Genomic DNA, 144179 nt, shown 5'->3' with positions numbered 1-144179 from the left:
ATTACAGGCATGAGCTACCAGCATTGGCTATTCTCAATATTCTTTTTTTCATATATTTTTATTGTAATTAATAAAAGGGTTACATGATATTTGACAGATAGGTGGTGCATTAATTCCCATACATTGATACCCTTTCACATGTCTTGGTCTCCATTTCCCTCTCTCCACACCCAACCCTATCCAATTTCAAATAACCAAATACAAATATATCCGATATATCAGGTAACAAAGTGAGATACTGTAACAATATGAGATAACCAAGGGACAGCAAGAGAGATGAGAGATAACATAGTACTTTAAGAACAACAATCATTCATTATATGGCTTATGTTTCTATATCCTAGAGATCCTTTCATTTAGCGTCCTAGTATATGGCCTTCTGTATCAAGGATTTGCTCTAGCAAATCTCTGCTAGGAGAGCCCAAGGTTTCTACTGGTTATGACAAATGAGGGAAACCATTGAGCTTAAGTTCCTTTGAGTCTGGCTTACTTCACTTAATATGATTTTTTCTAAGTCTTTCCATTTCCTAACAAATGGGGCAATGTCATTGCAGCACTATTTACCATAGCAAAGATATGGAACCAACCTAGATGTCCCTCAGTTGATGAGTGGATCAACAAGATGTGGTATTTGTACACAATGGAATTCTATGCTGCTGTCAGAAAGAATGACATATTCTCAATATTATTAAGGAGAATATGAGTTTCTGACCAAGGAGAAGAATATTGAAAAAAATCCATACTGAATTTTATAAGAACATAAAGAAAGATATACTTGATCTGTAAATTCTAAGCTCCTTAGGTTAAATTCCAAGATCCTGGTAACAATCTCACAAGACTTTCTTGTAGTTCTAGTCAGAATACTTTGCCTAGGTTTGGCCCCATAGATACTTCAGTAATAAAGTTGATTTTTTTCCCATTCTCTAATTAAGTACAGGGCAAAACTCCAATTTTCTTCTACAGTGAAACTTTAAATGAGGTCGACATTTTGTGGTAAAAATTGGGAGTCACTAAAGTGCTCTTTTTTTTTAATCAGAGTTAACTCTTTAGTCTTCCATATTGCATATACTGTCAATTGTGATGAATGCTTTAGGTTCCTGATATGTTCTTTGTCCTCAGGATGGCCTTGATTGTCAAGTTAAGATGAATAGATTTAAGCTGAGATGAAGCTGCTAAGTACTCTGATGAGAAAAGGGAACTTTCAAGGCCCGGGGTTTGGCCCAATGGTTACATTGCTTGCCTAGCATGCACAAAGACCCAGGTTCAATTCCTCGGTATCACATACATAGAAAAAAAAAGCCAGAAGTGGTTTTGTGACTCAAGTAGCAGAGCTCAGGCCCAGAGTTCAAGCCCCAGGACTGGCAAAATAAATAAATGAAAAGATAAAAGGGAATTTTCAAACAGTTATATTAAGATACATTGTGTGGTTTCTATTTCCTCACTCTCATGTAGCTCATCTAGAGATTAAGACATTGATCCAATTTAAAATATTCTATGATGCAAATATATATATATTGTTTCTTTTCTGTCAACAAAATCAACATGTCAAACAATTTCCATATGCCAAAATACAATTCTGATATTATCCTGTTATGTACTGAAGACATCCTGGAGGAGTATGCAGATTGAGCCAGACTGTGCTGTTAAGATAGTTGGGCAATGTGACTCCTGTGTATGAAAAATTTTCTTCTACTTTCAATCTCTTAATGTATTTTCTATCACCCTTATATATATATATATATATGTATATGTGTATGTATCTGTTATATCCATCCAGGCAGATGCTTTCATTCAGTTCATTTATTCACATTATGAGTGTCAAGGAAACAGAAAATCATTTCATACTCCTTTTGAAATCTTTTCCAATCTCTATCCTTTATGTAAGTACTTAGAAAAAATGTTGCTAATAATTAACTCAAACTTTGAACACAAACACAAGTCATTATATAAAGAGAGGTCACTACACCAACATTTTACAATTTTTGTAGCATAATGAGTGTTGAAAGTGGGATGCAGGCAAACTGGGCTATGCATAAAAATCTGAAAATGATTAGAAAAATGAAAAAAATTTTAGAAACTTAATTTATAGTCAGTACTAGTTCATTTAGTTCATTTTAGTTCATTATGAGGTCATCAGAAGTACTTCAGTTCTTCAAACATGGACTTGCTCAGCTTTACTAATTTAAAGCACTTAACCTATAAGAGACACAGAGGAAAATTATATTTACAAAAATTCAGCAGGTTTCATGGGAAACTACATATTTGTATACTTCCAAATTAGTTCTACTGCAAATATTAATATTTTAAAATTTTTGTCTCCCTTTGCTGGTGGGATTGAGTATTAAATTATGATTCAAGCATACCTTCTGAATGGATAAAAGAGAGCCTGAAATGCATTCATTTACCAAGGGAACAAGAAAGTTCATTGGGACAAAGCTCTGTAGCATAGGTAACTAAGACTTCAAAAGCACAGGCAACCCCCCCAAAAAAAAAGAAAGAAAGAAAAAGAAAAGAAAAGGGAAGGGAGGAAAACAAGATGATTGGGAGGGGGTTGGGGGAGAGAAATGGGGACAAAAACATGAGAAGGGGAGTCAATGTATGAGAAGTAATGTACCTATTACCTGATGAATATAACTGTAACCCCTCTATACATTACAATAAAAAATAAAATATAAAAAAGCAAAAAAGACATTTCTTTAAATTTAAAAAACACATACTTAAGAGCAATCCAAATATTCAAGAGTGAAGAGAAAACCTATAGATGAGAAAATACTTACAAACTATACATCTGATAAAATGCAAACATCTAAAATGCATATGGAGCTCAAATAAAGTTGATATTGAAGAAACAAATCACTGATTGAGAAAATGGGCAAGGAAAATAGGGGGAACAGGCATATCTCAAAAGAGAGTAGATAGCTAGGCACTAGAGGCTCATGCCTATAATCCTGGCTACTTAAGAGGCTGAGATCTGAAGACTGTGGTTCAAAGCCAGCACAAGAAGAAAAGTCTGTGAGATACTTTATCTCCAATTAACCACCAGAACACCAATGTGGCACTGTGGCTCAAAGTGATAGAGTGGTAGCCTTGAGCAAAAGAAGCTCAGGGACATTACCCAGGGCCTAAGTTCAAGCCCTACAACTGAACAGCCAGGTGGCCAATACATAGATGAAAAATGTGTATCATCAGTAATTATGAAGGAAATGCAAAATGAGATGCCAGCTCATGCCTGTTAGAAAGACTTCATCACAAAGATGAAGCAAGTACAACGATGTAGACAAAGGACACCCTTGTACACGGTGGCTGGGATGTAAATTAATGCATCCATATGGAACACAGTATGGAGTAGTTCAAGTAACAGAAAACAGCATTGCCATGTGACCCAGGAGATCTTTAGGGAGGGATTCCTGAGCTGAAACCAAGAGGTGGAAGGGACATCTTCTCTCACACCATTATTGCAGCATTGCTTACAATACCCAAAATATGAAAGCAACCTAGGTGGATGTCATTAGATGAGTAGATTGAATACATGATTTGGAATGCCATTTAGACCTTAAAATTATTTTTTTACCCTCTCTTCTTATTATTAGTGTTTAGGACAACTATTAAACTTTCAGGAAGATTTTGTATGCTGCTACTTTATAGAAAATATGTGTCACAGGTTAGCATGTTTTATATCATATTATGTACAAATAGGGATAAGTTGAATTTTCGATTCCACTTCTTATTATATCTTTCCCTTCCTTTATTGCTCTGGTTTAGAACTTAGGTTCAGTATTACCTAAGAGTGGGTTTGGGGCGGTGACACCTTGCTACATTTCTGCCTGTACAGGAAATAATTACATTTCATTTGATTTTTGACTCACTGGTGAGATTTATTCTATTTCATGATTTCATGGTTGCATTTATTTTCCTCATTTGTGTGCAAGAGATCAAGTCTCTTCTTGATCTCAAGTGCTAATTTGCCAGTTTTTCATTTTTCAGGTACTGCTTATGGAAATGTCTTTTATGGGTGTTAGTTTAGCTAGATAATGTGTTGGCAGTTATTTTCTTTCAGGGCTATGAATAATTAACTCATTCCATTTCCTCTGTGGTTTCAGAGTTTCTATTGCAAAATATATATTGTCAGTCTGTTGGGGTTTCCTTTCTAGTTTTCTTATAGCTTTTCATGTTTTCCCATTATTCAACACACTTAATGTTTAAACTTAATGATGTGGAGAGCTTTTTTTTTTATCACCTTGTTTGTTAGAATTCTGAATTTTTTTCTGTACCTGAATCACCACTTCTTTCTCAAGATTTGGAAACTTCTTTATTATGCTTTAAAAAAATTCTCTCCACCTCTTATCCTTCTTCTATGCTTAGCATTTGTAAGTTTGTTCTTTTGATCCCTGTTGGAGGTGGTGGGAGGGAAGTGCTGGGGCTTAAACTCAGGGCTTACTTGGCTTTTTTTACTCTGGGCTGGCACTCTTGTGCTTATTTCTAGCTCTGTTTCTGACTTTTTGCTCGTTCATTAGAGATACAGGTCTACTGAGTCACAGCACCACTTTCTACTTTTTTCTATGTACATGGTAGGGAGGAATCGAACCCAGGTCTTTGTGCCTGCTAAACAAGCACCCTACCACTAGGCCAAACTCCCAGCCTCATGACTGGTTTTGAACTGAAATCCTCAGAACTTAGATTTCCTGAGCAATTAGGTTTAAAGACACGAGATGCCAACATTCATTTTGGTCCTATATATTTCTGTGGTTATGAGATTTGAATTCAGGGACTCAAGCTTGCTAAACAAAGAGTCTACTCTGTGAACCATCTCCCTGGTTCATTTCCTTACTCCCTCTCTCCCTCCTCCCTCCTTCCCTTCTTTCTTTTTTTCCCTATATAGTTTTTAAAAAACAAAACAACTAAGTTCAGCCTTGGACCACAATGTTCCTAATATGATGCCCATATATTTGGGATTACAGACATTTACCACCACTTCAAGTTTGTTTTGAAGGCTTGCCAATTTCTCTTGTTCTTTACTCAAACTGCAACCCTCCCGACTTTTGCCTCCTGAGTAGCTGGGATTACAGGCAAGTTCCACCATGCCCTGCCTGTTTAATTTCCTTTTTTATTTCTTTCCTTTTAAAAAGTAGTATCCCAGTGATCTTGTATGTTTCATACTTTAAAATTTTTTCCCTTATCTTTATCCAGATGTTTTAGCTTATCTGCCTTTTTTATTGTAATGTATAAAGCGGTTACAGCTGTATTCACCAGATAGTAGGTGTATTACTTCTCACACACTGATATCCCTTCTCATGTTTTTGTCCCCATTTCCCTCCCTTTACCCCTCCCAATCATCTGGTTTTCCCCCTTTCCCTTTCCTACTTCTAATAAACAAATAAACGTATATACAATATGCCAAGTAACAAAGTCAGATACTGTAAGAATATGAGATTAACCAAAAGGCAACAAAGGAGAAGAGAAATAACATAGAACATTAAGAACAATCACATAAGATAAAGTTCTTATTTCCATATCCTAAACATCCTTTCTTTTAGTCTCACCCTATATGATCTTATGTATCTAGGCTTTGGGCTATTGTATTCCTCTGCTACGAGAGTCCTAAGTGGGTACTAATTATTAAAAATGAGGGAAAACATTGAGCCTATGTTCCTCTGGGTCTGGCATACTTCACTTAACATGATTTTTTCTAAGTCTTTAATCTGCCTTTTTTTATAACCATGATATTGTATCTTCAACTTGATCCAGTCAATTGTAAAGACTCTCAACTGATGTCTGTATTTGAATTAATAAGCTTTTCATTTTCAGGATTTTATTTGATTTTATCAGGTTTTCATTTTCAGGATTTCAACTTGAGGCTTTGGGCTTCACATCAACGAACATTTTAAAATCTGTTCAATAAGAATTTTTAGCCATAAAATGTTTACCCTAGTAAACTGTATGTAAAATAAATGTGCAGCAATTAGGACAATGTTTAATTAAAATATGGCGGTCATAACTTCTGAACTAAGAAAAATTTGTGTGATACATCACTAAGTGAACGAGTGTTACAGAATCATCATATGTGTAAAAGTAACAGAGACGACATTCACAGGGCAAATGTTAATACTTAAGTCTGAAAAATAAATATATCATAATGTTAAATATGTCTGCCATCGCATATTGGAATGACAAGGATTTGGTTTTCCTTCATTACATTTAACTGTTTTTGAACTCATCATAGGGATGAAGTTCAATCATTAATAGATGGCAAAAAGTCAACAACATGAAACCTACAAACTTCCACTGATAGAGTATTTCAGTGTCAACTGATTAACTTTATGTGACTATTTATCCTTTGAAGTTGAAAAATCCAAAAGGTCATGTTCTCAGGGGCGATGAAAGCCACACTCTCTTTGTGTAAGGAAAGTGTCCTCCATTTACATGATTAGATTTTCCAGAGAAGCCAGAAATTGTCCTTTCCCTTTCATCTTCTTACACATCTGTCATGAATTCGTTCCATCTATTTGCAATCCTTTCTCAAATCCTGAGTAAAAAGATAAAGACTAATATATTAATTCACAATATGATTGAAAATTATTATTAATATTTCTCTAATTTCATGGAAAGACAATAAGAAGCTAAAGAGATTTACCGTTAAAAAGAGTAAAAATTATTAGCATTTTCAGATCAAATGATTGGTAATTATAAGAGAAATATTAATAAACAAATGTGTGCAATGAAAGGATTCATACATATTAATACAATGTAAGCATGCAATCATGTGCTATCATTAGTGTTGAGTCATATATTGCTTTCTCAACATTATTCTAGTTGCCTTTCTGATTTCCATTTATTAAACTTTTACAGCTATTCTGTGAAGCACATATAACATTTAAATTTCCAGTTTTACATTTTTATCCTTATGATAAAGATAAAATACATTAGTGTTTCATGATGAGTGACAGGAAATATTTAAGTAAAATATTTAATGTAATGACTTGATTAACAGTGAAACATTTTATAAAGGATCTATTGATTTATTTATAGATACCTGTTTGTAGATCTATGTATAATGTTTGTATATAATATATATTTCTCTATAATCAGTACATGATAGTGAATTAGTAACAAACCTATATTGCTTAAAATAATATTCATCATGTTTAAAACTCATTTTTTTCTGAAAATCAAAAGTAATACATAAATTTAAACATCATATTTGGAATTAAAAAATAGAAAAGTAATATTAGCCTTTTGATATTTGTTTAATCCACATTATGGAATACTATTTTATGCTAGAGAAATAGGATTCTTCATTATTCTTTCTCAATTTTAGCATGTATAAAGTTAACCTCTTAATTTCTCTCAAGAATTGTTTCTGTTGGAGATTCTATTTCATTTTCCCAATGTTACAACCATGTTAGAATGATTGTTCAAAGTCTGGTGAGACCCTCCACTGAGTATCCACATAAACACTGGAAATGAACTGAATGGATATGTTGTAGGAACTCAAAAGCTCCCTGGAGGGAAGATTCGATGACCCAATACAGCTTGTTCATCCGCGGTTTCTAGGATTCCTAAACAAAACCAAACATTGCCTCAATGGAAATGGAAGGGCTCTTTTCTGAGAAATGTTCTCATGGATTTCTGCCTTGTGTGGTGGCTCTTTGCTGACCCTGCCCACAATTTCAGCATCATGGGTGTCAGTCTTCCCCTTCTGATTGCCAGAATATGTAGGTATAGTAGAGATGGAGACTGAGCAAGAATAAGGGAGTTTATTAGTTTGTCTTCTCCAGTGGGAATATACCTTCATTCATGTTCTCTTCCTTGCAATATGTCAGAACCCTGGACCTCTTTTGTCTGCTACACTAGGTCTAAGCATGCCTGTTGGGAAGAAAAGCTTTGGAGTAATGGGGTGACACATCTGAGATTAAGAAATGCCAGTGGGTGGGAGGACATGAGCTTATGAGATCACAGAGCATTTGAACTCCGTGAAATGATGAAATAAAATGACTGGGAAGAACCTCTGATCACTTTTAACCCTGAACTTAACAACAGAAGAAACTGAAGTTCCAGGGAGACTTCCTGAGCCCTGAGATTATTCTGTAGGATTCAGCCCCAACGTCTTCGACTTGAGGAAGGTGCCACTTCTCTCCTAGCTGAGTTTGCCAAGCCTTCCTGTGGTTTATGCCAGGGACTCCCGCATACTTCCAATATTACGAATGTTTTTGTATGCTCTCATTGCTCTCATTATGTGATTTCCCGAAGGGAGGTTTGGAGTTCTATCCAGAGTCTATGGACACCTTTCATTTCAGGAAAGAGGTTGAAACCTATAAAGCTTCCAACACAGAATCAAACACAAAATTCTACCGTCATCTTGCTGCATATTTGTATCTATAAGTTATTTATCATTGTACATGCATGCCTATGATTTTTCCTAGAATCCCAATTTGAGTGTGCAAAAACAGCTAAAGCATACTTGATAAACAACAATTAACCCCATGGAAGTAACTAAATCCACATTACATACATCTTCTCATTTTCCTGTCCTATCTCAGCATTATTTATAAAAGTTCAAGTGGTGGTTTAGTGAATGAATTAAAATGAGACAATTAGAAAACTTTAGAGATTTACATATTAAGTGAAGTAAGCCAGACTCAAAGGAACTTAGGCTCAATGGTTTCCCTCATTCGTCATAATCAGTAGAAACCTTGGGCTCTCCTAGCAGAGATCTGCAATAGAGCAAAACCTTGATACATAAGGCCATATAGTATGAAGCTAATTGAAAGGACCACCAGGATATTGAAACAAAAGCCATATAACGAATGATTGTTGTCCTTAATATACTATGTTATCTCTCATCTCCTTTGCTGTCCCTTGGGTATCTCATATTGTTACAGTATCTCACTTTGTTATCTGATATATTGAATTTATTTGTATTTGGTTATTTGAAATTTTTAGGGAAGGGGGGAAAGGCAACATGTGGGTGGTGGGTTGAGGGGAGGGTAATGGGTACCAAGACATGTGAAAGGGTATCAATGTATGTGAATTATTGCACCTTCTATCTGGCAAATATCATGTAACCCTTTTATTAATTACAATAAAAAAAGAAAAGAAAACTTTAGATATTTAGTCTTATTTGGATTATAAATTACAGAAGATTATTTCTCATCTATTTCCAAAGAGTTTTCTAGCACATTGCAGTATTCAAAGGAAACATAACTAAAACAGAAAAATCAACATTTTCTTACTGTTTTGACAATCAACACTCTTTGAAAGTTTCTGACTGGAATCAGGTAAGCACAAGGTTGGTATGACCTAAAATGGATTTTTAAAATATGACTAGATCTGATAATTAGAATATCTTTAAATGAATTATGTTGAGGTGAAAGCTGTCACTCCTTAATTAAATTCACTTGAAACAATCTCTCCTTGCTTGTATGAAGTTCTTTCTCTCATCTTTGATATTCATCTTGATCATTAAAAGTGTACCTTAGTAAGAATTCACAGTTCATAACCCTTCCCAAGATGGATTGTGCCTAAAACTCAAAAGTCTGTATTTTAAATTTTATATATCTGTTATGGAGTGTGAACTAATCATTAAAAGTGGCTTAAGTATAAATCAAATTCTTGGATTTTAAGTGTTTAGGGTTTTTAACCTTAAATACCTAAAACATAAAAAGGACTATCTACTTTGAAACACATTAGAGCCCATAATGTATAAATTCTCTTCAAATAGTCTTTGAGAAGGAGTTGAATATTAGAATATTGGATTCAATCATGGCTCATAATCTGCGAATATGTTTTTTGAGACCAACCCTTCCACCAAGGAAAATTATACAAATCTAAGTAAACTACACAGAAGAAGCTTTAATATACCTATCAAGACATCAGAAAAAAAGTAGCCTGAAGTATATTTTATCTCTGTGTGCATATATGAAATTAGAGTAATGAAATCTACTACAATCTGTGGAAAGAGAAGATGGCCGGAAGGACGGTGGCTAAGAATGAGTAATATAGCTGGAGGAAATTTGATAAAAATACATTTTATGCCCATTATAAATATCACTAAGAAATCTCCTGTAAAGTTATGTCAATAAAAGTTTCAAAAAGAAATACTCTATCAGTCAAAAGGAATAGTATCCTTAGACTACTGTGAGAAAGTCATGGCCTAATGTTGTCAATGGAAGGTGATGGGTTAAATTAAGTACTCTGAATTGTTGTATTTCTGTATTTATTTATTTTTACAAATGCTGAGAATCTAAAATCTGCTTACATAGTATTTTCATTAGAAACAATAAATAACAAATTGATAAATTCTTGACCTATATGAAGAGATAAGGTCAGAAAACATCAGAATCAACAATGAAAATAAAAACATCAATATAAATCTTATAGATTAGAAAATATGAGAGAAGGAATCAGTGTACTTTATTTGACAGTATGGGTTTAAGCCTAATTACTTAAAGCTAATATATAAATAATAGCACAGATGAATACAATAGCTCAATTCTTAATTTAAAACATTCTGCAGTGACATCTACAGAATCAGCTGCCTTTATGGGTGAATTCCACCATTCAAGGAAAACTCCAATCTTTTGTTTTCCAGAGAATAGAAAAATAAGAAACATTTGTTAACTTTTTCATAGTCTTAATATAAAACCTGACAAAAGTCATATAGGAAAGAAAAAATAAATTTTAGGTCAACATCTCATGGACTTGCATGGGAAAAAAAAAACCTAAACAATATGTTAGAAAATCAAATCCAGAAATATCGAAAAATATTACAACTTATAGTCACATGGAGCTGATTTGAAGAATTGAGGGTTGTTTAATATTTGGAAATAGATCACAAGTTAACAAGAAAAGACAAAAATCAATAGATGTAAAGAGCATTTAATAAACCTTATCACAAATGGCAAAACTCAAGTAAAGTAGGAAAGAAATTAAAAACTGAAACATTCTTTCATATTTCATATGACATAGGTTTTAAACACCTGTTGTTAATGGTAAAATATTTCTCCCAGAATGTGATATGAGAAGTTGATATCTGGTAAATATTACCTATGATTGCATATAAAATAATGGGGATAAATGAAGAGTATATATATTTAAATAAGCTCATGCTATACTTGAAACACTCAAAAGAATACTATTCATCAAAATAGTATTCATAACTATTCAAATATAATAGATTAATGAATAATACATAGGATCCATTTATATTTCTGTTTGCCAGAAACAAATGATAGATACTGGATATTTAAGATATTTTATTCACAAAAGCATCATGAAGATCAAATTCTTCAGAGTAAATTTAACAAAAGTTATTGCCTACTGCACAATATTATGAAGAAGAAAGCTTTCAAACAGTCTAAATCAACAGAACTATATGGGAAGTCCAAATATTAGATGATTTAATATTTTTAAACATAATTGCTTGTCAAGTGGATTTATAGAAGCAATTCTAATTATCAATCCCATATGGCTCTAAAAGCAAAAGACTAATAACAACATTACTAACTTTAAAATCATGATGTTAGCACATGGACAAATATTGGTAGATGAAATATATAATAAAATACCTAAAGTGGACTCTAGATTGCTTTTGATTTATAGCAAAGTACCTTGGCAATGCAGTGGGAAAGATAGCATTTTCAATGGGAAGGAAGATGGCGCCGAGGCAATAGGGACGCTGCCTAGCTTTCTCTGACAAAAAGAGAGAACCAGGGAGTCCCACGAGCCAACTACCTAAAGAAATCCACAACAACAAACTCAAAAAGCAACGGAGAAGGACTCAAACCGGAAAAGAAATCCAGATAAAGCTCACATCCAACTTTCTCAAAGAATTCCGAACGCGAGGACCCCTCCCCCACCTCTCCCCCAAAGCCGCGGAAAGCCGCGGTAAGTAGCAGCTGGCACCGGACCAAGCCGCGAAAAGTGGCTTGAGCGGGCGCCGGCTCCACGCGGGGAAAGCGGCGGCGGGCGCCCGATCTAATCCACGAAAAGCGGCGGCAGTGGAGGGCGCCAGGCTGGGAGCCCAACGGCTGCAAAAACCAGCACAGAACCGCGCCAGCGAACGGCGGAAGCAGCGGAACCCAGACGCGGAACCAGAACAGCAAGCGGCGGAACCCAGACGCAGAACACAGGCGGCGGCAGAGACCCGAGGGGAGTGAAAGACTCCCCACCACCCTGGAGCACCCGCAGACGGACACAGAGGCGTGAGTAATACAGCGTGTCCCCAAACACATCGGGAAAGCGGAGCGGGTGCCAAGCAATAGAACTTAACTCAGACCCCAACACCCCACCCGAGAAAGACTGGGGGGAGCAGGGGGGCAAGGAATTTAGAATCCTGTCCCTCCCCTCAACAGCACCTCCCTCAGGCCATTGACTGGAGATTGACAGGCGGGCTACCCATAAGACCCAGCACCCCACCAAGGGAGGCGGGGCTGTCCCAACTCCCACCCACCCAACCCCCAGCCCTCTGACTGGAGACTGACAAGCGGGCGGACCCTAAGACTCAGCACCCCACCAGGGGAGGCGGAGCTGTCCCAGCTCCCACCCGCCCACCAGACTCCTCTCCCAGGCCACTGGATCTGGAGAGTGGAGGGCATTAGGACCCTGCCTTACAACAGTGGGGAGGGGGGTGCGGGAAAATAGGAGCCAGCATCTGCCCCCCCTCAATTCCTGAGCGGGGCATCCTCCAGCTGGGAATCCTGATCAAGACACCACCGAGGGGCCCCCCACAGTCACAGACTCTGACAAAGCAGTGGAAACACAGCAGGGATCTGAAGGGCCTACCAGCAGCCAAGTTTCCCTTCTGAGAACCAAAAAGACGCGGCTGCGCCCTTGGAGCCCACGTCCCCAGCTGGGCCCTGCCCCTGGGAACAGAGGGGCCTCCTGCTGGTCCTGCTGAGAGCCCCTGAAACTCTCAATCCCCAGACCCTTGGCTTGGGGCGGCCCCTGGAAGCACCACAGGAAAACGTCCGCCAACCGCGCTCAGATAGAAGCTCGCAGAGCCATCCCATGGTCCACAGTGAGGCCACTGGTTGGGCTAAGAGCTAGTCGTGCAGCAACACATAAGTTTTATTCTAATACTTTCCAAACTTTGTACTCAAATACTCTACCTACTTACCCCCTGACCTCTCTCATTCTATTTTTCTATCTCTGGACCTCTGCTCGTCTTTCAACCCTTATACTGCATGGATCTACACTTGATGGCTGTTGAGCAACATTGTATATCTAGGTGTTTAATTATTCTCTAGGCTCAGAGGGACTTAAAGACAATAGAGATTGGATTGAGAGGCTTACTGTTTTGGATATAAATCGCTTATCAGTGGATTATTAGACTGGTCAGTAACTGCACAAAAAGAAAGAGTGATAACATCAATCAAAACTTGTGAACATCTAGAGTCTGCCAGCTACAGAGGTCTAGATTGGTTATATCTGAAAAACTATAATCGTGTTTAGTATTAATCTTGCTCGCATTTTCAAATGGGCAGAACAAGAAACTCAAGAAAAATGTCAAATCAAGAAACATCCCCCATCCCCCTCACCCAATGTAAACAACCAATGGAACAGTCACTGGCAAACCTAGAGGAGAGTCTTCCAAGTGCTATACAAATGCAATTGATAAACATCATTAATGAAAAATGTGAAAATATAAAGAAAGAGATAAGGGAGGAAGCCATAGCTGAACAAGAGGAAACCATAAACAAGGTGATAAGTGAAAAAGAAGAAGCCATAAAGGAGGCCATAATAAAGGTTTTTCAAAGAAAGATGGATGAATTCATAGAATCCACAAATAAAAAGGTGACCGAACTCCAGCAAATGTTCAAAGAAAATAAAGCTACTGAGCTAACCACTCAAATGGAAATCAGGAGCTAAAGAAATCCATACATGATTTAAAAGAAGAGATGCAAGGCATCAAAAATGAGCAATTAGAAGCAAGGGAGATGAAAAATAAAGTAGATAGCTTTGATAGCAGGTTAGACAATGCAGAGGAGAGAATTTCCGGGGCTGAAGATAATTTAGTTCTTATAGAGAAAGAACAGAAAATGAGTCAATCCAAATCTAGGAAAAATGAGAGAGCGCTTCAGGAGGTCCAAGATACAATTAGGAAGCCTAATTTTAGGCTAATTGGTATTGAGGAGGGCGTGGAGAAAGAGGTCAATGGTATTGGAAATATACTTCAGGGAATCATCTCAGAGAATTTCCCAAACATCCAGAAGGGCAGGCCAATCCAGATACAAGAAGCTTTTAGAACCCCAAACAGACCTGACCTGAAAAGAACATCCCACCGCCACATCGTAATCCGAACTGGATCAATAGAAACCAAAAAAAGGATCCTAAAGGCAGCCAGGGAAAAGGGTTCAGTAACCTATAAAGGAAAACCAATCAGAATAACCCCAGATTTCTCAGCAGAGACCATGCAAGCAAGAAGTGACTGGAAGCATATATGTCATGCCCTTAAGTCAAATAACTACAAACCAAGAATCCTGTACCCAGCTAAGCTCTCATTCATAACTGAGGGAACAATAAAAACATTCCATTCCAGAGAAAAGCTGCAACAATATGTCACAACAAAACCAACACTACAGAGAATTCTCAAAGATGTTCTATACCTAGAAAACCAAAATAAATGCAATATAGGGAAAGAAATGGCATCTAAATAGCATACCATCTAAGTACCACAAGAACTGTCAAGACACAGGCCCAAATAAAAGCTTTTAAAAATGGTAGGACCTAATAAATATCTCTCAATCCTAACTCTCAATATCAATGGACTTAACTCTCCAATTAAACGGCATAGGCTGTCTAGTTGGATCAAAAAGCAAGAGCCATCGTTCTGTTGTCTTCAAGAGACACATCTTACCCAAAAAAACAATCATCTTTTGAAAGTGAGAGGTTGGAATAAACTCTATCAAGCTAACAGCCCCCATAAACAGGCTGGAGTTGCCATCCTCATATTAGATAAAATAGACTTCAAACTAAAATTAGTAAAAAAAGACAAAGAAGGTTACTACATACTACTAAAGGGATCTTTCCTCCAGGAAGACATAACGATCCTAAATATTTACACACCCAATCCCAGAGCTCCAAACTTCATCAAGCAAACTTTACTTACACTGAAACCATACATAGATCGAAATACAGTGATTGTCGGTGACTTTAACACACCACTCTCACCTATGGACAGATCAACAAGGCAAAAACTCAACAGAGAAACCTTAGAACTGAACAACTATATAGACCAACTACATCTAACAGACATCTGCAGAATATTCCACCCAGCAACAACACAATATACGTTTTTCTCAGCAGCACATGGAACATTTTCCAAAATAGATCACATCTTAGGCCATAAAACAAACCTGGACAGATTCAGAAACACTGAAATTAATCCATGCACACTCTCAGACCACAAAGGCATCAAACTGGAACTGAACACACATCTCCACCAACGAAAACCCTGTAACTCATGGAGACTGAACAACACATTGTTGAATCACCAATGGGTCATCGAAGAGATCAGAACAGAAATCCAACAGTTTATGAAATTTAACAGTAAGGAGCACACAAAATACCAACTCCTTTGGGACACAGCAAAGGCAGTACTCAGAGGAAAATTTATAGCGCTGAGTGCCTACAACAACAAGTTGGAAAAATTGCAAACCAACAAGTTAATGTCTCACCTTAAGCTCCTGGAAAAAGAGCAACAAACCAACCCTAATCCCAGTAGAAGAAAGCAAATAATTAAAATCAAAGCAGAATTAAATGATTTGGAATCCAAAAAAACTAGAAAGAATCAACAAAACAAGGAGTTGGTTCTTTGAAAGAATTAACAAAATTGACAAGCCCTTAGCAAATCTTACCAAAAAAAGAAGAGAGCATATCGAAATAAACAAAATCACAGATGAAAATGGTAATATCACGACAGAAATTACCAAGATCCAGAATATCATGAGGGAATACTTCTCAAACCTTTATGCCAACAAATTTGAGAATCTAGATGAAATGGATGAATTCCTAGCCAATATTAACATACCCACACTGAACCAAGAAGAACTAAGCCAACTCAACAGGCCTATTTCAAGCTCTGAAATAGAAATAGCAATTAGAGAACTTCCACCTAAGAAAAGCCCAGAGCCAGATGGATTCACAGCTGAATTCTATAAGGTCTTCAAAGCAGAGCTCACACCAATACTCCTCAAGCTCTTCAACGAAATTGAAAATGAAAGTTCCTTACCAAACTCATTCTATGAAGCCAGTATATCCCTCATCCCCAAACCAGACAGAGAAAGAGAACTATAGACCTATATCTTTGATGAACATCGATGCAAAACTTCTCAACAAAATACTGGCCAACCGTCTACAACAACTCATCAAAAAAATTATACAGTATGATCAAACTGGATTCATCACGGGGAGGCAAAGCTGGTTCAACATACGCAAATCAATTAATATAATTCAACACATCAACAAGAGCAAGGACAAAAATCACATGATTGTCTCAATAGACGCGGAAAAGGCATTTGACAAGATCCAACACCCCTTTATGTTAAAAGCTCTGGAGAAACTAGGAATCCATAGAACATTCCTCAATGTAATAAAGGCTGTGTATGAGAAACCTACTGCTAGTATTACACTTAATGGTGAAAATCTAAAGCCATTCCCTCTAAAATCAGGAACGAGACAAGGATGCCCACTCTCTCCACTCCTCTTTAACATAGTACTAGAATTCCTAGCCAGTGCAATAAGGCAAGAAGCAAGCATAAAGGGGATCCAAGTAGGGAAAGAGAAAATAAAACTATCCCTCTTTGCAGATGACATGATTGTGTATTTAAAGAATCCTATAGACTCTACTCCCAAGCTCCTTTAGCTGACTCAAAGCTTTGGAAGAGTAGCAGGCTATAAAATCAACCCTCAAAAATCAACTGCCTTCCTTTACGCCAACAGTGAGAGGAACAAGGCAATAATCAGGAAAGAAATTCCTTTCACAATAGCCTCAAAGAAAATAAAGTACCTAGGAATTAGCTTAACTAAGAATGTAAAGGACCTTTTTGACGAAAACTTCAAAACCCTAAAAAAGGAAATTAAAGCAGAACTAAGGAAAGGGAAAAACCTCCCATGCTCCTGGATTGGAAGAATCAACATTGTGAAAATGACAATCTTGCCAAGAGCTATCTACAAATTCAATGCAATACCCATCAATATCCCAATGTCATTCTTTAAAGAAATAGAAGAGGCAATCCAAAATTTCATATGGAATAATAAAAGACCCCGTATAGCAAAAACACTTCTTAGCAGAAAGAACAGCGCTGGAGGAATTTCAATTCCAAACTTTAGACTCTATTACAGAGCTATAATTCTCAAAACAGCTTGGTACTGGCACAGGAACAGGCCTGAAGACCAATGGAATAGAACTGAGGACCCAGATATTAAACCACAGACCTATGGCCACCTAATCTTTGACAAGGGAGCCAAAAAAATAGAATGGAAGAAAGACAGCCTCTTCAACAAGTGGTGCTGGCAGAACTGGTTAAGCACCTGCAGAAAACTAAAGTTGGATCCTTCTTTGTCACCCTGCACTAGAATTAACTCCAAATGGATCAAAGACCTGGAGGTAAAAGCTGACACACTGAAAACTTTATAGGAAGGAATAGGAGATAGACTAGGCCTCCTTGGCACAGGTAGAAACTTTCTTAATAAGGACTAAGAATCACAACAAATCAGAGAAAGACTGGATAAGTGGGACTGCATTAAACTGCAGAGCTTTTGTAAGGCAAAGGACATGGCTAGTAAACTAATCAGGAAGCCTACAGAGTGGGAGAAGATCTTCACCAACCAAACAACAGACAAAGGCCTCATATCTAAAATATATCAACAACTCAGAAAATTGAATCACTCCAAAACTAACCTCCAAAGTAACAACCATCCCATTAAAAAATGGGCCAAAGACTTAAAGAGAGTCTTCTCTGAAGAAGAAACAAAAATGGCCTATAGACACATGAAGAAATGCTCAACATCTCTGGTCATAAAAGAAATGCAAATCAAAACAACTCTAAGATTCCACCTCACTCCAGCTAGAATGGCCAGGATCAGGAAAACAAATGACAACAGATGCTGGAGGGGATGTGGCCAGGAGGGATCTCTACTACACTGTTGGTGGGAGTGCAAACTCGTTCAACCACTATGGAAAGCAGTGTGGCAGTGCCTCAAAAGGCTAAACATAGAACTCCCCTATGACCCAGCAATTCCAGTACTTGGCATTTACCCAACCACCCAGAAACAAGGACATACTAAACCCACTAGCACAACAATGTTCATTGCAGCACTATTCACCATAGCAAAGATATGGAACCAACCTAGATGTCCCTCAGTTGATGAGTGGATCAACAAGTTGTGGTATTTGTACACAATGGAATTCTATGCTGCTGTCAGAAAGAATGACATCGTCCCATTTGTTAGGAAATGGAAAGACTTAGAAAAAATCATATTAAGTGAAGTAAGCCAGACTCAAAGGAACTTAGGCTCAATGGTTTCCCTCATTCGTCATAATCAGTAGAAACCTTGGGCTCTACTAGCAGAGATTTGCAATAGAGCAAAATCTTGATACATAAGGCCATATAATGTGAAGCTAATTGAAAGGACCTCCAGGATAGTGAAACAAAAGCCATATAACGAATGATTGTTGTCCTTAATGTACTATGTTGTCTCTCATCTCCTTTGCTGTCCCTTGGTTATCTCATATTGGCATAGTATCTCACTTTGTTATCTGATATATTGAATTTATTTGTATTTGGATATTTGAAATTTGATAGGGAAGGGGGGAAAACCAAGACGGGTGGGAGGTGTGGGGGGGGGAGGGAAACGGGTACCAAGACATGTGAAAGGGTATCAATGTATGTGAATTAATGCACCTTGTATCTGGCAAATATCATGTAACCCTTTTACTAATTACAATAAAAAAAATGAGTCCAAAAAAAAAGAAAAAATCATATTAAGTGATGTAAGCCAGACTCAAAGGAACTTAGGCTCAATGGTTTCCCTCATTCGTCATAATCAGTAGAAACCTTGGGCTCTACTAGCAGAGACCTGCAATAGAGCAAAATCTTGATACATAAAGCCATATAATGTGAAGCTAATTGAAAGGACCTCCAGGATATTGAAACAAAAGCCATATAATGAATGATTGTTGTCCTTAATGTACTATGTTGTCTCTCATCTCCTTTGCTGTCCCTTGGTTATCTCATATTGGCATAGTATCTCACTTTGTTATCTGATATATTGAATTTATTTGTATTTGAATATTTGAAATTTGATAGGAAAGGGGGAAAACCAAGACGGGTGGGGGGTGGGGGGGAGGGAAATGGGTACCAAGACATGTGAAAGGGTATCAATGTGTGTGAATTAATGCACCTTCTATCTGGCAAATATCATGTAACCCTTTTACTAATTACAATAAAAAATATGGAGAAAAAAAAGATAGCATTTTCATAAGTGGCTTGAGAGCAATTGGACATTCTTATGAAAAATCAACACTTTTCTCACCCAATGCATGAAAACTAATTTAAGATATCCCTAATACTTGATTTATAAATTCTGTGAAAGAATGGGTAAAACCAACATTTTCAAAATGTATATATACAAAAAAATATTTCTTACAATATAGCAAGTAATTGATGCACTAACTTACTTCAAATAATTTATTGGTTATTAAAAGGTACCATTAAGAGTTACATGACAAGGTGATTATGATCAAGGAGCATTCTATCCAGAAATAGAGGTGTTATAATGAAATACCCTTGTACAATTAATCAATGTCAATCTAGAAAACTGTAATGAAAACTACAGTGTGTGTCAGGAGGGAAAGAGGGAGAGAAAGAGGGAGAGAGAGAGAGAGAGAAAAAAAGAAAGACAGATACATATATACAATGGTAAAAATAGTTTATGGATATCAAAATTTAAATATAATTTACTTTTAGGAATTAACTATGGAAGAAGGCAAAAGTTATTTTGGGAATGGAAATAATGTTCCTTATGCTTAATTTAAAAAATGAAAACATGCCCAGGTTCACAATTTAAAAATAAATTTCCATCCTAAGTAGTTAGTAACATTTTATACATGTCTAAACTAATAATAAACCAAAATAAATTTGTTTTATCATGTAACAATAGTGAAGTCTTTTTTCCCCCTAGATCTTTGAACATTGATTCTCTCTGGCCTACAACAGAATGAAACATCAAGAGCTAGAAGTACAAGCTTGTGCCTGTGGCTCAGGCCTATAATCCTAGTTGATCTGGAAGCTGAGACCCGGAAAGTCATGTTTCAAGGATAGCCGAAGCAGAAAGCTTCATTAGGCGCCATCTCTAAACTAACCAACAAAATGAAGGGCTGGCAGTATGACTCATAGTAGAGTACTAGCACTGCAATCATGAACCCTGAATTCAAATCCCACTAATCCCATCCCTGCTACACACACACACACACACACACACACACACACACACACACACACACGCACGCATGCACGCACGCACGCAACAAAACCAAAAAGATAGTAATACATTTAGGACAGTTTCTATTGGTAGGATGTCAAGGTTTTGAGACTCATAAACTTTATGTCCAGAACGTTTTCAAAGGAGTAGTCCTGATAAATGGGAAAACTTGGTAAATATGTACTTGTAATTCAAGAATTTAGAAAAGAAATTTTGCTTACACGTATGTTTGGTGCCAAAAGCGGTAGACAATGGAACTTGAAAAACAACTTGAAATTAGTTTGTTGGGGATCATGACTTCTTAGGCCAATGATCTGATATTATTTTGATTGTTCAAAGCCACAGATGACTTTTGACTAAACTCTTACTCTACCTTGATATTCTAAGGTCTCTAGTTTGGGCACAGCAGGGGAAGTCCAGCTGGTATAATATATGGATCTCTGGTCATCTTCCTCAGAGTGGTTGTTTTTTAAAGAATTCTTGGAAGGTTTCTTCTTTTCTTTTACTTCTTTTCTTTTTTTTCAAAGCCCAGTAGGAGCCCAGGGCCATGGGCCAACGTTGTTTTAAATCTAAGTTTAGTGCTCTAGTTTCTTCTCTGAGCATTTGCCAGAAGGAAGTCTAACAACTTAGCAAGTGGAAGCATCTCCGGAAGACCACAAATAAGGTCTTTTGAGAGCAAGGCGATTAACCCTTGACTTCACTGGAGCCCTTTTACTGCTACTTGTTGTAGTTAGTTAACTGGATTGTATTTCAAATACAACTAGGTTTATTCATTGGGTTAAAAATGTCACTGACCAAATGTAACGTTAAAAAAATACATCACATGTCATTAACGCCTTTAAAGGGAAAGATTTGTTAAAAAAAAAAGAACTGTGAAATAAATATATCATAGTAAATAATTTATTGAGCACTTTTCATCTACTGTATTAATAGCTATAAGCAACTCAATACATATTTAGGAAAGAATGTCTGTTTTCTAGGACTTAAAATCATGACCTACAAAGCATGGCTAGGCTGACGTCCATGTAACTTCATCAAGAGTAGTACATTGTGCTGTTTTGTTGCCTTAGTCCCTCTAATCCTCACCTTTTTTTTCAGGATAAAAACACCAATACCCCCAGATATAAGCAGGGTTGATAGCTGGCAGTTCTCAGGAGAATGCTTCCTCTCTATCTTCCTCCAAAAGCAGTCATCTCACTCATGGTCCTCGCGTCCAGTGACTGAGGAAACAAGGCCATGTGTTATTGAGGACATAATCCATTGAGGACAATGGAAAAGCCATCACAGCGCGCAGACCCCTGGCTGCTTGTAGCCTACCTGGAGGCAACATTGCATCCCTCTGCTGGGTTCTGCTTCCTTCATCTTCCCAGGCTTTTTAATCCCTAGATACCTGTCCAATAATTTCTTTCTATGCAAATCATCCCCGACTCTGCTTCCCACAGACACCGACCCCTGGTAATGAAACAGTTTAAGAAAAGAGTGTGCTGTGAAATTTTCAGAGATGGAAGATGGCAAATCTTGGTTTGAGGATCTAAGACAGGGAACACTATGTAAAGTATGGGGTTAGTGATGTGGTTTGATGAATATATGACATTTGTACTGGGAAAAATGGTAGGAAAAAAGCAGAGAAATAAAGTTTATTACTGTATCAGGAAAAGTGAAGTTCAGGGAACTTGGGCTTGATACATTCATTCAAAAGGCACAAATATTTTCAGGATAAGGATTGAGATGAATGAATAATTGAAAGTACAAAAATTAGGCTTCAAGGTATCCACTAAGTTTGAGGAGAAGGGAAAATTAAAAAGGGCTAATTTATGGGAGGAGTTACAAAGTCCAGATTATGCTTCCGAAGAAAGATTCAGGAACCAAAATAATGATGACTTCTGAAACTTAGAATATGTTTATGATCTCAGATAATAAATGAAATTAGAATAATTTTAAATTTGTCTTAAAAAAACAGGCTGAATATAATGAATGATTGTTGTCCTTAAAGTACTATGTTATCTCTCATCTCTTTTGCTGTCCCTTGGTTATCTCATACAGTTACAGTATTTTACCCTGTTATTCAATATATTCTATATATATTTATTTGGTTATTTGAAATAGGATAGAGAAGGGGGGAAAACAAGATGAGAGGCAGGGGTGGGGGGAGGGAAATGGAGACCAAGACACAAGAAAGGGTATCCATGTTTGTGAAGTGATGCACCTTCTGGCTGGTAAATAAAATGTAACCTTTCTATTAATTACAATAAAATATGAAAAAAGCAGGCTGATAAATATAATTCCAAAACCTTGAGTACGACTATGCAGATCTTGCTTCCTTGCTTTTTAAATTAATACTTATCGGTGGCTTGATGATTCCGGGCAGAGGAAAGACAACTAACAAAGAACAAAGAGGGGGGTTGGAGGACAAGGTGGGCAGGGAAAGAAGGAGAGAGGGGAAAGGGGAAAGGAGAGGAATTAGGGTGACAGACACAAAGAGAACAGAGAGACACAGAGAGAAACAGAAGAGACAGGCAGGGAGAGAGAATGAAGCGGGAAGTGAGAGATCATATTTTACCTAGGGAACTAGTTAAGCAGTCAGGTAGTTGGCAAATTTTGTGTGATCCTCTGGAATTCCAACCTAGATTATAAACTCACAATCAATTATATCTGGTTCATTTAGGATAATTTCTACTGTCATTTTGGTAAATCTCTTGATGTTTTCAAATTCTCGTGTTCTTAATTTATAGAAGGTGGACTGTAACAAAACTCATTACTGTGTGTGAAATACTCTGTAAATACAGTTCTAGGTGTTGTTAGGAACGCTTTTCATATCTGTGACTTTCAAATTTTTATCTAAAAATTAAGAACTAACTTTTGTTGGCTTTTCTTTTATATTTAATTTTTAACACTAAATTAAAGTAGAAACACAAATTAGTTAATGTAAATTCAGTAAGATAGAAATACTCAATGATTTCACTTTCTACACAGAAAGAGGGATTGGATTGGAGAAAGGCAGATGTCGTTGAATTTAGTCCAGGTCACAGCTAGGGGCTATTTCAGAAGTATCTGACATTGTTTTCTGAGGTCCTTGGAGACTGGATCTACCAAATGGCTTCTTCCCTTTTTTCCTACAAGCTAGCTAACATTTGTTTGCTTCTCTTGTTGCTTAGTTTTGAGTTGAAGCCAAGAACATATAAAGTTTCTTTTGCACAACTTGTAGCTCTTTTTTTGGCGAAACATCACCATGGTCAGGCACTTTCTCAAATGTAATCCACAAGCAGATTTCTCTTCTGTACTTCCAATATTCTCACTTGGGTGCCAGGAATGACCACTGGGAATCCAATACGTCAGCAGATCTGCTTGGGTTTGGTTTTATTGCAGACCAGAGACTGCAACTCGTATCAACAAACCTTGCTGCTGCCAGGCAAAGATTCATTCTTCTCAGCTCCCATCCTACTGTCATCCAGTTCAGAAGTATGCAGGGTTTGTTCAGGATTGCAAAGGGACTTGGAAGACAATCTGTTCTCCAAGTTCTTTATTGTTATATTTCAGAGATGTACACGGAATACACAGAGCAGTTTACCCTTCAATTTTCTTAACTTCTCTCCTCTACACCTTTTCCAAGCAGCATTTGATGGGATTTATTATGATAACTTTATATATATACATAATATTATATGTAATATATAGCATATTATATGTGATCTAATATCTGTATTGTTATGATACATACACATATAATATATTGTGTTATTTATTAATATATTTTATGTATATAATAATAAGCATTTTCCTGTAATAAGAACTCTGACTTTGGCCACTTACTTATTCATTCTGAGTCTTGGTTCCTTTTTCTGAAAATGAGACTAATGGCAGGCTAAGGTGATCTTTGAATGAAATTTAAAAAGTGTTCTGTGGCTTAAAAAAAATAATAACCACGCAATTGTAGATTGTCAAATTCCACAATTTGAAAACATACTGCTCTGAGTAGACCTTCCAACCTTTGGACCCCCATCAATAGGTACCTTTCCAAACCTCCTCTACATAGATTAAAGACTAGTCCTTTATTTTTCATTGACTACTGTCTTTTATTGGCTTCCTGGCACATATGCAGTGATTTATCTGGGGAAACTGTTACACATTTAATCAATGGCTAGAGCCCCAAACAAATACCTTTACTGACTTTTTTGAGTTGAATTCTTGTAAAAGACTAATGTAATTGTCACTGGGGTTATTTTTCTATTCAGAAAGGGAAAAGAAAAAAAATTCTTTCTAGTGGGCTCCTGAATCTCATAATGAGGGTTACTTCTATTTTTAGTAAAATAATTTTCACCTAGATTTAGGAGATAAACCCATCTTTTGTTCAGGGATTCAGAGAATTAAACTTTCTAAGAATTTTTAGAGCAATTTTTGTAAATGGACTTTATTTTTCTTGGGACATTATTAAAGAAGAAAGTCAATATACAAAGGAGAAGCAACACTGTATTTGTTGTATAATATATCTTATTCTTTTTATTGTAAAGCTAATATAATGTGTGTTTCAGTTTCATAAATCAGGTAATGAGTTCATTTCTTTGTGAACAATGTCATTCCCTCCCTCATTTTCTCCAATTTTTTCCCCTACCAGTCTTCCTCTATCCCAAAGTTGTATCTTATTCTTCTTGACACTGTCCAAAGAAAAGTTAATGAGAATTCTATGGCCAAAAAATGCCTTAAGCTGGTACATTATTTAGACAATACTACCCTAATTGAAAGACATGTACCTTTCATATGGTTTAAAGTTTTTAGGGGTACATTATTCAGGGGCATGTCAGCAATCCTCTATAAAGAATAAATTACTATATAATGGACTTCTTATTGTCACTGCTGTGAATTTTCGATTTTAAAAGCAAAAGAAGAAGGACCATTTTACTTTACTGGGTAATACACAAAGCTAATATTTTGAAGACTGCTCTAATATGAAGGTAGAAGGATGCTATATAAATTCCCAAAGTTGTCTGGCATGGAAGTGTATGATTATGATCTCAGTAACTTGTGAGGTATAGGTTCACCTAAGGCCAGCCCAGGTAAAAATGGTGGACTCTATCTGAGGAATGAAGTAAAAGAAAAAGGATTAAGGTGTTCCTTAAATGATAGAATGCTTGCCTACCAATATTGAAGCCAGTTTTATTAAAAACAAACAAACAAAAAACCAAAGAATCATTTAGCAGTGAGAAAGTCACTCACTTGAGTAGTTCAGAGCAAAGCCGCATCCTCATTAGTTGCAAAAAAGTCTCTGAAATAAGGTCCTGATGTGGTTTTAGATTGAACATCTTACTCTGGAACATCAAATGACTATCTGACCTTAATTTCCCATCATGTCCTTGATGCTATTGGCTCTAAAGGGTCCTTACACTGAACATATTATCTCCCAGGATCTCTCACTACTCTATTTGACCTAACAGTTCAGGAGGTCTAAAAGGCCTTCATCCATGTCAAAGCATATTTTCCAGACTTCTATCACACCTTCATCAGATTCAGCACTACAATAGCTACACAATGAGTAACCAGGAAGTGGCAGAGACAACATTCCTTCGAGGGAACTGCCAGCAGTGTGTGGCTTTACAGAGGGCAAGCATTTATCATTAGAGAATGAAAGTCATACTTCATATTGCAAAATCCTATTCATCAGCATGTTCTTCCATATAAAGTCCCCTCAGGCCAAGGTCCCTGCTAATTAACAAGGAGTTTCCATGATGGGCCATGGAAATACAGAAGCCAGATGGGAGAATAGAACAGTCCTTGATGGTTCAGGGAAGACAGCTGGAGGACAAATAACTGGCTTAGATCACTTTCCTTCAGATTGCTTTAAATCCTGAGAATGAGGAGCATCTAGAGAGTGGAGGATGATGAACAAGTAGTTACAATAAATGCCAGTACAGATACTGTAGCCGGTGTGTGTGTGTGTGTGTGTGTGTGTGTGTGTGTGTGTGTACATACAAGATGATACAGTAGATACAAATGATAGCACTGTATGAATCTGAAGGTGGCTCTGTATCTGACTGGTAAATATTCCTTTGGGAAAGAAAAATAAAGTTATTTTTATTCCCTTAGGAAAAAAAATACATTAGAAAAGAGCCATCTCATCTAACATAGAACCAGTTATTTTTCAGAGTTTACACTGTGGTTCTCAAAGGGGTCTACAAAATACAATATAAACCTGTAGCTCTAGTCTCAGTATTCTGGATTGCCTTATCTTGCAAGACGCCACCTGCCAACCCCCTCACAGTGCATCTGGCAACGGCTGCTACTCATTCCAGCACCTAGTCTTTTAGTCTCAGATTGAGCTCTGTTCAGGACATGGATCCTGTCTTGGATTTTGGTGAAATGTCCAATAAAGGAAGATGGGATCTGCCTCAGTGCTGGCATGCCTTAGAGGTTGACAGAATCAGACCACATTGAGCAAACTTTGACTGATGTGAAATAGGATATGGAAGGGGGCAGGCATACAAATCCTTCTTCTTCCTTCTGAGGATGATTCTGAAGCATAGTTGTCTGTTTTGCTTCCCCAGACAACATGTTGTGAGTCATACAATGTTTTACTAGACCCAGTGGTTCTCCTAATGCTTATTTTAAAGAACTGGCCATAGAGTAGCTTAGTGAATTTCTTATCTTTTCTTGTGTCTGTTCTTTTTTAAATGTAGGTCATTTGAATTTGTATCCTGCTCTCAAATGCAATTTTTAATCTTTCCTCTGAATGTTTCTTTCAGGGAACCTAAACTAAGGGCATAACGTTGTTACATCTGTTCTGTGACACCTAGTACTACTGATGCATATGTTATTCCTCAATGGACTGGAACTTATAAAGCTAAATTGAACCTCTGAAGTAAAAGGAAGTCACTATTAACTCATGTGTTGGCATTTGCAATTTGTTTCTGAATGTGAGACAAACAGTTAAAATTAGCAATAGGAGGGGATGTATATGGAAACCAATTCTCTTTCCTGCACTTTGAAGTATTAGTCGTAAAACCAGATTTCTTCAAGTAGAGAACCTGCATATAGACTTTAAAAGCTAGTTCTATGTTCAATATTCTCAATCTAATGACTGATTCTCCTATAAAATTCCCTCCAAGTTTTCTTTCTCTTTGCCGAGATGATAGGTCAGTTCAGACAGCAAAGGTCTCAGTGCTTGCCCCAGCCATCACTCAAGTATGTTGAGATTCCATTGGCCACCTGTGTATGGTCAGGTCCAACCACATGGCTGGTGGCCTATAAAAGTAGCCTGTAAGATTAGGCGGGGTTGCTCTCTCACTCACATCTCAGAGATGGCCCTGACCATTCAGTATAATTCTAGATGCTAGGCACGGAATAAAACTCTGTTTAGGTTCAAAAAATAAAATAAATAAGTAAATAAATAAAATTCCCTCCAAGTTTTCTTTCTCTTAACCCAGTCCTAAATGCCCTAGTTGCTTTTCCTCTTGATTATGATTAATTATACTCTTCCTATTTTTTCAGTGTGAAACAGGGTGACTTTAATATCTTTAAAAATGTATCATCTTCAAGTAGTTATACAAAGGAATTGCCTTTATGAACATAACACATCTTGATCAGTCTCACCACTTTTATAATTCTCTTCTCCTATTCATGTCCACTCCTCCCTCATTTTCTTCATATATATATATATATATATATATATATATATATATAATACTTGGCAGACAAACTAACACACACACACTCAAACACATCTCTTAGTGTTAGATCTCATTGTCTCTTCCTGCAAGATGGTTTTTTTTTTTTTTGTGTGTGTGTGTGTGTGTAATTAAGGAGAAGAGTAATCGCTAGCTTAAGGCTATGTTGCACTGAGCCTATTACTAATGATGTGATGAGGGAGAATCTGACAGGCAGGCTTGGTGATGGGGAGGCTTGTTAGCTCAGGCTCAATTTGCTTCTCTAGCCGAGAGCAATATGGAGGACTTGCCAGAACAAGACAGTGCATAGGTGATATCTCTTTTCTAAAGTGAGATCTTTATCATAAAAAGGACACCAATAAGCTCTTTATAATTAGGGTGAAATATGTCAGAATGGTCTACATGTCACTGTAATGACTATACGGTTTGTGACTAAATGCATACTTAGCTCCATGGAAATCTTACACTAATCATCTTGGCTTCTTTCCTATCTCATAACTTGATAATTACTTCTCGTGGCATTTAGCCATCAGTGATCATGCCTAGGAAAAATCAATTATGGCACATCTCTGGCTTGATACTCATTAGCTGGGTCATTTTTCTGTTTTAATGAATCTGTAGAACCTTTAGCTTTTCTGTATAATTTATTCAATTTCCATAATGAGAAATGTCTTAGCTTGCAACACATGTGTTTTTATTTTTGCTAATCACGCTGCTACAGCAATCAAGTAGGTCTCCCTGATCTCCCCAGTCACCCAGTCTCGAATCTGATGTTTTATACACTCACCTTTGTGCTCTGTTTTCTTCCTTCTTTTAGTTCATCACATTTTTCACTTTTGTATTTTCAAAGCGTTTTCACACATAATGTTCACTTAGTTGAGGCTTTCCTTTAACCTGTCATTCAGCTACTTTTCCTTTATTCTTCACAGTCCACTTATATATAAGTATCTCATGGACTTTATTGTTCTCTCCCAAGGTCAAGTATCTCTTAAAGCTTATCAGGTAAGAAAGCTATACTAATTAGCATTTATTAAATATTTTTAACTCAACGACTAGAGCTGTTATTAACGTTCTTACCTATTATGGAGAACTTGTATATTGATCTACAGCATAGTTCACACTTAGAAAATAGATCCGAAGGGGCCCGGAGCATGGCCTAGTGATAGAGTGCTTACCTAGCATGCACACAGCTTTGGGTTCTATTCCTCAGTACCACATACACAGAAAAAGCCAGAAGTGGTGCTGTAGCTCAAGTGGTAGAGGGCTAGACTTGAGAAAGCTGAAGGACAGTGCTCAAACCCTGAGTTCAAGCCCCACAACTGGCAAAAAAAATAGCACCTAAGACATATTTTTCTCTCTTCTACTTAAATGTTTGTTTTGGGCACCATGTGTGGGTATGGGGAAATAGAGTGTTTGTATAATACACAATTAATAAAGCTCTCCTATGCAAAATATATGAAGACTTTCTACTTATTAAAAGGACAGAGATGAAATAGAGTAAAGAAGAAAGCAGGTATTTCCCAAATATAGAAACATATTCACCAAAAACACAAGAAGGAACAATTATGATCACTGACAAAATATTCCACATAGACTGAATTGTTAAAAATCAAGCAGCCTAAAACATGTTGGTGAGGGTCTAGGGTCTAGTATTATTATGTACCACAATACAAGTGTAAATTGGTATAAACACCTTGGAGAAAGGAAAATAATTTCCAGTAACCTTGATCATGCTAATGCCATAACATAAGCAACTGCTTTTTTGGGTGTGTATCTGAGGTAAGCTTGAAACCTCTGCTCTGGGCCAGGAGACTGGCAGCCTGACCTTCTCACACACAGTGCCAATATACCCTTAAATTCTTAGTTCAGCCAAATGGGTAAAATAAACTGTGAAGTGTTCATGACCTGGAACAGTAATTGCAGGAAATAATTTTTCCTATCCACAAGGATATATCTCAAACATAGTCTTGAGTAAAAGAAGCATATATGATTGTTCCCAAATTTCTTTATTAAACAGAAATAGGTAAGTAGCTGGCAAATTGAGCAAGACAAATTTAGGATTTCTGTTACTTCTTGCAGGGACATAACGAGGTGGACAAGGTGGGCGCAGTGGCTCACGCCTGTAATCCTAGCTACTCAAGAGGCTGAGATCTGAGGATCCCGGTTCAAAGCCAGCCCGGGTACTAAAGAACATGAGACTCTTATCTCTAATTAGTCACTAGAAAATGGGAAATGGATCTGTGGCTCAAGGGTAGGGTGGTAGCCTTGAGTTGAAGAGCTCAGGGACAATGCTCAGGCTGAGTTCAAGACCCATGACCCACAAAAAAAAAGAAAGAAAAAGAAAAAGAAAAAGGAAGTTGACAAGGATAGGTGGATGGATTCAGAGTTATTGGTGGGGTATTGCTTATTTTATTATTGGAACCTTTCCTATGTGTTGGTCTTTGATCTATCCCTATTTCCAAATAACACGTCAGCAAAATGGAGGAGATAAAGGATTGGAGAGACAAGATCAACGAACCAACCAGTCAGCACACATTAAAAACTCCTATCAGCTGCTGGATGATCTAGACACGACTCTGCTCATTCCTTTGTAGTTGGTGTTTCTCCTGAGAATCCTTTCTCGGTGTAGTCATCCTAGTGAGATAAGTGAGTTGCACTCCATGCATGTAAGGTTAAAGTCCATGCTTCAAGAGTAGCTTAGGTAGTGATTCAGGCTCTCGACTGTTTCCATCTAGCCGAATGTTACTACTTTCAGTGGTTAAAGTACATGTAAAGCATACTATTCAGGAACAATTCTGGCTACCATTTCACCCCACAGGACATGAAGTGATCAAAATTAATTTTGCCTTCTATGATGATCAAAATCTTGGTGATACCTGTTGGGAAGATATGCTCTGAATCCAGTACTAATAAGCTACATGTTAGTGGAGAGTTTAGTTAATATTATGCGAGCTACATGCCTAATCTATAAACATAAATAATGACTGGAAACTCACAGTACTATCATGAGAGAGCATAAAATTCGTGCAGCATGTTCATTATCTGCCACACTTAAATTATGGCTTAGAAAAGTATCACAGTAGAGCAAGTGACCTTTGTATATATACCCATACACACATAACATTTTAATAATGATTTTTTATTTTTAAAGTGATTCAGCTTCCTATTATGGATTGAGAACTTTACCAGTGAAATATGATTTATGTGTGTGTGCATTCACATGTGTGACCACTGCATTAACTCACAAAATAAAAAAATATATAGTAGAAACAACTTGACATTTCTCAACAAAAAGAATCAAACTCTGTGTCTTGTATATATATTTATCTGGTTTGGGGATGGGAAGGAGAACAAGAAAATGGTGAGAGAAAGCACAAAGGGTGAACTAATGCAATAGCGATATTCACAAGACACTGTGTTGGAAATGAACTTTACAGCTTGGTGGGGTGGAAGGGAGCTGGGGGGATGGAAAATGCAACTTTACAAAAAAGAAAATAATAATTTTAAAAATAAATAATTTTTTTGTATTTTGCCAGTCCTGGACTTGAGCTCAGGGCCTGAGCACTGGCCTTGGTTTTTCTCAAGGCTAGAGCTCTACCACTTGAGCCTCAGCACCACCTCCAGCTTTTTTCTATGTATGTGGTACCGAGGAATCGAACCCAGGTCTTTGTGCATGCTAGGCAAGTACTCTACCACTAGGCCAAACTCCCAGCCTCTATAAAAATAAATAATTTTTCATAAAACCAATCAAACTCCACAAATTTCTTCTACTTTATAACATTTTCTATGTCTTTCCATCTCAATTGCTCCCTATCCCCTCCTTGGCATGGTTATTTTCAGGTATAAGATCCAAAGATTGTCGATTTGTCAGTCCTTAGTTGAGTCTTCATGCTCTATTTTAAATGTGTTCAACATTCACTGAATTTAAGATAGTTCTGTTTGTCTTCCACATACTCAACAATAGAGGCTGCCAGTTACCTAGCACCAGTGAGCTGCAGACCCCCCATCCTGCCGCAGGGCTTTGCTTCCATTCCTCCTGCATTATGCTCTCCTTTCTTCATGATGAATTTGGTGGTTGGCTTCTGAGAAAAAGTGACAGGTTGGGGTGAGTTATGGATTTCTTTTAGAAAGAAGAAAATCTAAGAGATTTACCTGTGGTAGGGATAATTACATTCAATCTCTATGCAAAATCTAAATGAGGTTCTTAATTGTAAACATTTTAATAATAATTCTAGGGAAATGAATAAGCAAGTACAATTCAGAAGGGCCCAGAGATGTAATAAAAAGAAAAGATAAAATGTGATTGAAGTCTATAAACTCTTCTTTTAATGTGTGTCCTATATGCACAGACAAGAGTCTAGTCATGTAGCATCTTATAGGACAACTTTCCACTGATATTTTTGAATGAATTAATATATTAATGAATGCATAAAATGAGAATATATAATGACAAATGAAACATTTTCAGTCATGACATGACATCAAAATCCTTGAGATACACACACACACCACATATACATATATATATACATATATATATGTATATAAATATACACATATATATATATGTGTGTGTGTATATAAGAGTCTCATGGTCTTTACTTCCCAGGCTAGCTTTGAATGATGACCCTCAAATTTCAATCTCCTGAGTAGCTAGGATTATAGGCATGAGCCACTGGTGTTTGGCTCATGTTACAAACAATACAAACTCAGCATTTTTTCAGAGTATCTTTAAAATTTCTTTTAAAGTTATCTTTAAGTAGTTGTAAAGATGAGTTGTCATTCAATAAATCATTTTATGAATTTAGTACATCATGGCCAATCTCACCCCTTTCAACATTCTTTTTTTATATATTTTTATTGTAATTAATAGAAGGGTTACATTATATTCGCCAGATAGAAGGTGCATTACTTCACAAACATTGATACCCTTTCTCATGTCTTAGTCTCCATTTCCCTCTCCCCCACCCTCACCCCTCATCTTGTTTTCCCCCCTTCCCTATCCAATTTCAAATAACCAAATACACATATATCCAATATATCAGATAACAAAGTGAAATACTGTAACAATATGAGATAACCAAGGGACAGCAAAAGAGATGAGAAATAACATAGTACATTAAGGACAACAATCACTCATTATATGGCTTTTGTTACTATATCCTAGAGGTTTTTTCAATTAGCTTCATACTGTATGGCCTTATGTATCTAGTTTTTGCTGTATTGCAAATCTCTGCTAGAAGAACCCAGAGTTTCTACTGATTGAGACTAATGAGGGAAACAATTGAGCCTATGTTCCTTTGAGTCTGGCTTACTTCACTTAATATTACTTTTATCAAAGAAAGAGAACTATAAACCCATTTCTTTGATGAATATTGATGCAAAACTTCTCAACAAAATACTGGCCAACCGTCTACAACAACTCATCAAAAAATTTATACACTATGATCAAACAGGATTCATCATAGGGAGGCAAAGCTGGTTCAACATACGTAAATCAATTAATATAATTTAACAAATCAACAGGAGTAAGGACAAAAATCACATGATTGTCTCAATAGATGCAGAAAAGGCATTTGACAAGATCCAACACCCCTTTATGCTAAAAGCTCTGGTGAAACTAGGAATCCATGGAACATTCCTCAATATAATAAAGGTTGTGTATGACAAACCCACAGCTAGTATTATACATAATGGCAAAAGCTAAAGCCATTCCCTCTAAAATCAGGAATGAGACAAGGATGCCCACTCTCTCCACTCCTCTTTAACATAGTATTAGAATTCCTAGCCAGTGCAATAAGGCAAAAAGCAAGCATAAAGGGGAGTTCAAGTCATATATATAAATATATATATATATATCTCCAAAATTTAAGCAGATGCTTTATCTTTGAAGCTCACACTTATTCTCAAATTTTTATCAAATTTCATCTTAATGTCAGAAGTGAAAACAGTGGGAGCTTTAGAAATAGAGGAATTTAGGTTAATAATATAGCTTTTCTAGCATTTCATAGCTAGAAAATTACCAACCCAATTTCCATAGCAATCCTCTGATTTAAAACATATATTTTGGGGAAGCTGGCAAATCACAACATCTATCTTTGTTACTGTTATTTTTTGTTTACATTGATAGAGGAAATCTAAGGCTTGCTAATGTCAGTCAGGTTAAAGAGCCAGGGTATAAAAGTTTTGAGGATGCATAGGCTACATGTATGGGTTAAAACTGCTCAATATTGCCCTGGTAGACCTCAAACAGACATACAGGGAGCATAAATGATTGAGAGGCTATGTTCCAAGGAAATGTGATTGATTAAAGCAGGGTTATGCTGCAGTTGGAGCACAGATCATAGTTTCCCAACTTCAGCTCTGAACGACTTTGTAGTATACTTATTCAGATATATCAATGGTATATCCAATTCAAAATTCATGAATTAGCTTTACCCATTATGCCTTGAAACTCTTCTTCCTCATTTTCTTTTCCTTTATTTTTTTGTGATCCTGGGTTTTTGACTTAGGGTTCTGCACTTGCACTTATGCCATACCTCCAACCCTTGTTTGTTTTAGGTTCGTTTTTAGGCAAGGGTATACTACTTTTGTCCAAGACTGGCTTGGAGTATGATTCCTGTACTTATAGCCACACTACTTGGCTTAGACCAAAGGCATGACTCCATCACCACTAAGATTTTTTCTTTTTTGAGATGAGATTTGGCTAATTTTTCCAGGGTTGGATTTGATCTCCAGTGTTTCTGATCTCTGCCATCTGTGTAGCTAGGATTATAGATGTGAGCCACTGGAACTTTTTCAAAAATGTTTAATCCTTATGATTTCATCATAAAATGATTTTTAAGCTAATCTCCTATTAACATTTGTTGTCTCATTATAGCTTATTATTTTCCTCTAGTCTACCAAAATTTCTCAGTAATTATTAAGAGGGGAAATATCTATCAGTCATAACATTTCCTGGACACAGGAAGTTGAGCTAAAACAGATATGGAGCCAGTGAGCTGTGAGTCACAGTCGATTAAAACTGTGAAGGATTACCAAGGCACATACTGGAAAGAAAATGGTTGTGTGGGTGGACATTAGCTGTAGATGTAGCCAAAGGAAGAGAACTTATCTGGCATGTTTGATGACTGCCAAGAAGAGCTTTAAACTTCCTTCCGGTCTTCCCACACACATAGACGGAAGTATTTTCTCCCAGAAAATGGCTCCTTATGCTTCTGCAAGTCTATCCTGTACTAAAAAAAGTAAGTTTTCATCTTTTTATGTAGATTTCATGTTCTAGAAGTATTTAGACAGAAATCCTGTATGATCACTTATACACACCACATCAGCAAAGGAAGGGAAAAGCCAGAAGAATGTATTCTGAGGAAATTTGGAATGACTTTGAGAACTATATTTTGTAGAAACGTCTCTCCTACAATCATAACAAAGGAGTTGGACTGAAATCTTACATATTGTTTAGTATGGAAACACAGGTATACTAACAGTTTGTGAAGAACTCCATGATTACATGTAAAACTATACAAGTTTATCTATTTTATGTGTCTCTGACTACAGATACGTTCATACCAAAAGAGTGTAAATGGAAACAAAATTAATGGGGTGTAAGAGATGAGGTTTATAAGTATTCTCTCACATGTGTGGGAGCAATCCTGATGAACAACAACAACAAAAATAACCTTCCATAATAATTACAGTGTAGGTCAAGGCTTAGAGTTTCTCTGGATCTCTTACAGCTGTATTTAAGCTTCTCTAAATCTCCTGAAACTTGTGAAATAATCACATGAAACCTCTTCGGGATTCTGTCTGAAATCCGGGCCTAAGAATTCAGAGTAAAATTAGCATCAAGTTCTCTTCAGCATTTTCCAACTGAAAGTCTGTTTCCCTAGTTCTTGCCTTACTGTTGTACTGCATTGAGCCATGAAAAAGCCTTAAGTACTATCAAGTTATGTATTGTACTTTGTGAGTAGTAGTGAACATTTAATCCACATCCTGGAAGCATAAACCACATACTTTATACAAGTAAATTATATAGGTAAGAGAAATCACCATTTTTTTACTGACATAAAAAAACACATTTTATTGCACTTAAGTTATAAGAAAATAAAATTTCTAAATGAGTCAAACCACAGACACAATCCCTTTAAAGGTTGTTTTCCTTAATCATGTCAGGTTGGTACATAACTAAAATTAACCAACTTGAATCTGACTGTTTTAAATCAGACTATAAAACAAACAAAAAAAATAAACAGGAGGAGGAAAAAAGACTGCCTAGGATACAGGAAATCACCATTTTTATAAGCACACAATTAGTTGATGTACTCCAGTTCAGATTTTCAAATTGTTAGAGTATGAAATATGTGACCTATTTCCTAGAAAATATGTAAAATTTGTTGTGGATTAGCTTATTATGTATTTGGGAGAACTTCTTCAAAAAATGTAAAATTACGGACAAAAATTCCATCCTGAAAGTGATTAGATATCTAGAATTAGAAAAAAAAAAGAAAACTAGGAATTGGTATTGGAAATTCAGGGCCTTCTTTTAAAGGCCTATTTTGGGAAACTTACCAGAAATAACTACAACAAAATATTTCCTGATTGCGTTCTGGCTTTCTCTTGCCCTCCCTCCAATGCTCTTCAAGTCCCAGAAGTTTACAAGAAGTGAAGGGCCTTGAAGATTCAGTTTCATTGCTTTAAGGGAAAATTTTTTTCTAAGGTATATCACTTAAACTACTTGTTGATTCAGTTAGTAATCAATGAATATTTATTGAACCTTAATTAGGTACCAAGGATGATGTTATGTGTTCCAGATAGAGTGGAAAATCAATAGTATTTCTGAGAATGATTGTGAAGGATTTGGATAGGACGTGCCCATTGAAGATGCAGTACTTGGATCATCAAGGTGTTAGCCTCGCTGATGGAATGTTATCAGTAGGTCAGGCCATTGATGAGTTCCTAGCTGAATGGATGGTTGGAAGGTAGGTCTTATTTTGCAGAAGGTCACTGGGGTTGGAAGCATGAGGCTTGCCATGGTCCTTACTCTCTCATTGTCTCTTTCTGTCTGCATTAAAGTGAGAGGGTTTCCCCCTAACATTGTCTGATGCTATGCTGATTCTACCCTGCCACAGGCATGAAAGCTGTGGAGCCAGACAACCGTGATCCAAAAGCATAAACCAAAAAAACCGTTCCTTCTTGAAATTTTTTTTCAAGTAAAAGCAAAACAAAACAAAACAAAGTGGTGCTACTTCTATTGTACTGAAGAAATGTAATATTTTTCCCCTAAAGTATGTCCCATGCCCATCAGCAATGTGTGGAACTCACATCCATAAACACTCCTAATAGTCATATGCACACACTTGGCCTTCCCAAGTATTTATTCATGGACTCTAAGAATTTCTGAAGACGTCACCATATTCAGTAGTAGAGGAAAGTGACAGAAACCTTTCAGATGATATTAAACTTGTAGTTTCTGAATTCGAGACCTGTGAATGGATGTGATTGTCTTTTTCAATTTTCATAGGCTTGTAGGTTTCGATGCTTCAAAGAAAGAAAATAATACTCAGGGTTGCCAAACTTATTACATGGCCTGTTTGTGAGGCACTGTATTTTATATCTTTATTTCAACTGCATTTGATGTGGTTATTCTAATTATGCTATCTATGTTACAAAGAATGAATTTTCTCATTCCATTTTGTCACATGAGCAATTTAATTGTCAATGTTAACCCAAGAAGACAACTACAGAATCCTTTCAGAACAATAAGTACCTTCATGAAAAGTTGGTTTAAAAATGTTTAATTGCCAAACACATACCATAACAAAATTAAAAGACAAATCTATTACATGGGAGCAACTTTAATGTATATATTATAACTATAATATTATTGAAATTTAATATTTTCTACAATAGCAGGTGGACTTCAAACATTCAATCAAATAGAAAATCACTGTGACTAGTTGTTATATTAAGTACAATAAATTCATGTTCCAAATAGCATTTGTATGTAAAAAGTATGTCAAATGAAGTAGGTCAGGCCCAAAGAAACAAATGATACATGGTTTTTTAATAGGTAGAAGCTAGAATTAGTTTATCTACATACAAATAAATATATTGGGTGGTATGCAAGAGTGGACACAAATGTACTAACTGAAGGAAGTCAAATAGAGTAATTTCTTAGACATGCAAAGGCAAAATTCAACAAAATAAACACCGGGGAAACAGAAACTTGAAAGGAGTGGTGTGAAGTCCAGGAGAAAGGGATAGATGAATGAAAGGAGAAGAGACAGAGAGTGCAGTGAAGAAGAGCGAAGGAAGGGGTGAGTAGAGGAGGGATAGATGAGATTGTTGAGTTGGGTGACATTAAGGTGCATTGTATTTACAAACTACTTTGTTAAAGAGCAATAACTTTAAAATACTAAAACAAGAAGTGATATTACATACTTAGTGACATAGAGTGCATTTGGAAGGTCATATTCAATCTTCTCTTTTTGAGGATGGGCAAGAGCTGTGATTTGCTTATAATTAATACAATACAGCAAAGGGGATGAACTATCACTTTTTTTTTGCCAGGCCTGGGCTTGGGCTCAGGGACTGAGCTCTGTTCTTAGGATTTCTCAAAGCTAGAGCTCTACTACTTGAGGCTCAGCACCACTTCCGGGTTTTTTCTATGTATGTGGTACCAAGGAATCAAACCTGGGTCTTCGTGCATGCTAGGCAAGCACTCTACCACTAGGCCAAACTCCCAGCCCATGAACTGTCACTTCTATAGTTATGATACATTGTATGAGACTCACCTCCTTACTAGTCTATGGACTCCAGAAAATCTCCTTGTTAGCTTGGCAAATTAAAAGTCAATACAGGAAACATATATGTCAGGAAACACTGAACAAGCTCCTTGGATTGAGGACAGCCTTTAGCTGAGAATCAGTGAGAAACTAGTGTCATCATCAGCTATAAAACAAGGAAACCAATGTAGCCAATAGCTCGGATATGAGACCTTCCCCAGTTGGTTCTCTAGATGAGAGCACAACTCTGCTGTGAAATCTATGGAGCAGTAAATGTGTATTCTTTTAATCCTTGATGTGTCTGGTAGTTTGTTGGGTAGCAAAAGATAACTAAACCAACTATTTATTGTTAAGCCAAATGTATATTTTTATGTATGTGGAGACAGACCAGATCTTTCAAAACAAAACACATTTTCAGCAAATGATTTCAATTTTTCATTTTCCTGCTTGAATATTTAATGGTCTATATGACTTATCCATCACTTAGTTTTTCATAATTGTTTGGCTACTCAGATCCACCTTTTAGGAATATCCTTCAGCCATGGATTGAAGTACCTTTGTTTCCGATGCCAAAACTCCTGAGTTATTGAGCAATACTTTTAGGTATATGGTTTATCTGTCAACCCAAATGTCTTTTCTGTCTTGCCACAGATCTCATGCCAAGAAGGCAAAGTTCCCCAAATCCCCTTGATACTTTGATTGACTTTAATTACAATGCAATCAATTACAATGCTGCCAAGATATCCTGGGAATCCATGGGAATCCAGGGAAAGTCATTTCCAAAAGCAAAGCCCATTCTGGGGATTTATTTATCAATCAACAATTACTCAGAGAGTCTCTTAGTGTATTACATTTGAAGGAAGTTCTTCCTTTATTTTGTTTTGTTTGGTTTTTTTGTGGTGTTTTTGTCTGTGTTCATTCTCTTCTCTAAGCAATCTCTCCCTCTCTGCTTTCAGCTTTTTTCTATTGTTGAAGTTCTTCAGAGTTTTATAAGATGAATAAAATCCAGCTACAACACTACTGTCATTTGATAGCCACATACCACTGGAAATAGACAGACAGAAATATGTTTGTAGGAGGAAAGAAAAATACAACATGCTGAGAACCAAATCTTCCGAAGACTTGGGGTTTTTCATCAAGATTCTTGTGTTCTGTGTTTAGTCCTAGGGTAGTGGTACAGAAATTAAGAGGGGAGACTTAATTGGAGAAAGTTGCTTACTGAGGTTCTGCCTTTAAAGAATATATTGTTTCCCTGTATTATCTCTGTCTCTTTATCTGTCAATCCTTCTTAACTGCTTTGTTATACCCTTATACCATAATGTATTAGTTACCTTAACACAGGCTCTGAAATGTCTAAAACTGAGAGACAAAATAGATACTTTCTCCTTGAAGATGATTTTCTGAGGAATTTTTTCTTAGAAACATGCAGTAACATTTGAGAAACAGACTATCTGCTGATATGGTTCACAAGTCTTTGAAGACAATTTTCAGAAGGAAGTAGACAAGATTACAAATGGGCTAGATAAAGCTGAGAGTGATATAAGTGGTACATAGTGGGAAACTCGTGGAGTTCAGGAGAGTTTGTTAACAATAAAAGTGTGCTTTTGAAATTTCAGACAGAAATATGGACTCTTTTGGGGAATCAAACAAGAGTCCATTCATGTCACATTCTGGCAAAGAACAAGTCTACATTTTGACCTCTAAGGAAAGGAAAAGAAAGAAAGAAAGAAGTAAGTCTACATTTTGACCTCTAAGGAAAGGAAAGGAAAGAAAGCAAGAAGTAAATAAGAACTATGAGGGAAAAAGAGGAAAAGAAAGGCAAGCATTCTAAGGCTTGTACCATGTAAGGTTTTTATGAATCATATAAGAACTATTATCTAACAGAGAGACAGAGGAAGAGAAAGAGGAAGAGAATGAGGAAGAGGAGGAGAAGGAAAAGAAGGGAAGATTATAGAGAAATTTTTAGGAAGTTAATCATTATAACGTGCTTTTTTTAAGAAAAAAGCAGAAATGTATAAATGGAGACTGAATTAAACCAGTTGTTTAGCTTTTGTCCACATAGATTTGATCAGATTCTTCCTTTTTTTCTAATGGTATCTATGGCAGGAGGCTGGTGATTTAATTATGTTCAGAGGAAGTTACAGAACACTGGGCAAATGTCCGGCATGCGCTGAGATTCCAGAACAAATGGCACTCCACAGTCCTACCTCCCATCCACATGACTGAACCAAGAAAGGACCTAGAAAATACTCAGGAGACACCTTGGCTGGGGGTGAGTGTAGAAAGATAACAGACATTAAGGAAATATGTTGTCCATTATTCCCCATAATGAGACCTGCCAGAGTGTACACTGAGCAGGCCTCTGGCTGATATCAGGACGTAAAAGATTTTAATGGATCCCACACAAGGATGTCATTTGCAATCTGGTGCAACGAAAGAGATGGAAGCCTTGGAAGATAAATCTTGTTTCTTGCTGTTGTGTGTTCCAGAGAGAACAAATAACAACCATACTGTTTGCTCTCCTAAGCCCGTAGGCATTCAGAGGAAGGCTGTTGGCCTCAATTAGGATGCCCCAGCTTTTAAAGGCCAATTATTCCCAGCAGGCAGCAGGACTCCATCAAGGGTGATGTGATTTGTGGATGTTTCAGATTTACCAGTGAAGGAGATGACAGGGAGGAGAATCCTAGGGACTTAAAAATTCACAGCACCTTCCCGAGGGTCTCCTCTACTGCCTTCCCATCCGCCTAGGCTGTTTTACATTTTGTAGAAAGAAACACCATAGCCTATCCTATCACGTAAACAGCCCAAGTTACTTGTTCATGGCTTTCTCTGGTGAGTACGTTTGTTTAAATTTTCCAGAAGTTCTAGGGAGGGATGCTCAGGATTTGCTCTGCGTGGATGGAAAGTAGCATAGTACAGTCAAGTCAGTCACTTCTGCCCATCTGAGGGGGCACACCCCAGGATGTCTACATCCCTCAGCCCGTGGAGGAGCATCGCCCAAGTCAGTTGAAGGCTGAGGTGGTACAATGGTCCACTCCCCGTTTTGGGCATTCCTTGATGGATTTCCTTTTTCTCTTTCTTTTCTCCACTCTCTCATTTGAATTCCCGAGATTGTATCTCAAATTAACTGCTGAAATCAAAAACCTCGTTTTAGGATCCATTTTATTTTTATTTTTTTCACAAACCAGAATTCAGAATCATCGCCAGCAGATCCCAGCATCTTGTTCAATAATTCCAGAAACCTCCTTTCTAAGGTTTCCTATATCTATATTTTCAACAGTGGAGTAAATAGGAAAATCTCAGTGTGATTCTCCTTATCATGTTCCTAAACCAACTTTAGACTCATGTCTAATCTTTGTTCTCTGAATCATACCAGGTTTAGATTGTTCTTTCTAATTCACTTTTTTTTGCCTGTCATGGGCTTGAACTCAGGGCCTGAGCACTGTCCTTGGACTTTCTCAAGGCTAAAGTTCTACCACTTGAGCCTCAGCACCACTTCCTGCTTTTTCTATGTATGTGGTACTGAGGAATTGAACCCGTGTCTTGGAGCATGCTAGGCAAGCACTCTACCACTAGGCTAAACTTCCGGCCCTCTAATTCACTTTTTAATCCTTACTACTATCTTTGTTCAACCAAAATTTCTCATTTGACAAGTGTGTGTTTTTTCTCACAGCACTTTAAATTTTTTTTTTTATTTTATTGTCGTGGTTATGAAGAGAGGGGTTATAGTTACATTTGTAAGGTAGTGAGTACTTCTTGAACATTGTTACTCCTTCCCATGTTCTTTTTTCCTCCCAGTTCTCCTCCCTCTCCCTCCCAAGATGTAAAGTTCATTTCTAACATATTGTCTCGAGGATAACAGCCCTTCATTTCATTTTATTTTATCTTTTCTTTGCCAGTCCTGGGGCTTGAACTCGGGGCCTACGTACTGCCCATGAGTCTCTTTGTACTCAAGGCTAACACTCTACCACTTGAGCCACAGCATTACTTCTAACATTCTCTGGTAGTTTACTACAGATGAGTCTTCTGGACTGTTCTGCACAGAGTGGCTTTGAACTGTAATAATCAGATCTCAGCCTCAGTAGCTGGGATTACAGGTTTGATCGATCCACTGAAGCCTGGCTCAAAGACTTTCTTAGGACGTTTTTCTTGACAGTACTGAGGTTTAAGTTCATGCTCTTGTACTTGTGTGGCATTCACTTTCATGGAGCCATAGTAACAGCCTTATGATTTTTGTCCTGAAATAAGGATACTGTGTCTTGTCCTCACAGCAATCCAGGCACCTAGTTGGATCATAGAGATTTTTCACACCTCTCCTGAAAGCCTAGAGATGAGATAAGCCATCTTTGAATGGCAAATACTTAGCTATAGGAGAGCTCTGCTTCAGAGACTATTCAGATGCCCTGTTGTTTTGTCCCAGGAAAGTTTTGCTCCAGAGACTGCTCCCTCTGACTGTTCCCCATTCCAACATGTGGTTTTTGTCTTTAAAAACCTTGTGCAAGCTTAATTCTGAGCTGAGGGTCTTTCAGGAGTTCACCTGCAGTTTCCCCGCTTTCTAATAAAGACTCCTAATTTGATGTCTCATGATGTGGCTTCTCTATTTCTCCCAATTGAATTCCCATGTAACCATTCAAGGTGGTTCTTGGAACATGAGCCTCCTACTATATGTCTTGTACAATTGACACATGTCACACATACTTGTTAGCTGAGAGGAGAGGCTGTCACTAATTCTGTGTGGCCTGCACTGACCTCATATGTGAATATCTGAATTTCTACTTCCTGAATAGCTTAGTTCAAACATATGTGCTACCCTGCCTGATCCTTTTGTGACTTTTGATGATGCAAATCTTCTTATGCTTTCAGTGGTAGAGAGGAGTATTTATTGGCAGGCCTTTTACCATTAAACCAAGAGTGGTGTCGGACAAACACGATCTTTCCTTGACTTTGTGTTCACAATTCCTACTACTGTACCCAATACTTAAGAGATGCCCAAAGTGTTGCCTAAATGATCAAATGAAATATTTGCGCTGCATTTTCAAGGAAGATGTTTAATGATTCTGCTACTTTTCTCTCACCAACTAAAGGGGGAAATGGAACTGCCCTTCCTATATATTCTGCAAAGGCAATAAAGTTTGTTGCAGAGGAGTGAAAGACAAAATATGACACATGCCAGATGAGAAACTTTGATGAAACTTTAGTTCATATCATCATCCTTCAACAGCACACATGTTCTGTATGATTTGCTTTGTACTTGCAAACAAAGCTGAAAGAATGAGGATGTCTCAGGCACACATTTGGTAAGTAGAAGCTAGTGAAATAACAAAGGACTTAGGGCATAAATGTGCTGGCAATTTAGTCAAGACTTCTGAGCTGCCTGCTTGTCTGTATCAAAAATAAAGAGCCTATTCAATTTTCAGGCATATTTTGAGACTTTGCAGGAAATATGTGAAGATTCACTTTGAAAAATGCAGTGTGCCTATATATACACATATTTATTCATTTATTTATTTATTTTCTTGTCATTTTAATAGTGAATATTTTCATTTAAAGGGTCTTTTAGGGACAGGAATAAATAGTACAAAACAATGTGGACTTGTTATCTGATATATTTTTTATATGTTTATTTGTTTATTTGAAATAGGATAGGTAAGGGGGGAAAATAAGATGAGGGGAAGGGGTGGGGGAGGGAAATGGGGACCAAAACATGAGAAGGGGTAGCAATGATTGTTAAGTAATACACCTCCTATCTGATGAATATAATATAACCCTTCTATTAATTACAATAAAAAAATTTAAAAAAACAATGTAGAGATACATGGCTTGCTATGAAGACAAAACTTAGGCAATGCAGATACTGAAGTGATGATACAGATCACACTGCATGATATACACAAACTGCTTTGTCAAAAAGTCAAAAACAATACAGAAGCTATATTTAAGATAAGGCAGGGAAAGGGTGGGTTAGGAGGCCTGAGTGAGAATGTTGAAAGTGGTAACAGTGATCAAGATGCACTGTATTCATAAATTGCTTTAGTGAATGAAAACACTTTTGTGCACTACTTAAAGATCGTAAAATTATTTTAAAAACTCAGGGTATAAATTTGCCTTTGTTCTCATTCTAACATCAGAACCTATCTCTTATAGAAGTCAACACTTCTAGAGCTACAAAATCTTCACAAATTGAATAGGATAATTTCTTTATTTGAATAGCGAAATTTAGACACCATCTACTGAAATGTATAAAGAAAATATAAGGGTACACATTTATTTTCAAAACTTACAAGAAGAAATTGCTATGAAAAAAAACAGCCTAGAATTGTATTGTTTTAATAAAAGCTGATTCCAGGACTGATACTGGATATTTTCCTCACTCTCACAGGATAATTCAAGTGGGTTTCCCAGGGTGTTGCAAAATTTAATGCTTCTGCTTGTGATTATTTCCAAGAAGAATTGTTCCTGCAAGAGAATGTACCAGCAGTTCTCTATGGCATGTGGAATTATGCAACCCCACACACTGACCAGAAGGGAATATCTGTCTGCATATTCATCAGTTGGGATTTGTGGGATCCTGTGTGTCAGTAGTCCGCTGAAGGTTTAGTGATGCAATGGATTGAGGCAAACAGAATGCCTCTGGGAGAGAGGATGAAGAAAGGAAGTGGCCACAGGTACCAGGAGAAAGTCTTGTCCATTCAACATGATCTCAAATGCAAATGATAATGACAGAAACTCACCAGAAAGATTTATTATGAGACAAGGGCAGAGAAAGTTATGGAGAAGTCAGGACTCCAGAGGAAATGACAGTCAGGAATCTGAGTTTCTGGTAAATATTAGAAGAAATTGGTGAGTGGGGAAAAATGGCTTTATGCATTAGGGAAGAGACTAGGGCCTACAACTTTAGTTCCCAACAACTGGTTTGAACACAGAAAATTTGGATTCCAGTTTTAGAGGTAGGGCTGTATGGCATGGAAATGAACTAGCCTCGAAAAAGCTAGTATGGTGGCTCATAACGCCTGAAGATCACAGACTGAAGCCAGCCCAGGCAGGAAAGCCCATGAGACTCATGTCCAACAAACTACTAAAAAAAAAGTGTGGTTCAAGTGGTAGAGTGCTATCCTTGAACAAAATAAGCTTAAGAACAGTGTCCAGGACCAGAGTTCAAGTCCCAGGAAACAACAACAACAACAACAAAAACCCCCAAAACCTAGCATGTTAGAGACTCGGTCCCCAGCTGATGGACACAGTCATTAAGAGATGACAAGATCATGAGGCCCCTGACTTTGTCCCTGGATTCACAATTTAGAAAGTGGCTGACTGGTGGTGACCCTAGTTCAAGGAAGTGGCTCACAGAGGGCAGACCTTTGAAGGATGGATTGATACTGTGTCCATTTCTCTACCTTTTTATTCATGCCAGCTACCATGAGGTGTGATATTTTGGCCTTCCATACCCTTCCAGAATTTATGTATGTATGTATATGTACATGCATATGTATGTATATATGCATATGTATATATTATGTATGTACTTCCAGCATTTATGTATCCCATCTTCAGAAACAATGTGGCCAGCCACACAGGGTAAAACTTCTGAAACCTTGACCCCAAATCCATCTCTTCTCTAAGTTACTGTTCTTAGGCATTTCATCCCAGTGACAAAAGTAACACAGACAAAAACGAACACACACCCACACCAAAGTAAATGCAACAAATGAAAAACCAAGAACAAATAAGAAAACACATATAGCTATCAAATAGGAGTATGTAGTCTAGGTCTCAGAAGTAGGATAGAGCTAAATCTCAGGTCATATAGGTAAGTTCTAAGTTAAACTGTCCTTGTTTGGAAAGCCAACATGTTAGCAATAAGCAACAGACACACTTTGTGTATATTGTAGCTGTCTTATAGCTCAGAGACCTGCACAGAAGGAAGCTTTTTCCAGGTTTTATTGGTCAAACTCTCAGAATTAATTTCTCTCAGAAATTGGGCCCCTAGCATCCTTGTTTAAAGAGGAGCATTCTGTTTTCTCAGAAGCTTTGAGATCGATCCCATCTCTATCAAGAATTTTGCCTTGAAAGCTAAAGTGATGACTTATTCAAGTTTCATGGTGGAATTTTTTTCTTCCCCAAATCTAACTACATTCCAACTGGCAAACAGCATTGGCTGAGTCAAAACTTCCACATCTGGAAGAAGATTCAAATTGGCTATCTCCATTCCTCATCTGTCTTAAAATTCTTTCTTAGAGAGAAGGTTAGAAAACATGCTTTTGGCTTCACAAGATAAATAAAATGTTTTTAATTCATCAATTGTCTGAATAAACCAAATAATATGGAAAATTCATGAAAGATCTTTTGGTAGTCATTTGATTATCAATTATATATATCTACTACAGTGCTAAGATCAATGAAAGTATAGAAATTTCACAAATGTACTTCATGATTTGAGTCTACAAAGATCATATTGAGAATTAATTTATTTGTAATTCAATCAGTTGCTCAATCACTAGTTCTAAACAGAACTGGACATTGATCCAGGAGTTAGACACAAGAAGTGAAATTGACAAATTCTAATTTGATTTTGAATTTTATTGAAGGATTTAGCTGCTCATTTATCTATGACCACAAGTCCCTTCTACTTCATGGTTCTTTATGCTTTTCTTATATTTAAAAAAGTTATCCTTATCAAGAAATCTAATAACAACAGATGCTGGAGGGGATGTGGACAGAAGGGATCACTACTACACTGTTGGTGAGAGTGCAAACTTGTGCAACCACTATGGAAAGCAGTATGGCAGTTCCTCAAAAGGCTAAACATGGAGCTCCTCTATGACCCAGCAATTCCACTACTTGGCATTTACCCAATCGTCCAGAAACAAGGACATACTAAATCCACTAGCACAACGATGTTCATTGCAGCACTATTTACCATAGCAAAGATATGGAACCCACCCAGATGCCCCTCAGTAGAGGATTGGATCAACAAGATGTGGTATTTATACACAATGAAATTCTATGCTGCTGTCAGAAAGAATGACATCGCCCCATTTGTAAGGAAATAGAAAGAAAAAAAATTTTTAAGTGAAGTAAGCCAGAATCAAAGGAACATAGGCCCAATAGTCTCCCTCATTTGTCATAATCAGTAGAAACCTTGGACTCTCCTAGCAGAGATTTACAATAGAACAAAATCTAGATATATAAGGCCATGTAGGATGACGCTAAATGAAAGGACCTCCAGGATATAGAAACAAAAGCCATATAATGAGTGATTGTTGTCCTTGATGTACTATGTTATCGTTCATCTCTTTTGCCATCCCTTGGTTATGACATATTGTTACAATACTTCACCTTGTTATCTGATATATTTTATGTATGCTTAATTGGTTGTTTGAAATAGGAGAGGGAAGGTGGGAAATCAAGTTGCGAGGGGAAAGCGGGGGAGGGAAATGGGAAACAGGACATGAGAAAGGGTATCAATATTTGTGAAGTAATGTACCTTCTATCTGATGAATATAATGTAACCCTCTATTAATTACAATAAAAATATATGAAGAAAAGTTATCCTTAAATACAAAGGGGTTTCCGTTCAACAAGTCAGTTTATGAGGGCAATGCATCTTGATTAAAGGCACCCCTTCCTACTCCATTCATACCATGAGGTTATGTGGTACAATTTTTACATATATTCATTAAATATATTGGCTATCCGTCTTTCCTCTTTCCAGTCATTTGTTCTTCTATGCCCTTAAACTCATCCCTCATCCCCTTCCCCGGCCATCAAAACATGTTGTAGCTTCCTGGTATTCATTTTGTTGAGCAGTATAGTAGCTGTTCAACGGACTCCTCCCCTGAGTCTATCCTCCTTCAGTCAATGTGCTTGTGTCTTCTCTTCATCTGCAAAATGTCGGTAGCCGTAATTATATCTAGGATTACTGTGATGATTCCAGGAGACAATGTATATGAAGGCCAATGGAAGGGAATTATTAGATGACTGCTGCTATTTTTTCATCATCTGCTACAAAGCAGAAGGCATACAGGTACCATAGATGTCCAAGCACCATTGTCTAAGGGACATGAGTTTGCAAGGCCGTGTCTATAGTTACTAGTAGAAGGTCTCAGGACCAGTTGACATCCATCAGATGAAAGCGTGTTATAATACTAAATATATCTGGAGCTTAGCTGGGGTTGGGGGGGGGCGGGAGAAGAGACCATTCCTTCTGCCCTTTTTATTTTTTAATCTTTAGAATTATATGTCTTTATGTTGTTATTGTAAAAGTGATGTGTGCAGAGGGGTAACAGTTATGTAAGTCAAGTAACGATTTCTTTCTTTCTCTCTCTCTCTCTTTGTTTCTTTCTTTCTTTCTTTTGCCAGTTCTGGGGCTTGGACTCAGGGTCTGGCCACTGCCCTTGGGCTTTCTCAAGGCTAGCAATCTATCACTTCAGCCACAGCACCACTTTTAGCTTTTTCTGTATGTATGGTACAGGCAATTGAACCCACCGCTTTGTGCACACTAAGCAAGCACTCTACCTGTAGACCTCACTCCCAGCCCTGTACATTTTCTTTTTGAACCATGTTCCCGCTTCGCTCTCTCAGTTCTTCCCTCCTGTCCCGAGCCACAAGTTGTGCAGTTCGTTTTCAGCATAGTGTCTAGTAAGTATCACTGCTGCATTTGTTGAGCCTTTGTCCCTCCCTTTCCCTGCCCCCACTTTGCCCTCCCCTGAAGAGATAAACTTGTAAATAGACAGAAGTTACATAAAACGAAAACAGACAAAAACTACACTGGGACATGATAAATTATACAGCTCTCTAGACATTCACAGTGAGACCAAACAAGGGTATTGTTAAGAGAGACTTGCAAAGGCTCAATAGCTGTGTGCATATGATCATATAAATTAATAGTATAATAAAATGAAAATGAAATGAAATGAAAGCCAAGAAACAGAGACAAGAGGGTTCCCCTCAATTCCCCCCCACTCCCTGCCCCTTAGAGATATTGACTTTAGCCAAGGCTTAACTCACTGTCTCTTTTCCTACTTCTCAAGTGACAGAGAATCTTTGCTAGAGGCTTCCTGCTGAAGTTCCTAAATTTGTTTGCCTATTTCCTGCTGAGAAAATAGATTTGATAATATCCCCTGCTGCTTGGAATTCTTTATCTTATTCCAGCTCTTCTAAGGGTCAGTGCTTGAAAGCCCAGTTGAGTAGCAGTTTATTCCTATTGTAGCTCTTGCTACAATTAAATTTAATGGTACAGCATGACAAATTCCTTAGAATCAAAGCTATTAGTAATAGATTTATATTCCTAAGTACCTATGGATGTTTTTTCTCTAACAAAAATATTAAGTGCTATTATAAAATGCTTTATATCTTTTTTATGCTTTCCATGTGAATTTTGAAATAGACAAAATATTCTTTCTTTGTTACAAATTCTCTAAAGCTGACTCGCTCAAAATATTTTGAGCGACTTAAATGCTGCAGACCCTCGGTTATTAGTAGTTTATTCTGAGAAACAATAATGAAGAGTGTAAATTCTCTTTTGTTTTTTAATTTTTTATTATCAGGGTAGTGAATAGAAAGGTTAGTTACATTCATCGGGTAGTAAGTACATTACTTCTTGAACATTGATACCTCTTCCCATATTTTCTCCCCCTTTCCCTCCACGCAGCCCTTCCCAATCAATCATCTTGCTTTCCTCCTTCCCTTCCCTATTTCAAATAAACAAATAAATGTATATATGATATACCAGGCAACAAAGTCAGATACTATAACAATATGAATAAACCATACAAGGAAAAGAAAAGAAATAACTTCACATAGTAAATTGAGAACAACAATTATAAAGATAAACCTCTGGTTTTCTTATCCTGGAGTTCATTTCACTTAGCCTCATCCTGTATGGCCGGCCACATGTACATAGTTTTTGAACTATTGTGATTCTCTGCTAGGAAACCCTAGATGTGTACTAATTTTTTACAAATGAGGGAAACCATGGAGCCTATGCTCCTTTGGGTCTAGCTTATTTCACTTAATATGACTTTTTCCAAGTCTTTCCATTTCCTTACAAATGGGGCAAAATCATTCTTTCCGATGGTAGCATAGAATTCCATTGTGTATAAATATCACATCTTCTTGATCTACTGAGGAGCATCTGAGTGGGTTCCATATCTTACCTGTGGTAAATAATGCTGCTGTGAACATCGTTGAGCTAGTGGCTTTAGTAGGGCCTTGTTTCTGAACATTTGGGTAAATGCTAAGGAGTGGGATTGCAGGGTCATAGGGGAGCTCTATGTTTAGTCTTTTGAGGAACCACTATACTGCTTTTCAGAGTGGTTGACCAAGTTTACAGTCTAGAAGCATTCCCTTCTGGCCACATTCCTGCCATCATCTGTTATTATTAGATTTCTTGATGATGACCATTTTTTTCATATGTTTTTTATATTGTAATTAATAGAAGGGTTACATTATATTTGCCAGACAGAAGGTGCATTAATTCACATACATTGATACCCTTTCTCATGTCTTGGTCCCCAGATGATGACCATTCTAAGTGAGGTGGAATCTCAAAGTTATTTTGATTTGCATTTCCTTTATGGGCAGAGATGTCGAATATTTCTTCATGTGTCTATAGGTCATTCTTAGTCCCTCTTCAGGGAAGTTTCTCTTTTAGTCTTTAGTCCAACTTTTAATAGGATGGTTGTTTCTTTGAGGATTTGTTTTGGGGAGATTCAAGTTTTTGAGCTATAGGTATATTTTAGATATGAGGCGCGTGTCTGTTTTATGGCTGGTGAAAATCTTCTATTGCTCTGTGGGCTTTCTATTTATTTATCTTGCTAGCTATGTCTTTTTCCATACAGAAGCTCTGTAGCTTAATGCAGTCCCATTTATCCAAATTTTCTTTAATTTTTTATTTCTGACCTTTATTAGGAAGGTGTACCTATACTGAGGAGCCCTATTCCTTCCTGTAAAGTTTTCAGAGCATATGTTTTATCGTAAGGTCATTGATCCATTTGAAATTAATTCCCACCTAGTGCAGAATGACATAAAGATTCAAGTTTAGTTTTCTACAGGACCATATCCAATTCTGCAGGCACCATTTGTTGAAGAGGCTTTCTTTCTTCCATCCTATTTTTAGGCCATAGGTCTGTGGGTTAAATTCTGGGTCTTCAGTTCATTCCATTAGTCCTCAGGCCTGTTTTTGTGCCAGTACCAAACTGCTTTTATTATTATAGTTCTGTAATAGAGTCTGAAATTTAATATTGGTATTCCTCTAGTGCTGTACTTTCTGCTAAGGATTGCTTTGCTATTGGGGGCCTTTTATTATCCCATATGAATTTTTGAATGGCTTCCTCTATTTCATTAAAGAATGACATTAGGATATTGATGGATATTGCATTAAATTTGTAGATATCCCTTGGCAGGATTGTCATTTTCATGATGTTAATCCTCTCAACCCAGGAGCATTGGTGGTTTTTCCACTTCCTTAGTTTTGCTTTAATTTCTTTTTTCAGGTTTTAAAATTTTTTTGTCACAAAGTTCTAGTACTTCCTTCCTTAAGTTAATTCCTAAGTATTTTTTAAGCTATTGGAAAAAGGAGTTGCTTTCCTGATTGCTGCTTCATTCCTCTCATTGTTGGCATATAGGAAGGAAGGTGGTATTTGAGGGTTAATTTTATGACCCACTACCTTGTCAAAGTTTTGACTCAGCTCAAGGAGCTTGGGAGGAGTCTAAAGGGTTCTTTAAATACAGAATCATGTCATCTGCAAAGAGGGAGAGTTTCACTTCATCTTTCCCTATTTAGATCTCCTCCTTTATATTTGCTTATTGCCTTACTGCTCTGGCTAGGAATACTAATACTAGATTGAAGAGGAGTAGAGAGAACCAACATTCTTGTCCCAATTTTAGAGGAAATGACTTTTGCTTTTGACTATTAAGTATGATGCTAGCTGTAGGTTTGTCATACACAGCCTGGGCCCAGACCTAGAGTTCAAGCCCCATGACTGACAAAAAACATTAGAATATAATACCTCAGTGTTATTCATATTTATTTATCCTTTATTGTTTTTAAAAATAATTTGTTGTTATTATTAAAGTGTTGTACAGAGGAGTTACCATTTCATAAATCAGGTAATGACTACATAGCCTTCTATGTGTAGGGTAGATATCCATGCTATTTTGAAAACTGTGACAAAAATATGTAAAACAATTTAGGTATTGTCAGGAAATAATAGAGGTGATTATTTAGAGTTTATGTAATCACAATTAATCTAAATGATGACTGATGAAGAATGGTAAATAGTTGAAAATAATGTGATTATTTGCAACTCTTTCTAAATAATCACTTACATGACGCTGAATGGAGGTCTCTGGAAAGAAATAGTGCTGAGTCTATATAGTAAAGTGTGTTACATATAAAGCAAGGAATAAGTACACACAAAAGTGAAACAAAGAACTATACAAAAATGAGAGAAGAATTAGCCAAAGCAAGACTAAGTGTTGAGTAGGACATTTGACAGGAGTTTGAGCCATGGGACTACTGTAATGAGAAAACAAAGAGGAGAATAAGGAATAGCCAGCAAGGCAAAGGTAGAAAAATATAAATATTCTCGTGAGATGTCTCTTGATACTTGTCACCACTTTCAAACAAATCCACATCTAAAGTAATCCATGCCTGTGGAAAAGCTATCTTCTTGGTATCTTGCTATTTCTCACCTATGAGTAAATAGATCAGACCAAATTATTTATGAAAATCAGTGAATGGAGGCAGTGTGTACAGTAGTTAGTTAGGAACATCGGTCTTTGCATATGATTGGCTGTATCCCAATCTTAGGCAATCAGAAGCAGGGCAAGAGACGTGAGTGACAGAATTCTGTCATTTCCTTGATTTCTATATCTCTAAAGAATAAAAATTATGTTAGCACCTTAAAACACTTGGGAGAAATAATGAAAGCAACACAAATACACTAAGTACTCAGTGTGAGTCATAATTATGATGATCATGTTAGCATATTCTATCATGTATAATAGTGTGATTCGTCTTATTTTCTCTAAGGAAGGTTAAGGTGTCCAGTTTAAATGAAGTATGTTAAGAAATATTGCTCTCAGAATATCCTAGTAATGAGATATGGAAAAAGAGAATATAGCACACTTACTGTCCCTAGTATACACATTAATTTTTTTATCACATCCATTATCAAAACACTTACTGAACTTATCCTTAGGAGACACTGTCCTTCGTGTGGAAAGAACTGAAGTGTGAATTATAAGTAGCTATTCCCTTAAGGAATTAGCAAGCTGAAATGTGTACTACTTTAGAATAATAAAAGACATATACCCATGTCATGAATGTCTTAAAAAGCTAGAAAGAGAGAAGTTAAACTGCACAAGAAGATGATGAATTAAATTTCAGTGAACAGTATCTTTGGTGGTAAGTCTTCCTCTTTAAAAATTAACTTCTGGAAAAAAATTTCTATTGTTAGTACCTGGGAACTCTACTAATGGTTTCTTTAAATGAAGAAATGATTGAAACAAGATTTCCCTGTTGAGAACTAAGCAATAAACCAACTTTCTGACTGGAAGCAATACCACGACAAATTAATCCAAATTAATGAAGTAACAGATAAATAATAACAGATAAACAAATGGATCAGAAGATGGATCATAGGAAAAGAGGACAAAAACAAGCGACTTAACAACAAACTCATCACAGAAGTGGAGGTGAACTCTTGGCCTTTGTTTCTAATGACTTTTTCTTGATATAAAGCTACTTCAAAACCTGGAAACACAGGTGGCCTACCCTTGTGAGAGTGACCTTAAGTAAAACTATACTAAAGTCTATCTTTTACCCATTGCCAAGAGCTCCTCTATTTAGAGAAAAACAATTTGACATATGAATCATTAAACTTCCAACATCTGACTCCATGTTTATGAAGCAATGTTCTGATTAAGGTTTGGCTCCTGTGCACTTTTGCCTACAGGGACTCAATGGGCTGATTTTATAGAAGTTGAGTATGTCCAGGTCTTATAAAACTGTGCAGTAGCTTCTGATTAAAATTTGGCATCCTGGTTATCTTGACTACTTGAAGAAAATAAATTGGTTACATGAACTCTCCAGTTATATGACAATGATTTCTTATTGTAAATTCAAAAACTGTTGTTTTATACATTAGTCTCAGAATCCCAGTCCATTTGCTTGCATCCCATGCTAGATGTGTTCTTGTATGATGACAAATTCAGATGTATGAGCCAGAAACTTTGAGATTCAGACACAAAATACCTTCAAATGAGTATGTAGCTCATCTTTGCAGAAATATGACATCATTCCACTATTGTGACAAGACAAGGAGATGTTCATGCTAATTTTCTTTCATCTTTTCAGTCATTCACCAGATTCTAGATAGAAGCCACTTGCATGGTTTATTTGTGAAAGCACAAGGCAATGATCTCTAATAAATTGGTCCTCAGCTACAATGACTTAAATAAGATGAAAAGTATTTCTTCCAGATAGAATTGTCCCAAATTAAGTGGCTTGTCACCTATGGGAAGACTTTTCCCATTCCACAAGGATGGTGAACAACTAACCAGGTTTCTAGTGCATCAATTCTGTCTTCAAAGTCTTCTATTTCTGGATTCATGAGCCTGTTTCTGCTGCTATTATTTCTCCATTTCTGTGTAAGTAAAAAAGAAAACTGGAAGGGATATGTGTAGAACATGCAATCAATAGTCATAGGACAGTAAGTTCAATCCTCCTTCTCCTCCTCCTCCTCTTCCTCCTCCTCCTTCTCCTCTTTTTCATCAAGGGGCCTGAGCACTGTCCCTGAGCCAATATTTGTGCTTAGCACCAGCACATCTAGCAGTGTGATGGTTCTGTTGGAGTAAATATCTGGTGAAGCTGTTTACAAGAGGATAGTACATGCAAACAGGGTACTGCCTGTGTGCATGCCTATAATCATAGCTACTCAGGAGGCTGATATCTGAAGATTGTAGTTTGAAGCCAGCCCAGGTAGGAAAGTCTATGAAACTCCAATTGACTGCTAATAATGGGAAGTAGAGCTGTCTCTCAAGTGGTGGAGCACTAGCCTTGAACACAGTAGCTCAAAGACAGTGCCCAGGCCTTGAGTTCAAGCCCCAGGACTGTGCCCACAGGCAACCCCCCCCCCACACACAAAGTAAAACTGTAATTCTGAACCTTGACAATAAAAGGATTCTATATGCAATGCATTCCATTACACCATGTTGACATTTTAGCAATTGTAAATAGTCTGTTTGCTCCATAGGTCTAGTGTAAACATGCTTTCAACTCCTATCGGAGTATATCAAAGAATGTAACTGTTGAATTGTATAATAAGGGCATGCCTACTATTGTAAGAAATTGCCATACCATCTTCCAAACAGGATATAACCATTTTTCATTAACACCAGCACTGAATAAGAGTTTTCTTCATCTATACCCTGCAATGCTGTCAACTTTTCTGGTCTGTGGCCATTCTACTAGCTTTTGGTGGAGAAGGAATCTCTTTTTCCTCATGACATTTGGGATGAGAATCTTCTTCTTTTTCATTTGTTGAGGTGCCTGCTAAAGACTATTTCCTCTTTTTTTAAAACAGTTGTTTAATATGTATGTATGTATGTATGTATGTATGTATGTATGTATGTATGTATGTATGTATATGGGCTCAGTGACTCACGCCTGTGATCCTAGCTACTCAGGAGGCTGAGATCTGAGGTTCAAGGTTCAAAACCAGCTTGGGCACAAAAGGACCTGAGACTCTAATCTCCAGTTAACCTCTAGAAAACAGGAAATGGGGCTTGGCTCAAGGGTAAGGTGGTAGCCTTGAGCTGAAGAGCTCAGGAACAGCATTCAGGCCGAGTTCAAGCCCATTGACTCCCCCGCCCCCCCCAAATATATATATGTGGAAGGTAATACAAGTCAGTTTATAGTTGCTAAAAGCCACAAAAATGAGATAGAGAGAGAAGAGGTAGTAACATAGTTTCATATTATCAAATGCACCATTTATCTGTCAAGTTCTAAGCTGTTGAATACAATATCTAATGGGTTGTGGAATTCTGTGCTTGAGAAAAGTTTACCTAAGGAAATCTACCTAGAAAAATAATGACAGAAATTGAATGGATAATGTAATTTGTCTTTCCAGTAACCAAGAGCATCCTGCAGTCCATTTTCTTCATATAGGACAAAAGGAACTCATTAGCTTTCTCCTCTTTGACACAAGCAGTTTCCGATTACCCTTTCAGGATAACAAAAGTAAGAATTCAACAAGCAGAGAAGTTTTCTAGAAGCCCAGTTTATGTGTACCACTTTGGGGATGAAACACACAAGGGAAGAATGCTCTGGCATCATGGCCACATGTGGTCATAATAACTACAGTGTGTGAAATCCAAAAATCTTTTTTTTTCATTAGTTGAAATAAAATTCTGCATTGAAATATTATTGCATGACTTCCATAAACAATTGTATGATTTGAAAAATAACAGAGCTGAATTTTTCTGATTTATGTGAAAATTTGTCTTGATGTTTCTTTCATTTTGAAGAATTTTGGGTCTTTCCTTCATATTTAATATGAAGTAAATTAAAGAATGCCAAAACAATTATTTTTCATACTAAAAATTGTAATGTTGTACAGTGTACATCCATCTTTAACAGAAAAATAGAGACCGATTTTTTTCTGAGGTATTAGAGCATTGCATCTAGTAGGCTTTGTAGTTGTTAAGTAAGCACTCTATCATTTGAATTACATCCACAGCCCAGAAAACAAATTTACAATTCTCTCTAGTCTACTTCTCAAACAGCTAGCATGACCAGAATTAGTCTTGCAGAGCATTAACAAAAATGTCTTTCTGAAACACATATTCTAGAATAGAAGCAAAATTAATAATAAAATACCTTAAATTTCAAAGAATCTTAAGCTATAATGAAAGATAAGCAATTCAATGTGATTAAGGAGAGAATATCTGGATGTGTGCATTTTCATCATGTCTATCATATGACAAAGTATTATTGTCAACACTTTTCATTTCCTAACTTCAATATTACAGAGGATCACTAGTAGACTTTCAGGCTGGTCTTTTGATTCCAGTGTCCTCCCTCTTGTCAAAGACAATCTTCTCACTGCCCAGTCAGTGTTCATTAGCAGTTTCTCTGCCTGCCATTTAAATAGTGCTTTTATCTTAGGCTGGAATCTATTTCAGGATAAGTTACTCTTCAGAAATACTGATTTTTGTAGATAAGTGAATTAGATAATAAATCACATATATTTGAATTTTCTAGTGTTGATGTGCTTGATATCTAGCCTAAAATAAGATCCTTGAATAATATTATTAATACTTATACTATTATTAGCAATAATATTATTATTCATTTTTACAGAACTATAATTTCTGTGAATATCCTTGGTCTGTCATATATCTTTAATAACAGGAATATAATAGCAAAGATACAAATTACAGGCTGAGTATAATGTAATCAGCAGTTCAGTGATATGGTTGGTTAAACGCATGACTAAAGTGTCAAGAAACTCGAGTTCAATCTCTTTTGAAATCCCATGCTTATTCTCCTCTGACTTGTTTTTTTCTTTGCTTTTTAATTTTTCTAACAAAATATCCCTGCTTACTGACATCTTAGCTACTATCTTAGCTCTTTCCTTAGCTGCATCCTTAGAAATTCTTTTCATAAAAATATTATGAGCTACTTCTTTGATTTCATCCTGAGAAATCTTTCATTTTGTTTCTCTAGAAAAGTTACCTTTCTCTTGTGGGGCTCTTTCAAATAGGCAATTATCACTATTTAAAAGAAATGTGAAGGCAATATGCATTAAAATAGGCATTTAGAAAGCTGCGAAGTAAACTGAATCAAATATTGATGTTGCTTCCATTTTTAGTGCCTTGAGAAATATATTTGTAATCCATTCTGCCACCCAATTGTGAGCCATAGAGAAAAATGAAAGACAATTACCTCTAGCCCCCTTATTTTCTTTTTGCTTCAATTTTCCTTATAATAATAAATGTTGACCATTTTGCTTTGTTTGTATGTGTGTAGGTCAGAGACTTTAACTTGGTACCTGATGCTGTCACTCATTGGATATTGTTCCATTAACTAAGCCAGGCCTCCAATCCCAAAGTTTTTGAATAGAGAAATTGTTTCCTTCATAAACTAGAATCAGAATTCAACTGAATAGATTAAAATATATATAGTGCTTAAAAACATAACATTTACTTTATCTTAGCATCCATCCTCTTAGTCTCTATTATCTAACATATAAAGGAAAAGAGAAGCAGAGATTCAAAGCCTTGCTATGGTGTGGATACATTGTACTGTTGACATTTGAATTCAAGTCTGAGTCCAAAAACTCTTTTGTGTTAGTAACATGATTTAGGTATGTGGTTCTGAGAAAGCCTCAGATTTCTCAGCTGTACACAAGAAATTAAAAATGAGAGGATTGCAGTTGGAAGCTAACCCAGACAGAAAAGTTTATAAGGTTCTTTGTCAACCCATTACTGAATGCAATCACAAGCTACATGGGAGGGGCCAAGACTGGGAAAATGATGATGTCAGGCAAGCTCAGGCAAAAAATATTTGCAAGACTTCACCTTCATGGAAGGGAAGCTGGACATGCTGGCACATGCCTATAATTCCAGAGGAGAAGGGACACATGACCAGGCAAGAAGCAGCATACTATCCTAAACATAACCAGGGAAAAACAGGACTGAAGCATCACTCTCTTGAATCACATCCCCCTAGCAAACACCAGGACCTGAGTTCAAATTCTATACAGTCAAAAAGAAAAAGGAAAAAGTAGGTGAGTGATGGCTATGATGGCTATTAATCTCATTTTCAAATATTTAATGGCCTCTTATATGTGTTGGACATAGCACATAGAGTAACAGAAGAAATCATGAATTAGGAACTGATTAGAAACACAGTTCTATGGTTGTGTGTGTCACACTTCTTGACAGTGCTAAAGACGTGGGAGAACAATGTTTAAAGAAGAAAGGTTTCTTTTGAATTAGCATCTCAAAGGGTTTTTTTTTTGGTGGTTGGTGTTTTGTCCTGGAGGCACTGAAGAACTTTACAGTGGACAGAGAGAGATGGAGGGAAGGACATGACTGGAGGAATTGCCACATGGCAGTCAGAAAACAAAGAGAAGTGAGGAGAGATGAAGAGGCCAGAGCAAAATATATCAAAGATGTGACCCCAGTGACTCATTTGTTTAAACCATACCCCAGGCCCGACTTCTATTTTCTATCACCTTTCCCCAGCACATCCTCAAATCATAAATCCACTCGGTAGATTAATCCATTGATCAGATCAAAGCCTTCATGATCCAATCATCTCTAAATACTACTATAATCCTAGCCCAAGGGAGCCTTGGGGGGGATAATTAGTATGTGAATGACAAAATATTGACATAAACAAGGTTTGGGGGAGGGAACCATCAAAGATTAGTTCTCCGAAGAATAAACTTGAAACTCACAATTGAAAAAGAAGATAAAACTAACTTGGGGCAAATCTCCATAGAGAAATTGTCACAGAGAAAGTAGCAAGAACGGATGCCAGAGGCCCAGGAATCTCGGCTTTTGGTGGCACAGAGTAACACCAGCCAAGGTGGTGCTGAGGGAAGAGAGTCCCATGGCAAGATCTTCCTGCACTCCACGGATATTCTTTGGTTCAAATTCAAAAAGAAGGCCAGCCAAAATAAAGTATTCTGCAAATTACAAAGCACTATATTCACGTTTGTGGGAATTCTGTTGGTTTTCTATTTTAACGGGCCATAACATTTCCTCCAAACGAGTCTTAAAATCTTATCATAAAGTGGAGTCTTTGCATAGCGTAAAATTGGGGATTTAGACTAGCTTCTGTTCCAGCACGAGCAGAAGTGGAGACAATTCTCCACAGAAGTTAGTTTAACCACTGTGTAGAAAGTGCTTCAAAAGTTACAAACACATAACTGTCTCTTTCTAAAGGAACTGCCTTCAGAATGACTCTAAGCACCGTTAGGTTAGTCATACTATTTTATTTCCCATGGTACATATTGGATAAAGAAGGGAGAGCCATGGAATGCCAGATTGAATTACAGGCTAGATGCTCCCTGAAAGAGCAGAAGGAATCCCATGCTCTGGTCACTGGAGCAACTTCACAACTCCTTCAACCAAACAAAACAAATTCTTGCCCACCATCTTCTCTGGTTTTCCTTCTAGTTGGGTCTGTATGTGCCAGAGGAGATGATAAGGTTTGAGGTCTACTTCTTTCTACAGCAGACCTATTTAGTAGATATCAGAGCACAATGGTTTATTGAATAGAGGCTGTAATAGATATGTAAAAGTTTGAAGCCATGGACTTGATCACCTTTGTGTTGAGGTGTGGTATGCTGTTTTCAATGATTAATGTCACTTATAAATACTATTATTTGCTGGTTAACTTGGTCCTCAAAGACAGCAGCAAGGATTCTGGTGGTATGCATTAGCCAGGGGAAATGGAACTGCCCCCTGCATGTTTTACCCGATGAAGCATTATGAAACATTCAGATTCTGAGTTGTGAGACATTGCACCAGAAAAAGCACACTTCTGATGCCAAAAATAAATGTTTTAACACTGGATTAGAATAAAATACAGCATAGCACTCAAGAGATAAATATAATAAGGAAAGTTTCCTTTTCATAATGAAACTGACACTTTCTGGTTAAAGTTTATGTTGCTTTTACTGTTAGGGAAAATTTTGTTACCAAAAATGAGAATAGGAGAAGCAAGAATAAAAAAAGACTTAGGTTAAAAAAAATCACAAAGTCGGGGCCGGGGAGTGCTTGCCTAGCAGGCACTAAGACCCTGGTTTGATTCCTTGGTACCATATACATAGGAAAAAGCCGGAAGTGGTGCAGTGGCTCAAGTGGTAGAGTGCTAGCCTTGAGAAAGCCCAAGGACAGTGCTCAGGCCCTGAGTTCAAGCCCCCAGGACTAGCAAAAAAAGATAAAAAAAAATCACAAAATTGAAAAAAAAAACTCACAAAGCTGGGATCTAGAACTCTCCAGAAAATAAACTGTAATGCCTATGCTTTGCTCTGAGTTTTCTTGTTTGAGAGATACTTAGAAAAATGATTCGTGGTGATACTGTAGGTACATGAAGGAATTAGTCATGTTTCTGTAGCATTTGGCATATTGTAAAAGCTCTTCCTCATCTGTACTCCCAGTTCTTTTCAAATGAGGACTGGATTATTAAAGTACAGGAATGTTAGGAAGGATGTTCTAAGGTTCTGAGGGACAGAAACATACCTTAATCCAGGGTTCAGTGCTGTAGTCTGGGAGTACAAGTAACCTAATAAAATACCTTATTCTGTGGAACTGGAAAAGTTCAGTGCGGCCAACCAATCAAAGTATGCACACCAGAAAGGAGAACTGTATGCTCTTTGAGGGAGAGAGGACAGATAGGGGCAGAAAAGTGCCAGGTTAATCCCTAAGCCTGTGGGTTCCATGGCTCATCTTTATTGTACCTCTGCCTCTAAGCAACTACTTTCCAGTCCACCCTCGTGCTGCCTTCAGTTCTATATCACTAGGCCCCCAACTCTGCATTTGTTTAGCTTTCATCACATTTGTCTCCTTGCCTTGTGTTACCTATATTACCAAGGCCCTTGACAATTCATAGACCATTGACCCCGCTCAGTACAATCTTTTACTGAACCATGTACATGAAGACCAAAGGCTACTGTCAACATCACTGATGTTGGAATTAAGCTTCTGGAATTAAGGGTCATGCAACAAAACTTTAAATCCTATCATGAGGCCACTGAGAAAACATAATAGTAATGATAGCGATTAGGGAATCAAGAATTCCAAAACTGTACCCATGAAATTGGTTAATTTGTCCTTCTGTCATTTGTCACGGTAGGCAATCTTCATTCATTCATGTATTCATGTATTCATTTGTTCACTAATAGACCCTAAGGATGTGTCAAGTAATGTGAGATGAAAATCCCTATGTAAAGGGAGAATAAATGCAATGAGCATACATCACATAGGCTGCTATTCCTTTCCTCTCATGCTTGTGACAGGACTCATGAGTTGCTTACAATAGTCATACTTTCAGAAACCATCTCAGCATAGTATAACCAGTTCCAGGTTTTAGAGTTGGCATGAACAGTAAGCTCCTTTTTTCCTATTGTCACTGCAGAAATATGCATGAGTCGATCCTTGTGTTTAGCACACTAGATTTGACTTCCATGGGATGCCAGGTTTCTGCTACATCAATGTCCATATCCAGAAAAGATAACTTCTGGTATCCATCTTAGACTCCTTGTTCACAATGGTTTCGACCTCCAGCACAGTTCTTGATAGTTCCAGGACTCTTCCTATTGGAAGACATGCAAATAAACTTTGGGGTGAGTTGCTTGATAATTAAAGACAAACTTTGAACTCCTTAGGGGAAGATTAAAATCCTTTTCCCCTGGAACTTCATTCAGTGAGGATTGATGGGATCCCCTTCATGCCAGCCTCTCCGATTTGGGAATAATGAGAAATCATTTTTTGCTTCAGTTTACTGGTGAGACGTACATAAATTGTAAAAAAAAATAATTGTCATTGCATGGTGGTGACAGAAGAGTGTTCAAATTTCCAGAAAAATCTACAGAAAATTTGCTCAGTTTGCCTGACAGCTGTGTCTTCAAGGGAAGTGGAAGGCAATGGTCTGAGAAGATGGAACTGAGCTTTCTAAGAAAAGGAAGCATAAGGAAAGCATGCTCACTCTTTGAAAAAGTAAAAAAATTCAGATCAAGGTGATGAACACACTTGAATGCTAAGTTCATAATATTCTAAGTAAAATGCCAATCTCTTCACTTATTTATTAACATTCTTTCCTGAGTTTGCATCTTCTTGTCTGACTAAATATCAAAGGAACAATTAGATTCTGCCAGTAAATGAGGCAGTTTATCAATGTGGACTGTCTTTTTTAAAAATGATGTTACAGAAGGAAAAAGAAGGGAGTTGAAGACAGGGAGGTAGGAAAGGAGGAAAATAGAAAAAAAGGAAGACAAAAGAGGAAGACCAAGTAAAGTCATCATTGAAAGGAGAGAAACAAAAAAAGGGAAAGAAGAAAGTATAAAGTAAAAATCATTTGGATTCACTGCCAACAAGAGTTAGGAAAGTTGATTTCTTAAGATAAACTGAAGTAAAACAAAATACACTCCATATGTTGAAACTGTATACTTAGTATGAGATAAACAAAAACATGCTTGTTGAACAGCTGCCATAATTAAAAAGAAATTTTAAAAAGAAGAAGAAAAACCATCTGGGAATAGGTACATATTTAAACACACATGCATGCACACACACGCATGCATACACAGAGAAATGCAACGTGATTCCAAATGCAGAAGTTTTTTTCCCTTTTTATGTCTGTCTTTGAGCAGTAGTACCAAGGAGTTGCCATTTAACAAAGCAGTCAATGAATAGGATACGTCTTGACCAATTTCATTATTTTCATATCTGATCCTCATCTTGATTTTCATAACTAAGTAAACTTACTTATTACAGAAGTGTATTGCAATCTGCTTTGCCCAAAGCACTCACACTTTAATTCCAAATAAGAATCCTACATGGTAATTATCCTACATGGCTATTAACATTAATGAAAATCAAAAAGAGATCTTTCCAAATTATCTCTTTTGCTCTAACTTTATTCTAGATGCTATGAATACAACTCTATACTTTTCTGGCTAAACGACAATACTCACTCGCCTATCTTCAGTAGTCATCTCAAATGTTGACTGCTTTTGATAATATAGGTCTCCTGGAGTAGATAAATGTCTCCATAGAAATTCTGAATAGCAAGTTTGTGACTTAAGCTAGAAGGAGAAGGTCAGGAGGCAGCTAAGTCTGGTTCTGGGATAAACACTATGCACATGGTGATTCTATCACTATATTTGTTAGACAGAGATTCCCTCCATTGTAGAGAGGTGATGTGGAAGAAGATGACTCTTGCCTGTGGTAACCTGATAGGAAAGCATCTGAGAAGAGCAGGCCCATGATTGAATGAGGTTCCATCTTGGCAGCTTTGTAGAATTGATACTGTCATATCGATAGTGTTATTTCTCCTCTATGGGTCACAGTTTATCAAAGATGAGAACTACACAAAATGATCATAAAGTGATTTTTAAATGTTCTAGAAATTCTCTTTTTAAGTGAAATCTTGTCAAAGGTTGCAATTTAAACAATAAATGCTGCCAGAGATCAGGTGTAGAAAGGAGGCTGAATTCCATTGTTCTGCCTCTACTGGAAGTCCTATAGAATGAAGTCTTATGGAATTCTCAAAACAGATTTAAAGCCCCTTGCTCACACTACATTTTGTATGAAATCACAGAGAAGATCACACATAAATATGTGAAGAAAGAGAAGATATGGAAAATCAGTTTTGAAATTTAAAAAGATGCTAAGGAAGGCATGGTAAGGAAAAGGAAGGACCTTGGACAAAATTTGCAACAGATACCGAAAATTATCTCTGAATACTGTCCAAATTCTGCTTCATACTCATGCTGTCCATTCTAAATGAAATGTTCCCAGCCGGGTGCTGGTGGCTCATGCTAGCTATTCAGGAGGCTGAGATCTGAGGATTGTTGTTGGCAGGAAAGTCTATGAGACTCTTACCTCCAGTTAACAACCAGAAAACCAGAAGGGGTGCTGTGGCTCAGAGCGGTAGAGTGCTAACCTTGAGCAAAAAGAATTCAGGAACAAGTACCCAGGCCTTCAGTTCGAGCCTCATGACCAACAAAATAAATAAATAAGTAAATAAAAATTAAATAAATGTTCCCATATTTTACAAGAATATGCTTTTTTAACAGCATGGTAAAAATATGATCACAAAAGTTACTATCTTGAAGGAGAGGCAGGGTGTGGAAGATGCCATGGGAATTTCAGCTGATGGGCTACAGAGAGAAATATTCTATTGTTCTATTGTAAAATCTCTTTCTTACCTGTACTCCCCAGTGTCTACAATTACCTCTGTCTTTACACTGCCTTAGACATTGTCTCCAGCCATTATTAATGGTTGCATTCACAAAGGCACACACCATTTCACGATAAGCTTTTCGTCTTGCTCCATGAAGACCCTTCGGTTTGACACACCTATCCCTGTCTTCAGTCCTCATTCTTCTTTCCAAAGATAACCTCATCTTATCATTCTCCAGGAAGCCTCTGCAGAGCATTCCAATTACTTTGAGCTGTTCCCGGGTCTTTGTGGTTTGATGAATTGATGCTGAATTACAAGGTATTTATAAACACAGTCTTTTTTGCATTTAACCACTGGTCCTCACCATTTGTGATTTCCAGAGAATAGGTATTGCTCAATCTTTAAATGAATGAATAACTATGTGAAAGACTGTTTCAAAGTGTTCTGAAATTTTAAGATGATCTTAGAGATATATCAAGATGAAAGTAGTTAAAATTATCTATAAAAAGTTGCACACAGGTGTCACTAAATAAAGCAGTTTATGAATATAATACACTGTCACCTTTTCCAACATTCTTTCCCATCCCTACATCCTCTTGTTTTTCTTAATTTTATAGAATGTACATTTAATTCATTTTTTCATATATTTTATTGTAATTAATAGAAGGGTTACATGATATTTGCGAGATAGAAGGTGCATTAATTCACATATATTGATATCCTTTCACATGTCTTTATTACATTTTTTCCTCCCTTCTTATTTTCACTCATCTATCCCTTTCCCACTGACACAATTCCTACCTCTTATAAGGATTCATTTCCTGATGTTTATTTTGTTGAGCTTTAAGTTTGCTTTTCTAAAGAATTATCCTATTTGAATTCTCCCTTAAATATACCACATTTAAGTTAGGAAATTTGTAAATACTTATACATCACCCAATATATTTAGTTATAAGTTTATAAGTGAATTCCAGCTTTCACATAGGAGGGAAAATATGCAACCTTAGTCTTTCTGTGCCTGACTTACTTCACTTAATATAACTTTTTCCAGGTCTTTCTATTTCTTTACAATTGATGCAATATCATTCTTTCTAACAGATGAGTAAAATTGGAGGAAGGAAGGAAAGACGGAAAGAGAAAAGGAGAGGGACAGAGAAAAGGAGAGGGGGGAAGGGAAAGAAGGAAAAAGAAATCAGACAGACAGAAAGGAAGAAAAAGGAAGGAAAGAAGAAAGAAAAAGATAGAGCTTGGTCCCACATGCATTAATATATTTTGACTCTAGAGGACACAAATCAAATTTTCTTTTTAGGCTTAAAATAGTCTAATACAATTATACACATCATGGTCCATTTAACAATTATACACATCGTGGTCCATTTATCCATTGAGGGGATATGGGCTGATGCCATTGTTTGGCTATGGTAAATAATGCTGCAATGAACATAATTGTGCTGGTGGCTTCACTGTTTCTTGGTTTGTAATCTTTTGGTTAAATGCCCAGGAGTGATATTTGCTGGATTGTAGACTAGTTATATGTTTAGGTCTTGGTTTTCCTTTTTCTTTCTTTCTTTTTTCTTTCTTTCTTTTCTCTTTTCCTCCCCCCTCTCTCTTTCTTCTACATTGCTTCCCAGAGTGGTTGAATAAGCTTACATTTTTACCAATCATGTATTAGGGCTCATTTTTACCACTTCCTCACCAGATTCTGTTATTGTTTGTTTTCTTTTTTTGATTAAAGAATTTATTAACATTGATTTTTAAATCATATTTCAAGTAACGTGTTTAGCAAACAGGTATTCAAGAAGGGAATCTCTATATACAATCACTGGTACTTAGATTTTAGAACATAATCAAAATTAGGCTGAGGGTTTGTATGTCATAGATACACAATAATCTATATAATAAAACATGTCTATAGAATCATAAGGTTTTATGACTGTGTAGTTGTGCTTATATTTCCAATACCATGTCCATAGCATTGGGTATGCAACTTTTGAGTCCTTGCTCTTGTACTGTTTGGATCTAATAGCCACATATTAAGGATACCATGCGCCTTTTGTTCCTTAGGTCTTGACTTATCTCACTCAACATGATTCACTCTAGATTCATCCACTTCCTTGCAAATGCCATTATTTTATCTTGTCTGTTGGCTATGTAGAATTCCATTGTATGTATATATATATATATATCACATTTTTCTGTATCCATTCATTGTATGTATATATATATATATATATATATATATCACATTTTCTGTATCCATTCATCCACAGTAGGGCATCTGGATTGTTTCCATCGCCTGGCTATTGTGAATAGTGCAGAGATAAACATAGCTGAGCAGGTATCCTTATCATATCATATCTTGGGTTATGAAATTCAGAATAGATGCCCAGAAGTGGTATGGCGGGATCATAGGGAAGGTCAGTTTCCAGTTCTTTAAGAAGCCTCCATACTGCTTTCCAGAGTGGCTGAACTAGTTTACAATCCCACCAGCAGTGCAGTAAGGTTCCTTTTTCTCCACAACCCTGCCAGCATCTGTCATTGTCTGAGTTCAAAATCTTGGCCATTCTTGTTGTGGTAAGGTGGTATCTTAGGGTTGTTTTTATTCACATTTCCCTTATGACCACAGATGATGAACATTTTCTCATATGCTTTTCTGCCATTTTAATCTCTTCTTCTGATAAGTCTCTCTTTAGTTCCCTTGCCCATTTAGTGAATAGTTGCTGGGTTTGTGTGGGGATTAGTTTCTTGAGTTCCCTGTAGATACTGGATATTAAGCATTTGTCAGATGTAATATTGGTAAATATATTTTCTCAGTTGGTTGGCTGTCTCTCTACTTTTGTGGCTATGCTTTTATCTGTACAGAAACCTTTTATTTTTTAGGTAGTCCCATTTATCAAGTCTCTCTCCAATCTGTTGTGACCCTGGGATTCTATTCAAGAGTCTTTTATAACTGGTGTAAGTTGGAATCTCAGTGTTGAAACTAAGGAACTAGAGAAAGGAAAAGAAAAGGAAGGATGAAAAAGACAGAAAGGAGAGTGAGAGAGGGAAGGAATGAAGGAAGTAAAAAGGGGAAAAGAAGAGTATGAGATAGGGAGGGAGGGGGAGAATAAAAGGGGAGAAAAAGAAGAAACAAAGAAAGGCAGAAAAGAGAAAAGAAGTGGAGAGGAAGAGAAAGAGAGAGAAAGAGGGAAGGAGAGAGGAATGAGGGAGGAGATGAGAGAGATAAGAAAGGAAGGGAGGAGGAGGGAAAGAAGGAAGGTAGAGAGGAAGAGAAGGGAGGAAGAAGAGGAAGGAAAATGGAGAATGAGGAGAAGGAAGGAAGGCAGGAACTAGGAAAAGAGAATGTGGTTGTATGTGCATTAATATATTTTGACTCTAGGGAGCTCGAACCAAATTTTCTTTAGATTAGTATAGTCAAATACAATTCTGACATAATCACACTGGAGGCGAGAATTACAGTATGTCTATGTCCAAGCATACTTTTAATTTGGGACCTTTGGCAGAAACTCTTAGTTTAAATAAATAAAAGCTTATCTTTCTGATTATTTTCCAAGGAAAGCTGTTGGAAAAAAAACCATTCTCTGTGCACCAAGCAATGAACCTTGAGTTCACCTGTGTGTCCTAATTAGCTCGAGATTCCTCAGGAGTTTCAGGGAGCATTTTTTGGAAGTGAAGCATGCACTCTGGGTATCAGCTTGATGAGTCTCACTCACTGCCTTCATCAGTTTATCAAATATTTCTTCATACCACATGTTTTCTTCCTCTGATATTCTGGCAAATAAGGACTTCTCCAAATCCTTACAGGCCATACTGACTTTATCATTATTTCCTTAATCAATGTCTGAATAACATTCTGCGTCTGATCACGTGTTTTAAAACTCTGCATTTTTCTACCTGCAAATGCTGACAATGCTTCCCCTCTTTTAAAATGATAAGGCAAGTGGTTTTCTGCTCAGGTTTTGAATAAGAAAATAGAGGCTGAAATTATGACTTAGGGAAGAATGGATAATGGAAATGAATGAAACGGGACCTTGAACCTTAATGTTTGTGTCTAGTTAAGAGTTAATTGATTATATCAGCATTTAATGGACAGTCAAGAGACATCATTTGCCCTTTCAGATATTTACTCAGCATCAATTATTTTCAGATGTTATATTGGTATTGAAAGTAATCAAGACATGCCTCTATCCTTGGTTCTCTCTCTGTTTCACTGTCTGTTTCTCTCCTTTTATGTTTCCCTGTTTCTCTATTTCTCTGTCTCTGTTTCTCTTTCTGTCTCTCTGTCTCTCTCTCTGTCAGTCTGTCTGTCTGTCTGTCTCTCTGTCTCTGTCTCTCTCTTCCTCTCTTTCTCCCTCCTTCTTGGTGAGATATTTCTCAAAATATTATTTTATTTTAGTGGTTAAATCGGAGTATTTGTTCTTTTTTGAGTTTAAGCACTTATATATTTTGAGATACGTCTTCTGCAAGAAATTATCTCCCAGTCTGTGCCTTTTCTTTTGATTCTATTGATGCTTTTTGTTTATTTTAATATGCTTCTCTAAGTATAGAAAAGTAAATGTGCTCAATCTGAAATCTTGGTAATATGAATAATTCAGAAGGAAAACGCCTCGAATGTCCTCCTCTTTGGTAACTGTTTTGCTATCTAGTCTATGAGTAATGGAATCCTGGCCCTAAGAGAAGTAAAAAAAATGTATCTATCCAACAGACCAAAAACAGAAAAATCAGTAGATCTCCAAATATAAGAAGATTTCCTGTCATTCTAAGTAGGCTAGGCAAAGCATTGAAGATTAAATTAGATAATCATTGCTTTGATTTGGTAATGTAGATAAACTGGTAAATTAGACAGATTAAGGTAGATTAGTAACATGGTTAATCATTTCTTAGATAATCATAAACTGGTAAAGATAATGTAAAGATATCTCTGGAACACAAAACCAAAGTTAAATCCACCATGTATGTACAATTTGTAAGTAAATCTTATTGTAGTCTCAGAATAATTTAGTGCTTCTAAATTAATCACACACTCAAAAATTATTGTATTTGTGTGAATAAAGCAAGTCAAATAAGTTGTTGAAGGAACTTCCCAGTAATGCACTACACTAGAGAAGCAGAAGAAACCACACCCTCAGGTGCAATGAGCAAACCAGGGAGGAGGAGACAGTTACAATGGAACTGTCAAGATACACTTGAGTAGCAGTGGGAGGCCAAAGTACAGCTCCTAACTCTTCATGTAACAAGACACAGGTCAAAGAGATTGGGGTCAGGGGAGGTTTCCTCTAAGGAGAACCTTGTGGTCAGTCCAGGAAAGGGAGGGGACAAAGTTTGATCCAGGGCAAGCAGAGTATGTGCTGTCCTTAGAAAAGATTGTGGATATCTTAGCCAAATTTTTTTTTGTCAGACCTGGGACTTGAACTCTAGGCCTGGGCATTGTCCCTGAGCGATTCAGCTCAAGGCTACCATCCTACCCCTTGAGACACAGCAGCCACTCCTGGTTTTCTGATGGTAAATTGGAAATAAGAGTCTCATGTTCTTTAGTGCCTGGGCTGGCTTTGAACCATGATCCTCAAATATCAGCCTCCTAAGCAACTAGGATTACAGGTGTAAGCCATAGCCCCCAACTCTTAGCCAAACTTCGATTCCAAAGGCCTGAAACCACAGCCAGTTCCCCCTATATGATCTCTCTGGGCATCTGAATTGCTCTCATCTAGGTCACTGATGGCAAAACAGTTTAAACTGAATTCAAGGTAACAGGCAACCACCGTACTTTATCCTGAGGATGGTACTGGCTTTGGAATCAGACAGACCAGAGCTCAAATGGGCCTAAATACCCCTTTCGTGTCACCTCTTGTCTTTCCTAAGTGGAGTTCTTTTACTTCTTTGTCCAGCACGAAATGGTAGAACCTAAGTGCCTGGAGGAGTGAAAAAAAATAGAGAAACAAAACAAAACAAAACAATGACAACAAAAAACCAGAATGAGAGCCAGTCTGAGGAACCTTAAGTGCTAGCCCCGCCTGATCCCAGCTCTAAAACCCGAGAGATCTCCAACTCAACGCTGGAGGATTGAGGAACACACTCGTTTCTTCCCGAGAAGCCTTCCTTTGGGTCAGATACCACTCACATCCAGACAGTGAGTGTCCTCTCACAGCTCAGCTACGAAATCTGACCCTTATTATGGGCAAGAGGGACCCCTGTATTGCTACTTCCCAGCCTTACTTTGTCCTCAGCCCTAACTGAAGTGTTAACTAGCTGAGGAAGCTACTCTGCAGAGCATGATGCAGCTGTACTCTACTCAATTTCCCAACCTTCCGTGATGCTGGCCTCTCTCTAGAATGCCCACAAGTCCTGCAAATAGCCTTGGCTACAGAGTGGCACCCTGAATGTTCACTCCAGGTGGAACCCTGCCTGTCCCCTTTTGCTCCAGGAAGCCATGGATTTGTCTCTAATAAGAATTCAGAAGCTCAGCACCTTAGAGCCATGACCTTCACCAAAGCAAGGATCTATTTGAGCCTGGAGGAAGGAGATAGAATTTCTTGGGTGTTCTGTGCTTCTCTGTCTCCTCACAGTGCGTTGAAGAATTCTTAATTGAGTCTTGTCCCAGATTCAGTTTCACTTTGTTGAAGCTGTGTCATTGAGGGTAAGTTACTTAACCTTTCTGGACTCATCCATTATAGGTGCTTGGAAGGGGAGCATCTCCTTTGTAAGGTTCCATGAAGATAAAAAGAACCACCGCAGATGAACATCTAATTCGGTGAGTGGTTGTCATAGGTGCTTGCCAAGGACTGAGTGGACTCATGTCCTGTGATCTAGGAAGCTAAATCTTGACAAAATCAGAGCAGAGGAAAGGTGGACCATTCCCCACCACTTACTTTCACCCCTGCTGGGTTGATTCCATTGGTGGTTTGGGGGAGGGAAGGGCTCACATCTTTCAGATACAAATAAATCATATTTAATTAATAAGACGAATAGTTCAATTTGGGCTGACATATTAGATCTCCCCACCCCACCTTGCAGGAACCACCTCAGGACCTTAATTTGGGTCCAGGCACAGAACCCTAACATCTAGCTGGGACCTATTACATTGCTTGAGCCTCCTCAGTCTGTCTTACCAAAGTGCATACAGACCAGAGTGCTCCAGACCACACCCTCCCCTTCATTTACCTCAAATTCAGGACACAATCTTCTCCTGATGACAGAATGACATGCATATTTGGTGCCTGCTTTTTTGACCAAGAGGCTGTGATTGTAGCTTTAATGATAATGACATTTGATCATCAATGTACAGTAAATGTAGAAAGATAATACAGGGAGACTACTGAGTATCATGACCTAGAGACGTATTTGCAAACCAACAATGGAGATAGGATGGAATAAGAAGTGGAGATCAGGGGAGGAGGGAAGGGAGATACATGAGATACAATTAGAGCCATAATAGACTGACTATCTGGCCTTTTCTAGCTCCCTATAAGGATGCCAGATTTTCCATGAGGCAATGAATGAGGTCGAACAGAAGAGTAATAGTCTGTTGCACTTTGGCCATCTTTCTTACTGCATTGTGAATAATAAAGATAGTTCAGTTACTGGAGCCATAGTGGCAGCAGTGAAAGTAAGAACAGGCTGACCCATGACTGAGAAGCAGAGATAAGCAGTAGTTTCCTACAAACGAATCATCAAGCAAAAGGCCAAATAATCATATTGGTAGCTTATAGTAAGCATTTTCTTAGCTTTTCATGCATATACAAACTAAGAAAACTAAATAAATTAGGGTTTGAGCAGTGTTGCATACATAGCAATCAACTTATCCCATTTGAGCAGTAAGTAGACTTTATATGGTTTGTCTTCGCAGAGTATTTTCTTTCTAGAAAATAAAAAGTTGTGATTTTTTTTAATGATAGAGAATACCTGGAAAAAGAATCAGTCAAACCTGGTGTTTATGACTCCGCTTAATTTAAAACAGTCATTCAAAGTAACATTTATAAGGTTTTTTTTTTAACATTTCTGTTTTCATTTCTTCTCTTTCCTGTTCTCATGTCTGATTTATCCATTAGGGGAATTCCCACTCTAAGAACATAAAACCCTACTTCTCTGTTTCTGAAAGAGTATTTCTGAGCTGTTTTTTCGTGATGATACCTGTGATGGATATTGGCCACTTGCCAGAAATCTTCTTTCTATCTCCACCATGCTGTCCTCCCCACAGGGTGGCCTCCAACTCCCTTCCCTATTCCATGGATGACCTCGAATCTAGTCCTTTAGCCTTACCATCAAGGTGGTTTGGACAAGACACTGGGTAGTGGTTAAAAATAGTGAGTCTTTGCTCTCTCTCTGGAATGTCTCACCTAGCTATGGCACATATCCACTCCATCTTTAACAGAGTTGCTCCAATGTTACAGAAGCAGTGAAATTCTTTTTAAACCCAATACTTAAAACAATGACTTTCCCTAGTGCTCCCTTTCTGACATCTTTAGTCTTTTCATCTGCCAATATACTATGTGCAAGTCTTACGTTTATACATTACAATCATGCATATTAAACATGAATTAGCCTACACTTAGTTATTAAACTATACAATTTCAGCACAATAGAAAGTGCCAGAAAGGCATATGCTCTTTTCTGATTTTCTTCACTGCTGTTTACCCATCAGTGCTTTTTTCCTCACCCTCATCTGTGTGGAACCAGTAGAGATGGTAGTAAGTACATAACAGGCACTGAATTCATATGGAAGGTAGATTAATGAAACAATGTCATTGTTCCTGTTTTATCCTTGGAAAAGTAAGTGTGGTCTGGAAAGGACAATTTGTCCTTTGGCTAGGAAAGTGCTCTGCCTCCACGAAAGCTGTCTTACTCTACACATTTTTGCTGTACAGGCATTTTTCCTACTGAGATGGTGATGCTTGCCTCATGGTCATATTGTTTATTTGTTTTTAAAGGAGATCCATTCTTAGAGTTTTGGGTGCTTTCTCTCTTCCTCATTAGTGACCTAATTGACAAAGGCTCCTGTGGTTTAAACACTGATGAATGTTGATATTGTTGCAGGGCTTTTTCTTTTTCTGTTTGTTTTGGTGTTTGTTTTGTTTTTCTGTTAGATTCAAGAAGTGCAAAATACGCTAGCCAAATACATTTGGCATTATTTTGGATACCCATGTATAATCCATAGGGAAACTAAATCTAAATGTTCTGGTTACATTACAAGGGCTTTCAATAACTATTTGATGACTAGAGTGTCCACAGGGCATTTTCAAAAAATAAGCAATGGGAAGTTGGGCTGAGCTAAGAGAAAAGCTGTTGAAGCTCCCTCCCCCACTGTTCTCAATCACAACAAGCTGTGTAATAGGCATCATAGAAATGATGCAGACACTGATTATTTTGAATAAATCTCATACAATTAAAAATTAAAATAAAAATCTTAGTGTTCTAAATGTTTGGAAGAAACCATACTTTCTTCTAACCCCATGTGGTAATTATTTTACTTGGAAGAGTTATCAGATTAAAAATCCACTTCATTCTAATCATTCCTCCTCCTCTCCTCTTCCTCCTCTTCCTCCTCCTCCTTTTTCTTCTTTATTTTTCTTTTGCCAGTCCTGGGCTTGAACTCAGAGCCTAGGCACTGTCCCTAAGACTCTTTTTCTCAAGGCTAATGCTCTACCACTTAGCTATAGTGCCACTTCTGGCTTTTTCTGATTAGTTTATTGGAGATAAGAGTCTTACTGACTTTTCTGCTCAGATTGGCTCAGAACCTCAGATCTTAGCCTTCTGAGTAGTTAGGATTACAGCCTGGAACTAATCAGATCATTAAAGCTCATTAAGCTAGTTCTGACTTTGATTTATAGAAAGTCACCTGCTTCAGTATAGAGAGGTCTTTTTCCACTGATGTGAAGTAAATGAACCCCGATTCCACATTTGAAAGCATATGATTTATTTGCTGATACATAACTTTCTCAATGAGTTAGGGAGAACTTTGTGTTCAGTATAATTTAACATGTAAAATACATGCAATGTATAGAGTTTATGCATAATATATATTATATATACCACACATACACACTCATGTAGGCAACCATACTTTATTATTTACAGACAGTAAATTACAAAAATTCCAGTGAGTGTAGAAGCCATGGAAATTACTAAACTCTACATGTACTGTGCTCTTCTTGGTATATACTTATGTCACACATATTGAACAAAAAAATGGGAAAATGTTCAATAATCAAAAAACAAAATCATTTTCTTTAAGTAACACTGCCCAACTTCTGCTAAAGACCTTCCACCTTTCAAAAAATTTAAAATTGTCATTTCAACATTTAGCACAACTTGTTTTTTGCTAACCATTTTGGTATATTTTAATTGAAAAAATGACTTTTAAAACATGATTAAGATGGAGAAAAGGAGAAAGAAACATTGAATTCTTTTTAGGCTTATTTTTTTAAATTGATGTTTCTTTTCCAATTCCAGATCAAGTTCTTGTGATCTTCCTACAATTTACTTAACTGTGAATAACTTTCAGCAGTAAATCTTACAACCTGACAACATTTGGAAAGCCTAGATACCCAATCCAGCTCTTCCAGCGTTATCTCACCTTTGAATCTATGCATCTTTTCAAAGTCAGTCATCAGAAGAAGGCCAGAGAGCTAAATTATCTCAAATTCTATGTTTACTTATAAACACAGGAAGTTTATACTTCTTAGGTTTAAGTCTGACTCCTATCTTCTGTGAAACTAATTCTTTATGTTCATAAACAACCCAAGTGAAAAATGCTTGAAAGAACATGCACGCTGATGAATTTGTGTCCCAATAACTTAGGATCTAGAGTCAGTCAGACATAATGTCTGTCAAACCTGTTGAACAAATCGACAGTGTAAATAGAGTTCTTGAAAGGTACCGGACAATGAATTGCTGACTCTAGGGTCTCAACTTCTTGCTACGATCTTTGTTGCTATCTGATCTACTGTTATTTCAGGATAATTATCATCATGCACTAAGTGTCTATTTGTCCACTCAGAATGTGAATTCCTCTGAATGGGAGGAACCAAAGCAAATGTTAACTGTGTATAGTTCTGCTTTAGATGACTTGTATAGCACTACTCATTTATTTTCCCAAATCACCACAAACTATCTGCCAATTAGAAGATAGTTTAGGGGACCATGCTCCCTTTAGCTTTCATGACCTAGAAATAAATATCTGCATTCGTTAACCCATAATGGGGATTCTTGTGGCTCTTATAGAGATTGAGCTGATAAAGCCTTTCATATTCAAGAAACAGGATTATGAATGCTAAAAGCTACTTGTCTACTTTCATGCCTGCTATCTTGTACGATAGCTCTCTAGTAACCCCACTAGATATGTCTGATTATTTCCACTGTTATTAATAAATTATAATTGAAAAAGAAATGAAACAAATGACCCAAGTAGGTATAGTTAATAAGTGATGAAACATGTGTGAATCACCTATTGCTCTTTGATGCTCTGTAATATTGTATCAAAGATATCACCATTAATCTACCCAGGGGTGCAAAGGCCTCATGTGCTTTTCCATCTAGCCCTTCCCACATAGTCATCTTATCATGATAGCGTGTGTACTTGCTCTGACATCCAACTTACTTATGGGCAAAGGACTTCATTCTCCACAAGCTGTCACCCAGGGAACCTAGCATACCCTCACAAACAGAGTGGCTGGCTCAATATATGTTGATTAAACAAACTCAGAAGCACTGAGTCACAAGCCAGGCTTCAGGACTAGTGGTTAGAATAGTGATAGTTCTTTATATACATGACACAATGGGGCTGATGTTAAGTCATTTAAACAGAAGGTATGCTGGGAGTACCATTTGGGGTGTGGACAACAGAATTCTAGAAATGGCTTCCAAGACGGAACATTGTACTTCCTTAAATTCATAAATATCCTCTGAAACACTTCAAAAGTAGGGAGTTTACTATAATTAGTGGTAGAAAGACATCACAGAGAAATTGAAAGCATGATAGTTCAATTCATGGTTGAATATTACCCCTCCCCCTCACTGCCATGGAGTGAGAAACTTCAAGAACTTCAATCTTAGTGCATCAAGAATGGAAGCAGGCTAAGGAAAGTACTGCATTTGGAAGAAGATCCCAAATTCTAGGTAGAAATGCAATAAATTCACACACTGACATTAACTGTGGAAGATCCTATGGAAAGAAATGACCACACAATACCAAACTTCTCAATGACAGCACTGTGAACTGATAAAGAAATGGGTGACAATTTGTTCCCCAACAACAGAAAACTGATATACAAAGTGATAAACTTTCATGAAGACTAATTCTCAAGTAAATGATATGCACTATCCTTTTTAATGACATTGTAATGAGATCTTTAAAAAACATTTGGAAAACAATTCCCATCTGTTTCAAGGCATTCATCAGGAAAGAGCTTCATTACCCAATTATAAGTTTATATTATATAGCTGTAACTGTTTCTACCACATGACAGTGGGTATGTGCTCTCAGTATTTCATGTATTCTATGGGCTTTCATCCATATTGAAGAGACAAATACTTTTGTTTGGGGTGGGGGAGTGTTTTAGTGATGTATGAAAGATGTTAAGGTCTTTTTGTAGCCTTCTTCAACTTCCCCAAAAACTTAACACAGACTTTGTCACACTGAGGAAATATATGTGACTTTCTTTTATTCTTTCATGTGTTTTCAGTTTAATAACATATGCTGTTTATATTCTTTGGTTTCTATAGAGAGTTCTTTTTGTGTCTTGCAAACACAAAGATTTACCTAGAGCTGTATGGATATTCCTTTTCTTCCCTTTTTATTATTATTTTTTAATCCACAAACTTTAGAAAGTCTAACTGCTTAACTTCAGTTTTGTTTGGTAATATATAAATGCAGTTTTTGTTCCATTTGTCTCTTCAGGGTGGTATGAAATAAACTAGTTATGTTGTTTCTGGAGTTAGTTCACAATCCACATCTTAACAGCCATTCTTGTTTGTATTTCATTGACTTAAGAAAATCTTCATAGGTGAATTTTCCATATGAAACGAAGTCCAAAGTTTAAGTTATTCTTCTTCCAATTAAGTTGGATAGCTCTAGAAAGGATAATTGAGTCCTCCATTTTAAAGACTAAATATATGGCAGATATTGAACTACGTAAGCAACATTAGCATTCTTGTGTTTATTACTGTTTCCATGGTCTAGGTAAGAGTATTGAGTCTCACAGTGGTTGGAAGACTGGTTTAAAAAAATTGGAGATATTAAGTGACACTTGATCCAAGATGATATTACATTGCTGACACATAAGTGCTCGAAATTGCCTCACCAGGACCTGTATTTTATCTTCTATGAAATAGTCCACTCTTGACTGCTATTTTGGAATGTATTAGAGCAGATAATGGTAGATTACTTGATCTCCACATTGAAAATTGACCTGAGAATTTTGAGTCTCCTGCAAACAATATGTTCTATCATTCCTTCATACTATAGATCAGTGTTAATTCAATGAGTTATGTATGTTTAAATGTATTCAAATTAAATAAAATTTAAAATTCAACTGCTAAATTGTAGTAACCACTCTTTAATGGTCCAAGAATACATATAGTTAATACACCATTTGAACAGAATAGGTTGTAGGGCATTCCTTTTTAACAATACATCCTACTGATCAATATTACCACATAGCACAAGAACACTAGAGCTAAGATGAAGCTATGCTTTGGTAAAGCAATGGGATTCTTTCAAAAAGCAAAAACATAAGTGTATGTGGTATTGTGTCAGTAATCCCAGAATATGGGAGACTGAGTCAGAAAGACTGGGCTAAATAGAGACACTACTCAAACAAAAACAAACAAATAGGAAAATATGTTTTATTGAACCTAAGGTCTAGAGTGTCTCATTCAAACTCAAAGTCATCCTGGTTGCCAATCATCTACTTCATTCATGATGTTCATATAACCCAAGGATCTTATTCTCCATGAACCAGCAAAGAACTTTATGCACTGTTTACCACTCAATAACTTTCAGAATAGTCTCAGGTGTTAGATGGGCTTTTTTTCTTACATAGTTTTTATTCAGAAAATATTATACTTTGTTATAATGTATTAGGTACTATGTTAAGCCTCCCCAATATTCTAAAAATACTTAAAAATTGCCAAAATTACTGTATCTTTTCATTTTAAAGAAGTACAATATAGAAATATTCTTTCTAAACATTTAAGTTAGCAAGGAATAGCATAATAAAATATTAACATAGAAGACCTAATTTAATATTCTTTCTCTATTGCCAAATTTATTATACAACATTCATCTCATTACTTTATCTTTGTTCTGCAGGGCCTTCATATCCAAAATGGGTGTGAATATATCTAGTTCTAAGGATTTACAAAAGAACTACATTAACTAATATGTGAGGAGAACTAAACATATGGTATAATGGCAAATAAATAAAACAACATCACTGTCTTCCTTTTCTGTACAGTCAGCAAGTATTCCTGTAAATAAAGATTCCTCCCTCCTTTCCTCCAAATCTCCCTTCTTCCCTTCTTTTCATTTTCCTCTGCTTCTTACCCTCCTCTTCTTTTCTATTAGTATTTGATATCTTATCTTCCTCATTGCCTTATGCTTGTAGCACTCTCACTGACATCATACAGGACATAACTGAACATTGACTTCTTGTATAAATAAGCATCTGCCTTGCACATTTAAGATGTAATGTTTTCTATAATCCCTCCCAGATCATAATTCTAAAAGTACATTTGAAATATATGTATAACTTTAGGTTGATAGGTTAAAATTGTAATACTTTTGGCAGCCAATATGTCATAAAATGACCTGTTTCCTGTGCATATATTAAAGAGTTTCATCATTTAGTGAACCAATTTGTTCTGTATCCTTGACCACATAACAAATTTGAAACTATAACTTAGTTGGCTAAAGTTCATCTACTTTCTGGAAGAAGCTTAAAATCCTGCATGTCATTTGCATTGTGTTCATATCGTGTTGGTTTTAAACATGTTCTGATGCTTTTCTTTTTCTTCCATTTCTTTTCTTTATGAGAAAGTAATGTATATGAATTCTTTTTTAATTTTAAATTTTATTGTGAAAGTGACATACAGAGGAGCTGGGAGTTATCAGGTAATGAGTACATTTCTTTTCCAACAGTATCACTCCCTCCTCTCATTTTCTCCCAGTTGAATTCTGGTTAGTGTTTCCAAATCTTTTTCTGCCTCCAGGTTTTTGTATATATATGTATATATATATATATACACACACACATATATATATGTATATATATATATAATTTTTTGGTCCGTCGTAGGGCTTGAATTCTGTGTCTGGGCGCTGTCTTTGAGCTCTTTAGTTCAAAGCTACCGCTCTACCACTTAAGCCACAGCACCACTACTGGTTTTCTGGAGGTTAATTGGCGATAAGAGTCACATGGGATTTAGTGCCTAGACTGGCTTTGAACTGTGATCCTCAGATCTTAGCCTCCTGAATAGCTAGGATTGCAGGTGCCTAGCCTGTTCTTATATATTTTTGATGTGTGGTGGTCTGAAGAATATCTTCCATAGATGACCACATTCTAGTCTCCACACTCTATTCTGTGAATGTGTTATGTGGCTCAAAATACTTTGCAAATATGATTCAGAATCTTTACATGTATGTTACTCTAGATAACATCTGAGTGATCTGAGTAGATTAATTGTGATTGCAAAGTTCTTTATAAGGGCAGAGCAGGAGGACTGGAATCAGAATTAGGAAAGTAGAAATGAAGGATGGAGAGATACAGAGTAACAAGTCAAGGGGTGCACATGGCCTCAAGAAACAGTTTGCCAGAATTCCCAGAAGAAACATTTCCAACACCTTGTTTTAGCCTTGTATGACTCATTTGACATATCTGATTCCGGGAGTGTAATATGAATTTGAACAGGTTATTAAACCATTTAAACTAGTCTTTGGCAATTTGTTAGGGCTTCAACAGGAGGTGAATACCATTTATTGAAAAGAAGATGATTTGAGGAATGCTTTGTTTTATTTCTTGTTGGACATTATGGTGCAATCCTGTAATCCTTGCACTTAGGTGAGAGGTTGTGAATTCCAAGCCAACCTTCTCATTGTAGTCAGCCTCTATCAGAAAGATAGGGGATAAATTAAAGAAAGTACTTCACAGAGAGAAAAGGAGGGAGGGAGGGAGAGAGAGAGACAGAGAGAGAGAGACAGAGAGAGAGAGAAAGGAGAGAGAACTTTTTGAAAGTTCAGAAGAAAAGACAAAAATCCTTACAGGGTGCCCTAGAAGATGTAGTTTTAATCACAGTGAGCTCTGCACATGTTCTTGTATTCGAGGGCACAAACTCCTATGTCTAGGCATTTCAGATGTAGGAACTCTTTCTTCCCTGGCAGTTTGTAGATAGCCCAGTCTGTTCTAAAACATGAGTGCTAAGAATTAATATACAATTAATTTATGTTCATTTTAATATACCAATTTTAAGTGATTCTGAAGTAATGTACAAAACTCCTTTTCATCTAGATGAAAGATGATTGGATGCAAGCTTTATACACCAATTATTAATTATTTTGCAGATTTGAGAAACTGCAATAGACACATAAGTAAATGAATTGAATGAATTCAGTTAGAGGGGTCAGGATAGGGTGATACCTGAAGGGAAAAGAAAGATAGCACTATATTTAAAAAACAGATTAAGTAGTTGTGCGTCAGAGGATCATGCACATATCCTAGCTACTGGAAGTCTGAGATATAAGGATCATGGTATAAAGCCAGTGTGGGTAGAAGGAATCTTGAGATTCTGATCTCCAATTAATCACCCAAACAGATGGAAGTGGAGCATAGGTTCAATGAGGTAGAGCACTAGCCACTAGCACAAAAGCTCAAGGAAGAGTGCCCAGGAAGCCCTGAGTTCAAGTCCTAGGACAGGGGCAAAAGGAAAAACAAAGCATTTGAGAAAACATTTGTCTCTTTGCTCCTTTGGGGAAATATCCTTTTCTTTATCAAAGTACTTTAACTTCAGCTTGAATTGCCTTCAGGAACCTGTAAAAGTCTAGGTCTTTACATGCCATGTAATGGCTCCATTTTTCTTGGCCATTGTCACCAACTCTCTTGGGTTTACGAGCTAAGGCACCCTGCATGCAGGTGCAGTGCATTATTTTCAAGATTCTTTTCTATGCTAAACACTTAGAGGTGTTATGATTTCATTATAATTGATTCTTTATCACATTAAAAAAAACAACTTGAGGAGAAATGTACAGGCTCTTGTCAATACAAACCCTCTCAAACATAGCTTTCCAAGATTTTCCATGCTGAAGTTGATGATTCTCAATTCATGCTATTAACAAACCCAGTGAGATTCCTCCTCTATCCTGCGTTCCTATTCTATTGATAATATCTCCTTGGGGGCCTGCCATTTTCTTTTGGCTATATGTTACTGATGCTACAGATCACATACAACTTACCAGAGACCCTCAATAAACACAGAAATATCTATGTTTCATTCATTGATCATGTCTTATATCTTCCCCATTTGTTTTTTCTTTTAAATCTTTTTAAAAATTGTTATTAAAAGGTGATGTTCAGAGGGGTTATAGTTCTATAAGTCAGGTAAAGACTATGTTTCTTTTGGGGGCAGTGTTATTCCTTCCCTCACTCTCTCCTAGCTTTTTCTACCCATTTCTACTCACAAGTTATGAGCCTATAGGTTCATTTTCAAAATAATGTCCATTGGCTACCATTGCTTGCTCCCTTCTGTTATAGCACATTAGAGACTTCCAGGAGAATATGGGTATTTCCTTCCAAGGCTCTCAAGATGTCTTCTCTAAACCAAGCTTGGAACTCATCTGTGAAGGACTCCACTTCATGCCCAATTCAATGCTATTTTGAGTCAAAGCCCATCAGAACCCCTTCTATGATGACTTTGGGCCCCCCTTTCAATGTGTATATATAGGTATTAAGAACATATGCATTTTATCATTTTAAGTCTGTGACACATTTTATGGTTGTCATTGATCAAGCTATTTTTTTTTTGCCAGTCCTGGGGCTTGAACTCAGTGCCTGGGCACTGTCCTTGGATACATTTTTTTTTGCTTTTTTGCTCAAGGCTAGCACCATGCTACTTGAGCGACAGCACCACTTCCAGCGTTTTCTGCGTATGTGGTCCCGGAGAATCGGACCCAGGGGATGAAGCTATTTTTTAAGGCCGAGATTATAGTTTCTGCCTGAGAACTAATTGCTACTGGTAAACAGATAGTCATTTCTTTCACTATCATGGCAGAGTATGTGAGGTAAAATTTGCATCTTTGATTTTTTTCTTAGATGTTGCTTCTTCTAAATTAAGCAAGAAGTAGAGATGATTTGGGGAAAAAAGAACCCACAAAAAACCCTATATGCCTAGAGTGATTGCCTTTGTAACCTATATTTTATTTAATGGCTAGAACCCAAATAACTATTCTTTGATGAGCTGCCATTTTGGTTCTCTGAGATGTGCCCAAAATATGCCTTTAAAATGTGGTCCAAATTGTGTATTGCTTGATATTTGACATTGTTTTCCCTCAATCTATTGTAGTGATTACTTAAACATTGGATATTATAACAGCTTAATTTCTCCCTGCCAATCCAGCTATTGGCCACTGAAATCCGGGCATTCAATGTGCATTGCAAAATTAGCCAGAAGTGTCACGTTGACTTAGATAGAAGAAATGGAGCATTCCTGTGATATAAAATAGAATCGGAAAGCATACCCAGGTCTGGGCCGATCACCAGAATCAACATGCATTAAATGACTCAATTTCCTCATCTTTTAAAGTTAATGGAATGTATACCTAGTTCAAACTATAGAACTTGCTCTGATGGAGGCTTAAATCATTCCTCCTCTTCCTGAATTTCACGAATTTACTCATCTATTTCCACATAGTTGGCAACATATCTAATCTTACTGACAGTTACATAAGACTACATTGAGAAGCACATGCTGGTTCTTTTCTGAGAAAGAGCAAGGCCAATTTTCTTAGAACAATTCCTGGCCCAGCAGGACTGATGGCCCCACGTTCCTTTTGTGGATTTCTCTTCTCAACCCACCACTGTCCTTTATCAATCTAAGATACTTCTCACATACCCAGAAGCTTTCTTTGCGTAAGGTAAAGAGGACACTTATTAAACTATGTGAAACTTGCCGTCCCATGGTACATTGCTTGGAATTCAAGTTCATGTTGTTGCTTTTTTATTTTGATGAAGATGGTGATTGCTCAATGGTGATTGCTGAATAATCAGTACTTAGAATAGCCTCTGGTATTTAATAGGTATTAAATTAAAAAATATGGGGGATTTTAGTCATTCTTTAAGAACAAGAAGTGTTAACTAAACTCTACCCACCACACAAAAACCTACCACCATTGCCTGGAAACAATAGAAAATGACAGTGACAACTGGCTGTAAACAGTAGACTTTCCATTCCCTGCTTCCTCAGCATCAATGACTGCCATGGTCACCTCATGTCCACATTTTACCTGTGACTCTGAGTTGCATTCCATTTAAAGTTCCAAATGTCTTGATTACTTTTCCTAATCTAGTCACCTCTGAACCTCAAGTCCTCTTGCTTTCTCAGTATTACTTATGACCTCTGAACACCATTTCTTTCATCCTATCCACAGATCTCTCTTGTCTTAACCTCTCACCCCAGGGTCCATGATTTCAGCTGCAAAATTCTTCCTCTTGTTTTGTTTTTATAATCTTCCTGTTTCTTATACCATTTCTGTGATGTCTTCATAGCTTTCACAATAGCAATTGAAATTTTATATAGTAATTGTTAACCTCCTTCGAGAAAATTTCTACTTCATAATAAGACTTCTAAGTCTTAAATAAAATATTCTTGATAATTAATAACTTTTTAAGTCATGGCTTGTATTTTACTTTTAATTCATTTATCTTCAGTTTTGATGGAGATAGGGAATAGTAGTCCAACTTCCAAAACATTGAGAAACACAGTTATTGAGCTGATGGTGTATGGTAACCTGAGTTTGAATATTAGAAACACCACACATATATAGTCATTTTCCTAAAATTCTTGAAGAATTTATGGCACTGAATAGCTGACGATCTAGGATTTCACAGTTCTTTTTACAAACCTTCCTGAGCAAATAAATTTTCACCTCTCCCATTAAAAGGGTAAACAAGAAGGCCAGGATATTATAGGAATAGAAATTTGCTCATAGTGTCTTGCAAAAGGCTAAGTCATCCCATCCAGTTCACTTTTTTCCATGCATTTTTATTGTGATTATAAAGGTAATGTACAGAGGGGATACAATTACATAAGTCAGATAAAGAGTAAATTTTTGAACAATATCATCCCTTCCCTCATTTTCCTCCAGTTTTTCCCTCCCATCTCTACCCACAAGTTATACAACAGTTCATTTTTATAAGCTATTGAACCTCCTTACTCTACATACACATGCAAAATGAACATATTCTAACTGAATGAATGAATGTCTTCCCGGATCATTGTCAAATCACATTTTATTAAAGCAGATGCTGGTGATAATCTCTAGATCCCATTGGACCTGGTTCTTGGGCTTTGAATCCTTTCGTTCTCAGTGCTCTGTGGAGTTTGTCTTAATTTCTTATTTCCTCTGCTAGTGTTAAAAAGTTAGATGCTCATTTGTGCTGGTTTTATTTTGAAACCATTTTTCTAGATCAGAAACTTGTTTTTAATTAATTGCATTTTTATTTTTTATTTGTTTTTCTTACAAATGGCCAGTTTTTGAGAACTTGTGTTTGTTATGTTCTCTCTTACTTCCTTGGCTCTTAATGCATTATCTGGCAATTTACTCATATACAACATTTATCGATAAATGAATGAATAAGTAGTTCAGAATGTGGATGAAGTAATAATGGTCAATATTTACCAACATGATTTGAAGTCAAAGCATAAAAATATGTCAGTCATTTCCTTGAGGCTTAAGGCAGGGCTGAATCCAAGAAATGTATCAAGTTTCTGGGCAGGTTGCCATGGCAGAAACCCAGAGATAGGGTGGAGAAGGTATCTTGTTACAAGAATCATGAGGTTGGAGATTGTAAAGACAGGTATAAGGGTAAGCCAATGATCTTACCATTGGGTGATAATAAAGTTAGCAATGTTTATTATCACAGTGGTCGTTATTGTACAGATTTGAGTGAGACTGCTTAGATGTACAATCTTGGGCAAATAAATGAAAGCTTTAGTTGCTTAGAACCTCAACTGTGATGTGCATCTCATAGGCTGAATATTTATGCCTAGAGGTCTGACAATTAAGGTAACTTTTGTCTTTGTTCTTGTTTTCATAGGAAATAATAAGTGGAGATTATATTCTCAGCACTATGAAAAGAAATGTACTGAGGAATAGCAAAGAACAGTAGAAGGCCAAGTTAACATACATTTAGTAAACCAATGAAGAGAGCAGCAAATTTAGAGGAAAGGAAAAAGAAACCAAGAAAATGATATTCATACACACTAGGATGGAAGAGATAGAACAATGTTTAAAATAAATATGTAAAGGAGATATTTATTATCCATGAAGAATGTCAAATTGAGCTAGAAAAGTCATAGCATATATTTGAAACAAAGACCCATGTGTAGCCATAAATTCCTGACATAACTGGTTTGATGTCAGGACAATGAAACCACAGAAGAATAAAAGTATCAATAGCACCGTGAGGCAAAGTGTAATTTATCTCTGAAACAAGAATAAAATACAACTTATCTAATGATAACCATTAAATGTATATGTAAGGTGAATTAAATGGATGCACCAATCATAGAACTCATTGAGACACAAATTATTTGGGATTTAAGGTATATGTGAAAAAATATAAGTGTAGTGGTAAATTCCAAGTATATATCTACAACTTGAAAATAAAGCATGAAGTAAGCAAATGGCTAGAAGACAATGAAGGGGAAAATGCCTCTGTTCCAGAACCAAAGGGAAAGAACAGAAGCTTTCTGAGGAAGCACAGGAAAGCTTTTTGCAGCCTCATTAAAAAATGAACAATGCCAGGCTGCGAGTTTGGCCTACTGGGAGAGTGCTTGCCTCCCATGCACGGAGACCCAGTTCCACATACATAGAAAAAAGCCGAAAGTGGTGCTGAGGCTCAAGTGGTAGAGCTCTAGCCTTGAGAAAGTCCAAGGACAGTGCTCAGGCCCTGAGCTCAAGTCCAGGACTGGCAAAAAAAAAAAAAAAAAAAGGAGAATGGCCTGCAGGACGTGTAACTGTGGTAGAATGCTTGATCTAAAATTTATTCTAAATTTGTCCTAAAATTTTCAAATTATTTTGTCTTGTATGAGGAACAGTCCTCAGGCCTACTTTTATAACTGAAATCTATTCTTTTTTCAACTGTGATAGACTTTTTTTTGAGCTCTATTGCACATATACTGTAATGTAAATTTATGCCAATTGATAAGCATAAAGTCTTTCTCTGGTAATTATTTTATATTGTCACAGCTTGACTGTTTTGAGCTCTAACGCACATATAATAAAATGTAACATTACTCAATTGATAAGGCTAAAGTGTTTCTTCCTACTATCTGACTCTGACATCATTTTCTGTCCCTGTAATGGTGATTTGTGTATTTCAACTTGATTTCTTGATTATTCAAGTTTGAAATGTACCAGACTTATAATTTTCTAAAGTGATATTTTATTTTTTGAAGAAAATCATTGATTCTTCTCTCTATTTTTCTAAATTCCTTCCCACTAATATTTTTCTCGTTATAATTTTACATGGGGTTTACTTTGCTCTTCTTTTTCTAGCTTATTAATGAATATTCTTCAATTCAATTATTTTTATTTTCTAATGCACTATTCCATACAAATTCTCTTGTGTGCATTGTGTCTACCAAAGCTTTATCTTTATATATTATATATGATATATATATATTGTATTTATTTTATCTTTATTCCCTCAGAAATATTTAAAAATATCCCTTGATCCATGGGATGTTTGGAATTGGTAATTTAATTTCCAATGATGTAGCATTTTCAAGGATCCCTATTGGTAACTTCTAATTTAATTACTTTTGACAAAAATACTCATTAATACCTTTGGCATTTGAAATAAGTGGTGATTGAATGCACAGTCTGTATTAATAAGCTTTCTGTTTATAGTTGAATGCAGTCTTGGGAACAATCTTGAAAAATGTATGTTTACGTTGCTGAGAATTTCACTTATATCTTCATTATATTTAAATTTATCTCTCTTTTGATCTATGGTTTTTGCTTCATGTATTTTGGAGCTCTATAATCAAGTGCATGTACTTTAGAATTGTTAATATTCTCTTGCTGCAACAATCATTACAAAAGTTATGAATTGCCTTTTAATTTCTAAATAGACAAGCTTCTCTCAAAGGCTATATGTTTGGTATATGTTTGGTAACTTGATTTTTGGGGGCATTATATCTCCCATAACACCAAATAATCTGATACTTGAGTAATTTTCAAAAAGATAAGATCTTAAGTTTTAATGGTTTTGACTAAACTAAACCATTTGCTTGACAAAATGTGTGATATACATAGTAAAAGACTCTCATATGGATATTTCATCAAATTCTTATTCAAATTTATGGTGGATTATGAACTAGTTCATCCTGCAGTTTTTAAGATAAAGCTAAGATACAGAAAATTTCATTGATTTAAGCAAATTCTATTGGCTAAGCATTGTCAAATTGGAATTTAATTCAGAGATGTTGGACCTTCAAGATACTCTAATGCTTTCTACAACATCATCCATGGTAAGAATAAATACTTAATGAGTGCTTTCTTATTCTGGATAATTTGTGTATGATATGAATGAATGATATTAAAATAAATATGCAGATTCCCAGGGACCTGTATCTCTGGACTGTGAGGTATAATGGTTAATAGTTTTTCAGTAAACTTGTTGTAGCCTCAAGGTAATTTCTGAAACTAGATTCAGTGAAAGTAATTTATACCTGGGGTTGTGGTTTGCTGTGATTTTCTTTTTCTCATATGGATTTTGAAGAATTGTGATCTCAGATTATTTACAGATAGAATTGACCACGAAATATGATTGCATTAGTGATATCTCATGGGAGAACCAAGTTCAAATTTCTAGTGTAGAATCAATAAAACAGAGTAATTACTTAAGTTGCCATAAAAAGGACACCATAGACTAATGGTTTACTTCAGACAATGTGGATTTATTTCACATAGTAGTAGAACTTTTCCTTCCTTGTTCTTTTTCTCTTTCTTGCCTTCCTTCCCTCCTTGCCTCCATCCCTCTCTTTCTCCTTCTCTTCCTCTCTCTCCCTTTCTTCCTACCTTCTCCTCTTTCTCCATTTCTTTTGTATTATGAAGACACACAAATGCCAATCAAGCACTCTTAACCACAGACCTACACCTAGTCTCTACTTCTTATCGTTCTACCTGCCAACCGTACCAAAATTAAGATTTGGTTTCCAGTGAGTTCCTACTTCCTGGCTTGAAGGTTGCTACCTTTTTCCTCTGTCCTCACATGCAGAATTAAAGATGATACATGCTATCCAATATCTCTTCTCAGAATAGAACAATTACTCCCTGAAAGTTGCCTTGGCAAATATCATTTAACTGAAATTTAGAGAATCAACATATGAATATTCAGGAGTACAGTTATGTCCACAGAACAATGGGTTACTACAGAATAGTTACACAGAATCCCAGGAAACTCCAACAGATAGTCCACAAGGACGATGGGTTTGAAAACCCATTTTGACTGAAGGAAGATGTGTTAGAAGATAAGAAGAAATAAAAATCCCACTGAGGGGCCAGGGGTTTGGCCTTGTGGTAGAGTGCTTGTCTAGAATGCGCAAAGACCTGGGTTCAATTCCTTACTACCACATACATAGAAAGGCCAAAAGTGGAACTTTGGCTCAATTGGCAGAGCCCTAGCCTTGAGAAAAAAGTCCAAGGACAGTGTTCAGGCCCTGAGTTCAAGCCCCAAGACTGGCAAAAATAAACGCCATTGAAATTTAAATAGATTTAATTAATGTAGTAATATGTAACAGTAATTATCATCTACTGTTTGTCAGTCCTTTATATTAATTACCATAAGCTGTAGTATACATATTAAATAAGTACTAAACAATATTGTATAATTCATACATGACTGAGTTAGCTCCTAAATAATGCAATTATTGTTTGCCAGAATCTGATCATTTGAAAAACCTTTTGCTATGGCAGCTTTATAGAAGATGTATTTTGAGGGTCAGGATCTTTATCTTCACATCTCTTGTGTATGTTGACAACACATACAGAGTCATCTTGCTCCTTCAATATTTATTGTACTTAACAAGAACAAAATTTTTCAGCCCATCCATTTGTAATGCATCCAGAAGAGTTTTGCATGTCATACAGAGATTTATAACATCAAATGTACATGAAAAATCTGGGCCCTGCTTGAAGAATGACAAATCATTGATAAATAGAATTTATGGACACAACTACAAAGAACTTCATTCCAATGATCTGTGTATTGTTAATGCTTCTTCTTTGGCCAGATAAATATCAGAAATGTAACAAATTGTTCTGGAATGAGCTAGACTTAAAACATGAAAAAACCAAGACATGTGAAAGGGTATCAATGTATGTGAGTTACTGCACCTTCTATCTGGCAAATATCATGTAACCCTTTTATTAATTACAATAAAAATATATTAAAAAAACATGAAAAAATTTCTGTATAATAAAATATAGACAATGAGAAATTGGAAATATTAATATTTTGACGTAGTTCAGCTTTAGTCACCCATATAACAAGTCCTCAGGAAACATCCAAGTGATTAATTTATGTCATCATTCATTAATGAAGACAGAGATGAATGGAACCAAAACCTTCTGAACTTGATGAACTGGTGACAGAAAGGATGGGCAGTCTTTATGAAGTCCTCAAGAAATGGAATGTACTTTAGTCTGTGTCACTTAAGTCATACTTTCTTTCTGACATCACAGACTGCTTACTCCTCCTCTGACAGTCTCCATCGACTGAGGATACTTTCAGTTCCAACTAATTTTCCTAGCTAACACCAACATTTCCCTCAGTGTTCTGTCAGCAGGCCCCTGAACCTTTTGTTTTTCCTTCTCCTGAGTTCATTTAGCAAATTATAAAATTTGTCACCATAATTTTCCTTCTCTCTGTATTTTGGTTAGTTAAAAATGTGTATTATAGAACTTGGTTCATTCTGGAAAAGAAAGTGGACTGACTACAAAATGAGAAATTCAAATATCATAATCTGACTTTTTTTTAAGTACCAGAGTTTAGACTTAGGACTTCGTATTTGCTGAGCCAGCTGCTTGGTGGACTGGCACTCTACCATTTGAGCCACACCTCTGGTAGGGTCTCTCTGGTGGTTATTTTGGAGATGGAGTTTCACAGAATATACTGCTCCAACTAGCACTTCCATCTGATAAGCTAGGATTACAGGCATGAGCCAAGGACATTGCCATAATTATGATTTTTGATTTAAATTTCATCCCCCAGAAAACAGCTCTGTAGAAACACGGTGTACACGTAATACTTCGTTAGCTTGTAGGATTTTCTGACTTGCCAGTTACATGTGCATTGTGACAATGAGTCGAGGTTCCCCGATGTCATGTGGATTGGAAAATACGAATGAGACTTAGGATATTTCTGAAATATTTACTGAGATGTTGATAACACTTTTCCAATTGTACTTGATTTCAAGTTTCATATTTAAAAGTTATTTTCACACAAAAATACTTCATAAGTAGAGAGCACTTTGTGATCATGCAAAGTTTTCCCACACATATTCTTATTAGAAAACAAAGTCAATCTATCTATTTCTCCTTTGATGGGCAACAATACTGAGAATGGCTCAAATATAGTAGCTTTTCAGGTGGCTGTTAGTTCACCTAGGTTTATCTTGCTCCAAGTCTTAATTCTTTCCCATCATACCATCATACATTTAAATCAATGTGATCCTGGCTGTTGAGATTGGAGAGACAGGGACTTAACTAGCCAATTAGAGAATAATCATCTACATTAACATGCAAGCACCAGGAAAGTTCTATGGTGTGCAGGAGGATTTGTCTGAAAAATTCCTCTTTTAAGTTCCTAAACACATCACTCATTTTTATTTGAACAGCAGAGAAAGCTGTAGCTCAATATATAAGTATGATTTACTGAGCACAAAGATTGACTAAAAGCTATCTGCCAAAATGAATCTCACATGCATAGGAAAAAGTATTCAGAGTCTAACTTATTACAGACTAGCACTGACAAATATCACTGCAGTGTCTTTTTGGATATGAAAGAAGCATGCATGTCACTGCTTATGCTGATCTTTCCTCAGCCACCCCCCCCAAACAATGCTATGTGTATCATATACAAGTACAGTTTGTCCTGGTAGCCTCTGAAAATTAGCTCACACATTAAAGCTTTTCAAAGAAAACTGTGCTCTTAAATGATCTTGGCATTCATCTTTCTACCCCCATAAGACAGCACTTCAATTTCCTTCCTTCTGGCACTATTATCCTGGTTATTTCTCTAACATATCATTATTTCATCAAATGTATGTACTCAATATGATTCCAATTTTGTTTTGTTTGTTGGGCTAGTGAACCTGGGTAACCCAAGGCACAAGGCCCACCATCTGGTTATGATAAAACCAACATTACAGTAGAACATCAAGAATCCTGTAGCTCTAAGGTAACATGGAATACGTTGGAGAATGCAGGGCAGTGTTTTCCTCTATGATAGTTGTGTTCTTTGAGTTGACAGAGTGAGGTCAAAGATCCCTGATAACATACTTTTCAATGCATTAGACCAAGAGAAAACAGGACTTGTCTTTTGCATACAATCCAGATTTCAGGTTAGATTTATTATTTTTTGGAGAATCTTTGAATCATAAAAACCTAAAAGCTTACAAATAAGACACATCCATCAGGTCACCACTTTCAAAGGAAAGGACAGACAGCCTTTGCTGGATGTGCCTTCTTGCCTCTATCAGGTTTTATTTTCACAGTTGGGGTTCTGAGTAGATGTGGGGGAAAATGTCTAAGAAATTTAAAGATTCCTTTCCTTGTTCTAGGGGCATTATTTTCTCACTAGCTCCTATCACAGTTTTAGGTTCCAAAAATATATTTAATTGACTAGATGGATGAAAAATTGACTCTCCATTTTCTCTTTTCCTTACTATTTGCACTCTTCTGTATAAACTTAATTTGCTGCCCATATAAATTATTTCATGACTGGTTTGTTAAATTGAGGAAACAGATTCCTGTCATTACTGAGAGGATCCCAACCAAATTCAAATATAAATAGCTCTTAAATGTCACCATGGCTTGATTACCTCAGAAATCAAGGTTTATAATAATCCTTGCCATTTCCATTTTCAATTCTTTACAGTAAGAATTTATGAGGAACAACCCTTAGACAATCTAGAAGAATATACTCGTCCTTCACAGACCTATTACACTAAGCAAACAGCTTTGAGTATGCTTTTATTAAATGTTCCTTAAAAGGCGTTGTAGATGGGCTTCACTGTCCATATCTGAATCCAAGCACTGAGGAGGCTGAGGCGGATTGATCCTGAGTTAGAGGCCAGTTTGACCTACATAACTAAACTCTGTTTCACACACCTGAAGACAAAGGAAGTTCAGCCTGAAGGTCTATCTTAGAGAAAGAGCTCCAGTATATCCTTTCACATTAGCAAATGAAATAAACATTGACATGACCTCAGAGAAAGCAGTAGTCTTTCATTGTAGCCTCTATAGAAAAATATTCATCCTTGTATCTCTAGAGTCTCTTCACATCTTCCTCATTAAAGTCTTCGATTCAGAGGAAAGATGTAAATATTTTTGTCCTTGTGAGTGAAGAGTAGTTGGGTCCACATTCAAGGAAAAACACATTGCTGATACACTTTCATGCCAAAAAAAAAAAAAACAACACAATTGTTTAGGCCTGAATTTTTCTGGCCAGAAGAGTTTATTTTATTTACCATCCTACAGTGACCATGGGCACATGGTTGGCTTCTCTGCACATTTCTTCTGCAGAGAACCAGCAAAAAATAGACTAAGGCAGAGTGAGCCGTTGGTTCAATTCCAGGGTAGAATGGCCTGCAGGGTAGAATGGAAACACTGTGATTGAACTCAGCTCCTCGGGAAGCAGTGGAAATTAGTGGTTTTAACTGTCTAAGGAACTTAAATGACATAGTCAGATTTAGTTTGGCAAGAAAAATGAAAGTCTTGTTTTGTAAGAATGTGGATCCTGTTTGAATATAATGTTGCGTGAATGCATCCTCAGACCTCACAAACCTCTATTTAGAAATAAGGTGACATTTTATTGAAAAGTCTAAATTTCACTTATTCAAACATTTATCCTTCCTACCTAGTTCCTCTGCCAGATCAAGGATCCATATTCTCCCTCAGAAAATGTTTTATTAACCCCCAACTTTATAGTGATTCTCACTTGCTTTCTTTTGATACTTTGGTATTTTGAGTTGACTTTCTTCAGAACTCCCAAAGAATATACCTTTAGGTTATTCACTACTAGGTCAGGACTGTATTGTATTGATTGTATGCACATATGCATGCTTGCATGCATGCATGTGCACACACACACACACACATACACACACACACACACCATAACTACCTTCCACCTCCATATCATCATCATTCTAGGCTAGTCTATAATGTTCATCAAGTAAAGACACATAAGGAAAAAAAATGATGAGAATCCTATCCATCCAACAAATAAACTCAGCGCATAAATATTTAAATTTAAATTTTTAGGTAAACTGCAATATGACAGTACTTTAGTCCAGAAAAAATATATTTCCCTTGATATGAGATTTAGAGCTATTTTCAAAAAACCAGAGTTAAAGTTTGGATTCATTCACATGATCCAAACTATCTAAATTGTGGGAAATTAATAAAATGTGTAATGGCTGTGTGCATTTAACATACTTTATCATGATAAGTATAGCCAAAGGCTCTATTAAAATATTAAAGAATCCAACTATCTTTTCTACTATATTCCTAAATTAGGCGAAATATCAATAGTTCCCAATGTATGCAATTAATAAAACATATTTTTGTCTCATATGCTATTTGAGAATTATTTATCAGTTAGTGATTTTTCTTTAGCTTGGTGTAGGCATGCCTATTGTAAACAAAGATAAATTAATTTCCTTTCTAAATTTATTAGAAAATTCCTGTGTACACTATGTGAATATATACTCTGTTTTGTTATTTTTATTTGAAAATGCTACCTTCACAACTCGAAGATATACTCTTGAAAAATGAAACTAAGTCCAAATATCTGAATACACCACTGACGTCATTAATTCCTCCACTCTTGTCTTTTACCAAAAAGCAATACTATGTCCCAGATTGGGAAGTGAATTGGAAAATGGTCATCGAATATCAAAACAATTTGACCATGGCCAGTGGAACCAGGTCACTGCGCCTCCTGGGCTCTCACTTAACTTTAATACCCCCCACTTAACTAGCCTGCAATGCATTCATAAAGCCCTTGATACTTTGATCACATATTTTGATATCCATTCTACAATTTGTGTAATTGCGACCACATTTGGCTGTGTCTTCTGAATGCAATTTTGCTCTCAACCTTTTCTATTAAGCATAGCAGCTCTCTAGATGACTTTCTGCACTGACAGTGTCTGTGTGACTGGGCTTCCATAAGCAGACAGAACGAAAGCTTTAAATATGGACTTTTACCAAAGGAACAAAAGGTGCATGGTATTCTTAATATGTGGATATTAGATCCAAGCAGTACAAGACTCAATATTTGGGTACCCAGTGTTATAGACATGGTCTTGGAGATAACATAACTACATAGACATAAAAATCTATGATGGGCTATATACTCTATAGACATAATGTTTTATTACATAAGTTAATATGTATCTATAACAAACAAACCTTCAGCTTAATTTTATGTTCTAAAACCTAAGTGCCAGTGATTGTATGTAGAGATTCCCTTCTTGAATACTTGTTTCTTAAACATGACATTGGAAATATGATGTAAAAATCAATGTTAATAAATTCTTCAATAAACCCCCCAAAAGAAAAACCATCTGCCAATCTAAAAAAAAAAAAAATATATATATATATATGGATTTTATGTTGCTTATCTGCCAGCCTTCTTGTATTTCCTCACTGTTTTCTTCTCAGCCCTATTCTCTGTTGCCATAAAGGAATGTCAATATATATCTTTAGTTTCAGACAGTTGGGTTTTATAACACTTTTGCTTCTTATTTTAATATCGTGGAAGAGAACCCAAATTAGTCACATGGCATGCACAAAATCATACAGACATAGCAATAAGAGTTTTTTTTAATTCCCCAATTTTAAGCCATTTTATATTGTCTTTGCATACATTTTTGAGCTGATAAAACTGAAAAAGATTTAAGGTCTGACATGAAGAGGAAGAATTGGTTTCTAACAAAGTATTTAGGTTTAGGGCTGGTAGTTTGGCCTAGTGGTAGAGTGCTTGCCTAGCATGCACGAAGACCCAGGTTCGATTCCTCAGTGCCACATACATAGAAAAAAAAGCCAGAAATGGTGCTGAGGCTCGAGTGGTAGAGCTCTAACCTTGAGAAAATCCAAGGACAGTGCTCAGGCCCTGAGCTCAAGCCCAGGACTGGCAAAAAAAAAAAAGTATTTATGTTTAAACATTTTAAACTATATATACACATATGCACATATGTATATATATATTCATATATATATTCATATATATATATATAACATCCATCAGAGCTCTGAGTTGCTAATCAGATAATAGAGACTTCCTCCTCATTGTATATCAGAACATTGAAAAACATATCATTAATGTATGTACACCACTTCCAACTCAGGATATTTTTATAAATTCATCTAGTCTCAGGCCCCATCTCTACTGACACAATTATTTGAATGGTATTCAAGCCAGTGAGTGGATAGGATAGTGTTTCATAGTATTTTGGCCAGAAGATATGAAGGGCTGAAGAAATGTATTCTCTGCTTAATAGTTTGGCTCCTTAGAAGTTCATAAAAGATAGAGCTTGTCTCCTAAGCATTTGCGGCTTTACTGTCAGCAGGAAATCAACATTATGTTGAGGCTGTATATGCAAGAATGTAGGGTTAAGAAAACCACTGGGGACCATAACGGGCATTAATATTCCATTCTATATACTGGCCTACTTCTGGCTTTCCAATGTGATTTTTAAATGTGTGTTTCTTGAAATCCATAGCTTCCTTAGTTACAGATGATGGAAGGTAACTTGTTTTTTATTAATATTGATTTATTTCCATTCAAATACCAGGGCAGTGGAATCTGAAGGGAATATCTAATTTCAGTCTCAGCTTTTCACCATAAGCACCAGAGTACCTATAGATCGTAAAGTAGATACTTAAGGTTTTCCCCAAAGCACCCGATCTTTAAAGATATGATATCTTCCAAATCAATCATTAGCTGGGCATTGTGGCTCATGCCTGTAATCCTAGCTACTCAGTAGGCAGAGCTCAAGATCTCTGTTCAAAGGTAGCCAGGGAGGGGAAAGTCCTTGAGACTGATATATCTAATTAATCACCAGAAAACCAAAACGGTGCTGTGGCTCAAAGTGGTAGAGTGCTAGCCTTGAGCAAAAAGAGCTCAGGGACAGTGACTGGGCCACAAGTTTAAGCCCCATGACTGACAAAACAAAACAAAGAAAGAAAGAAAAAAACACACCATGATCATTAGATCAATAGATGAGTTTGGTTTTCTGCACTGTGACAATTTACGTTAAGCAGGCACTGATGAAATGGAAGACAGCATTCCTGTGCTCGCATCTGGGAACCTGGGTTGTGGATGAATTTTAGTCTGTGTTTAGTGAGAGCTGCGAGTGTGTGTTTTGAATCATCATGCGTAGGATCTTTCGGGTAGCCAGCTCATCACATCTCAGAAGAGCAGAGCTGGAGTTGTGCTGTGGTGTTAAGCTGTCCCGTGACGCCCAGCACCAGAAGCCGGTGACTAATGAGATCAGAAGCCAAGCCTGCATATCCTGACCCTGAAGCTGTGTCTGGAAAACTGCTTAGACTTGAATGTGGAAAAGTGTAAGGAGAGAAATTAATGAACAAATAACTAACCAGCATTCTTGGCTGGCTCAGTCTTGTTTTTCTTTCTTTATATCTTAATGTTTATTCTTTTCATCCTTTTATTATTTTTGTACTCATTCTTCTTTTTAATGCTCCATTTTAAAATGTTTTTCAGGGTATATTCTGTACTACACAATAGAGTACACCTGAAAAATTACATGTTCTATGCATCCTACCCACACATTGAAAACTCAGTCTCTTAGGCCAGAAGTACCATGAAATATCTTTCAAAAATCTTTCTCTTTGAAGTATTAAAATGTTATTTTGATGTGGAAATCAAAACTAAGAATGTAACTAAGGTAGACAAAAATGACTATAGAGGTGTGTTTTCCTGTTAGTCAATAGTATTTCAGTTTTTTCCCTGGATTTTGTGATGTTCTTGTACTTAACGACTTTATAAAATTCACTTCTGTTTTTGTTTTTCTCTAGTGTATATGCACAAGGCATTAAGACTTAAATTACAATTGAAATATTTTTGTCAAATGAATTTGGAATGGAAATTATGACATTCAATTACTTGGATAATAATAAAGCGCTCATCAAACACGGCACATTAACTCATATATGTAATCTCTGCTACTAGTTAGATAGAGAGAGGGTTGCCATTGAGACTAGTCTAGGCTGAAAAAAGTTAGTGATACTTCATTTCAGTCTATAAACTAAGTAAATTGCTATAGCAACTCAGTCAAAGAATGGACCTATCTCAACTAATCCTAAGAACTTAGAAGAGCATGGTCTGAATTTGTCCTAGATGAGGGAACAACAGGAGATCCTCCCTGAAAAATAACTAAAGCAAAATGTGATGAAAGCATAACTCAAGTGGTGAAGCGCCTGCATGACAAGGGGAAAATCCCAAGTCCAAATTCCTAAGAACTTTTCATAATTAGTAGAGAATTCTGAAATCAGATACATAAAAGGCTGTTGTATCTTAGTTTCAAAGTCTTTAAAATGCCTAAATGAACACCTCCTATTAAGCTCTGCCTGACTCCACTCTGCCTCATCACCCATTCCTCTCTTGCTCTATCTAAATAAAGGTTACCCAGCACCTCTTTATTTTCACTTAACTGGAAGTCACTCCGAGAGGTATTTGATTACTGTGTTCAATACTTGAATCTTCAAGCCAAGCAAAATGTTTACACAGAGCATATAATAACTTAGTGGTGCGTGACAGGTAATACAAATTGAACTTCTGTGGTTCAGTCATTCAAAGGAAGATATCCTAGGTGTTAAAATATCTGAATATTTTCTACTCTGTGGCTAAATTTTATTTCTGTAGATTGTTCTTGCTCAAGTCCTTTGATTATATAGATTAATTTTCAGTTACACATACAAGGATAATTGAAGATATGTTGGAAGTGAAAGGCTAGACTTTTATGGTAAATACCATTTTCAGAGAAACAGAAGAGAGTACAATCAGACCTACTATAAGGCTACCTCTAGTAACCATACTAGAATGCTAACATCTTGACAACAGTTAATTTCATTGAGTGTTGTGCATAAATTCTGTCAGAGAGTTCCTTCTAGCTGATAATCTTTCCAAGAACAAAAAAAAATGAGAGAGAAACAATCTTGGTAGTTTGAGTATAACTTACTTTTTAAAATTATATCATTTTGAGGTGAAAGTAATATTTTGTAATCATGAATGAGAGTACCCAAAGGAATCTTTCGGGCAACACTCCATGTAGTCACAAGAACAGAGGAGAGATTTCCCAATATTCACTTAACATGTCACTACATTTTCTCCATCAAATTTTGAAGCTGAAAAAAAATATTGGTTTCTGTATGCTAATTAGTCTATCCAGTTCTTGCTTGCTAACAGAAGTTACTTTTGTTTTGGGGTGAAAATGTGCCCCTGACTATCTGTGCTTTCCCATCTCTCTTTGCAGATTAATATAGCCATAAAACAATCTGATAATTTCTGATCAACAGTGTTTCAAGTAAAGTCTATATTTTTTCTCAAGATTATGTGTTTGTGATATAAAAACTAGTGCAGGAAAGGATTCTACTTGTTCATGGTGTAAAAAATCAATCTTAATAAATTCTTTAATAAAAAAACTAATGCAGGAAAGGATACTACTTGTTCTTTAATGTACATGCAATATTTGGCATTGTGGCTGTCATTTGATGACTCTAAAGCAACTAAGAAATAGCTAAGGATATTGAGTAGTCCAGATTCACTGGTCTTGTGTTGAATGATTTGTGTGCTTAGTTTCTGCAACTTACAGTGAAAACATCTCCATCAATAGTTATTTAGTTATTGATTCGAATGCCTTTAACTGCATGCATGCACACACACACACACACACACACACACACACACACACACACACGCACGCACACGCGCACACACACACGCTGGTGTTGGGGATTGGAGCTGAAGTTCAGGACCATGCACTCTCATTTGGCTTTTTTACAACACCTGATGTTGTACCACTTGAGACATGCCTTCAATCCAACATTTTTTGCTGGTTAATTGGAGACTGTTTAGCAAACTTTTCTGCCTGGGATGGCTTCCAGCTAAAATTCTCAGATCTCAGCTTCCTGACAGTCCAAGTATGAGCTACCAGCGCCCAGGTAATACATTTTGCTTCTTTTTGTTGCTGTTGTTGTTGTTTAAAGAGATAGAAAAAAGAGGCTCTATGAGAACAAGAAATAGATCAGTATCATAAAAATATGGGGGGCAGAAACATATCCCAAGAGCCTTCACCTCTTTCAGAAACTCAAAAAATATACTGTGGTCCTCCAGAAAGATCTCGTCTACTTCACCTGCTTTTCAAAGAAAGGAAGCACTGAATGCAAATTTTCTCATTATGTAAAATATCAGAATTGGTGGCTACTCTATGTACATCATACATGTCAGTGTCATTTTATTGTTTCGTGTAACATACTTAAGCCAAATTACTGTCATCTACAATAAAATATTTATTACTGAATGATGAGTCAAAGGTTCTACCCTTTATTAAATGATTCTTTATCCTCAGTTCTAATTCAGCTCTGTAGTGAATTTGGCACTAACTAGATTCAATAAAATTAAGCGTATGGAGCAGATAATTTTCTCTGGAATTTGAACAGTAGGATTTGTGTAATTAAGAACTTCTATCATTCTTTCATGGTTTTCTTTTCTCTTAATGAAGCTACCAGTTGGTCTCCCGATTGAATATCATTTGCTCCTTGTTTCAGTCCTCAGTTGTTAATATATGCTAAGTCAAGTGAAATTTTACAATCTGATATAATTTCACAGAAAGGAAATTTGTCTTTCGTTTCCTAGCATTAACGCCCCGCCTGCATTTCTTTGTCACATTTCCCTGTATATTACTCACAAACAAATAAATCCTCTTAGTAAAGCACTTGGCATCTTTGTCTTCTTTTATGAAAATACAGTTCTGCGATTTCCAATTACACATATGCACCAGATGTGAACCGTGACTTCAATGTGCAGGGAATTCAGTATGGTTTTGCAATCAGGGGACATATATTGTATCCCTTTCGTGATAATGTTTCCTTTATAAATCCCTGTTTCAGAGCAGCTGCTGCAAGAGACTGAGGGGCCCCTCTTGGCGTGTCCTTTCCCCTTTCACCAGTTAAGAGAATATCTAACCGTGAGGTACAGTGCAAATAGGACTACTTTCTACCTCCCTTCCAAAACATGAATGCTTATGCATGGAGCCAGAGTCACGACAGATGACAGAGAGGCTCGGTTATGGTAGTCTTCCTGATTCTGAAGCAGTCCACCAGTGTTCAGAACACTCAGCTAGGCCACTTGCACTCTCTATCTCCTTAATCAAAATTTAATGTGCATATGGAAAGCCCTTTCTCTACTATTGGGTGTTCCTTTGGAACACAAACATTGAGCAATGTGCTTATAATTAAAAGGAAAGGAAACACTTGCATGTGTTTACGTTTGTGTGTATTTCACACTGGAAAAGGATAGTGACTAAGAGAGACAGAAAAATTGCAAAACAGATCTGAGATTTACTGACTTTTCTTAATTAATTTCCTTAATTCAAAGTTGATCACTTTTCACACAACACTGTTATGGCACTCCCACACAGCCTTTTCTTTTTTCATATATTTTTATTGTAATTAATAGAAAGGTTACAGTATATTTACCAGATAGAAGGTGCATTACTTCACAAACATTTATACCCTTTTTCATGTTTTGGTCTCCATTTCCCTGCTCGCATCCCCATCCCTCACCTTGTTTCCCCCCCTTCTCTATCCTATTTCAAATAATCAAATAAACATATATATATATATAATATATCAAACAACAAGGTAAAATACTGTAACAATATGAGATAACCAAGGGACAGCAAAGAGATGAGAGATAACATAATACATTAAGGACAACAATCCAACAACCATGGCAGCCTTTTGTATCTGCTGCATTTCTGTTTCTATCAGAAAATCTTTTAAGAAACTCTGTAATTCGGTTCATTAAAATTCTTCAGTAACTCCTGTGGCACACAAAACAATCCCAAAGTCTTTAGCATAATCTGTAATATCTTGCAAGATGTGACCCCTGCCTTAATTTTACCCTCATCAAAGTAGCATGCATCACTCTGCCTTTCATTTCTGATGATACATTGCCTTCTTCCATTATTTTTTGAATAATCAGGGCAATCTTGTCCACTTGAATTCTTAACCATCTTAAACCTACAAGGTACTTTCTCAACCTCAGATTACATACCCAGTATGAGTACAGAAACTTGTTAGAACTAGAGATGGGAGTAATTATTATATTTCCCACACCAAATAGCAAGAAATGGGCTTATTCAAAACATTAACACAAAATGATCTCATTAACATCCAAACTTGAAACAAAGATAAATTTAGCAAGCAGGCTTTTCCATTGCAGGTTATTACCATAGGGAACTTGAAAGTAGCCAGGGTAAAGTTGATAGTCATGTGGAGAAGGAAGAAAAGATAACAGACGTGAGGACGATGTGTAAAAGGGACAGTGAGGTAGGTATGATGATAAAGCCATTTTTTCCTGGAAATATATAAGAAAAAGCCACTTAAAAATGAACACAGAGTATAAAATACCTTTGTCTGTTCAAGGCCTACAACAACTTCGAGCTCAACCCTTGTTCCAGGTGGATGCTGGCTTTGAGTAGTGGCGTCTGTGAGGACATGCTGTGGAGTTTTGAGTTATTTTGTGGGTCTCACTGCCTCCAGTTTGTCATAGCATTTTTCTGGTGTGTTCTCTGACTTTATAGAACACCAGTGTGTACCTGTGTGTTTTGGATAGTTAGCACCTTTTTTTCCCATCATCTGCCATTTTTCCATGACTTTAGAATGAGGCTACCTTCATAGCACGTTGGCACCATCACCTGTTTTTTTGGGTTTTTTGGGGGTTTTTTGCCAGAACGTTCCCACCATGATTAAACTCCCTTTTTTATGTTATGGCCCAGGTTCCTTGATTAAGGTCTGTTCCCAATAACCTTCTCCCAGTTGCTGTCAGGACATGCTCACCTGGCTCTGAAGGCCTCTCTGAGTAAGACCTCCCTTTTCCTTCATCAAAACCAAGGCTTCACATGCTGCCTTACAGCGCGGAACCATCGGGAAGGGTTGACAATGCATATCTGCTTCAGAGTTTTGAATTGGCGTAGTGTTTTTCATTTGGAAAAATTACTGAAGAATGGTACGGTATATTGTAAGAAAAGTCCAGCAAGGCAAGCCAGTGGAGCACATGTGCATATGTGTGCATGTGTATATAAAGAGAAAAAGAGAAAGAAGAAAAAGAGAAACAGGCACAGAGGCATAAAGAAATATATATATACAACATGGTAATTTATCTAAATGTGTTTTTAAAACATCTCATGTTTTAAGGTATTGCTATCCTGCATAAATTAGCAAAATAATAAAAATCTAGTACAGGGTCATCATCAACATTAATTTCTGAGCCTTACTTGAACAACCAAGTACTAGTGTCCAACAATTTGTGTCTCTATTCTGTATATATTTTTTCCTTGTACAAGTGTTTGAACTCAGGAACCTTTACTTGCTTGCTCAATTGACTACCACTTGAACAGTTCCAGCTTTTTGCTGGTTATTTTGCAAGTGAAATCTAGAAGACAATTATTTTGTTTTGCTTTTTAGATCTCAGCCTTCTGAGTATACAGACACAATCTACCAGCACCTGGTTCATTCTGTGTATGAAATGAGTCCAGAAACATCTACACTGTTACAGGTGACTCTCTGCCACTCGTCCTATGATATTTGATCATGCATCCATAGTTTAATATTTCATAGTGTTCTTAAAGTTCTTACAAAAGTACAATTTATGTTCCTATGAACATCTATGGTGAAGTGGAATGTATTCAAAATTGCTTCTGCATAATTATGATGAACATAAACTTGTCAGGCCTGACCTTAATGAGTAGACCATACAGCAAACCACAACACATTTAGCAATTTTCTAATGCTCTTAAAGGGATTTGGACATGATAAACCAACAGGACTCTAAATATTCACACAGTGAAAACAAAGGGATATTCTTTTTTTTAATCCCCTTTATTGATATTAAATTTTTTTCATTCTTTTTCTTTTTTTTTTTTTTCTGAGTCCATGGAGCTCCAGAAGTCACATGCTGCAAGGAATATCACCAGAATCGTCACATGATAAAGGTCTCCCATCATGTGACAGATCTGCCCAATTTCAGCCCCCTCCCCAACCCTCTCCTGGGCCGACGGAAGAAAATGTTTCTAGAAGAAAGGAGGATATTCTTAGGAGAGGATCTCAAAGGCTCAATAGCTATGTGCATGTGATCATATAATATGATCCTTATCAAAATGAACTCCAATAAGGGAAGTGAGAGGGTTTTTTTTGCACTGTTTTCAGTTCTTTTCTCCCCTTTGTTGCAGTTTTTAACTTCTGTATTCCTTGTTTTGTAAGTTTATCTGGTATGGGGAAGGGGAAGCACAGAAATAGTGGGACAAAGAATGACTACTTCCGCAGAGATATTCACTGGGTTCTATGTTGGAAATAAACTATACAACTTGGGGGAAGGGGAAGGGAGTCAAAGGGAAAGAACTGGAAGGAAGCGAGGGAGAGGGTGGCACTGTTCAAAAAATAAATGTACTCATTACCTAAGTTATGTAACTGTAAACCCTTGGTACATCACTTTTACAATTAAAAAACTTTTAAAGGAAAAGCCACCTAACTTCAACAAGATAGGAAATAAGGAATTTATTTATTTATTTATTTATTGTTGGTTGTGGGGATTGAACCCTGGGCCTGGGCACTGTCCCTGAACTCTTCAGCTCAAGGCTACCAACCTACCCCTTGAGCCACTGCGCTACTGCTAGTGGTTTACCGGAGATAAGAGTCTCACAGTCTTTAGTGCCTTGGCTGGCTTTGGGTGGTGATCCTCAGATCTCAGCCTTCTGAATAGCTATGATTACAGTTGTGAGCTACAGCACCCGGCCAAAGAAATGTTCTTTACAAACAAAATTCCTGTATGTTTGTAAAACATTACGTGTTTTTTTAAATGAAGGCATTTATCCATTGTTTTTCTTTATATTTCTTCTTTTTCCTTCAACACACAATCCCTGAATAGACACTGAATAGAGTCTGAGGAATTACATAATCTTTGATCAAACCCGTATATACTGTGAATGAGAATTTCAATATACGTGTATTTGGAAAATAAAAGACAGATGGCCTTCTAGCTAATATCTCCTTTCTCTTTTTGTCAACCCAGAATTGACTTCGCATATCTTTTATATTTTATTTCATGTCAATAAGCTTGCATCTGCTTCAGAAATCATTTCTTTTCACTTGATTATTTTTACCAGCTCTAATTCTCAGACTGTCTCTTCCATTAAAATTCTCACTACTATAACTCATTTCTCAGTAGTATTTACACATTTGTATCTTCAAACTTTTGTAGACTATAAAAGCCCCAGTAACTAATAATAAGACAATTCCAACAAACTGTTACACATTCACATCTTCATTGGTTGACAGCTGCAGTTTGAGCCTCTGTGGTAGAGAATGCATTGGATAGTCAGATGCAAATAAAAGAAAAAAATTTATTTCTCTTATCCATTGTCACGTTTCCAAAACCAGAGAATTGGTAAACATCTGTAGGATTGATGGAATAAGGAGAAGAACAGGCAATTATGACCTGGGATAAACTATTCTCTTTTTTTCCATCACTCCATATGGAAATCCAGGGACAAACGACTTTACTTCACTTCCCTCATGGTTTTCTACCAATGCATTTTATGAGGATCTGTTGTATACCTAGAAATAATACCAGAAAAAGCATAAAATGAATTTGTTTCTCTCTATTTCATAAGCCTTTAGGAGATACCAGAATAATCTAAATACAGAGAAGAAAACCAAAGCAATAATAATATTACACATCAAAATGTGTGGTTTAAACTGAAGTTTAGTTGTTTGGAACAAAGAAAAGGCAGTGAAAATTATGAACCAACCCAGCATATTTCCTAGAAAACAACCTGAAGTTCAAGTCAATAGGATTTGCTTTTCCTTCCTTCTGGCTCTTTTCAATTTGAAACATATCCACAATCTTTTCTGAAAATGGGGAAGCCAACAGTAGATGCCATTGTATTCATTTCTTATCCAAGATCTGTATTATCCAGATTCTTACAGAACACTCTTCACTGGTACACTATTTCAACATTTGTAACAGATTATTTGGAAAACATTGTTGGGGGCAAAGCCACATCTAACAAGTCCCATGCCTAGAGCATCAGATTTTGATTTTAATAAAAACAAGATCCAAGGTCTTTGGACATAAATTTATGGCAATGGAAGCTCTAAATAGAGTATAAGACCTAGTTACACTGAGTTTATTAATGCTAAACCACCATGAAATCAACAGTTTGCTTAAAGAATTTAGGTTCAGTTTGCATCAGATTTTTTAAAAAAAAATGTTTCATCCCATTTCATGTGAGATCTATAAATATGAGAGTCTTTTTAGGATATGGAAAAATTTCTAAACTCTTTTGATTCCTGTAGCCCTCTAAAGAGAATTCTTATTTCCATCCCGCAATACGATTCTATTTTGGATTAGATTAGTTCTTACTGTGTTTTTAAATTCTATTTTTGTTCTCTTTAAGTAGTTGTACAAAGGAGTCATCATTCCATAAAGCATCAGTACAATGCCTTTGGATCCATGTCACCCCTCTCATCAATCTCCCCTTTTTTCATAGTTTTATAATATATTGAATAATATAACTGCATGTCTCCCCTTCCTCTCTTAATTTGTCTACCGCCTCTCTGTTGACCTTTCCCCAATACCCATCAAGTGCCAATTTCTTAGTATTCATATTGTTAGGCTGTGAATTAGTTCTAATTGCCTCTAAATGAAGCCTCATAGTGTCTCAGGCCATGGGAACAAAATAGCCAAATTACTTGCCAGGATGGAACACGCATGGCCTCTAGTTTGGTTTCTAGTAGTCCTTGTTCTAAGCAGAAATCATATGAGCAAAGTTTTTTTTCCAACTGTCTGCATTCCTATTGGCCTTCTGGTGTTCTGAGATCCCACTAGAATCACCCATTAAACTCTGTGTATGATATTCTCGAGTTGCTGTAATCCACATCTCCAAACAGTCAACAGCTTCTACCTCAAAGGCTCCAGAGCCACATCACCTGGGAGAATCAAAGCAGTGACTCCACTCCTTGATACCTATTATGGGGTGCTTGGCAGGAGTTTTGTTTGTTTGTTTGTTTTACCACTGCAACCAAAAAAGTGAGAGAAACAATTATAAAGAAGGATTTGGACTCACAGTTTCAGAAGCTTCCGCCCCAAGATGACAAGCACCACTGCTTGTAGCATGGTGATGGGACTATCATGGACCAATGTAGCTGGACTAATGGTACCAAGGGGTGGAGACACACAGAGGGAAGACAGAGGACAAGCTTGATCTTTCAAGGGAATGCCACAGCGAACTTCTTCCTCCAATGAAGCCCCCACATCTTAATGGCTCCATTACCTCCCAATAATGCTTGCAAATTTTGAATCCATCAGGGAGCTGACTGAAAAAGTCAGCACCTTCTGGATCTAATCACTTCATTGTGATTATGTTTGCTTCTTCAAGTCTGAATTGTCAATACACACACTTGTGAAGGACAACTCAAACCATAAAAAGTAAGAAGACATTATTTTCATAACAGGCAATAATATGCCTCTGTTGCTTGAGATGAAATGAGGATTATTGAACTAAGTAATGCAGCATTTCATGAAGGAAATAAGGACTATTAATCAAATGACTAATATTTTAGAGATGTTTGGGATGACCCTGAAATCAATTCCATTAAAAAAAAACCCACAGGATTATTTTTATCAAGGGAATATTTTGAGAATAAGCATAACATTTGGGAATCGAAATTGTTGTGAATTTGTCATTCCTAGCATGCTTGTTCAAGAAAACACTTAGAATATTGACAAAATTCCTCCTAACTCTGAAAAATGTCTGAATCATACACACTTTCCATTCTCCTCTGTGTACTTTTACAAGGAATGCCAAAGAATAATGAAAGAGCAAGGGAATAAAATAGATATTGAGAAATTCTTTGTCAGTATAGAGTCACGGACACAGAGGTTGAGGTCAAAACATTTAATAGATTTTAGGCAGTAAAATAACAGATGATCTTAACTGGGAGAAAAGTGAATGTGAGCAACATATCAACTTCTGTAGACTAATATCTTGATGTGATCTGTGAAGCCAAGAGCAATCTGTCTATAAAATAATGATGCACTTATCAAGGTAGCCTACATCAAAGAGGGGAAGAAACACAGAATCGGCCTTTGAACCATTAGTGGAATAAAATCCTGTCCTGTGATAACCGTTATCGGCCTTCATTCCTAAGTGTAGACAAGAATTGTACTCCCAAACTGAGCTCTATTTAGTTATAGTTAAGATTGCTCTCCTCTATGGGAACATAGAGATCTGAAGCAGAAATAAGGTTCTCTATTTTCTTTTCATATATTTTTATTGTAATTAATAGAAAGGTTACATTACATTTGCCAGATGGAAGGTGCATTACTTCACATACATTGATACCCTTTCTCATGTCTTGGTAAGGTTTCCTATTTTCAAGTTTATGGAAGGTCATAAATCCCTTTATCAATCATATTCTCCTTATTTTCTTACAGCTATATATATATGGCATTTTCTCTAATCTTCAGTCTTTTTATGTACTTACTCCATTATCAAAAGCACATAATTACATTAGCCACATGAGATTAACCACCAAGGGAAAAAAAGAAAAGAAAGAACTGCACATAGTACATTAATGTACCTGAATTTTTTACCTGGTATATTGTATATCAGTTTATTTATTTATTTGAAATAGGGAAGGGAAGGGGAAAAAACAAGATGATTGGGAGGGAGTGGAGGAGGGAAAGGGAGACAAAAACATGAGAAGGGGTATCAATGTGTGAGAAGTAATGCATCTATTACCTGATGAATGTAACTGTAACCCTCTATACATTACCCCAACAATAAAATATAATAAAAAAATCCAAGGTAAACTGGGTATGTATAAAAAGCACAGATTTAAGACTCCTGTACAGGATTGTTCCTTTGCATTGGCAATACAAAGAGTGGAGTAAATCTTCAAGGGAGAGTAGATATTTGGTAGTTATATCTCTTTTTGTAGCTAATACACTGATAAAAATTATGTTCCTTTTTGCCCAGCACCAGTGACAGGCACCTGTAATCCTTGCTACTAAGGAGTCTGAAATCAGAGGATCTCAGTTTAAAGCCAAACTGGACAGGAAACTCTGTGAGAATCTTATATCAATTAACCAGAGAAAATCAGAAATGGTGCTGTGGCTGAAAGTGGTAGAGCACTAACCTTGAATGAAAGAGCTTAACACCCAAGCCCTGAGTTCAAGCCCCATGACTGATGAGAAAAAAAAAATGTTCCTTTTTGTATGACTTTAGAAATATAGTGTCCTGAGGGAAATAAAGATGTATCTCTAGAAGTGTCAAAAAACATTTGGATATTGTTCAGAAAACGGAAAGGGAAAGGGGAGGAAGGAGAAAGAGGAGAAGGCAAAAAGGAAGAATAGAATGAGGAGGAAATGAAAAGTGGAGAGAGAACAAATACCATCTTGGTCAAAGTGGATTTTTATTTAGCTGCAAGTGGTGAAATTCTAAAGCTTTACAGAGATTCTTTAAGTTCCTTAAGTCTCCACACTGGCTTTCCATCCCATGTACAAGGGGAGAGTAATGGCCAATCATTGTGCTTCTTGAGAGAAGTATCTACAGAAAATTAACTTGAGGGTGAGTTCCTAGGAGATTTTGAGAAAATGAACTAAAATCAGGGTAGTAAGATATTTCTCTGCTTTAAATATGAAGTCCCTGTGCATCACAGATTTTGAAAAATTCCCGCCAGAAATAAAAAACAGATAAATTTGAATGGCTATAAGAAAAAATATTTTTTACTGCAAGATATATCGCATCTTTTGAAGCAATTAAATGATTGAGGGAAAGAAAGAAGTGTAGTTACTGTGGAGCTGAGTATGTCTGAGATTATGCTGCATTCCTCTGCTTACTGTCTAAAGATATACCACATTTACTTAAAAGGAAAATGTGGGTCCACATCATCAACAGACAAAGAGAAGTCTGGACAGATTGCCAGAAAAGATTCTTAAGCACTCTTCATCAGAAAGCTGAGAGTGACAGACACCGATGGAGAACGTTAGAATGACGAAACAAGAGCAATGCTAAGCATGTCACGTGGGTGAGAATGGGTTTTCATGGGAATGTTCCCTGGAAAGAAGGTGAAACAGATTTCAGTGTGGTGGGGACTGATGTCAAAGGAATTCCAGGCAGAGGAAAATGAGATAAATCACTTGTATGTGACTCACGTTGCATGTGTGGCAGAGCAGTTCAGTATTTCTTAAGCCTGGAGTTTGCAGAGGGGGGGGGGGCGGTAGATATACATGGGAGATGACTTAAGCCAGCTCAGTCCTTAGAAAGCCTTTAAGTCTTTTCAATGCACATTGGATAGAACATGATGCAAACCACTAGAGAATGTTGTACAGAAATAGCTATGTTTGTATGAAGACAAAAATGCCAAAGTTTACCTTCTGAAGCTTACATTTATACTTGCATGTTTACCCCAAACTAGCCTATTTATCTGTAATTTGTCTTTGACCAATTCAAAGTACCTTCTGTTTGCCAAAACAATTGTTAGTTTATTAGTTATCCAAATCAGATATATCACTTAAAGCTGTTTTATTCATCATTCAATGTAACCTTTTGGGAGTTTTGATGAAAATCTTCAAATGTCTTGGAATTTATTGACTGAATTGCTTTCCAACTTTTAAGTAAAGTCTAGTAAGTGCTAAATAATATTAAAGCCAATAACACTTTCCATAGCTTATTTTGACCAGGCATCCATGTCTACCTCAAGAAGAAACAGATAAACTAAGTGCTTTTAGAACAGAGACAGGTCTTAGAATTGTATCCTCCTGTGCATTCCAAGGCATTAAGTACAAGTCAAAAAGTCAACAATTGAGAGGATGAATCAGAATCAGGAAAATACATCTTAAGATCTAAACATTGCTAGATGTTATCTGAATGTTCTTGGGCAAAACATTTAATTTTCCAAAGCTTTCTTTTCCTAGAAATAATATCAATCTGCTTATGTGCTAGCCACTGTGTCCTAATTTCAGTGCCATACTTTTATAAACCCTTAATTCTCACAGGTAGGTAATATTATCTACATCCTTATTTTATTTTTTTGTTTGTTTTTTGCCAGTCCTGGGCTTGAGCTCAGGGCCTGAGCATTGTCCTTGGACTTTCTCAAGGCTAGAGTTCTACCACTTGAGCCTCAGCACCACTTCTGGCTTTTTTTCTGTGTACTGAGTAATCAAATCCAGGTCTTCGTGCATGTTAAGCAAGAACTCCACAACTAGGCCAAACTCCCGGCCCCCATCCTTATTTTATATATAAGGAAAACATAACCAAAGCTACACACTCAGGCAGTAAAGTGGGAAACTGAATTTTCCAATTCTCATCCAGAATTTACATTTTAATCCACGCATACTTATTCTTAAACAGATTGTTGTCATGTTAATGAATAAATATCAATGGTCTCAATAGTCTCTAAAAATAATTTGCTAAATGTAAGTAATGCCATTGAGCAACTATATTTAAAGGATTGTCAGGTAAAATTGAGTTCCTAATCATTCTACCACAAAACAAACACAAAGACCGAAACAGCTAGTTCCTCCTTTTTCCAGATCTTTGCCTGGAGAAGGGCTTTAAGCAGCCTGTTCTTTATTCCTGTCACATTCAGTCTTACAGCATTAAAAGGAGATGCAAACTGATCCTAGATATTCTATAGCCATTTTGGCTTTTGGTATATCACCTATAATCTTCACTATATTCACACATCTCCCGTCTGAAATTGCTTGAGAACAAACATGGGTCAGGTATGGTATCAAAGTGAATCTCCTGATTATGATTTGTCAACTATTTAATTTCCTTTCCCAGATTTATGGAACTTTGAATTTTTTAATTTATTATTTTTAATCATCGTTTTTGTTATTTTTAAGTAGCCATGCAAAGGGTTTCAATTCAACAGCTCAGTTTATGAGTAATTCATGGTCATGTCAAAAAGGGGAGGAAGAAGGAGTGCACTCCAACCCACCCACCCACAGCTGCAAACTCAACTCCTGCAGCATGGTTAAGTCAAAAAACATTCTAAGTACCTGTGCAAATCCCTGTACAGTCCCAACATCAATTGTCAAACACTTTCTGCTGATGACAGCATAGACACAACCCAGTGGGTACTAATAACAATATCGTAGATGATTCACCAGACAGAAAATGGGGAAACAGAGCAACAACCTGTGTTGGAAGGTGGGCATGGCATTTTAAGTCAGACCTGACATGCTAAATAGAGGAACTGATTGTGAAATAATTTGCAACATGACATCTCTTTGTAAATTAGTTATACATCTTTTCAAAAGACCATGATATATATCCATGTAAACCCCTTGACAAAGTTATTCATGCAAATGTGCAAGGCACGTCGACACACATTTTCTTACATAACTACAATTCAAAAGGTTCACAATAAAAGCCTACTAGGTGATGGATATTAGGTTGAATTTGAAACTCATTTAGATCAAAAGAATGGCACGTGTTTTAATCTGTAAGATCTTTTGTCATTGATTCCAAAGAAGAGGCCAAAGCTTGATTGATTATATGAGTGAGTGGGTGAATAAAGAGAGTATCTACAGATTTATTCATTATTATGTGAAAAATAGCAAGACACATAAGCAGTGATAGAGTCTTTATACATATCCTATAAAACATTATGCAGAAAATTGACTGGGTGGGGCCGGGAGTTTGGCCTAGTGGTTAAAGTGCTTGCCTAGCATGCATGAAGACCCGGGTTCGATTCCTCGGTACCACATATATAGAAAAAAGCCGGAAGTGGTGCTGAGGCTCAAGTGGTAGAGTGCTAGCCTTGAGAAAGTCCAAGGACAGTGCTCAGGCCCTGAGCTCAAGCCCAGGACTGGCAAAAAAAAAAAAAAAGAAAAGAAAATTGACTGGGTATATGTTAACCTAAATATTAAACTGTTTATATTTAAATAATCTAACTAGTAAACTATGTCAGGAATATTTTGAAATTTCCCAGTACCTTCCCCTATTGATATGCTTCTTCTTGCATTTTTAGTAGGTCACTCGTTACCCTGTAGCTTCCCTCCTGGGTGGCAAGAAAAAACAATATCAAGAAGACAATGTTTTACAGTAATCCTTATCTCTAATATTCCTGCCAAGGTAGCCAATAACACATACACACACACAGACACACAGACACACACACACACACACACACACACACACACACACACACACACCACTACACCATGACAGCTATGAGCAGAAAAAAATTTACTGATGAAATGTTTCTCACATAAACACATCAAGTAAGTTCACCGCCTGTCAGTGAGTTTTGTAAGGCTTGCTCTGGCTTTGTTTTTCCAGTCTAGTGCACTGCTCAGTGGCTCAGTTTCTTCTTCTGTCCTGTGCTGGAAATTTAACTACTTCCATATGTATAAGAACTCACAGGAAAGGAATTGAAAGCAGCTTGCTTAGCACTGTCTAGGAGCTGTGCAAACTCCTCTCTTGGTATAAGACACTTCCCTCCACGCTTCCCAGCATAAACTCACTCTATAATTCATCAGCTAACATTGTGGCTCCTGAATGACCCAGGCTCAGATTTCAATGCCTTTGGGAATCTTTCACTGATTGATAAATAATTAGAAGCACTTATTGAGCACCTGCTGTGTGGAAGCCCCAACAGAAGGTCATGTGGAGTGATGAGACTATCCCCTTCCTTCAAGGAATACTATTGCTGCCTAACGAGGAGGAGAAAGCCAGCAATATGACGGTGAAAAGATAAACGACAAAATCATGATATAATATATGAGGATGGAATCCACTACTGACAGCCAAAGGTTAATTGAAGTCTATAAATGCATAAGAATTTTCTATATGGCCTTGCCAGTGGACTAAGGTAATTGGTGCAGGCCTCAACATTTGCATTAAATTCTTCACTCTCTCAAAAACAGCTCTGAGAAAATGTAAGTAACACTGCTTTGTTCTTTTTCAAAGTGGAATTCAAATTCTGAATGCTACCCCATAAAAGAAGGAGGTAGGATATTTTATGCCAAAGGAACACTAAGACTCGTTCAATAGTGATTCTAAAGTGAACCATGATCCTCAGATCTCAGCCTCCTGAGTCGCCACTGGCACCCAGGTTGAGCTTTTAATATTTTAATTAAGTTCTTACTATAAATTTTATCCTCCACATGTATATTGACTTTTGGGATTTGTCTACACAAACATGTATATGTTTATAAAATTACATACTGTGTTTATGCAATCATATACTAAGTTTAAATATTTTCTTTGTATTCATTTAGCTATCATATTCTTGGGAAAGTGATATACTTTCCTAATAAGTATAAGTAGTTTTTCAAATTAATTTCCAGAAAATATTCTCTTGTTACAAACAGATGATCGCTATGATGTCTTTTGTGAACTACAATTCTTGTTACTGAATTTCTAGTTATCCTTTTAAGCTGATTTTTAATCAAACATTTCAAAGCTTGACAAGAATGGCTTTCTTATCTTTATTGCTGACAGAAAATATTCCATGTGATGTGATGTGATGTCTCCCTCACCCCAGAGTACCATTTATCCATTAATAAATGTTCATTGATTATGAATCTTCAACCAGCTGTGTTTTAAGTATATTGTCATCTATTGCATATTTGTCTGCCTTGACTGCCAAAATGTCGTGCAAGTATTTGCTGAATTCCTTGGTGAAATGTAGATAGATTACTTATGAAATTCAGGTATTCTGCCCATGTGCTAACCTTCCCTTAAAGGAAATGAGGTAAGTTTGGCCAAACTGAAGGTAATTATGTAAGCTCATGAGGATCATCACTTCCTTTAGAAGCACTCACAAATCATCTGAATTGTTGTTCATGCTGGGCTTTTCTTCCATGAAATATAGAAAGTTTGTCATTTCTAGGCTTGATCGTCCATAGCAATTCTGAGACTGCTATTGTCTTTTGGGGTGTCATCATTACATCCACAGTCCAAAATCAACTATGACACTGAACTCATTCCAAAGAGCCTGACTCCCTCAATGTTGTCATCCAGGTAGATCTAGAGCTTTCACTTTCACCCATTCACTTATGTTTAATTGCTCTCATTTGATCATTGCCTTGGGTAAAGAAGTTTGATTACAGTAGCTAAGATGGTTTGGGTTGAGAGTAGTGACTATTTAATGGGACTTGAAATAGCCAAGGGATGGATGCATAACTTTTAGAGGTAGCGCAGACTTCCCAGGCTGTGTTAATTTGGAGCTCAACATTAGCATCCTACTCACTGATTCTTTGTACTTTTCTAATCAATTGACTATAGCACTGACATTAAAATGAGACTGGTGTTCTTTACAGTCAGAGAATGTCTTCCAGCATCAGCCGGCATAGTTTTGATTACTGCAGCAATGATAATCAGTGTATTATTCCTTCACTACGTCCCAGGACGTGGGAGCTGTTGAATTCAGAAATTACAGAAGAATCTTCTCTTTTGGCCAAAGATATGAACAAAGGTTACACAGTGGGAATCCCCCAAGACATTGTCTCAAGAGTTTGAGCAAGTCTCACCTGCAGTTTTGCATCATTCCCAGGACTACAGACTTTATTTTAATGCCACCTTGGATGGAAATATTTACTAAAACATTTTCTTCTTACTACATTGAAAGTAAAAAAATGAAACGAACAAAATAACACTCAAAATTGCCTTAAGAGAGAAACCTGATGGTGTAATCTAGGTCTTGGGAAGTGTTGTTTGCTTTAGGGTTGGTAGGTTGCCAACTGATCCATATAAGACAGTAGTGTGGATTATGATAACTAGGTCAGTATTCAAAGATGGCTCAGGCCAAAGTCTGTGAAATCCCCACCCAAACATAATAGCCTCATCTTTTCCAAGGAATCTCACCCTGACATGGCTACCTCCTGTTTCATATGCCTGTCTTATGCCTATTTTCCCCTAGGGAAAAAAATCAGACTTTTCTTGGCTATTCTTTTATCACAATTAGACATATCTTTTTAAATAAAAATATCTTGCAAGAAAGATTTAATTGCTTAAAACTATTAAGTATTTTCACAACCAAATAGGCTTGCATTGTATAGAGTATATTATTAACCTCTGGACTCATATCTATATTTTTGTTTATATCATTGATAATTCAGCTTCATCCAAAAAAATTATCTGAGGATATTTCCTATAGTAAACTTACTTAGCATATACTCTTATGACCACATATGGTTTTTTCAGTTGCTTTGAGGTATGGCAAATTATGTCTTCCATGAATGAAGTTCAGCTACTTCGCTAATTTCAAATTCCAGTGTTCCCTACCATGACATTCTGACTTGACACAAGCCCCAAAAAACTATGTACCAAAACCTTTGAAACCATAACCCAAAATAAACTTGCCTTCTTTTGAGGTGTTTATGGTAGATATTTTGTCACTGTGGTGGAAAACTGATGACTACTATAGCCAAACAGACCAAATCAGAACTAAAAGGAAAGATGAGCTTCAGGAGGGAAGTTACTCCAGCAGTGCCCCAAGACTAGATGATGAAAGCAGATTTGTTTTTTCCATCTGTGCAGCCCTAATCTGCACTCCTTGAGGAGAAACCAGAATTCCTCCCTCCACCATTTCTTGAAGACAGGGCTCAACAGTTTTCTCTTCCTTTTAAAACAAAAAATAGAAATTCAATTCCAAATCTAGAATTAGCCACCTGAAGAAATATCCTTGGCAAAGGTCCCTTTATGACATAAACGGATGCAGATTTAAAGGTTTCTGTAGTACCTGGGAGGGGAGTTGTTTAGAAAGAAAGAAATAACTTAGGCTCCACATGGCCTGTGCTTTCTGACCCAGCAAATGGGAAAGGGGACAGCCCAAGGCATGTCGGAGGGGTGAGAAGGAACGCATAAATAATGTCACATGTAATGTAATATGGTTCAAGGGAAGAAATGGGGTCAGGCTATTCAAGAGACAAACGTGAGATCATTATACTTTAACAAGGCAAACTGTGAGCAAAGGAAGACAGTAATGAAATGTGGACCGGGATCCTGAAAGGCACAAACACCAGGAGGGAAGCCGTGCTTTCTAATGGAAACCATATTCCCAGCTCCGGAAACGAAGGCTCAGCCCTCAACTAGTAATACAAGAAGGGTGAACTATGGAGATGAAGAAAGTGGACTAAGGAAGTGGTAAATACGATGAGGAGTGGAGAGCAAAATCCTGAAAGAGCATCGCAATCTCTCAGCGTTTCCAAGAGAGCTCTGAACCACAACGGAGATTTTGCACCTGGATTGGGCAATGGTAGAAATTCAAGATCCATATTCTAATCTTATTGAAGAAAATCAGTCCAGGAAAGAGATATCAGAACACTAGGGCAGAGCAAGAAGTAGTTAATGTTAAAGAAATATTTCAAATCTGAATTGCCTGTGAGGGTGAAAAACTGAAGTCTGGGGAAACCAATATGAATTAGGAGAAAGAGTTCTCAAGTATCCATCTGAAACTCAAAACGCTCTTGATGTTCTGCCTGGAGAGTTCTGTACGTCCTTGCTTTGACCTCTAGGCATAAAAACTGTCTATAGACCTGAGACGACTTAGGTTGCATGAAAGTCTTTTGGACTTTCAAAGTGCTCAGTGCTTTCAGGTGTCTTTTGTGATTACACCCACACCATTCAGCGCCAGCTCTGGAGTGAGGGACTCTTCCTCCTTGATGTGGACAAGTATCAGAAGTTCAACAGCTGGGAATTCCATCTCAGTGATGGATTTGATGAGACAAGTACAGAGGGGTGCACCAGACATTTTGTTGGCCAAAACACATCAGAAAAAGTAGATACCAGTTCTTAGAGCTACATTATATGCTAGTTAAAGTAAATTCAATTATGTCTTTAATTTTGCTTGCACTATTAGTAAAGACTCAAAATGAATTTTTCAGGTTTGGAACCTGCTGTACTTTGGATTTTCAGTGTTCTCCTAGGCCCGTATGTTAAAGGGTTTGTCCTCAACTTGTGGCACTGTTTGAAGATAGCAAGGCTTTTATGGGGGTAAAATCTGGGGAGAGGAAGTTATGTCACTGGGAGTGGACCCTTGAAGGGGACCTTAAGAACCTCGCCCTTCCCTTTTCTCCATTGCCATAAGGTAACCAACATCTACCATCATGTCTTCTGTTGCTGTATCACAGTCCTGAAAGCAACATAACCAATTGACTGTGGACTGAAACCTTTTCCCTTATTTAAATTATTATATACACATATGTGTGTATACAATGTAAATCTATACATATCTATGCATATTATATAACTTAATGGCTAGATAGACACATAAAGATACCAAGTTATAAAATAAAGACACCCAATATATTATACAGTATGAACTCCTTTGGTCCCTAACCACTACTGATTTTTCCTACCCACATATTCACAGCCAGAATTCAGTCTAATGCATTCTAGAAGCACCCAGAAGCACTGAGTGATGGGCCACCAGTCATTAACTAAGGTACAGAGTTTACAATGGATTTCACACTAAAGTCTGAGTTCATCAGCTAGTAAGAGTTGGTATAAATTAAAGTGTATGGTGATTGAGCTGCTGAAAGCTATCAAATGGCATCCACACTGAGCTGGCAGCATAACAGAAATGACTACTGTTGGAATCATTCCTAAATGATATAGCAAAATCTTGTTGCTCTTGCCAGGTTAGCTGGCAATGTTGCTGCTCCTGAGAATTTTCCACACTTCTCCCTGATGGAATATTTAAAAAAAAAAAACCAAACATGTCTTCCCTATGCTCTGAAAACATTCTACTTACAAACCTACAAATATACCTTATTATAGTATGCCTTTACAGTACGATGTACAATCCAACCACGGGTAATTTCCAGTTAGTTCTTACTTACAACAACGTCTGCTGTGTTCTTCTGTGTCTTCCTCATTCAGATTTGGTCCATTCACAGCATCACCTGTCCCTGGCAACATCAAGAACTTGTCTATTCTGGGACAGTAATGTCCTTCCAGGAGACTGACTGATGCTGGAGGCATTCTGTGGTTACTTACTCCTAGGACTCCTAAAAATGAAGATGGAAAGTGCCATGGACGCGGCCACACGGAAGCTGTCTGTAGAGGAAAGGAAATGGCAATGCAGAATAATAGTAGAATACCTAGTGATTTTGACTCCCCCCCCCCCTTTTTTTTTTGGTCTGTCATGGGGATTGACTCTGGGCCTGGGCACTGTTCCTGAGCTCTTCAGTTCAAGGCTACTGCCCTACCCCTTTAGTCAGAGCACCACTTCTGGTTTTCTAGTGGTCTACTGGAGATGACTCTTAACAGTCTTTAGTGCCCAAGCTGGCTTTGAACAGCAGTCTTCAGATCTCAGCCTCCTGAGTAGCTGGGATTACAGACGTGAGCCACTGCACCTCAGTCTTTCTTGTTTTAATTTCTTTCTTTGTTTTTATTTGCCATCAAGTTTCCTTTATTTATTATTATTATTTGATCATCTTTGAGTAGCTGTATAAAGGAACTGCCATTTAACAAAGCAGTTTATACAATGGAATTCTATGCTGCTGTCAGAAAAAAATGACATTTACCCATTTGTTAGGAAATGGAAAGACTTAGAAAAAATCATATTAAGTGAAGTAAGCCAGACTCAAAGGAACTTACACTCAATGGTTTCCCTCATTTGTCATAACCAATAGAAACCTTGGGCTCTACTAGCAGAGATCTGCAATAGAGCAAAACCTGGATATATAAGGCCATATAGTATGAAGCTAATTGAAAGGACCTCCAGGATACTGAAACAAAAGCCATATAATGAATGACTGTTGTCCTTAATCTACTATGTTATCTTTCATCTCCTTTGCTATCTCTTGGGTACCTCATATTGTTACAGTATCTCACTTTGTTATCTGATATATTGAATTTATTTGTATTTGGTTATTTGAAATTTGATAGGGAAGGGGGGAAAACCAAGATGGGAGGAGGGTGGTGGGTGGAGGGGAGGGTGATGGGTACCAAGACATGTGAAAGGGTATCAATGTATGTGAATTAATGCACCTTCTATCTGGCAAATATCATGTAACCCTTTTATTAATTACAATAAAAATTATTTTAAAAAAACAAAGCAGTTTATGAATGCAATATATCTTGTCCTACCTCAGCCCTTTGAACATTCTCATTTATCTTTGTCACCTCCTCCTTCCTCACTTTTCTTAATTTTGTAGGACATATCTTAAAGTTTTGGTTGTATTCCCCCCCCCCACCCCGGCCGGCCACCCTTCATTTGTTTACCCTCCTTCCCTTGGCTTTATCTCATCCCTTTCAAGGACCCATTTCCCCATTTCCTGGTGTGTATTTTTTATGCTTTGGCCTTTGTAAGGAAGTATATTGTTAAGCTCTTCCCTGAATCTACCACTCAAAATTATTACTTATATATTTATAAACTAATTCCAGCTTCCATACGTGAGAGAAAACACGTAATCTTTGTCTCTCTGGGCCTGACTTCACTTAAGGTATTTTTTCCCAGGTCCTTCCATTTCATTGCAAATAGTAAAAAGTTTGAATGAGCCAATGTCACAGAACTATATGATGATAGTTGAAGAAAAATGAGAATAAAGTGTTTAGTAACAAGTATGGCAGGCTCTGTCATTACAAGTTTGAGCCAAAAGTTCAAAGAAAAGAAGACAGAAATGGACTGTTCAAGAGGACAGCACAGGACGGGAAAGAAAGAAAACCAAGAGAAAATATCTTACTGCCCTCAAGTGAAGATGGTTTAGAAGAGAAGAGTGTCTCTAGCAACTGTTTTGACATATCAAGAAGAATGAGAATAGAAGTCAAGAAATGGGAGGACACTCAGCAACTAAATCAGATTGTTTTCCAGTGAGCATGGAAGAGAAAGCCTGAAGAGAAAGGTCTGACAGTGGCATCAAAAGGAGAGCCTGAAACATGAGCCACTTTTTCAAGAAGAGAGAAAACAGAGAATTTCCCTGAGTATACACTTGCCAAAAGTCTCTGATATTTTTACATTTTGAGTAATTGATTTGTTTTTATGCTAGAAGCAACAAGTAGCCGTGGTAGAATAATGCCCATTTCAGATAAGTGCGACAATAAACTAAAACACACCACACCTGCTTTTCCACCATAGGAAGTAGAAAAGAGGATTTCTTGGATGTTAATTCATTCTTAACACGTATATGTTTACAAGCATCTATGTTCATATTTGTGTCAAAATGGAATATAACGTTCATACATATTCAGTATAACCTGCTTTCTTGACTAAATTTGTTTTTTTTATTTTTTTAAAGCAACTCCATTGCAATGCTCTTTGAATTGTTGAAACATTTGGTGCCTATCTGTTCCAGTGACTGTAACAGTTGTTTGGTTTTCCTCTTTTATATTTTGATATGACTTTACTGAGGTCAAAAATTGGCTTGACTGTGATTGCATGTGTGTGAGGATGAAGAGGAAAGAGCCGTGTTATGTTATATTACGTTAAACTTCTGTTCTACTCCCATCCAGAAGCAGTTCCTAGAAAGGTCATGTGCCATTATTTTCTTTCCAATTTTGTCTTTGGTTTTATCCTCACCCTTTCCCTTACTTCTGACTTCTTTGTCCCTAATGGCACCATGGATGGCTTGTTACGTTGGTGGCAAAAAAGGAAATTGTTTATTATTATTTCCTCTCAGTTGCCGCTTTGTTAGGGCCTGGGATGTGTTGCTTTATTTTCTGAACTAGTCCTTTCTGTATATTTTGCTAAATTCCCCGAAGTCCTGTAGACACCCAGAAGTGGAAAATGAAAAATGACTATTATTGTTATCCTGCTTTGACCACAATCCTGACCACCATATGCTTTCAGCCTCCTAGATTTCCCCTTCACTTTCCCCGGCCATGAGACGGAAGACAGTTATTTACTCACTTTGCCACAATCACCAAGGCACACCTAGTTCTCAAATAAAATATAAACATTTCTTTAATTCTTAATTGGGCTCACCAATGTTTGCAAAATTTTATCTAGATCATTCTTTTAAAACCAGAAAAAATAAAAATCAATGAGTGAAAGGGAACAAGAGAAAGCTCAGTCTGTTCAACCAGCAATTTGTTTCTCCAACATCAAGTGGGGGCTTTTTGGAAGAATCTACGCAGTGAGTTCATTTGTTTATTTTGTGTGTGTGTGTGTGTGTGTGTGTGTGTGTGTGTGTGATGCTTGTTATGCAGCTATAGACCCTAATGATTTTTAGTTTATTTGGTGTTCTTTAAAACTTCAAATTGATCCACAGAATATTATTAAGAACTGATTGTGCATAAAATATTGTGAAAAATATGTGAAGGACAGGTAAGTGACAGAAAAAGCAACAAAATACAAAGTATACAATAAAAAAATACACAAACTGGCTTTTGCGCCTTAGAAGGGAAAGGATTATACACAAGTCAAATACTTCTAACTTCTACTCCCCTCCCAGCCTTGTCATATGTATAACATGACTAAGACAACCGCTATAATTAAGTGAAATTACATGGAATCTCTCAGTCACTCAAGATAATAGTCACTCTATATACATTCAAGATAATCTTAAATTTATACGTTTCATGGAGACTTCCATTTTCTTTGTCGTTCCCCTGTTTCTCAGTGTGATACCACCACTTTCCCCAGATGATGGCTTCTGTCTGGATGAATAGTGCCTGGACGATTCCTTTCCCAAAAGGCTGCTCTTTGCATCTGCTCTCTTTATGCTTTCAGCCTCAGTGCAGCATGTGATGGAAGTTTAGGCTCATTGTTATACAATTTCTATATTGAGCCCAAAGTAAAGAAGACCCCATACTGAGCAGAGTATGGAAAATATTGTTCAGGCCTCTGGAGTTCAGGATTTTACTTATAAAACATTTTGCTTTCATCATTCTCTGTTATGTTGAAAACACACGCACACATATGCACATACACATGCACACACAGACACATACACGCACACAGCACTTGTGGCTGAATGTAAATTCGGGGTCTTGACTTAAAAATTCTCTGAAAATCTGAGACTACACCTCAGGTGCTGAGAGGCCACCTTTATTTGTTAGAGCATTCTTTCCCCAAGGGTTCTGTGGTCTGGGAAGGGAAACAAGAGTGGCCTGGGTTACCCTTAGAGTTTTATAATGACTAGCTGAAACCCAATACAAAGCTTTCCAGGCACTTGCCTCCCTTCATACATCTGGACTCCCTTTTTCTTTTTTTTTCTTTGGTCTGGACCCTACAAGAGGAGCTCTTAGATAAATAAACTGAAGCATGCTTGTGGTCACCAAAAGATCTCTGTGGAAAGCAGAATGGTACCAAGACAGCTCCAAGGCCTGTTGCGTCTTTGTTCGCTGCCTCTCAGGCATAGGAGCAGCCAAGAAAAGTGCACACAGCAAGACTGTCATTCTACACCTGGATCCTCAATTCTCCTGAAAATGTCTCACAACTGAGAATAGCCAACCCAGACATATTAAGCATCCTTCTGTCTAGAAGGGGGTACTAGGCTTATTTTCTTATAGTCATATAGTCTTATTAAGTTTCTTATAGCCATATGGGTTTAAAGCAACATTTTAGGGAGCTTTTGCTTAGAAATATTACACTGTGGTATTTTACATTCCAAGATGTCAAAAGACATCTTGGAAAATGAACATATTGGCTGAGACAGTATTTCTCCACATTAAAAAATAAGGGGATTGCTAGGTAACGGCTGCTCGTGTTTATGATCCTACTTACTCAGGAGGCTGAGATCGGGGCATCAGCTTTCAAAGCCAGCCAGGCACACCAATCCATGAGATTCTTATTTGCAGCTATCCAGCAAAAATACAGAGATAGAGATGTTGCTCAAGGGGTAGAGCACCAGCTGAGAATAAACAAACAAACAAACAAAAAACAGTGAAATGTGAGGCCCTGAGTTTAAGTTCCTATACTAACAAAGATGAGGATTAGTACTTATTGTGTGTCCTAAATCAGCCAACAACATTTTATTTGTTAAATCATTCTGTAAAATGAAATACTGATTCTGCAATTATTGAATTGAATGATACTTTTACAGGGAGAAACTCATTTAAACATAATATGGATATAAATTATCAAGACAAGCTGCATATGGGTCTCAGTGTAAAGAGAAAGTAATTTTCAATGAATGAAGTGGATTCTGGTTAGGGGTTTTATGTCCCCTAATTCAGTTTTATGAATGAGCAAATGAGTCTTAGCGCATCATAGTATCTTTGACCTATTCTTTGTTTCTACTATCCATTCACTAAATGCCCTACTATGTGTGCTAAGCATTTTGGTATTCAACATTAATCAGTGACCATAACTGAGAAAAATCCCCTGACCTCATAGAGGTTATCTTCTACTAAAAAAAGACTGTGTCAGCAAGACGGAAAATATATAATATGCTGAATGATGAAAGGAAATAAGGATAAGGGGAAAGTTAGCTTGAAGTAACTCATAGCTTATTGTAGGTAAAGCTTGTGATTTGAAATGAGAGGACTGTGAGATGCTTTGAGGAAAAAAAAACAATTGAATACACATTTGAAGTACTCAAAGGAATGAGCTAGACTGATATTCTGTGAACAGAAGCCTCGGCAGAGAAAACAGCCAATATAAAGCTCCAAGCTGAGAGGGCTCCTGGTCAATGAGAAGTGCTGAGGAGGGTAGGATGGCTAGAGTACAGTGAATGCAATGGAGAACAAAATGGGGGAAGAAACAAGGCATGCTTGAGATTGCGCAGGGCACATTAAGTCAGTCATGATAAGAATTTTGGCTTTGACCCTGAAGAAGCTGGGATGCCATTAGAAGGTGGTGAGCTACAGAGACGGATGGCCAGTTTTGTGTTCTGATCAGATATCTTCAGCTCTTGCGGGGGGGAAAAATAGACTGAAGGACAGGGATAGACGAAAGCAAAGCTAATTACCCACAATGCATTGATATAAGTGGGTTATGATTATACCCAAGGGCACATGCATTCTGGCAGAGAGTCTGCAAAAAAGTTGCTATTAGTGGATGCTGTTTATTTCCTTTTATGTGTGATCAAGATGTAGGTACTTTGATTTTTGTGCTATTAGTGACTTTTTTCCTTAGTAAATTTTATGAAAAATGAGCAGTAAAAACACCTACCATAAAATTCATAATATATACAAGACAAAATACTATAAGAAGTTCATATTGTATAATTGACACTGGCTGGCTTCATTTCTTTGATAATTATTGACTATTGTAAACACACTAACGATAGCATCAACAATAATTTTGATCATAGAAAGACTCCAACTGAAGTACCTCTAGACTTTGTGAAGTAATATCTTTTTTCCATACATTTGTTATCATAATTAATAAAAGGGTTACATAATATTCACCAGATAGAAGGTACATTACTTCACAAACATTGATACCTTTTCTCATGTCTTGGTCCCCATTTCCCTCCCCCAAACCCCGCCCCTCATCTTGTTTTTCCCCCTTCCCTATCCTATTTCAAATAACCAAATACGCATATATACAGTATATCAGATAATAAGGTGAAATATTGTAACAATATGAGATAACCAAGGGACAGCAAAAGAGATGAGAGATAACATACTGCATTAAGGACAACAATCACTCATTATATGGCTTTTGTTGAAGTAGTATCTTTTAGGCAGTGATCATCTGCTCAGAAAAAATAGTCCCTCTTCTCTTCCATTTAGCTGTGCTTACCAGCAGGAGTCATATGACTACCCTTCCAGTTACCTCCATTAGAAAAATGAGGATGTCAATGTTATTTGTATAAAATATAGTTGTCAGCTGCTAGTCACAGCAATCTTGAACTATAATTCAATATAATTTCTTCCTTTAGGGAAAATGCTAAGGTCTAAAGTATTGTATTTATTTACCCCAAACCCTGTCTTAAAATAAAGAAAGAAGTTAACCACAAGTTGGATTTCATAGAAAAAAAATAGACCAGAAGAATACATTTTAATTTTCCCAGTACATCCGCATTTGACAACTAAACTATGCTGTGGCTACCGCCCGAGGCCATGGAACTGTGGAATCTTTCCATGACAAATCAAGGTGCCTTTTCAGCATCTGAGGTGTATTCACAGAGTGGCAGAGGATGTGTCTTTCATGTGACTTCTGGAGCCATTGCAAGACCTAGATTTCACTGGGAACCTGTGCAATCAGAGTCTTTGAAAAGGAAGCTCAGAGTTGCTGTGGTCTTTTTTTTTTTTTTACAGAAACAGCCAAATATGTCAGATAAGTATCTACTGCTTGAAATCTCACACAAAGGACACTACCATGTTTTAGTTTCCACGTTGGCTGTCCATAGCTGTCCAGAAAAAGATGGCTTCTTTAGGACATAGGAGAGCTACATCCTTACTCTGGGACTTCACATCACATTTTATCCCACACATGATGTCAATATGCAGGGAACACTGTCAAAAGAGATCTCCTGGGTATATAGACAACTGAATTTTATGGAAGCAGCGACATTGATCAAGATATGCCATACTCCTAAAGGACGTGTTGAATTGAAGCTTATTTATATTAGTGTTTTAAAGATAATAAAAATAAGTTTGAAAAGAACAGTGTTATAATGAAAGTGAGAGTTTTATGTGGGAAGAACCAACAAGTTTGTTAAAGAGGCCTGAAATAGACATTGGACCTTGTAAGTTTAACATTAGCATATTAGGTGAATAGAGAGGGGCATTGAAGAGAGAAGTACCCATGGTGACAAAATTAAAAATATGATGAGAAAACAGCCATCTGACAGGGGCTAATGAAGCCTGAAGGAGAACCGGGACTAATTCTTGAGTTATGGAAAGCTGTCTGGAGAATTTGGATCAATTTCAACTATTATCTCTTTGATGATGAACTAGTCCAAAAAGCCAAGAAGATACTTTTTGAGAAATTCTTGGAGAGAATAATGAACTATGCCACTATTCTCTGTCATATATAGCTGGACCAAGCCATAGTTATTATCTGATCTGTAACTTGCTCTAAAAAGTCTTCAACTGTAACAGGGTTATCTGTGAAAATAGGAATGAGAATGGGAGGGTTGTTAGTCTGGGAATTTGTACCTCAGAGTGTCAACATAAATGTTATATCAGAGACAATCCAGCACAAAATTATCAGTTCTGTTCATTTCCAGTCAACATTAAAGGTCATAGTAATATATGTTAAAAGTTAATTGCTGAAACATAAACATAATAGATATAAGAAACAGGTATTAGTAGAATTCGTGGGCTTCCCATCTGTGGACTTTGTAGACTCTCTCTTTTGCAGAGGCAACATAGAAAGGAATTTGGTAAACCAATAAATAGGAAATAGAGTCATATATAGAACAGTGCTCTGTCCAGCTTCTGGTCTGGACAAGTCAGGTGACTCTAGCCCATTTTACAACACTTTAATAAGAATGCAGTCACTCTGTCTCAGGTGCCCCTTTTATTCGAGCATCTAAAATGGCCAATTAAAAGTTCCTTGTGTGATTCTCTCTCTCTCTCTCTCTCTCTCTCTCTCTCTCTCTCTCTCTCTCTCTCTCTCTCTCTCTCTCTCTCTCTCACACACACACACACACACACACACACACACACACATACACGCACACACACACAATCACTATTTCTGCTTCTTGGCAGGAAATTAGAAATATGGGTCACTGAGTTTGTCCCCCAGCCTTGCTCATTTTCATTTTGACCTAGCAGTACAATTGGGAAGAACCACTGCCATGACATGTCCATAAAGATTATTTATTAAAAAACTAAAATACCTAAAAATCAGGATTAGCCAAGTTGGTTAAAGGGAAATACATAGTAATTTATTATTATTATTTTAGCTCCCAGAACCCAAGGACCCAGAGTCCTTAGATGAGACAAATCCTGGCAAGCATGCTAAGAGATAAATATTAACTAACCCACCTGCCCATGCCTTGACCCCAGAGGCAAATCTATATTTGCAGCTAATCCTAGGAGGGGGGGCGGGTGGAATTCAATTTAGGCTAAGAAGTGGATAATTTGTTTGTTGTTATTGTTGTTTTGGTTTTTTGCCAGTTCTGGGGACTGAACTCAGGGCCTGAGCACTGTCTTTGGGCTTTCCTCAAGGCTAGTGCTCTACCACTTGAGCCACAGCACCACTTCCAGCTTTTCTATATATGCGGTACCAAGGAATCGAACCTGGGTCTTCATGCATGCTAGGCAAGCACTCTACCAAACTCCCAGGCCCGGATAATTTGCTTTTGCTGTGGCTAGTCCTGCCTGATACACTTGCTGTACACTGCGGTAAGCTCTTCATGTGCACTGTCTCCTTAAAATAACGTAGGGAGTTTTCTTTTCTCAAAAGAAACTAAAAGGCAGAGAAACAGTAAAGTTACCTAAAAGTCATACATCTAGGAGACAGTAGACTCACAAGTCAACCCCAAGCCTTGAGTCCCTGGAGCTCTCATCTTCATAATTCCTCACATGGAACAGAATGTAAAGTGCCTTGGAGATCTCATCCTCCACAGTCTTTCTATTCTGAGGGCCTGGGGGAGCAAGTGCTTTTCCAAGGAACAGAAGGTTCAGGAATATTAAGTTCCTTTACACTGTGGACACAAGCTAGGATTCGCCTTTCAAAGCCTATTATTTCACTTGGCTCATCCTTTCTTCCCAATGCCCCCAGGAGGTACATTAGAGAGAGGGCTGTTATTCCTAACTTCAGAATGGGGAACACGAGACTGCAGCATTGAAATAAATTATCCACTGCCGTGTAACTAGAAAATGATGGAATGAAGATTCTAATACAAGTGGACCCACGCTGAGCGGAAGACAGCCACTTCACTTTCTGTGAATGACTTCCCGTGGCCTCTTACGTGGAATGTGGCACTCTTTAGAACTTTTCCATATGCCCTCTTCCTTAATTCAACCTCCACGGGCTCCACAGCATTCACGTGGATCTTTATCACTCCTTTCTCATGGGGAGCAGACAACCTGGAGCTGTGAGCTGTGATGGTCCCAGTGAGATGTCACCTCCAGCTGTGATGGTCCCAGTGAGATGTCACCTTACATGTGGAGTGTTCCTCCCTCCTCTCCCTTTCCCCCACCCCCCACTTTGGACGAATGCCATCTTCTCTGAACCTCTTCCTCTATCTTCTTTGCTCCCCTGTCATGCGATGACTGCGTTGAGCCAGCAGGGAGAGGCTGTCCACTGTTTGACAAACAGAAAGCACTTTGTGGAGAAGCATGTGTTGTGACCCATCACCATGGCAACAGAGCGGATGACGCGAGCAGAGGGAAGGAACACCTCCGGATGGTTTCACAACAGCCTGTGACACACAGCTACATGTCCCTCGATTAGAGGCCAAGCCTGGTTATCCACTGACTTCTCACCAAACCTGCGCTGAGAGGAACTGCAGTCACAGAGGCACGTAGATTGGCTGGAGGGGAAGCAGTGCACCAGATGGTGGAATTTTCTTTTGCAATAAACTCTTCTCTATTTGATTTTTAAAAACATTATCCCTAGGTAGTTTGACTTTTTTATAGTAGCCTTACGTAGTTGGGTTTCCATTCAGCAGGTCCACGTGTGAGTACAATGCATCTTCATCCCTATCATGTCTTCTTAGCACTCCCCTCCCTCCCTCCCAAACCCACTCAACCCCTCACTTATCTAGTCCGATCTTCACATATGTACTTTGTATATTATAATTGCATTCTCCATCCTTCCTCTCACCATTCATCCAACCCCTTTCCCTTGAATTTATCATCCCTGACAACACATGTTGCAGCTTTCTGGTACTGATTTTGTTAAACTCTTAAGTTGGCTGCCTGAAGAACTTGCACCACTGGAATCCTCTTCTTCATTCAGGTGCCATGCTTTAGTTAACATGTTCGTGTGTGAGAATAAAGAGAGTGTGTTATTCTTAGGGTCTTGATTTCTTCATCTGGCAAATGGGAAATAGAGTCACAAACTTCATTAAAGGACTTAACCACTGTAGGCAGTTTGACCCTTGTAAATCCTGAGCCTTTGTGACCCAGTGATAATTCTACACAGGCACCTTGGCTTTTGCCTTGGCCCTTTTGCTGAGGATGAGAGGTGATTTATGATGGAATTTTCACAGGCAAACAAATCCCCAGCTGCAAGCTTCCTGCCCTGAAGTTTCATGGTTCACTAAGGATTAAGATCCTCTGAGCTCCTTCTGGGTGGCTAGAGGCTATGACAGATATACTCCCCTAGTTAGTTTCCTGACTGTGGTAGGTACCTCTTCATTGAGTGGTATGATGAAGTTTCACTCTACCCCACAGGACTGAGTTAAAAATTATGGGTGGTGGGTGTCATGTTCTTAATTGCAAGAGGCCTTTCTTCTGAAGAAATACTTTTGTTTTTCTTTCTGATGTGGTGTAGGTAGTGGAAGTATTGCAAATGACAAGATAACACTGAGGCCAAGGTGTTTAGCTTCTAGAGATTAGCTAAGATAATAAACTTTACTGAGAGAACTTGATTGATTACAGAAGGGCCTACTGATATAGCTTCATAAATATTAAGACAATAATAAAACTGGTTCCAAAAGGCTAGCATAACAAAACTTTCAAGACAGCAAAGACACATATTTAAATCACTATTTAATACTCTGTTTAAGCAGCTAGAATAGATTGAAATTTTCACGAACATGAAACACAGCAAAAATGAGGCAGATTATTTCATATTCAAACAGTTCTAATAGGGAGCAAGTTTGCAATGTGGACAGGAATGTTTTTCTCTTATTGATATACTTATTTTGGTCATATAAAACTAGCCAGGCTCCCTTGGCATGATAATTCTTATAAAGAAAGACCTGTAGATACCTTGAAGACTTCTATTTTTCAGTTCTTTTTGTGTACTGTCTTCCATGATGACACTGTTTTTCATGTAAACACAAATTTCTTTTTCAAAAAGATGCATGTTAGATGTTAGCCAATATGTACCATTTACATAAGATTTATGTGTAAGTACAAAGTACAAAAATAAAGTACAAAACCAAACATGATTTCGCAGCTCTTAATATATGTAAATTTCATCATTCACTTAACAATTGATGGTCTTCTCGAAGTTATTTCCTGAATGATAGAATATTATCATTGAAAAGACCATTAGAAATCTTACATGTTTTTACATACTTTTGTCTAGAAAAATTGAGTTTCTAATCTCATCATGAAACTTTGTCTATTCTGGTTGACAATCCTGCAATTAAGTTCCCCATCCCTGTGGCCGTGTGTGTGTGTGTGTGTGTGTGTGTGTGTGTGTGTGTGTGTGTGCCAGTAATGGGGCTTAAACTCAGGGGCTTGAGGTCTCATCTGACTTTTATGTTTAAAGCTGAGCCATATCTTCAGTCTGACATTTTGTTGCTTAATTGGACATGGTATTTCCTAAACTTTTCTGCCTCTGCTGACTTTGAGTGTCAGTCCTCTAGATGTCCTAAGTAGGATTACAGTAATAGCTTCTACTATTGCTCTTTACCTAATGACAATGACAATCCATCATACTTTACACAAAAACATCATTGTTCAACTTTGGTTTACCGACAGATATTTACAGACCAGGATTTATTCCTTGTTTTGAAATGTTTAAGACTATGGTTATGTAGCTGTAGCATATTATGCTTAGAGCAAGGGAAAACCAAAGGACAAAAAAAACATAAATGATTCGTTCAAGAAATCACATCTAGAAAGAAGTTTCAAAATTATTTAGTTAATCTACTGCTTGAATTAGCTTGATCATATTCTATCTAGTTGGTAAAATAGCCCCTGTGTGAAGCCCAGAATTAGAGACAAATGCATTCTGGGCCATGTACACCTTTTTTGGGGGGGGGGAGTATGGTGTGCTGCTATTGTTACAAAATGTTACTTGCTCACCCACCCCACTGCCACAGAAAAAAATGTTAAGACTATTTCTCTGAGTTTGTTGTGGTGGTAGTTGTTGTTGAAGGGAATATGCTTTTCCTCCTCGTCATTAATAAACTATTATATTTTCAACATAGAAACAGAACCCACAGTGACACTGGCTAGCTGGGTAAATTATAGGCAGCCACATGGCCAGCATGCAGGAGTTCAGAGTGGCCTCTCACCACTGGCAGTGTGATTTCTGCAGGGGCCACCTCATTATATGGGAAAATGCCCTCAAAGGGTAAGCCTGTTTCTCGTCCTGGCAGACCTGTCAATCTGACGTTAGAGAGAACAGCGGCAGAGAATTGCAGCTGAAAGAACTGTAAATTTGGCCTGTGGAGAGTCACCAAGGGCAATTCTCCTAAAAGGGATTATTTGTCAACTGCAGTAAGACTCTTTGTTATTAGACTTTAATTGATATTTGTTACTGGAGAAGAAAGCTGAAAACAGGATACCAAGCCACCAATTAAATCTGTTTTGTAAAAATAGAGTTGATGAGTTGTCAGATTTGTTCAAGATTATATTCTCATCCCTCCTTGTTGTATAAAGATATATAAAGCCAACTTCTGACCTGGTGAAATGTCAAATATTTGCAAGAAAGAAAAATTAAACCAGGTTTTGTACAAGAACAAAAGAAATATTAGTCAGAGCCCCAAGATGTAGCTCAGGGAGCTATTCAGCGCTCACCTTGGTATCCACTCATTTATTCCACAGGCTCTTCACATGAAGACCACTCACCTCATCTGAGAATGGTGTTCTGTTCGTGTTCTCTAGAACTGTGTGTTGAAAAGCAGATACCCCTGAACCCAGATCTCAGCATCGCTATTAATAAGATCTAGGTTGCCTACTTATATGCATACCACACAGTATCTTGCTCTTGGAACAAAAGGAAAGAACATAAGCTAATTTTCTTTTTTTTTTTTTAAATTAAGTTTCAGTAGTTGTACAAAGGGATTGCCACTCAGTGTGCACACGGCATGAGTACAGCTCACCATGATCAATACCACCATTTCTGTAGTTGTATGTATACATTTTCTGCCAAAACATTTGAAAGCTAGAAAGTGATCACTAACTAGTAGATACTTTATTAGTTTTAATGATAGACACTGCTCTGATTGTTTTAAGACTGCAGCCATGAATCCTAACCAGCAGAGGGCAGTGCACAGCTAACAGCTAGGCATGCCTTTGATTTTGATTTTTATTTTTTTTATTACTTATTATTTGTTTTTTTGCTTGAAGTAACTGGACTTCTGCTGCCTAGAAATTTCAAGTTGGTCTCCATTTGCACCTTAAGCCAGTCTCAGACGCTGTGGCTTTGGCAGTGTCGTTGGTCTTGCTTTCCTCTCTCTCTTTGTGTTCTCTGGGTATTCTCCAGGTGCGGAGGATGGCCTAATCCTTAGAGAAAAACTCCAAATGAGGAAATGGATGTATGACCAGTAGATGTTTGTTGACCAGATGTACGCCATTGTTTTAAGACATGCAACAAGTTTTCATAACAGAAAAGCAAGACACACCTTGGCATGTTTATGTGACAGGTGGGAACTCAGCACAGAGGAAGTTCTTTGCGGAAAGTTAACACTGTGATGAAAGCACCGTTCAGAGTCATAGCTGCTTGATTCCCCAGGCTGTCTTATGAAGTCTTGCTATGATTCATCCACAGATAGTGATCATAAGGTGAACCAAAGGTTGCATTATTTCTTGGACTATTAAATAATATATTGGATGAAGTAGCTCTGTTATAAAAAGCATTTGAAGATTAAAAAAATAACACATTAAACTATTTCCCTCTACAGTTTTCAAAATTACAGCTGGGAAAAATATAAGTAAATGAATGTAGAAACTATGACAAAGCAATTTGCAAAAATAAATTACCATAGAGGAGTGGCTTTCATAAATCTGAACAAAGTGTAATAGAAAAGCTAACAAGAGAAAAACAACAAAACAAAAGAACAGCTACATACACCTAAAAAAGAAATGTGCATAAAAATACAAAGAAATAAATTATTCTCAAAATTTAAAGCTACGAGTCAAGCTTGGTGCCAATTAATCTCAAATTAGCAACCAATCTCTAATTAATCACCAAAATACCAAAGAGTAGAGCTGTGATTCACATGACTGGATTCTTGCCTTGAGCTCAAAAGTCTCAGGGACAGAGCCCAGGCTCTGAGTTCAAGTTCTAGGACAGACACCAAAAATACACACATACATGGATAGATAGCTAGATACATACATACATACATACATGTAGAGGTAAACTGAATAAATAGAAAAAAACTTGAATATGTGTAGGATGGCCCCTTAAATAAAGATGACTGTTATCCCAATGTTACTTATTCAGTGTAATGTGATCTTAATAAAAATGCCCGCCCCTAAGTTTTTGTGAGTAAAAGTATGTGTAATTTATATCATAAATAGTTTTTTTCTCTGCTATGTGAAGAACAAAATCAGGATGGGGAAAAAAACTAACAAAGTGGGAAAAACCTATGAACAGATATCTCACAGGAAAACTTGCAAACTACCTACAAGTTTTAGAAAATTGTCAAACTTATTTTTAAAAGAAATTCAGTTGCACATTAGCAGTGCACTCAGAAGTTTGAAGATGAAACATTTGTTAAAGCAGTAAGGAATAAACATATTCTCATGCCTGCCTAGTATGCAGGAAGCCCTGGGATTGATTCTTAGGTACTACATACACAGAAAAAGCCAGAAATGGTGCTGTGGCTCAAAGTGTCAGAGAGCTAGTCTTGAGGGAAAAAAAAATGTGCTCAAAGACTGTGCCCAGACTCTGAGTTCCAGCTCCAGCGCTAGCAAAAAAAGGAACTATGTCACTCTTATATAAGAGAAATAAGAATATTTTACATGCACATGTACATGCATATGGTCTTGTTTTCTATTTCGAAAAGCACCAGTAGCTGATGCCTATAATCCTAGCTACTCAGAAGATTGAGACCTGAGAGATCAAGGTTCAAAGCCAGCCTGGATGGGAAAATCTGGGAAATTCCACTTCTTCTAGTGAAAATCTGAACTGGAAGTGTAGTTCCAGTAATACTGTGTTCATCATCAGCAAGAAAGTTGGGAGAAATTACTGTCTTGAGTTCAAACCTTGATACTATACTAAAACAAACACCAACAAAAACAAAGAATTCACAAACGAGGAAAGACAGATGGATGTATGACGCAGTCTGGTTTAACAGCTTTTCATGATGACTGTAGAAATATCTGGCTAGTTAAGCAAAAGTTACACCAAATATTCCCCTATACCCTCCCTGCCAGAAAAGAGGGTCTGGGGTGGTAGCTCAGCAGTAAAGGACTTACCTAGCTTCAATTAGGTGCTAATTTAATACCCATTACTGAAAATGGAAAAAAAAAGTTGACCGTTAAAACTGAAGAAAAAAAACACACAATTTGTGTCAAATTGATTATGTAGTCAAATAAGAAGCTATCATGGTGACACCGACATGACAGTGTTTTGACTGAACATCTCTAATTTGGTATATGTAAAGGGAAAGTCTTACCAAGGAGTTGTGCATGCACTCAGCACTTTGACTGTCAGCAATCACAGTGATGATATTATTTTTAAACACAGTCACTGTGCATCTCCACACAAAGCAAACAAGTTGATGAATCAGAAATTAATATGAAACAAACTTCATCCCCCCTGCAAAAAGAAAGGCATTGCTTTTATACTGCTTCGTCAGACTATGATAGGGAAAAAAACGAGGCTTATATTCTATTTTACCAACATATCTGATGAGATTTGAGAAGAAAAAAATTGAAGATTCCCAAAACAAAGATTTGTCTTCCAGTCACAAAAATAGTTTTCTTTCAGGTTATTATACTTTTCAGTTTTTCTGAATGAAAACTCACCTGTGGTATAGGCCATTCATTCAGAGGTGAGCCATCGAGGTGAAGTGATAGAATGAATGGGCTCTGAAGGAAATGGGGGTAAATGAATGGGAATTTCCAAAGGAGGCAATTCGTGGTTACAACATGGTTTTTCTGTGAGAACCAGGGGGTGTTACCAGTCTTAGAAAGACAGTCTTTGCTTCAGCACAGTCATGTCTCTTGAGGAAATCCTTGTCAAATCAAGGACCCTGCTAAAGGGCCTAGAGATTCCTATTTACTATGATAATATTTACATATAGGAAGAATTTCAAGAACTTAGTCATAGAGATTTCTTTATTCTAAAGTTGGACCATTTTAAGTTGCTACTCTGTAGCAGTTCATATGCTCTTTTGATTTCTGTGACACATGGCTAATTTCTTAGGTTCTGGTTCAGTGACTGGTGATTGCCTCCAAGTTTCAATAACTTCTATTATGCTATTTTTGTTGGTGTTGAGCTGAGGAAAGAATAGATACAGATCCAAAGGAGATAACTCAAAGTAAAACAGTGGATATGACTCAAAATGAATATGAGCATCCTTTGCAAATAAACACGTGTAGAGCATAGAAGAGCAAGTAAAGAAAAAAATGCAATCCAATTTCTTGATCATATGCTACCATCATTTGCAAATTACTAAGCTCCTGTTCAATTAATCCTTTTCCACATAGATAATTAATATCTTCACCACATTGTCATAATGCATAGCACGGTCTAGGCATTCTCTTTTTAGTCTATGAGCACCCAACAAAGATGCTTATGAAATCTATCCATGGCTTTATTTCTTCTAATATATAATGACACTTATTTTTCTCTTTTTTCCTACATTTCTGAAAAGAAATGAGAGAAAAGAAAGGATTTCAAAAACAATTATTTAGTCACAGAAGGTTTATTTCTTATCCTAATACTAGGTATTTACTGGAGAGATTTATGATTACTAATGTGGTTTTATATCAGCTATTTCTTAACTCTTTTCATTATCTTACCACAATTATGACTCTAGCTTAATTATTGACTTGAACCTTATAAGAAATAAAGCCTCTATAAAAGCCGATACACTGAAAACTTTACAAGAAGGAATAGGAGACACACTAGGCCTCCTTGGCACAGGTCAAAACTTTCTCAATAAGGACCAAGAAACACAACAAATCAGAGAAAGGCTGGATAAGTGGGACTGCATTAAACTGCGGAGCTTCTGTATGGCAAAGGATATAGCTAGTAAATTAATTAGGAAGCCTACAGAATGGGAGAAGATCTTCACCAACCATACAATGGACAAAGGCCTCATATCTAAAATATATCAACAGCTCCAAAATTTGAATCACTCCAAAATTAATCTCCAAAGTAACAACCATCCCATTAAAAGATGGGTCAAAGACTTAAAGAGAGTCTTCTCTGAAGAAGAAATAAGAATGGCCTATAGACACATGAAGAAATACTTGACGTCTCTGGCCATAAAAGAAATGCAAAGCAAACAACTCTAAGATTCTATCTCACTCCAGTTAGAATGGCCAGGATCAGGAAAACGAATAATAACAGATGCTGGAGGGGATGTGGACAGGAGGGATCATTACTACACTGCTGGTGGGAATGCAAACTAGTTCAACCACTATGGAAAGCAGTATGGCAGTTCCTCAAAAGACTAAACATAGAGCTCACCTATGACCCAGCAATTCCACTACTTGGAATTTACCCAATCGTCCAGAAACAAGGGCATACTAAATCCACTAGCACAATGATGTTCATTGCAGCACTATTTACCAGAGCAAAGATATGAAATCAACCCAGATGTCCCTCAGTTGATGAGTGGATCAACAAGATGTGGTATTTATACACAATGGAATTCTATGCTGCTGTCAGAAAGAATGACATCGCCCCATTTTTAAGGAAATGGAAAGACCTAGAAAAAATCATATTAAGTGAAGTAAGCCAGACTCAAAGGAACTTAGGCTCAATGGTTTTCATCATTTGTCATAATCAGTAGAAACCTTGGGCTCTCCTAGCAGAGATTTACAATAGAACAAAATCTAGAGACATTAGGCCAAATAATATGACACTAAATGTAAGGACCTCCAGGAGAAGGAAACAAAAGCCATATAATGAGTGACTGATTTCCTTAATGTACTATGTTAGCTCTCATCTCTTTTGCCATCCTTGGTTATCTCATATTGTTACAATATTTCACCTTGTTATCTGATATATTTTATATGTGCTTAATTGGTTATTTGAAATTGGATAGGGAAGGAGGGAAATCAAGATAAGTGGGGGGGGAATGGGGACCATGTCATAAGAAAGGGTATCAATGTTTGTGAAGTTATGCACTTTCTATCTGGTGAATATAATGTAACCCTTCTATTAATCACAATAAAAAAAGAAAATAACAAAAAAAAGAAATAAAGCCTCTGTAGTGCAGTACCCAACTTCATGAATAATTACACAATTTTTTAACAAAATAGAACCTAAACCAGAGCCATATATGGCATCATCATAAACAATTTTCATTCCAAACATAACCATTATTTGAATTGTTATGGTTTCTTCTTCTTTTAATTCATACTTTTCCTATTTCTTTCTTTCTTTTTTGGTCCTGAACTATATTGTATTAATTTTCCATTGTTAATGTTATTTTTATCACTAAATACTAAAAATGAGAGAAATTTATTATCTCAGATTTCTGTACATCAGAAGAGCAAGTTTACTCCACTGGTTTCTCTGCCCTGGGTGTCAGTAAGTCTTTCGGGACCCAAGTAGGAGCTTGGTATGACTTGGATGAATGTCCTCAAAAGCCCCGTGTATATAAAATATGGCTTCTGGCTTCTGCTGCTTCTTAGGACTAATGAGTAGTGGAGCTTTCAGGAGGTGGGGAATAATGATCAGTAGTTAGGTTGTCACAGAGGTTCTGATTTTGAAAAGGATATTAGAACTCTAGCCCTTGCCTCTCCCTTTGTTTCCTGGCCTCCATGAGGTCAGTAGTTTCTTTCCTGGACTACTTCCTGCCATGTGGATTGCTTCAACGCAGGCCCCAAAGCATCAGAGCCAACTCACCATGGATCGAAACTTCCAAAGCTATTAGTCAAAAACAGATCTTCCTCTTCTTCTTGAGGTGAGCAATCACAAGTATTTGTTACAGCAGTAAAAGGCTGACTAATACAAGGCTCTAGAAAGGTTCTGCTTCCAAATGTATCCATGTTGCCTGCAGATTCTGTTCACTTGAGGTTCTAGGGCTGTGCACCACACTTTCCAGCTGATTATTACCTTAAGGGAATCTTAGCCTTTAGGGATTTACCTGTCTTCCTGCATATGGACTTTCACACATCAAAGCCAGAAACAGTGTCCCAAATTCTACTCATATTGGGCATCTCTCTGACTTTCCTGCTATAAATTTCTTACTCATCAGAGACATTTCTGGGTTTTTAAGAGAAGTGTGATTGAATACTCAAGATTTATTTACGGTCTTATTTTGAGGTGCATAACCTGTAAAAGTTTTGCCATGTATTGTAGGATATTTAGAGTTTAAAGATAAGAGGACGTGGACATTTCTGTGAGGCAGGTATTACTCTGTTTACAACATGCACCAAGTTACACAATTAATTTCCATGATCTCTTTTATCCATAATAAAGAGGCAAGGCTTAAATGTGGATGTTAAATAGAAAGCAGTTGCAGTTTAGGATGCAAGTTAGAACAGAAAAAGCTGACAATACGCCAGAAATTAAGAGGAAGAAAATTACATGGATGAATGGAGTTATGGATTTCGAAAATGTGATATTAAAATGAGAGTTATACCAGCTCATCTTCACTGCTATCTAGAGCCTGTGCTGACTAGTCAAAAGAATATTAAGTTCAGGTTAGTGGGAGAGTCCCCTATCTAGTTCATAGGAATGACAAGTTCTACATGATAGAACCATTATAGATGATGTACTTGCTTTAGTTATTATAGATGCTTAAACTGGAAAGTGGTTGGATTAAGAATCATTATTAGACTGAAGAGAATGTAGATCTGAGAACATGTGAATACCTGAAAAAGTCAGATATAGATATGTCCTACATTTCTCATATTATCTTAACATTGCTGTGACTTGTTCATATTCTTTTTCACGAAGCTATATTAACTTTTTAAAAGTAATACACCAATAATACATCTGACAAATGCTAAATATCCAGTATCTACAGGGAACTCAAGAAACTAATCCCCCCCAAATCCAACAAACCATTCACTAAATGGGCAAGAGAACTAAAGAGAGACTTATCAGAAGAAGAGATTAAAATAGCAGAAAAGCATATGAGAAAAATGTTCATCATCTATGGTCATAAAGGAAATGCAAATAAAACAACCCTAAGATACCACCTTACCCCAACAAAAATGGCCAAGATTTTGAACTCAGACAATGACAGTTGCTGGCAGGGTTGTGGAGAAAAAGGAACCCTACTACACTGCTGGTGGGAATGTAAACTAGTTCAGCCACTCTGGAAAGCAGTGTGGAGGTTTCTTAAAGAACTGAAAATAGACCTTCCCTATGATCCCACCATACCACTTCTGGGAATCTACCCTGAACATCATAACCCAAGATATGATAAGGACACCTGCTCAGCTATGTTCATCTCTGCATTATTCACAATAGCCAGGCGATGGAAACAATCCAGATGCCCGACTGCAGATGAATGGATACAGAAAATGTGATATATATATATATATATATATATGTATATAATGGAATTCTACATAGCCAACAGACAAGATAAAATAATGGCATTCATAGGGAAATGGATGAATCTAGAGTGAATCATGTTGAGTGAAACAAGTCAAGACCTAAGGAACAAAAGGCTCATGGTATTCTTAATATGTGGCTATTAAATCCAAAGAGTACAAGTGCAAGGACTCAATATTTGCATACCCAAAGCTATGGACATGGTTATGGAAATATAAACATAAATATATAGACAGAAAAACCTATGACTCTATAGACATAATGTTTTATTTCATAAATTAATACATTTCTAGGACATAAAACCCTTAGCCTAATTTGGATTAAGTTCTAAAAACTAAGTCCCAGTGATTGTATATAGAGATTCCCTTCTTGAACACTTGTTTGTTAATCTTGTCATTTGAAATATGATGTAAACATCAATGTTAATAAATTCTTTAATAAAAATGAAAAAGTAATACTTATTTTTCAATTCTAGCCCCATTTGGGCTGAATATTCTTTTTTTCTTTTGTCAGTTATGCAGACTGAACTCAGGGCCTAAGCATTGTTCTTGGTTTTTCTCAAGGCTAGAGATCTACCACTTGAGCCACAGCACCACTTCTGGCTTTTTTCTATTAATATGGTACCTAGGAATCAAACCCTGGTCTTAGTGAATGTTAGACAAGCACTCTTACCACTAAGCCAAACTCCCTGCCCTTGGGCTGAATATTCTAAAATACATTTTCTTACCAAGCTATTCCTACAGAGATATATTTTCCCCTAGACCCATTCTCTTCCTAAGTTTTATCTGAAGGACTTAAAAGCCAACAATCAATTCTATATGCCTAAATTTATATACATTTCTAATCTTAATCTAGAATCTTAAAACACTGAATCTACAGAGATAATTCATAGCTGGATGCTAGATTATTTCCTTCAAATGTTTTCCAAACTGTTTGAGATTCTTTTTTTTTTTAATAGTTTTTAACTAAGTGCCAGTAGTTGTATATAGAGATTCCCTTCTTGAATACTTGTTTGTTAAACATGTCATTTGAAATATGATGTAAAAATCAATGTTAATAAATTCTTTAATAAAAAATAGCTTTCAAATAGTTTTAGAAACATGGGGATGGACATACAAAAATCACAGTAGCTGTAAACAGATAAAGTGATTGTCCAGAGTCACTTAGCTCTATCTAATTATCTGTTAGCCACAAAATGACCTTCTTTTGAGCAAGAAAAAAATTCATTTCTGAGGAAAATAAAATTAAACAAGCACTCATGGTGTTTAATTCATAAACATCACCTCAGAAATTACATTCCAACTCTAGTTAGGTAACAAGCAATAGATGAGAAAGTATTTAGATAATTTAAGTTAAAAATTCTTGATTGTTTGAGAGAAGAATTTATCAAAAAGGTGCTTGTCAAAGCTGGTCATAATTTGGCTTGAATGTGTTGTCTAATGAGTACTTTGTTGGTGACAGATTTAATAAATTGGACTTTGAAAAATTTCCTTCAGAAAAAAGGAAACTTTTTTTAATGAAAATCTTAATGAGATTCCAGGCTTCTGTTATTTCTTTAGATAGTCTACAGATCATAGATATTTTTATAAATCAGTGAATAATTAATATCCAAGAGTCTTTGTGGTATACAAAAACACAACCACTTAGAATTGGAATTTTATGTTCTGAAAGAAAAGGAATTTTATCCCCATCATTAAGTCAATGAAAGTAACATTTCTACAACCAGCATCTTTCTCTATGACAACACTGTATTTTTTTAATCTTGAGGCACAAAACTGGCCAATACTCACTTTTTGAAAAATTTTTGATCACGTTAAAATTGGTTTTCACATGAGATATAGATGTGTTTGGAAGTATTGACCACAGAGACTTAAAAAGTATCATAATGGAATTTGTCAGATTGGTAGTTGTATCTTTTTTTAATTGTGGCTTACTTCCAAAATAGTTCACATGATTTGGCTACGGAATTCTGAATTTTGTGTTCGGAGATCTACTTATAATATTGAAAAAGAAGTGAGGCTCACCTCTGGAACTATTGTACCAGCTCAGACCATCTCACAACCCCTTCCGAATGTATCAAAACCCAGCCAATCAAAGCCCTACAATCAGAGTCTTCTAAGTGAGGAATGGCTGGTTAAAAATCACCCCAGTCTTCTGTAGTACATACAGAGTTC

The sequence above is a fragment of the Megascapheus bottae genome, chromosome 9, assembly GCF_031878675.1.
Source record: "Megascapheus bottae isolate mThoBot1 chromosome 9, mThoBot2.hap1, whole genome shotgun sequence".
Classification (NCBI taxonomy): Eukaryota; Metazoa; Chordata; class Mammalia; order Rodentia; family Geomyidae; genus Megascapheus; species Megascapheus bottae.
Note: the sequence above shows the minus strand (reverse complement) of the source record.